Here is a 107,014-nt window from a genome sequence, read left to right on the forward strand (position 1 = left end):
GCGCGGAATGTAACCTTAAAGCAGAGGGATACGGCACCCCATAAAGGGACCTGTATCTCGGGAAGCAGGGGTCCCCGGACCTAAACCAATGCGGTTCAGCCCGGAGACCCTCTGCACATGTACACTATCAGTAAAAGTTGTTTATAAATACTTTATATTTTGCCAATGTTTGCGCAGAGAGAGCGGCTGGTCTACAGAACCAGATTAGGAGAAAAGAAATCAAGACAGAGGGGCAATGTTTACAAGAACATGGCATAGCCCAAATAATCGTTCAAGCCACGCGGTATCATGGTACCCAGTTGCAAGATCCATCTACACTCCCTCCTCAACAGAGCCTTCTCAAGGTCACCACCATGTGCACCGAGAGAGACCCTGTCGAAGACAAATGCAGAAAGGACCGTACTGTCGGACCCATGACAACGCAAGAAGTGACGCGCAACTGAACTGATCTTTTTACAAGAATCTACATCTCTTTTTTTTTATATATATATATATATATATATATATATATATATATATATATATATATATATATATATATATATGTGTGTAGCCATGCTGTAAAATGGTCTGCAGTTGTCTCTCCTGCTGGCAGTAAACCTGGTAAGTTACAGGGATGCCAGCAGTAATCATGGAGGTCTGCCCTCACACCCTGGTGATGTGCCACATGTATGGATGGGAGTGGCTACATACTCTGAGTCCCCAGTTAGTGACATCAGAGATGTGCCTGATTCCTGAGGTATATAAGGCACAGCATTGCCCAAAAGTTAGAGTGTGTTGGGGGAGAGCGGTGGAGAGAGTTGAAGGAATAAGTCTGTGTTGAGACTTGGGAAATGAAGGGCCCACTAGAGCAGTAACTAGTGGCCCGTTTCTACATCAAGTAGCGTCAAACCTGACAAGGCCACACTGTGTCCAGGGACCTGGCAGAGGGGTGATCTCCCTGTGGGGAGAGGGGATCCCACTCCATTAGGAGGGCGTCCCTTTTCAAGGGACAGTACGGCGAGATGTGCGGCTGAGCTAACCGCTGCAAGGGGCAGTCTGTCCATACCATCATCAATAAAGATGCCCTGTTCAAAGACAACCCCACTGTGTGAGTGTAAAGTTACTCTCCAGTGGAAGTCACCACCAAGAAGGAGTTCCTCATCAGACCCATCTCCCTGCGGACGCAGAGATCCTGATGAGGTGGAGGCGCTGCACGTGATATAGGTAGGACTCGCACACACTACCTCAGCTGCCTGTCTGGATTGGCAATCCCTGAACACCATCATGCGGGAGACTCAGGAGTCCTGTTGCCAACAGGTGCACCACCAGACACGACCATGTAATGGGGGCTGGATAGACCACCCGTTACATTTGGAGGCGCTGCTGAGATACCTGTCAACAGGACAGGCTTTTGCTAGGCACACTGGGAAACGGGGAGAGTGTCTGCTGCCATTTTGTGCTGCGTGGGATGGAGCCACGGGTAGTTAGGGGAGCTGCTGGAGCTGCAGACCGCACGGACGAGCTGGGATCCTGCAAGGAGTTAGTGGGGCTGGTGCCGGACTATAGCTGTCCTAGTCACCTTGAGGTAGTGCTAACGGTAGGACGCCTAAAGGGATAAACTGGTAACGTAGGTCAGGAATCCTGGAGAGGGTCTGCGCTAGACTGACCAACAGTAGGTAGATGCCTAAGTACTGCATGGAAGAGCCAGAGTACTCTAGCCCATTCCAGACCACTTACCGAAGGGAGCACAGACTGGAAGGAAGGAGATACAGCAGACACAGAAAGAGTGAGCGTAGCCTGAGGTAGTGCAAACACAAGTCAGATCTACATTAGGTACACAAGGTGGTGCACAAGGCATTTTTATAGTATCGGTGTGGCAGCTGACCCGCAGAGAGGAGCTCCATGTACAATAAAATAATATACAGTAACCCAATGGCGATCGCAAGAATGGAGGATCCGCGCGGTGCGGAAGGTCCAAGATGGCGGACGGAGGCCGAGGGAGAGAGCGCACATGGCATGTGTGCGGGTGAAGAGCAAGCTACAGAAGAGACTTTTGTTAGCCTGTTGTGGAGTGGTGCGAAAGCTGTGGCTGCACCGTGTTGGTCCTGCCTAGGACCTTGGGGTACTAGCTCTGAGGACAGTGAGGAGGACATTGTTGTGAGATATGAGGAACATGATGGACTTGCTTGTCAGTCGACTTACAAACAGTCAAATGCTACCTCAACCATTAACAAGATTGACATTGCAAACCAAAATGGCGGTTCCCGCCTCCCTGGGAGACCGCGTGGGCCAGTTGCAGAAAATGTTGCAAATTCTCAACTTGCAGAGAGTTGGCCAGGAGTGGCGCCAACAGGAAAACCCCACCCTGACGGGGAGTATGGCGCGAAAGCTGAAGCCGCGGCCCTCATGTACTTATAACTAACTCAGCCCCGGTGCTGGGTCATCTGACAGATTTAAGGGACCTCCCCCTAATCTCAACCAGGGGGAGTGGTTTCCAGTTTTGGCGGATGCAGATAGAGTTAGCTGGAAGAGGGGTTGCCAAACCAGCCCCTGCACTTCAGTTGCAAGGAGACCAGCGAGCAGAACAGACCACTATTGAGAGTGCCTCCTGTAGTGACGATGGCCTGCAAATCTGAAGAGGGATCTCTGATATCAACCCATCCCTACTCGGCTCCAGGAGGCTTCCTGATACTTTGAGTGGCTGGTACCGAGACAGTGGCATGCCTATGCCCATGGGCGTCCGCCAGAAATGTTTTCAGGGGGGGCATAATGTTAACTAGACAGAGAGAGAGAGTGGTTGTGGGGGGGGGGGGGGGGGGGGGTGACGGCGTGGGTGACTGACACTTTGACTGACTGACTCGTGTGTGACTGACACTTGGGTGACTGACTGACACTTGGGTGGGTGACTGACTGACTGTGGGTTGGTGTCTGTATTCATTCACAGACAGACACAAACACACACCCTCCCTCTCTCAGACTCTCCCCCTCTCAGACTCTCCCCCCTCTCAAACTCTCCCCCTCTCAGACTCTCCCCTCTCAGACTCTCCCCCTCTCAGACTCTCCCTCTCAGACTCTCCCTCTCCCTCAGACTCTCCCTCTCCCACTCTCCCTCTCAGACTCTCCCTCTCAGACTCTCCCTCTCCCTCTCAGACTCTCCCTCTCCCTGACTGTCCCTCTCCCTCTCAGACTCTCCCTCCCAGACTCCTCACTCTCCCTCTCCCCTCTCAGACTCTCACTCTCCCTCTCAGACTCTCACTCTCCCTCTCAGACCCTCACTCTCCCTCTCAGACTCTCCCTCTCAGACTCTCCATTCTCAGACTCTCACTCTCCCTCTCAGACTCTCTCTCCCCTCTCCCTCTCAGACTCTCCCTCTCCCTCAGACTCTCCCTCTCCCACTCTCCCTCTCAGACTCTCCCTCTCCCTCTCCCTCTCCCTCTCAGACTCTCCCTCTCAGACTCTCCCTCTCCCACTCTCCCTCTCAGACTCTCCCTCCTCTCAGACTCTCCCTCTCCCCTCTCAGACTCTCCCTCTCCCTGACTGTCCCTCTCCCTCTCAGACTCTCCCTCTCACTCCTCCCTCTCCCTCTCAGACCTCTCCCTCTCAGACTCTCACTCTCCCTCTCAGACTCTCTCTCCCTCTCAGACTCTCCCTCTCCCTCTCAGACCCTCCCTCTCCCTCTCAGACTCTCCCTCTCCCTCTCAGACTCTCCCTCTCAGACTCTCACTCTCCCTCTCAGACTCTCACTCTCCTCTCCGACTCTCCCTCTCAGACTCTCACTCTCCCTCTCAGACTCTCTCTCTCCCCCTCAGACTCTCTCTCTCCCCCTCAGACTCTCTCTCTCCCCCCTCAGACTCTCTCTCTCCCCCTCAGACTCTCTCATCCCCCCTCAGACTCTCTCCCCCTCAGACTCTCTCAGACTCCCTCCCCCTTCAGAATCCCCTCGCTCACTCAGACTCTCTCTCTCACTCAGACTCTCTCTCTCACTCAGACTCAGACACACACACACCCCACACACCACACACCACACACACCCACTCTAATGCAGATAGTCCCAAGGTGTAGCCCCATCTCTTTCTTACCCCCTCTCTTCTTTATTCACTCTCTCCCCCTCACCCCTCTCTTCCTCACTTCCTCTATTACACCCCCTATCTCCTCACTCATCCCCCCTCCATCAATTATGCCCCTCTGACTCAAACCCACTCCCTGAATCTGTCCTCCTCACATTCATTCCCTCCCCCCCTGATCTCACACACACACAGACACACACTCAGACACAAACTCAGACACTCGCAACAAGGGGGAATCGGAGCAGGGGGGGGGGGGATCGGAACGGGAAGGGGGGACCCGGAGCAGGGGGGGAATCGGAACGGGAAAGGGGGGGACCGGGAGCAGGGGGGGGGGGGGGAGAATCAGAGCAGGAGGACAAGGGGGAAGCGAGAGTGGCATGGAGCAGTAGTCACCTGACTTGCTCCATGCAGGAAAGAGGCAGGCCTCGCTATGCAAGGTCAGATAGACTCGCAGGGGTGAGCAAACTTTTTATGCCGAGCCCCCCTTTTCATCCATTTAATTTCTCGGGCCCCCCCTGCCTGACGTAATCAAAATCACATGAACCCCCCCCCCTTATTAAACGATATACAATGTAAATACAAATATGTTTCAACAGCTCGCGCTTGCAAAATTAGGCTGCGTCCACGCTGCCCGCCGAGAGTGGTGACATCACCAACTCTCCAAGCATGAGCACAGGGTGTCCTGCATAATTTTGCAAGCACGAGTGGGGGGCTATGGATCAGGGCTACAGTATTTCTGTGTTTGTGTGTGGGTGTGGGGTTGTGCGCATTGACTGCTGCTGAGCATGCTTCAATGTCAATTTTGTTTGTCTCGCCAAGCACACAATCAATCACAACACAAACAACACCCCCCACACCACACACAATCACAGCACACATTCAATCACAAAACACACACATCACTACACATTATATATATATATATATATATATATATATATATATATATATATATATATATATATATATATATATATATCCACACACACACACACACACACACACACACACACACACACACACACACACACACACACACACACACACACACACACACACAACACACACACATCACTATACATATATATACACACACACACACATCACTATACATATATATACACACACACACACACACACACACACACACATCATTATACATCATTATACATATATATATATACACACACACATCACTATACATATATACACACACACACACCACACACATCACTATACATATATATACACACACATACACACACACACATCACTATACATATATATATATATACACACACACACACACCACTATACATATACACACACACACACACACACACACACACACACACACACACACAGTGACATCACTCTACATATACACACACACACACACACACAGTGACATCACTATACATATATATACACACACACACATCACCACACACACACACGCACACGCACGCGCACGCGCACGCACACGCACACGCACACGCACACACACACACACACACACACACCACACACACCACACACACCACACACACACACACACACCTGTACTGCTTGCTCGGCTCCCCACTCAAGTAAAGCCAGGAAGAAGAGGAGGGCTTGTGTCTGTGTGCAGAGGGACGCCCCGCCCCCTCTGCAAGCACAGGGAAACACAGCACGGATCTTCTGCCTGGCATTGCATTGCTCTGCTCTGCTCTGCTCTGCTCTGCCCACAGGTTTCGCTGCACAGGCTGCGCCCCCCCCCATAAATAATTTGGCGCCCCCCAGTTTTGCGCACCGCTGAGATAGGGCTTGCGAGGGACAAAAAAAAAAAAATCCTGGCAGCGTGCCAACACGCGCCAGCCAATCAGGAGACTAGGGAGGTTTTTTTTTTTTTTTGCAGAAGAGCGCGCTAAATCCTGTCACGCCAGTGCCCTCTGTTCCCCGCTGTTGGCGGCCCAGGATCCAGGGGGGGGCAAGCGCCCCCCCTTGCCCCCCCTGCGGACGCCCATGCCTACAGTGTCGCCTGCCAGGGGGTGCTGTGAGCACTACAGCGCGATGCGCGCAATGTGGCCTGCAATATCTGTGGCCAATGCTGACATTCGTGCCGGTCCAGGCAGTAGAAGCCGCGGGAGATGTGGCCATGATATCGGCGGAACTCCCCGGTGCTCTCTGGAGGAAGTCTACTGATCCCGGATAAAGGGGATCGGGCACGGCTATCAAAGCTGAGCCAGACGAGAGAGACAGTCACCGACGCGGTGATAAAAGGGAAGCTCACCGTCGTGTCCATCCTAAAGCAAAGTTGGATTCCTCGGACGAGGAAACTGTAAGTCCTACCGCGGTGACGACCCGACCGCCGGTGAACCACAGCGGCAGTACTATCAAGAAAATGCCACTCACCTGTGTCGTCGATGAGCGGAGTAGGATATCGCCCGTGCAGCGGCAGCCCGAGAGGCGAAGTCCCACGGCCGTGGTGACCAGCGGGGTGACCAGCGGTTCCGATGGCGGCAGATCCACCCCGGCACCATGGAGCGGTAAGCAAACTCCATGCTTTTACCAGGCTCCAAGGGTGGTGACGGCGGAGGGGGGATGGTGCCAGGCCCAAGCGGTGCCACAGCGGAAAAAGGCGTTGCCGGATGTCGTAGTGGAGGAAGAGGTCTCGCTTGGGGACCCAACCCAAGATGGCGGCGAGTCACGTGCGTTCCAGGATGTCGTTTCCGGCGGTCAGGGCGGAGCTGACTGGGAGATGGCTGCGCCTCCTCGCTCGAGCAGTGTCAGCCGATCGCCTAAGTCGAAGAGGAGCGGGCGATCGATGCGGAAGGTGAAGAGCAGTGAGACCGGAGAAGCGGAGAGCCCATGCGGTGGCACCGGACCAGGTAGCGGTGAAGAGCGGGTCGCAGCCCCGCGAATACCGACTGTCCGGCCCTATGCCCAATCCCCGGCCCTAGCTAAACCCAAGGCCCTAGTTAAAGCCCCGGCCCCAACCACCTTTTCCTTTGGTTCCTCAACGAGTTTAGGGATGTCAGGGATTCCCGAGTCACTTCTGATGAACGGACTGGGGGGAGCTTGGACTATGTTACATCCGATGATGGTTCGGTGGGCGGGAGGTACTCTCGACAAGTGTCCGTATCGAGTGACTGCCTAAGTGTTGTGAGTGTCACACTAGAGAATAGGCCCAAGAGGGTAGGATCTCAGTCCCGGTCAGCCGGGACATCCGGGGTGTCCTCCTGGGGGGAACTAGAAGAGGGAGAGTCAGTGGAGTCAGCTCCAGAGGAGCTCTCCACGTGATGCCTTAGAAGTCCTGGACTTAAGTTATGACTCACTGTACTTGTGAATCCCAAAGGTGTCTGCTGCCCCTTTGAAGCTCCCCCTGCTTCCTATGACATTACTTCAAAAACCTAACCTATAAATCTTGGGGGATGGTTAAAACCCCTTCTCTTTTCCCCGTTAGTCAAAAATATTGTTATCATAATTCATACATTTAACACATGATATGATTTCCCCTCCGAACCCCTAAACTGGATTCAGGGTACCTGGGCATTTATGTGGGTACCTCTGCTATACTGGGGAATCCCTGCTATACCTGCAGATATATTTTAACCCCTTCATACCCATTAACTTTTTATTCTAATAACACAAACCGGCTCAGTCTTATACCTGACTGGAGTGTGGGGATAAACATTAACCCTTTATGTGCCGTGTAGGTTGGGGGTATTTCTCACACAGTCACAGTAATGCATACACAATGCCTGGGCCCAAGTGCTGACATGCTACATTTTAACTTAAAACCCCTGTAACTCTCTTCACCTTATCCCTGGTGAGAGATGTACTGAACCCCACGCTGGGGTCTGGGGTTTGGGCATGTTCCGAGAACCTTTAATGCAATTCAGTTCCCTGTCCAGTTTTTACTGTCCTGGTTTGTGCAGAAGCAGGGGGATTTGGCGGTGAGATGCAAACTGCGTTCTAGGGAGGATTTTGTCTGGCGATCTGTGTTACTCGTGTCCTCAGGAATCTGGGGGGATTCCTGAGTACATGTTTCGGGGTAACCCACAACAGCGCTCCCCCCCCCCGTCTACCCAAACACACCCCAACATTTTACAGTAAAATCACCCCTGAAACCGACGCCCTGCACATCCCCGCTGGCTGGCACTCCTGGAACAGTAAAACCACATACATCTTTATTATACAAACAGTTATATACCACAATTGGACTGCAGAACTGACACTTCACAGTCACCTTTTATGACTCTGGGGCCCCCCGCCGCCACCAGTCTAAGTTCTTTCAATACTAAAGCTGTCACACATTTTAATCTGGTCTGTAACTGTTACATACGCCTATAATATATATTATCTCTAACTGTGCATGCAATGTCTTGTATATAATGTATACCCTGTTCACTTATGTAACTGTATTTGTAACCATGTATTATTTGTCATCATAACTCTATGCCCAGGACATACTTGAAAAAGAGAGGTAGATCTCAATGTATTATTTCCTGGTAAAACATTTTATAAATAAATAAATAAAATGTATTGAGTCTACCTGACACAGGTAGAGAACTGATTTATGAGCTTGTGCCTTTCATTGCATGGGGAGAGGTAGTGATAGTAATAACAGGGGGCAAAGACACTGAAGAGGGCATATTGGGATATTGGGATTGCATCTCCAACCACGGAACTCATCACAATTCTCTCTCACCTTGCAGCATGATGACATAGTGAGGGTTGTTAGATAAACGGAACAATTTTGTTATAGTTAAAATCTAATTGGTATAAAGAGAGTAAGAGTGACACCTTGTGGTCACTCATCACATTGCTTGTATCCCTAAAAAAAAAAGAAGGTCTATACAGTTTATTGTTCTCCTTGCTTCAACATTAAATGTAAGATACTTACTTTTAAGTTTCTTATTACGATTAATACAGATTTGTTATTCTGGGGAGGCTGAAACTACCTCCAACTTGGAATTCCCCCCCCCCCCCAATTTGATGCATCTTATTATACAAATATTCAAATAAATTGCACTTTACTTTTGTAGCCCTGGTCTTATTTTGCCTCCAGAGACCCCCCTCCGTGATTGCCGAGCGATCGCGGGTGCCGTTGGAGGCAGCGACGGACCCGACCGGCACAACGCGAGGGTGGGGGTTGGAGCAGGGAGCGCTTCGAGTCCTCGGAGCCCCGGCAGCGCACACGGCTAGCGGGGGCCGCCATTACAGGATTGCGCAGGCGCAGTAAGGGTAGCGCACGCGGTCCCAGTAAGGGTAGCACACGCGGTCCCAATGCTAAAGAGGTCCTGAGAGGACTACAATTCCCAGCAGCCTCTGGGGATTACCCTTTCACCCACATCACGTGCAGCCAGCCAGCAAATAGGGTTTTGCAGCTTCTCCTGTGGAGGAAGGCTACAATGTTGCGGGGACCACGTTTGGCAGTTGGAGCTGGGAGCAGGAAGGGGAAGGAAGGGTGTAGGGAGCAAGTGGCTCCTACACCAGGTAAGGTTGTTCCCCAGATCCCAGGCAGGCCCCAATCCCCACCAGGGTAGTGGGTAGGTACTGAGGGACGGCCCGTAGGTTAGGGACCCTGCCCTTAGGTGTGAGTGTGCAGTCTTGTCAGTGTCACGGCTGGTAGTGCTGTAAGCGCTGACAAGTAGGCACAGCGTGTGAGTGCAGTGGGTTGCTGCATGTTCTGTGTGAGTGCAGTGGGTTGCTGCAGGTACCGGTTGAGTGCAGTGCGGTTGCTGCAGGTACTGTGTGAGTGCAGTGTGTTTGCTGCAGGTTTAGGTTGAGTTAGTCAGAGGGGATCCGGGAGGTGAAGGGAGAGGTAGTGTGGGTGCAGGGGGTCAGTGACCCGCCTGCGTAGGACAGGCTACCCCGTAGTCCCCTAGTAGTGTTCCCTGAAGTCAACGAAGGTTGCTGTGCTGCAGGGACGCCATAGTGGTAGCGAGCATCACCCTTTACTGTGTAGACAGCTAGGGACAAAGGAACAAGCGTGCGGAGCAGGTTCTGCTGGCGAGTCGTCTGGGACCAGACGGCTGGACATTGAGACCCAGGAGACAGACCGCTGATTCATCTAACCCTTTGTGAAGAGGTACCGGTCACCGCCGTGACCGGCAGGTACTATAACAACAAGTGCACCAACACCGGTCAACAGGCGCTGATCCCGCCCTAGGCTAAACTCTTTATGAACACTGATCGAGTGGTTAAAGAACTGAGCCTATACCATCACATTAATATATATGGACACAGTGTGTGGGGCACGCGGTGAGGGGACGGAGGCGTTGCTCCTGATGAGAGTGGCCGAGCCACTAAGGTTACACGTTAAAGTTATACCTTTAGAGTATAAGTGTACATGTTGTGTTATTGCTACCGTGCATTATTATTAGTAAAACCAGTTACAATCATATGGTGTTGTATGTTTCTTGCCCAGGGGAATCTCACATCACGGGGATCCTGGGTAAGTGGAGGCGCTGCGCTAAGTAAGTGTATGAGTGTTACCCCAGGCTCTCAGCTAGCGGAGGCTCAGATCTCCTGGAGCCACAGGTGTTGTACAGTGACCAGTAGTTCCTTTGGGAGGGTTCAGAAAAAGGGCTACACTTCCATAGCACCCTGCTATTTTTCCCATAGCCTGGGACATAAGTCCTGGTAATAGCAGGCAGTGTTCTGTGCAACATGATTGTAGCAACTTACAGGCTCAGGTTCTATCTAATCAATGGTGGAGAGTAGTTTGATCCCTCCCCCTGTATAACGTTGTGAGGTCCATCAAATTAGTGGAGGTTCTGCCTGATCCCTTGGGGGGAGAGGGCTAGTGCTGCCCAGCCATGGGCTAAGGCAGGGGTCGGCAACCTGCGTCTCCCGAGCCGCTCTTCCAGCACCTAGCAATGAACCAAAGAGGAAGAACCCAGCTTGAAAAGCACTCAGTTACCAGGAGGAGAGTATATGAATTATAATTAAAAATAATTTTTAATAAGATCCAAATTAAAATAAAGTGTACAAAAAGACAAACAAAGAGACTAGGGATGTTGCCTAGTTAAGGGTTGTTAGGACCAATATGTCAGGCCCAGAATGTGCACTCATGTTAAGCTTCCATTTTGTCTGGTCATAACTAGTTAAGATTCTGTAGTCAGCCTTTTGCTGAAATATAATTCATAAATGCACTCAGTTTCTCTGCTAAATTGCATTTCCTTTCTTTCTGGTCAGGATATTACTAGATACTTTTGTGATGTCAATTTCCTGGTGTTTTAGTAGAATATAATAGAATGGTTCTCTGCAAGAAGCAAAATAATGTAATATAGTTGCAAGACTCAAGGTCTCTTTTGATAACAGACAATGAATAAGCTATGTATTTAGACAATTGCTTGTATTGAAAAAGACACGTCTCAAAAGTCACGCCACTAATATGTCCTGCCCCTAAATCACGTCTCAAATCAAAGCTATGCCCAAGACACACCTAGTATACGCCTATGATACGCCTATGTTACGCCTCTAACCAATATCTTTTTTTTTCTGTATAAAAATCATTACCCTATGAGTAATAAATTGAGACAAAGGATTTGAAACCTAGCGTGCGTTACGTTTCATTTAGTTCGTCTTCCAGGCCTGAAGTTCATCAAAGACCGGAGATAACAGTTGCAGGGCGTGAAAGCTTCTCCGGGGAAGTCTGCTGCAAAACGGGTGCAGATAGTGTATCCAGTCACAAGGCTTCAGTGTACCTGGAAGAGGAAAAGTTCCTCTCGGTTCTGAAGCCCGGGGAGGAAATAACGGATTTTCCTTCAAGGGTGTATCAGCACAATTGACACTCTATACAGAATATTCCACAGTATATAAGAGCAGCTGAGACAGTGGTCAGAGTTAGTAAGCTTATACTGTCACAGTTGATTTTACGGTCACAGATTATTTATCAGCGGAAACAAAACATAAGCCCCTCTGAATGTAGAGGGGAGTAGGCAGCGAGGTCTGCAGTACTAGTGTTTTAAGATAAACGTGTAATTGGAGGGGTGAGGTTAATAACTCTATCAGTATGTTCACAGGGCAGGTACATTCCTCCATAATGACCTTACCCTTCTTTGCTGGTTGGACCCCTCCTCCACCTCCTTATGCGACGGAGGGCTGATGGTAGTCTCTCCACAGAGGGAGGAGAGAGACAGTACCTCTCAGAGAGATTCTCAGAGAGACAGGGACCCTGAATTTAGGAAAGTGTCGGTATTTATAACCTGAGGTGAATGACTGTAACACTGCCCCTTAACAGAGCAGGTTGAATACTGATTGGTCATCACACGCTATAGATGAACCAATTGGTATCCTTCCTTCAGGCTGGCACTTTCTGGCTGTTGCTAAGGCCCATCCTTGGATACTGCTAATGTATCCAAGTCTGCAAAACACACAGGGCCTAAAAGAAGGAATTAACCTCTCCACTGCCTGCACCTAACAGGACTTACACGGGAAAGGTCCAGGAAGAGAAGTAGCAGCCGAAGACTAGGCTACATGCTCCCCCTGGTGAAACTCCAACGACCCCGCTTGGACTACAGGGAGCGTAACATAGTAGGACGGGACGGCACATTATAGTCCTGTACGTGGGAGACTAATGAGACCTCCCAGAGCGGAGTCATAAAGGTGTCCACAGTCCCGGCAAGGCTCTGTAGGCCAGGGCTCCTGGCAACACTAGATTCAGCCGCAACAGGGCTGCAGCATCATGGAAGCCCCGTTCTTCTTTTCTTCCCCTGCACTGCAGGGAAAAGGAGTCCGAGAACTCGGCACTCACTGGGGAGGTAGCAGCAGCTGTTACACCCATCCAGCCGGATGGCTTTGCGGCCTTCTCTTCTCCCGTTGGTGGAACTGTAATTGACGTCGCATCACGGACTTCAGGGGTGGTGCCAGCCTCAGGATCAGGAACCGGTAGGACAATCGCCAATTTGGGAGCGTGGGAGGCCCCGACCGGTACCTCGGAGGTTGTAGCACCCTCGCTGTCAGCGTGGATCTCGGTCAGAGGGTTGCGTGACTCTAACGTCACTCCAAGCGGGACAACAGGGAACCTCGGCAGGACATCGGGTACATTGCTGAGGGTCTCAATCCATACAGCAGAGCCAGAAAGGGAGCTTCCCTTCCGCTCTTCTCGGTATGGAAATTCAACCTCAGATTGGTGACTCCTTCTCGTGGTTACCCGGCGACGACTACCGGAACTTGCAGCTCCGCAGCAGACATCGGTACGTAGGAGGTCTCGGCAGGTACCTCAGGGATGGCATCGGCCTTGTCATCCGACTCGCCGCCAGCGATCACCTCTGCATATTCACTCTCCGGGAGCAGCTTACCGGAGCGCAGTAGGACGCACCTCGCAGTATGGAGGTGGTGCGTCTCCGCGGGGCTCATACGGGTGGCTACTCGGCATAGGTGTCACACTAGACACGGTAAGAGACAGCTCCATACTCAGCTCGCATCTGAATATAGTCAGTCACGTGACGCGATCTGGGCGCATCTCTCGACTCCTCTGTAGATGCCGACAGACCTCGCAGAACCCTGGGAAATGCTCGCGGTCTGTCTGGTTACAACCGCGAACGCTTCCGTTGGATTCTCTCTCTGGATGACAGTTAGTAGAGGTGGTGCACGAGATAACTGGGGGGTCTCGGCAGAATCCCTTGGTTATACCAACATCTCCCCGATAGACTTTGGTTATAACCGTGATCACCTCTGTGGGATTCTTTCTCTAGAAGCGATCAATAGAGGTGATGCATGGGCTTGCTGGTAGAACAGGGGGTCTTCCTTGCATTTTTCCAGCACACTGGACCGATGGTCATATATTTGGCCACGTTCTCTCATAGTGGAGCAAGTAAGGCAGCTTGCATGCAGCACACTGGTCTGATAGCGGTGGCCATTTTGGGACTTCAATGAGGCAAGAGAGCAGCTCCACACACGTCTAGTGCATACTGAGGACACATGTCTTTGAGCTCCTTGCATCCAGAGTAATTTGGTCACGCCCAGCTCCTCCTCCTGGTGGATAGTATTGTCCAATCAGGAGCAAGGAAGAGGGAGTGGTTTCGTCAGTTCGCGCTGTTCTTGCCAACTGTAATCCAGCAAAAACTTGCAACTGCAGAAGAGGATGGGCGCGATCCTAGACCATCTAAATAGGAGCGGAGAATATCAAACGCTAGAGATACCCCCTCTGCCCCCCCCTCCCTCTCCCCCCTCCCCCCCCACCCCCCCCTTCCTACCCCCATACCTTCCTGCCTTCCCTCCCCCATGTCTGTATGAATGGTCTCTGTCCCACGGAAAGCTTTCTACGGCACTCATGTGACAATTGTATGTTATACTCTGAAAAAAACAATAAACAGAATGTTGAAAAAAAAAAAAAAAAACTTGCAACTGCAGATAACTTCTGCAACAACACCATGCGGCTTCCCGGGGTGTGCCGGGAATCGCCAGCTTAGATAGTACACAGATCACTGCCATGTGGCTCCCAGTTCTTCTGGAACCGCCATTTTGTTACTCCACACTGTAATAGACATTTTTCTGTAGGGAAGCTTCCCCTGGCAGACAAAACCCCAATCGAAGCACATTTCATTTGAAATGCACTGTCCAGTTCTCTGCAATATCTTGTGCTTGAAACTGCTACTAGTAATGTGGTAATTCCTCAAACAGAAGGTTCCTGGGTAACCTTGACCTTCAATCTCAGTCTCCTCTTCCTCGGACGGTACCCAGCATTACTCTTACGCCACCCTGGTTTTGCACTGACACCGCAGATCCTTTCAGAAGCCCCTGATAGTTCCGTTAACCAGGTCCCCCTTCAGGCATCCTACAGCCACTATCAGCCCTCAGGGTGACATAGAGCAGAACCTGTAGCTTTTTGTCTCAACCAAAATATCCTTTAGGACAGTACAGGCTGCAGTTTTCTTGGCAGATATGATAATCCTATGCGGCTCTCCTCACTGTGCTGATTTTACTGCTGTACTGCAGTGAATAACTGAGGCAATACTGGAATATTAGCCATTTGGCTACTCATATGCTTCTTTAAGCAAGTGTGTCTTAAGGTGGGTCTTAAAGGTGGATAGAGGGGGTGCTAGTCGGGTATTGAGGGGAAGGACATTCCAGAGGTGTGGGGCAGTCAGTGAGAAAGGTTTAAGGCGGGAGAGGGCTTTAGATACAAAGGGGGTAAAGAGAAGACATCCCTGAGCAGAACGCAAGAGTCGGGATGGTGCATAGCGAGAAATTAGGGCTGAGATGTAAGGAGGGACAGAAGAGTGTAAAGCTTTAAAAGTGAGGAGGAGAATTGAGTGTGAGATGCGGGATTTGATCGGAAGCCAGGAGAGGGATTTCAGCAGGGGAGACGCTGAGACAGATTTAGGAAAGAGTAGAGGTATTCTGGCAGCAGCGTTTAGGATAGATTGTAGGGGAGACAGGTGAGAGGCAGGAAGGCCGGACAGCAGGAGGTTACAGAAATCGAGACGGGAGAGAATGAGGGCCTGAGTCAAAGTTTTAGCAGTCGAGTAACAGAGGAAAGGGCGTTTCTTTGTGATATTGCGGAGGAAAAAGCGACAGGTTTTAGATACGTTTTGAATGTGAGGGGCGAATGTGAGTGAGGAGTCGAGTGCGACCCCTAGGCAGCGTGCTTGGGTGAATGATGGTACTTCCAACAGTAATGTGGAAGAAGGTAGTAGGGCCAGGTTTGGGAGGAAGTATGAGGAGCTCTGTTTTTGCCATGTTAAGTTTAAGTCGCGGATAGCCATCCAGGATGATATCCCAGAGAGACATTCAGAAACTTTGGTCTGTACAGCAGGTGTAAGGTCAAGGGGTGGAAAGGTAAATTTGTGTGTCGTCAGCATAGAGGTGATATTTAAACCCAAGAGATGTGATTAGGTCACCTAGAGAAAGTGTGTACAGAGAAAAGAGGAGAGGTCCCAGGTCAGAGCCCTGGGGTACCTCCACAGAGAGTTCGATAGAGGAGGAGGAAGTGTTAGCAAAAGAGACACTGAAAGTACAATGGGAGAGGTAAGAGGAGATCCAGGATAGAGCTTTGTTATGAATACCAAGAGTATGGAGAATGTGAAGGAGAAGAGGGTGGTCCACGGTGTCAAATGCTGCAGAGAGGTCGAGTAATATGAGCAGAGTGTAATGACCTCTGTCTTTGGCAGCATGGAGGTCATCAGTTCTTTTAGTGAGGGCTGTTTCAGTGGAGTGAGCAGTGCAGAAGCCAGGATGAAGAGTCTAGGAGAGAATAGGTGTTGAGAAAATGTAGCAATCTAAATAATAGAGAGAATACAAGACGTTCAAGGAGTTTGGAGGCAAAAGGCAGGAGGGAGACAGGTAGATAGTTAGAAGGACAGGTAGAGTCAAGCTTGCTGTTTTTGAGTAATGGTATAACGGTTGCATGCTTGAAGGAGGAGGGAAAGGTACCAGAGTAGAGGGAAGAGTTAAAAATCTGTGTGAGCGTAGGGATTATAGAAGGAGCAAGAGGTTTTAGGAGATGGGAGGGAATGGGGTCAAGAGGGCAAGTGGTAGAGGGAGAAGAGGAGATCAGCAGTGACACATCCTCCTCCGAGACAGTGGAAAAAGAGTCAAGGAAGGTAGGAGGAGAGTTAGGAAGCGGTGTGGGATGGGACGGGGAAACAGATGGGATGATCTGACGTATGGATTTCACCTTTTCCTTAAAATAGTCAGCAAAGTCCTAAGGTGAGATGGAGGAAGAAGAAGAGGCAGCTGAGGGTGGTCTGAGTAGAGAGTCAAAGACAGAGAAGAGTCGGCGTGGGTTAGTTTACTGTGTGTATTTTTTGGGGGGGGGTAGTGTGTGTATTTGGAGGGGGGGTAGTGTATGTGTATGTATGTTTAGCCCTCTTACCCCCACCCTAAGTGGGATTGAGGTGGGTAGGTGTATCTGACTACTTATCAGTGTGGTGCTGTACCTGTTTGGCAACCAGGAGGGCTGAGCTTCCGCCACGGGGAACCTGGGGTGAATTACTCTTACTACTACTATATGGTGCAGCACCTCCACCTGCGATGGCTCCCAGCAGAGCGGGAGTTGTTCCTCGCAGGACACATACAAATGAACACATACACTGGATGTGAAATACCAAAGGGCTTTACTGAACATAACATATCTCTTAACGCTCTAATGTACTGACTTATAACTCTATGATAATATCTTATCACTCCACCCACTGAAGACACAACTAGCCACACATCCTAGGGCCTGTCCCTGTGACCACCCACCCTCACTAGTGGGGAGTGAGAGCTTCAGCTCTAGCCTGGGGATTTCTGGCCTAGAGCAGAAGCTCGCAGCTCTCTGCCCCCCTTTTTTTCCCCCTCTGTATCCTCAGTCTGACTGCCTCATGTCCTTCACAGTCTGCTTCCTGACTGCACACAGCAATGTAACCAATTCCCTGCTGCAGAAAATCTGCAGTCTCAGTGGCTGGCTGGCTGCAGGTGACAGGGATCATAGGGCATTCCCCAGAGGCTGCTGGGAGATGTAGTCCACTCAGGACCTCTTTCCTATGGGAACCGCGTGTGCGATCTCTCCTGTGCGAAGCTGTAATGGCCGCCGCTACACTTAACTGCGCAACTTCCCAGAGTTCCTGCACACTTGTAATGGCCACCCCTACCCTTGCCAACCTCTGCGCATTGCGCGAACCTCACGCCACAACCAAGATGGCGGCGCCCACCGGGAGAAGTCGCCGTCCCCTTCCCCCACGGCCACAGGGGTAAGACAGGGGGCAAAGGGACATCAGGGAAACCGGGAGTGACACCCTTACATATGTATTGTGTATTTGAAAATGGCAAATTGTTTTGCATGAAAAAACAATGAAAAAAACTAAATAAAGTGACGTATTATTGTGAGATGCATTTTGTTCCCCCACATATTTTTTCTTTCCCCTAATTCTGATTAAAGTAAGTTTGTTGTATGTTAATGCTTATACAGTATATACCTATTAGTGTGTGTACAGTATATGTATGTGTTTGTGGGGGTGTAATTTTCATGCATGTGTCGCAGCCCTCGGAATATGTTGGACAATATTTTTTTTAGCAAATGGCTCTTCTTCCCTGAAAGCTTGCAGACCCCTGGCTAGGGCCTGTTCCTGTTCTGCCTTGCCCCTTTGGGGGTGAGGGTGTTTAGACTAGCCTGGGGGCCTCAAGCCCCTGGGATGACTAGTCCTGTCCTGCCCAGGGAAGGGATGATACCCCTGGGCTCCGAGCCATGGAACTGTGATGTGTTGCTGCTTCTGCAATGAACCCTGCGGAACTGTTGCCGGAACTCCTGAGTGATTCCTTGGTCCTATTCTGTATGAGAGCTCCTGTGGGGATGAACCCCTGCTTATGGCAGAGCCCTACAGGATGGAAGCGCTGCACCACCCTAAAGGATAACTGTACCCCAAGCTCCCTACTACATCAGGGAGATTCAGCCTCCAGGGAACAAAAAGGTGAGCACCACAGCACCATAACACCTATGTACCTGAAAATCTCCATTCGGGGGGGGGGGGGGGGGAGGGGATAAGGGTGTTACACTTCTATGTCTGTATAAAAAAATACACACACCCTTAATTGCCAAGTGACACAAACAGACACAATAAGGGAAAATATCTTAATGTAATGAAGCTAAAAGGTACAAAATACTTATCTTTGCATTAATAGTTGAAAACGTATGTTTTACCTTGATGCAAAAATCTAAGAGGCCTTATGTACTAATACAGGAGTTCTCATCTCCAGTCCTCAAGACCCCCCCACCCCCAATAGGTCAGGTTTTCTGGCTATCCCTGCTTCAGCACAGGTGGCTCAATCAGGGGCTCAGTTATAGACTGAGCCGCCTGTGCTGAAGCTGGGACTGATTGAGCCAACTGTACTGAAGCAGAGACTGAGCCACCTGTGCTGAAGCAGGAACTGACTGAGCCACCTGTGCTGAAGCTGGGATATTCTGAAAACCTGACCTGTTGGTGGCCTTTAAGGACTGGCGTTGCCCACCCCTGCCCCAAGGGGTCTATTTATCAAATTGCATCAGAGGTACCAGTGACAAAACCTCATTGCTTTCTTTGGAATTCCTTTCCTTTGATAAGTATAGTGACGTTTTTTTACATTGATTTTCCTCCACTTTTGATAAAGAGACCCCAATATGTTTATCGACTGTATATCTTGGAAAGTTGCTTGTCCGTTCGCTATGCATTTGGATACCTGGCTTGCTGGTTCCTGAGATCCAGGAGTGGGTTTATGTCAGTGTTTGGAAATTGGATACATCCTATTTTTAATTCTGTGAGTTATTACAATTTCTCTGACAAGCAAGTCAGTCAATGGGTGTTTTACCTGGTAGGCTACATATCTGGCATGTGACATCATACTGGTGACATCCTAATGCACATAGCCTGGTGGCAGATAGCTACAGTATAAAGTGTTCACAGAGAGCAGACGAAGACAGTAGAGAGGAAGTCAGTTGGCACGTGAGGCGAACGTAAGAATGCTGGAGAAGGTGAGAGAGGCGGAAATAATTAGGGACATCATAAGATATTACAGGGAAGTGATGGGAAGGAGAGAGATAGGGGGTGGGGGAGAGAGAAGGGGTAAGTGGGGTGAGAAGAGGAGGTGAGGAATGAAGTTGGTTTCTTAGCATTCCTGAGCAACGCTGGGCCCTTTCAGCTAGTATCTTTATAACTGAATGTTTATTAAACGTTCTAAGATACACAGGAACATGATTCACTCACACTTAAAGAAAAGAAAACAATTTTCACTTTGAGACATTGAGATTTATTTAAAAGTAGGATTTCTCCCCCCCCGCAAGTTGGGTTACAAGAGCAGTAGTATAAGCATTCGTTTAATAGCTAGGAATGTTTACTAGTCAGAAACATGACTCCTGGTGTCATAATGTAATAAGAATAATGTTGTGAGAACATCACATGAGTGGCTGTAGCTTTTTCATTGCTTTTCCGATACAGAGATGAATGGGGCCCCCATCATTCCCCATGAGGGACTACTGATTTTTGTCCTTAGTTTTAAAACAAGATCTCCTGGTTGCATCCGTGGGAAAAAATGCACTCCACTCCCTACAGGATTACTGTTGAAATTAAAGGGGGAAAAAAAATAAAGAGCATGGTTAGGTCTTTGGGACCAATCCCATTTAATAGCTATTTCGTCCAAAGTCATTTGAAAAGGTGAGATCCATCTGGAGCTTCAAGCCCACAACCGTTTAACAAAATAAATGGTCTCTGTATTTACTTCTAATGAAAATTATTCAGAAGTGCTTTTTAAAAAAATAATAATAATAAGGACGCCTGTGGTGGCCATCCATAGTGTACACCGGATATTATTTTGTATAAAATTAGTTTTGCTTTTTTGATTTAGGTTTTGAGACCTACATTTGAAAAGCAAAAAAGCATGTCTTACATTAAAAGAGCAAGTCAAGTCCCATGATGGGTTGTATTCCTAGTGGGCCTTTCAGGTATACTTCTCAGGCAATCTCTAGCATGGAATTTAGCTGTGGTGCCCTGCTGTGTAGTGCAACCCCCAAATCGTATAAAGGAACAGTGTGATTTTTTTTACACAATTACAGGTGATTGAAAACAACACAAAAGTGTTGGTAGCTGTGACCAGTATTGAACCCACGGCCTTCTGCATCCAGGTGCACTGCCATCCCTAACCAATATACTATGGAATGCTGTCTAGCATGGGAAAGATGCATGTATATCCCTAATGCCCTTGCCCCCATAGTCCATGTCAGGAGAGGTAAGTCTTGTGAGGTCTTCAGCAGATACCTGTGGGTCTTATCATAATCATGGAAGAGGAGCAGTCGCCGCCGCAGATGGTCTTCCAGTTGATGTAGCCCTTGGCATTCAGCAGGACCAACTGGCAGTTATCATACCACCAGCCCCCGTAGCTGGCTGCACAGTGTGAGGTGCTCCGGTCCTGATCCCGGTCCTTGGTGGAGAACTTCATGTTGTCGTGCACATTGCTCGCGTCGTAAGTGGTGAGATAGTCCCCCGCGGTCCCTGTGTACCTCCCCAGGCGTAGGGTATACCCATTAGCCTCTTTGTCAATGCTGAAGATGTCATAGTCCGCGTACCACTCCTTCTTTGCCTTGTCCTCCAGCACGAAGCGCACCATGTAGGGCCGCTGAGAGGACAGCAGGTGGATGTACTCGTTGCCCAGCCAGTAGTCCTTCAGCACATTTCCAAAACCATACTTGTAGGTGGTCCAGGACTCGAGCCAAGTAATTTCCGATGTCAAGGTGTTCCTCTGCAATACCGTCCAAACCTTCCCCTCCGTGTCCTTCTTGCAGTATACCACCAGAGGGACGGACGACTCTGGCTTGATCACATACACCCCACTGGGGCTGTCCTTGGGGATTTTATCACAGTCTATAGGGAAGCCTGCAAAGCACATATGATTTAGATCACAGGCACAGATAGCTATGTCACCTTGAGATCAATATAATTAGATAATATTTTAATGATATGTGGAAAAAACCTAGTTAAAAATATGCAATATTGATATATCGTCCCAATCGTTCAACCAAAGTACCTAATAGCAGAGGAATGATCATACAGTACTTGACATATTTTGTGACAAATGTAGTGTATGAAGGGGTGTCAAGCTCTTACACTCAGGGGATGCAAACGTCACAGTTTTTTTGTACATCCTGCGTAAGTGGAAAGTGTGGTTGAGGGAGGTTCTGTGTTTGTGTGAAGGAAAGCTTGTGTGTGGGTAATGTGTTATCAACCTTCGTTCCTGTAATGGTTTTTACCTGCATGAATATATAATTCACTAGTTCCAAGTAGGAGCAAATGTATGCTATATTCTAGGGGAGATCTGCATGCTGCACATGCAGCACTTATCATCTAAGATCTGACTCTAAAAGACTGTTCATGGTCTCAAGACTCAACAAAGTATCCGGCCGCTCCTCCTCTTACCGTGCACCCAAAAACTGGAACAATCTACCGGAGACTCTCACATCCACCACCAGTTTAAGTTCTTTCAAAACGAACGCTGTCTCACATTTTAATCTGGTCTGCAACTGTTACATACACCTATAATATATATTATCTCTAACTGTGCATGCAATGTCTTGTACAGTATATAATGTATACCCTGTTCACTTATGTAACTATTTGTAACCATGTATTATTTGTCATCTTTACTCTGTGACCAGGAAAAAGAGAGGTAACTTTCAATATATTACTACCTGGTAAAACATTTTTATAAATAAATAAATAAAATAAAAAAAATCTTCCTTAAAGCTGAGGACACAGTCCAGAGGAGAACACCAAAAGAGCTCTTCAAAGGTAGAATACGCTATATTTTCAACCAAGAATAAACTCTTGTGTTCCATAAAAGCCATCACAACCTACGACAAATCTACAGTACGAATGTATTTACAAATGTGGCCGCCGACACACAATTTGTGATCATTTGTTACAAAATTTGGTTTACTAGAGAAAAATTTCTTAGCATTTTTTTTCTCGCATGTGCAACCTTTCACTGCGTTATTTGCAAAACAGAGCGAGGGATATTTTTGCCGCTACTTTTTGCAACTTTTGTAGCTTTTTGCCAATGTCCAAAATTTGCAAGTTTCACAATTGTGGGTGAATGTTTCATCCATGTCTAGTTACACAGTATGGCAGAGATCTGTAATGGTGCATTTATAATGATGGAAGCACTATATGACAAGTTGCGATTATGAATATGACTTTCCGGGAAACCACAATCCTTTAAAAAAAAGAATGAATGGCTCTATCGACCCCTCATTTAATACACCAAAAGGCCAAAAAAGCTCCACGGAGCTCCTTACTGGAGACCCCCTGGAGCCAGGAGGTAATATACTGTACAGTACATATATATGGGCTGATTATAGTATTAGGCCGTTGATTATTTACGGAGACCCTGAGTTGCTTTTAGTTGTTTTTAAGAGATGTCTATATAGTATTATGAATGTTGCATTTTTCAATACATTTTCCAGTGATAGATTACCTTGTGCCCGTTTGCCATATGTTTTCTCTACTCTGAGGGGGTCTTCCGGTATATATTTACAGTTTTTTATCTTCTGTGTGAGAACCATCCATTACTTTACTATTTGTCTATGGATGTGACTAATATAGGATGTTTTTTTTCAGGCATTAGGGATTTACTACTTATTATGTTTTGAGAGCTACTGGTTTTATTATCTTTACCAGATTGAATATGTCTGCCCCGGCTGGAAAAAAAAGGTCAAAGAATGGCCATTCGTGGTATGTTTAATAGGGAGACGTGTTGTGATTTGCACCATTCTTTTTAAATAGTTTTTGAAATGTTTAATGTCTCTATAGTAACTAAACGCGTTGGAGTGTTTTTTTTATGATCTTTACCTAATAAGACTTCTTGTAAACTGTTATTCAGTGTGGATCCAGATGACTGACTTTTTGTTGTTTTCTTTGGCTAATTGTAATAATTGTATAATTATCTTAAAGAGAGACTGGGATAATTAGCAGGTAATTTTTCAAAGAAAATTGAAACATTCCCTTTAAAGGTGATCACATCTCTCTAAGGAAGCGGAATGCGTGGGCACAGTGTGACACAAACGTTTTCTTTGTGCCCACTACAGGAGATGGGCGAATGTGTCAAAATTCTAGCAGTTCATTCTCTGTTTTATTTTAACAAAATTTGATTCACAGACGGACATTCGCAGGCGGTTGGGAGAGTTAAAAATGTAAGCGAATACTCCTTAAATCGCCACAATTTCCCTTTTACTTCAATGTTATGACATTCGGTTTGTCCAGAACATACACTCTCTCTCCTTTCTCCCTCTCCCCCTCTCTCTCTCCCGCTCTCTCTCCCTCCTCTCTCTCTCACTCCCTCCTCTCTCTCTCCCTTTCTCCCTCTCTTACTCCCTCCTCCCTCTCTCCTTCCTCTCTCACTCCCTCTCCTTCCTCTCTCACTCCCTCTCCTTCCTCTCTCACTCCCTCCTCTCTCTCTCCTTACTTCCTTTCTCTCCCGCCCTCCTTTCTTTCTTTCTTTCTTTCTTTCTTTCTTTCTTTCTTTTTTTCTTTCTTTCTCCCTCTCCCCCCTCATCTTTCTCTCTCTCTCCATCCTCTCTCCCCCTACCTCCACTCTATCCCTATCTCCCTCCCTCCTCCTCTCTCTCCCTCCTTCCACTCTCGCTCATGTCTCTCTCTCCTTCCCTGCTCTCTCTCCTCTCTCCCCCTACCTCCACTCCCTCCCTCTGTCTTACTCCTTCCTGTCTCCCTCACTCCTATCTTCCACTATCCATCCTTCCTCTCTCTCTCATTCCTTTCTCCTTAATTCCTTCCTCTCTCCCTCCCTCCGTCCTCTCTCCCCCTCTCCTTCTCATCCTCCTTTCTTTCTCTCTCTTTCCCCCCCTCTTTCCTCCCATACCTTCTCTTTCCCCCCTCCTCTCTATCTCCGTCCTTTCCCTCCCTACCTCCACTCTATCCCTATCTCCCTCCCCCTCTTCTCTCTCTCCCTCCTTTCTCCCTCTCTATCTCTTCCCCCCTCTCCCCGCTCCATCTTCTCCCTTCCTCCATCTTCTCCCTTCCTCCCTCTTCTCCCTCACTCCTCACTCTCCTCTCTCTTCATCCTTCCACCTCCCTCCTCTGTCTCACTCCCTCCTCTCTTTCTCTCCCTCTCCCTCCTCTCCCTATCCCCCTCCTCTCTCTTCCTTCCTCTTCTATCCCCCCTCTTCCCTATCCCCCTCTCCTCTCCCACTCACCGTCCTCCCCTCCTCTCTCTTCCTTCCTCTTCTCTCTCCCTCCTACTTCTCTCTCTACCCTTCCACTTCTCCCTCTCTTCTCTCTCTCTCCTTCCCGATTCTCTCCCTCTCCTCTCTCTCCCCCCTCCTGTCTCTCCCACACCCTTCTCTTTCATCCTCCCTCCTCTCGCTCCCTCCCTCCTCTCTCGCCCTCACTTCTCACTTTCCCTCCCTCCTCTCCCCCCTTCCTAACCCCTTTTTCCTCTCTCCCCCATCTTTCTCTCTCCTCACTCCTCTCTCTCCCCTCCTCCCTCTCCTCTCCCCCTGCTCTCTCTTTCCTCCCTCTTCTTATCTCCCTCCCTCCTCTGTCTCCCTTCTCTCTCTATTTCTCCTCCTCTCTCCCCCCTTCCCTCCCTCCTTCCTCTCTCCCCCCTTCCCTCCCTCCTCTACTCTCCCCCTCATTCCTCTCTCCTCCCTCCCTCTGCCCCTGCTCTCTCTCCCCCTCCTCTCTCATCCTCCCTCATCTGTCTCCCTTTTCTCTCTTTCTTTCTTCCTCCCTCCCTCCTCTTTCTTCATCCTCTCTCCCCCTCCTCCCTCACTCCCTCCCCCCCTACTCTCCCCATCCTTAGCAAAGCAGAGGAAGAAACCTCCAAGCCTGACGCTACTAGCCTGGAAGACAGCATGTATCACGCGCAGGCTGTATTAACCCCCAGCACATCGGAGACAAACCATGAGAATAAAACGCTGTAGCTGTAATAAATCTTTAGATCACATTGAACGGGAACCAGCTGGAAGCGATGGACCCTTGATCCTCCCGAGGGAACCGACAGACCCTCGCATATACCAGGTAACCCTTAGTGATAAAACAGCAGCAAACAGTCACTAGACGGCGTACTCACAATCCAGAATCCAGGTAAGTTTGAAGTCTCCGGTGTAGGCTGCGTGCATCCAGGAATAGCAGGAACAGGTAAGCAGGAGAAAAACACTAGGAGCACAGCAATGAAAAAACGAGAACTGGAGGCCAAGTGAAAAAATAACAATAATTTAATGGGACATTAACTATTTAAAAGAGAAACCTCTAACGCGTCAAAGATAAAGCGCACCATGCGAGAAACGCGTTAGAGGTTTCTCTTTTAAATAGTTAATGTCCCATTACATTTTTGTTATTTTTTCACTTGGCCTCCAGTTATCGTTTTTTCATTGCTGTGCTAGTGTTTTTCTCCTGCTTACCTCTCCCCATCCTTAATCTCTCTCCCCTCTCTCTCCTCTCCTTCCTTTCTCCCCCTATGTTCCTCTCCTTTCCTCTCTCTCCTCCCTCTCTCCTCTCCCCCTCCTTCCTTTCTCCCCCTATGTTTCTCTCCTTCCCTCTCTATCCTCTTTTCTCCCCTCCCTCTTCTTTTCTCCCCCCTCTCCCCCCTTCCTCCTCTATTCCCTCAGCACCCTTCCCTCCTCTCCTCTATTCCCTCAGCCCCCCTTCCCTCCTCTCCTCGCCTCTATTCCCTCAGCCCCCCTTCCCTCCTCTCCTCTATTCCCTCAGCCCCCCTTCCCTCCTCTCCTCGCCTCTATTCCCTCAGCCCCCCTTCCCTCCTCTCCTCTATTCCCTCAGCCCCCTCTCTCTCTATCTCTATCTCTCTCATTTCAGGGTCTGCAAGTTCTGGGTGAATTGAATACCATAACATTTGTAAACGTATAATGAATGTAAACAGAATGTATAGACATTCTCGATTTGAGTGTGCAAATAGTGGCAGCCAGCGGTATTGCATGCATTTGACCAAAGGTGGGCGAATGTGCATTTGTTTTAGACTGAGCCGTGGATATAAGCAGCAGTTGTTTCCAAAAGTTCCCTCTGTTACATATACTCTCTCCAAACCCAGGGGAGCATAAGATGCCACCCAAAATAAAAAGGGAAAAAACACAATAGTGCAAAACATATGATAGAGATGGTTATCTGAATGAAAATCTTGGGTCCTTTGAAGTTCCTACTCAGTGTTCCATTCAACAATTCGCATTTCCAAACGGTGGTTTTAGGAGAAGAAGTGGTTCCATGTGGAGATGGCCTCAGGGTAGAGAAATAGACGTTATCGGGGTGCAGATCAGTTTCAGAAAAGGTTTATCAGTAAAAGAAGGCATATAAAACAAAAAAAGAACATTGCCCCCCCCCTTGTTGTCACGCTGCGGTCCCACCGCTTCTGCTGTGATAGACCCCTCCACTCCTCCCTGGGTTCTCGCGTCTCGTGGCACTTCCGGTATCTCCCTGGCGAGGGATGGACTCCTGATGAAGCTGAGGACCAGCGAAACGCGTTTAGCCGAGATACCCCAGGAGCTGAATGCGCACCATACCTCACCAGGGAGATATCGGAAGTGATGTGAGATGTGAGACACTAGTTAGATGCGAGACACCTGGGAGAGTGGAGGTGTCTATCGCGGCAGAGGCGGTGGGACATCAATGGGGGGGGGGGGGCAATGCCCCTTTTATGTTTTATATGCATGTAAAGAATGTGCCAAATGTGAGTACATGACTTACCTTCTTTTACTGATAAAGCTTTTTTAAAACTGATCTGCACCCGATGTCGTCTATTTCTCTACCCTGAGGCCATCTCCACATGGAACCACTTCTACTAAAACACAGGACACTAGCCACCGTTTGGAAATGCGAAATGTTGAATAGAACACTGTGAGTAGGAAATTCAAAGGAGCCAAGATTTCCATTCAGATAACCATCTCTATCATACATTTTTGCACTATTGTGTACTTTCTCTTTTTATTTTGGGTGACATCTTCTGCTTCCCCTGGGTTTGACGAGAGATTTACTATAATCAGAATGACTCCGTTTAAAAGTCATCCTTTAAAACCAGTACACAGGGATTCAGACTCATCACCTCAATAGATATGATTGTGCTCACTTTGTTGACCAAGGTTCTTGTCGTCTCCCACCGGGTCCGGAGCCGCCTCAAGGATGCACATGATGCAGACTGCCAGGGCCCAACGCAACGTCAAGGTGTGAGGACCTGAAAGTGAAGCAGAGTGAGACATGAGAAGGGATGAAGGTGAAATGTAGCTGCAAAGATGAATAGGGAGAGAGGAGTGGAGAGGAGAAGAGGGAGAGGGAATAACTCCTTCCTTGTAAGAGAAACCTCTTGACAACTTCAATGCTAAGACATGTATTAGCAGCAGTAAAACAGTTAAACCGGAGGTGGCCAACTGCCGTGCTCAAGGGGCACCAACAGGTCAGGCTTTCACAATATCCCTGCTTCCGCACAGGTGGCTCAATCAACGACGGAGCCAACGACTGAACCAATGATTAAGCCACCTGTGCTGGAGCATGGATATCCTGCAAACCTGACCTGTTGGTGGCCCTCGAGGCCTGCAGTTTGCCACCCCTGAGTTAAACCCTTCTATGCATTACATTGAAAAGTGTTGCAGGCCCCTGAGTGTTAAGATTCAGCTAAGACCTTAAGAAGAGATCAGCTGCACGTTTTCCTGCAACAAAGAAGCCCTCTGTTAGGATCTTACCCATTCTTTGCTCTGAAAGTATTTTATGTGCCCAGTAAAGGGCTTGCATCTTATACAAGAGAGCCAGCTCCCTCCCAGTTACACACGCCCATATCACTAATAGAAAAGGTGATAACTGATTACCAGCCATTAAAGTGTCTCAAAGTCCACTGTATGTCTCTAGTCTGTATTTTAACTCTCAGTTAAAATTACTGTCTGGCATCTGGTAATTAAGGGCGCGCTCAGCCTGTCCTGTTTTTGCACTTCATACATGTTTTTTTATGCATGTATGTATATATATATGTATGTATGTGTATATGTATGTGTGTGTATATATATATATATATTATATATATTATATATATATATATATATATATATATATATATAAACATGAGAAAAAGAGAAAGAAAGCCCCAAATAATAGCACTCTAGTATACCTGTTGAATATACAAATACAAATTTTATTGAATTAACTGTCACAGAACAAAGAATCTAAAAGAAAGCAAGAAATAATTAAAATCAGGCATAGATCCCCTGTACGTAAAGCTTGACAATCATCCTCTATTAGTCAAATTAATTGACTAATAGAGGATGGTTGTCAAGCTTTACGTACAGGGGATCTATGCCTGATTTTAATTATTTCTTGCTTTCTTTTAGATTCTTTGTTCTGTGACAGTTAATTCAATAAAATTTGTATTTGTATATTCAACAGGTATACTAATAATAATAGCATGTTTTTGTATAGCGCTGCTAGTTATACGTAGCGCTTTACAGAGACATTTTGCAGACACAGGTCCCTGCCCCGTGGAGCTTACAATCTATGTTTTTTAGTGCCTGAGACACAGGGAGATAAAGTGACTTGCCCAAGGTCACAAGGAGCCGACACCGGAAATTGAACCAGGCTCCCCTGCTTCAAACTCTCAGTGCCGGTCAGTGTTTTTTACTCACTAAGCCGCTCCCTCTCCAAGACCATGCCAGGTATACTAGAGTGCTATTATTTGGGGCTTTCTTTCTCTTTTTCTCATGTTACATAATTTGGCCCTTATAGCACCACTGACTTACTATTCAGTATTTACATAATTCGGCATTTAGTCACCCTCATTTATCTTGTGGATGCGGGGTTCCGCTCTTTCTCATATATATATATATATATATATATATATATATATATATATATATATATATATATATACACACAGTGGTTGACAAATCACCAAAAAATCTACTCGCCACCTAGTACCAAACGTGTGCTGCTTGGGCCAATATTTACTCGCCCGGGGGTTAAATCCACTCGCCCGGGGCGAGCAAATGTATAGGTTTGTCGAACACTGTATATATATATATATATATATATATATATATATATATATATGTGTGTGTGTGTGTGTGTATATATGTACTGTATATACACACACATACAGTAACAGATATAGTTGCAGTCCACTGAGTACAGTATTCTGCATTAACTACAAAGAAATGTAGAATACAGGAAAAGAATAGCAGGCAATCGAGGTCTTGTGAAAAAATAGAGCAGGTTTTATTGTAAAAAGCTAATAGGTTCTGCTCCCCAAGAAGCCTTTCTCAAGAGGTCTTCCCCCACACCCCCCACAAGACCTGGAGTGGCTGATATAATTTTTATATAGCTCTCTTTATAGCTATATCTATAGTCAAGCCATACGATACAACCGGATATGCTCCGGCACAGCAGACAGAGACCAGCGGATTAAAGCCTTGAGATCGGATTTCATAAACCATGGATATAACCACAGAATTGTAGACCAGCAAATTCACAAAGCCACCAGAATACCAAGAATTGATCTCCTTGAATGCAAACAGAAGGAGACAAGCGACAGGGTACCTTTGGTGGTCACATATAACCCACACCTAGGAAACCTACACAAGATCGCCAGGGAACTACAACCCATTCTCCAGGAAGATACAAGACTGCAACAGGTCTTCCCTGAAACACCCTTATTATCATACAGACAACCTCATAATCTCAAGAAAATGATGGTGAGGAGTAAAGTATTCAACAGTACAACTGAAAGCGGGACATGACCATGCCAGGACGCAAGATGCAAAACCTGCGCAATGCTCCTCACAGCGGGCACAATACAAATACCATACAAGAATCTGGAGTATAAAATCAGGAAGGTTCACCTATTCCTCCAGCAATGTCGTGTACCTCATCATGTGCATGAAATGCCCAGGGGGCTGCTGCTACATAACTGAGATGGGACAGGGGCTAAACAAGAGAATGAATCTGCATCGCCACAGCATCACACACGGAACAAGAGACGGTCCTGTCGGCGAACATTTCTCTGACTCTGGCCATAAGATGAACAATCTGAAGGTGGCCATACTCAAAGGTAATCTTAAAACACCGAAAGAGAGACGGTTGCATGAATACAAATTTATGTCACTACCCTGACACAGGAGAACTCTCTTCCCATGATTGCTAAAGGCCGTCTATACATACTGTGCTATATGAATGCACATACAGCTGTCTGTAATGCAGTAATGCAACCCCCTCTTACATTTCTACATCATTGGTATACACTCCCACACAAACCTTTTGTAAAGCGCTGTATACACTGTGGGCGCTTTATAAATTGATATTTACACAAATACACACACATACATGCGCACACACACACACACACACACACACACACACACACACACATATACATGCACACACACACACATACTTTTACATCACTAACATTCAGGGACCATTTAACACCTTAAGTCATAAATTTCATACTGCACAGGGGGGAGGGATAGGTTTTAGTCACAGATAACATTCGAGGATGCACTGTTTTTAAGTAAAAACCTTGACCTTGGAGCCTGCGAGGAAGCTCCCCCTCCCTCCCCCAACCCACATATAAATAAATACACAACAAAGAGTCTAGAGGTACAAAGGCCACGGCTTTATTTACACAAATAAACCCTGGTAAGTGCCAACCCTGCCAGCATACTCTCTCCCCCGGGTAAAGGCCGATGGCACCCGAACCATGGCCCGCAAGACCCACCAAGCTGGGCGCCCAATGGCACCCGAACCATGGCCCGCAAGACCCACCAAGCTGGGCGCCCAATGGCACCCGAACCATGGCCCGCAAGACCCACCAAGCTGGGCGCCCAATGGCACACGAACCACGGGCCCGCACACCCACCAAGCTGGGCGCCCAATGGCACCCGAACCATGGCCCGCAAGACCCACCAAGCTGGGCGCCCAATGGCACACGAACCACGGGCCCGCACACCCACCAAGCCAGGCGTCCGATGGCCCGGCTGTTAAGCGATACTGGACCCAGGGAATCACGCACAAATGAGCCCTGTCAACTCGCTAACCCCAGCCACCACAATGCTTTAGGGTTTATCTCCACCATATAGCCCCCGCTGGCAAGGTTACCGAACACCTACCCCCCCAACAGCCGCCGTGACGTAGGCAACACATGCCATGCAGTGCCCACCTCAAACATGGCAGACATAGTTACATCGTAGATGAGGTTGGAAAGACATACGTCCATCAAGTCCAACCCACGCCAAATCCAGACAGATACTCCATCCTGTATCCTCACCTACAGTATTTTGATCCAGAGGAAGGCAAACAAAAAACCCCAGTGAGATAACACAAGGGGAAAAATAAATTCCTTCCTGACTCCAAGAATTGGCAATCAGATTACTCCCTGGATCAACATCCTTCCCATGTATACTTATTTCTGAAAAGAAGAAAATACAACATAATGTACAATATATTATACGATTGTCATGGTATTACCCAAACAAAGGGACGGGTGAGCGGGAACTTCTTTCCAGGGAGCAGCCTGCCCTCCCTCCCCTGCGCTCCTTTGAATCCCCTTAGCTCCGCCCCCCGTGACACTGGGGAAGGGGAGGGGAAACAGCATGCAATCCAGCCAAGCTGGAGGGGAGAGGGGAAGCAGCATGTGAACCAGCACCAAAGGTGTGGGGGAGGGTGAGGGAAGAGAGGGGAGCCTAGTCCCTGTGGTCATGTGCCCCGTCGCTGAGGGGCTCCAGGCTGCTTTCTTGCTTTATCCATTGTAACACCACCGGAAGAAGAGATCCGTTTATCTCAAAAGCTCGCACAATTAAAAGCATTTAGTTAGCAACAGAACGGTATTGTCTATTCTTTTTCATATATATATATATATATATATATATAGTGGTCGCCCGCACGACCCGGGCGACTGGATTTGACCTCGTGGCGACCTCCTCGTGGCCGCCCAAGCAGCGCACACGGTTCTTTGAAATTTTCCCTGCTTGCGCTGGAAAAAAAACAAAACAAAAAACACAGTCCCCCTACCTGATTGGTGAGTTGACTTGGCGTGCTCCCAGGATTTTATGTGAGCACGCGGCCAGTCTCTATATGAGCCCACGCATCACGAGCGGCCATTCTTTTTCCATGGAGATCTGTTTGAAGAAGTAAGTACTCCCTCTGCCTCCCCATGTCGCTGACCCCCCCCCTGCATTTCCGCAGTCCCTCTGTCTCCCCATGCCTCCTGCACTCCCGCAGTCCCTCTGCCTCCCCATGTTGCTGACTCCCCCCCACAGTCCCTCTGCCTCCCCATGTTGCTGACTCCCCCCCGCAGTCCCTCTGTCTCCCCATGCCTCCTGCACTCTCTCCTGCGGTCCCACAGTCCCTCTGCCTCCCCCATGTTGCTGACTCCCCCCCCCCCGCAGTCCCTCTGTCTCCCCATGCCTCCTGCACTCCCTCCCGCTGTCCCTCTGTCTCCCCATGCCTCCTGCACTCCCTCCCGCTGTCCCTCTGTCTCACCCTGCCTCCTGCACTCCCCCCCGGTCCCTATGTCTCCCCATGTATCCCGCACTCCCTCCCATGGTCCCTCTGTCTCCCCATGCCTCCTGCACTCCCTCCTGCGGTCCCTCTGTCTCCCCATGCCTCCCGCACTCCCTTCCACAGTCCAGCAGTCCCTCTGTCTCCCCATGCCTCCCGCACTCCCTCCCATGGTCCTGCAGTCTCTCTGTCTCCTCCTGCACTCCCTCCCGCAATCTCTCTGTCTCCCCATGCCTCCTGCACTCCCTCCCGCAATCTCTCGGTCTCCCCATTTCTCCCGCACTCCCTCTCGCGGTCCCTCTGTCTCCCCGTGCCTCCCGCACTCCCTCTGCCTCCCGTGGCCCATGCAAGCCATTAAGCACCTTATGACCCGTTCAATAAAATGTAGCCCATAATCGCAAAACATGTCTCTGCCAAGAGTTCACTTTAGTGCTAGGAGGAACTGTACATTTAACATATAATAATATATTAGGTAGAGAAAACCTTGCCCACCGAACGTACAATTTAAAAAGAAGGTGAGACAGTAAAGACAAGGGTTAGAGTTGGCGGCTGGTTTACGTTCAATTTACCAACATAGTAAATAATCCTAAAGATATAACTCATAACTCAAAAGCCAAGTTCAGATAAATATACTTGCGGGCAATTTACAGAAATCCACCTGCTGTATAAAGCAGTACTTAGAAAAAATCCTAATGATTTCAATACGATTTGTATCTTTTGGTGGGCTTTGCTTCCACCACTGATAGCCTGGTTTTGAAGGCGATATTCACCTGTGTTTCTGGGCTTACAGTTCACGGAAAAATATTTGGTGACTCTTGCGTAAGATGTTTTGGGATAACAGATGAATTCTTCAGAAGTTGCTCTCACAATTAAATTGTATTCACAAAGACATTGTAATCTTTTCAGATAAAAAAAACAAAAAAAACTTCGGACCAAAGGAAAGCCAACAAGGAAGTGTTATGCCCCACTTGTTGATATGATAGAATAGTATTTGATTAACCAATGTATGTTGATAAGTTTGAGTATTAACGAACTCTCAAGAGGACCGGCAGGATTCAGGTAATATGTGCTTGGGAACAAAAAACAAGCAAAGATGCCCAAAGCTACTTCCAATGTGACAAAAATACACCGTGCAATACCTATATATTCTCTTGGAAAAGGGTCATTTAGTTTAACCACTTTGGCCAAAGCGTTTCAAGCCTGCTGCTACTTCAAGGCATGACCGTCAGCAGGTCCTACATGTGCTAGGGGCAGTGTGAAAGAGGCAGACGAGAAAGGACAATAGAGGACAAATTATTAGATTGTCGAAAAGACGATATTGCATATATTTGGTGTTACAGTACTAAGAATTTGGATTAAGCAGTCATCTCTTAGCATTAACGTTGGGTCCACTTAAAATTATTTATTCATAAATGAGTAGCAGCATCCATCTTATTTACATACAAGAAATATGCGTTTAATCAGTAATAAACTGTTTCGATACACATACAGTATGTGATGATCTCAGCACGGTACAGTTCTCGGATCTCATAAAAATCAGCGCTATTCAGTGCTTGCACTATACATTGGCCATAGCTCAAACATGTCGGTGTTGATTCAGCAATAGCAAGAGATAGCAATAGCAAGAACACTCTGCCATGGGATTACTGGTCATCAAGATCGTGAGATTTTTTTTTATCAATGTGTATGATAAAATGATGGGAAAGTTGTCCATTAAAAACCCTACAAGAGAGAATACCCGACAATGGAAGAAAATGTCAGCAGTGCTTCCATGGACTGAGCAGCATTGTAAAAAGTTCCCCAGAGCACGGACTTGTTTATTAATGCTACAAAACTCGTACAAACACATACATTGAAACTATTATAGTAATAATCCACAGAGGAGAAAGCGCACTGCAGGTCAATGACATAATCAATGTACATGATAAAATGATAGGAAAGTTGGTTATTTAAAAAGCCTCAGTGGAGAGAAAACCCAACTATGGAAATGATGTCATGCAGATGATGTCAACAGCGCAGCCGTGTTGCCATGGACTGGGCAGCGCCGTTAAAATAACGTTATGCTGACAGCAAGCGAAAAATCCGATTGAAAATGGCAAAGGAGCTCAAGAAGAAGAAGAGCTGCTGCTGCTGGTGCTTAAGGAAAAATGACTGTCACCACCTATGGAGAGAATGTGCAGATGCTGTGACCCGGAGAGAAAGTCAATGGCATCCATTATTAGAGTTTATTTTAAAAGTGCCAACATACTCCTCAGCATGGTACAGTGGAGGATTGGGGGGGGGGGGGGAGGGGAGGGGGGGCAGTAGTTATATGACCAGAATGGCATACAAAATAAGAAAGAACGAACACAAACTAATACACAAGGTAACGAGGGCCCAGCTTGTGAGAGTTTATTATCTAGTGTCGTCCATTCTGGGAGAGACTGGCGAGCCTCAGAAACATTTTATACACTGAGACTTAACTCGGACTCGCAGTACATGCAAGCTGAAGTAAAACTGTCGCACACACATATTATCACTAATATATACTCAATATTAAATAATAATAATAATAATAACAGACATAAGTTGTTGTTCTCTGTGGTGTGATTTGGAGGAGCTGAAGTCACACACTGCAAGATACTTTTCCCGCCTTGACAGCGCTAGGCACCGTTGCCAAGTAAAACACATCAAAATATGCTATTCAATGCTACATTTCATGGTTACCCAATTATAGTAACGACCTATAAACATTTTCGCATGCAGTCGCTTTATCTTTTTGAAATAATTGCCTGACATAAGGGGGCGATGTGAAACGTTCTACAAACTGCTGCATGCTCCTCTGTCAATTAAAGCGACTCCACTATTTACCTTACATAAAACGCAGCCCTGCGATAAACTGCTGTATTGTTACATTATCGAAGTGCTAACGCTTTAGTGAATACGGTGATACATTTAATGCAGATTTTTGAGCAAATACATTGTTATCAATATCAACGTTTATTCAATCTAGCCCAAAGTGTAGAGGCAGATAATGGGGCAGGGTAATGGGGGGAAAAGGGGATATGTAATAATCTTCGGTCTACAGGCAATGCAATGGTTTGTAAAGGGGGGGGGGGGGGGTGTTCTTGCTTGTTAACGTACTAATGTTAAGAACGGCCTTGTATAATTGTTTAGTGAATAAAGGGAGTTGTCACTAATGGCAAGATGGTTCTGAGCCAGTGCGTTTTGAAAGCACCTACATCATCTTCCGGTGTTCAGAATAGTTGCGTAAGAGACGCTCTGCGCTTAGCGCTACATACGACATATCTATCGTATATCTATGTGTATATACAATTGAAGAGTAGGGCAAAGGAGCACTGCTGCCAGAAGTTGACACCTTGATAAAGTCCCACGGGATGAAACGCGTTGGTGCGTTGGCTGTGTTCATCTCTCTGTGAGCTCATGCAATAAACACCCTCAGGTTTATGTTTGGAGTTTGCCGTGAATTCTTTCCTTCAGGATTACTTCTGGCAGCAGTGCTCCTTTGCTCTACTCTTCAATTGTTGCTTCTACACTTCAGGACTGCACGCAGTGGAACCACTATCCATTATTGGCTTTCTGGACTTCAAGATACCCCCAGGGCAGGTAATGGGCAATAGCCCTTATATTATTACCTTGACCCCTTCTTTGGGGAAGTTTATATTTTAAGAGGGGTGTGCATTTCTGACCACGTCTGCGGTAGTCTTTATTTTGCCCCCCCTTAAATGCATATTACCTATATTACCTCATGGATATATTATAGTGTTCCTATTTCCTATTATTTCTTCAACTCTACGATGATTTTGTGTACACATTGATATTGAGCGTCATTCTCCACACCATTCTATATGTGTATATACAGTATGTGGTTACTGTTCCTGGAGATACTTGGCTGGGGTCTCACCACCTCTTACGTGATGGTAAGAAAAAAAAGCTTTGCAAATTTTTTTTTACTGTTGTACCCACAAGTCTTCATTCTTTATTTCATTTAAATACCTGGACACACCTCCAGCGCTATTTATCGCGGACTTAGAAATGAAGAAATGCAGCAGGTGTAGGCAGGCTACGTTGGTTTATCGCATCAGCACAGTGCAGCATGAAAAGGAAGCAATCAGCATCTGTTTGGGGAAGGTCACATCTTTCTGAACGTTAGCAAATAACCCCTCAAACTGTATACATAATGGGAAGCGAGAGAGGATAATCTGAAGGTCAGTGGATGTATAGAGGGGAGGGATAATGAGGGCCAATTTATATAGAAAGTGGAAGAGGAGATGGATATGGGAGGAAGTTTATATAGATGGGGAGCGGCTATAGAATAATGGGTAGTCAGGAGAGTAAGGAACCAGGACAATGGGGGTGAAATGTGTGGGGAGGGGGCAGAGTAGACAGGATGATAGAAGCAGTGTATATACAGATGGTCAAAGGAGACTGGGGGGTGGTTAAGAAGAGTGCAACAGACATCTTGAAAACATATCTAGACTTTGTACTTGTTTGTATTACCAATAGCAATAGAATGATTTTACACACAGTGATAAGGGATTTGGAGGGACTCTGGAACGCTATTAAAAGGTGACACTCTCACCTCAGAGACAGCCAGAGGCACCGAGACGGAGCAACATGGGTAAGTGCAATAGCTGCAGGTCAGTCGTATTAGGCCAATTACTGTCTCTTTGTGCAAGTTCAGAGGGGTACAGGACCATGGGCCCATTCTATTAGGTTGCCTCAATTCACATGATCCCCTTTTGTGGTGCAATGTGCTGGTGGCTCCTCCAGTCAAACAGGTTATACAGTAAATGTTCTACTTTCTCTTATGCATATATTTGGAACTGTGGAAAGAGGATTCAACTCAATCAGCATTACATATTCATTATGCATGTTAAATCCTTTTACTTTTCAATAGCTTTTTATGTACAGTAGCTCTTTTTAAGAACTGGTTATTAACTCAGCCCTGACCATTGCAACTTTGTAAATGCAGAATGAAGTAATTTTTGTTCATTTAGGCAAGAGCCCTAACCTAATTAAATACATGCTTAATGCATTGATGCTATTACCAATTGTTATACTTCTCAGTAAGACTTTTTGGACCTGAAACATTATTAAAGTTGTGAAGCAACTCGCTTTGACTACTTTAGGGAGTTACCAGATTTTACAAAAAAGATTTATAATTTTAATCCATTGTGTTTGCAGGAAAAAATACAATGATCCATTTTCGTTTTTGCTCCAGTTTTGCAGTTGAGAGACTTTAATAAATGGACCCGATAATATTATATTTTTATTTTGCATGTATACAAGCATATGTCCATTTTCTATCAATACCTGTATTTTTTAAATCTTCTTATCAGGGTATTTTCATCTTCTTCTGTGGATATTTGCTGTTTTATGTGTGGTTTCAACACGTCGTCATGCACACAGGAAAGCAAGAGATGATGACCCTGAAGAACAGGAAAGTAAGTCTTGTGTAAGTGGGAGGGAACCCTGTTGGAAGTACTATCATTCACCGAGTAGCCAAGCACGCTGCCTCTCACATTCTCTTCCCACATTGAAAAGCTAGCTTAAACCTGTCATTTTTTCCTCCACAATATTACAAAGATACACCCTTTCCTCTGTTGCTTCTAACTGCTAAAACTCTGACACAGGCCCTCATTCTCTCCCGTCTTGACTACTGTAACCTCCTGCTGTCCGGCCTTCCTGCCTCTCACCTGTCTCCCCTACAATCTATCCAAAACGCTGCTGCCAGAATCAATCAACTATTTCTGAAATTTGTCTCGGCATCTCCCCTGCTGAAATCTCACACTCAATTCTCCTCCTCACTTTTAAAGCTTTACACTTTTCTCCTCCTCCTTATATCTCATCTCAGCCCTAATTTCTCTCTATACACCATCCCGACTCTTGCGTTCTGCTCAAGGATGTCTTCTCTCTACTCCTTTTGTCCTCTCCCGCCTTAAACCTTTCTCACTGACTGCCCCACACCCCTGGAATGCCCTTCCCCTCAATATCTGACTAGCACCATCTCTATCCACATTTAAGACCCACTGCAAAACACACCTGCTTAAGGAAGCATATGAGTAGCTCCATGGCTGATAATTAACACCTCGTACATAAACCTTGGCCTCTTGCTGACGCACTTACCAGTACACCCTCCTACTGTCTCTGTACGTTCTTCCAACTTAACAATTAGATTGTAAGCTCTTCAGAGCAGGGACTCCTTTTCCTAAATATTACATTTATGTCTGAACCACTTTTCCCCTTTATGTGTTATTTATATTATTGTCACATGTATAACCGCAGTGAAGTGCTGTGTACCTTAATGGTGCTATATAAATAAATACATATATACATACATTTCTGTGCTCTTGCAGCTGCAAGTGTGTGTGTGTTATTTATTAAAGTCTCCCGACTGCAGAAGTGCAGCAAAAGAGTTACACCAGAATGTCCAACTAGAAAAAATACTATTGCTTTCACTTGGGTTCATTTCTTTGATAAAGCGGTTGCAGTTGGTTGTGCTGCTTTTGCCCTAGTTTTGCAGCTGGGAGTGAATAACCACTAAGTTACAGTAATGTACAGAGCTGTCCAAGGTACTGAAATATCCAGAGCTAGAAGTGGAAACCCACAATGGTGCACTACATACAGTACTGTATAAGAATAAAGAAAACCCATCAATGCCTCAGGTAAGAACACTCTGCACCAGGTGAACAGCCAGGACATGGAAATTACATTGTAAGGTGTTGCAATGCTGACTCAATGTAAAGAGTATTTTCATCCAGTATTATGCTTGCTATGTTTTAATACACACTGTTAAATGTTAAACATGTGGTCTCTCCATTTAGCAACATTTTTACCCTTTTAAGCATGCCCCAAAATGAAATCTTATACTTACGGTATATAATGTATGCAGAACATTTCCTCTACAAAGTGTAATACAACAAATATTGCCAATCTCAGAGCATACAAAGTACAATGATAAGTGCTGCAGAGATACTGTCAAATAATGCAAGAAGGGAACCCCTACAATGTAAGCAGTGTAGGGGAATAGAAAGGGAAGGGAATAAAGTTAGGTGAGGGGAGATGGCAAGATTTTCTGGAAGCTCATGACTTTTGTGCTGAGGCATGTGCGGTCCCCTCTGTAGCAGGGTTATCCCTGGTAAGAAGAGCGTAGGCCTCTTTGGGCAGTGAATGGTTAACTCCTGCCTAGAGGAGGCAGGAGCAAAAACGAGCCACCTGGGCTGATCCCTATATAAAGCAAAAAATGGTGGAGTGCTCAGAATGGTAGACAGATATATGATTTGATATATTTGGAGTTCCAATAGTGGTTACCCTTAAGGTATCAATGAGCATATTGGTGTAAACAGATGGGTGCAGAGAATGCTTGTCTGGAAAACCTCACATATCACAGTAGTTAAAGGTTTATCACATCCAGTGTCCAGAGATAACAGCGTAAATGATCTGACCATACCTCAACCATCGGGAAATAGGAGGGGTACTGTGTAGTCATAAAGGTCTCACTTTAACAGTGCAGCATCCTGATGTATTCTCCTGCATCCTCAAGTCCAAGTTTTTTGAAGAAGACAAAAAAAATCAAAGGTGTCACATAACCTATATGTTACGCTCCGTGGCGCTTTATCAAGGTATTTGATAAAGCGCCAGGGCACGAAATGCGTAGGTAGGGTGATACCTTTGTTTTTTTTTGTCTTCATGACTAATAAATAATTATATAATTTTTATGGAAAACGCACCCTGAATAATTTCTTTAATGGATCTATTTGTTAGTGCTCCTTTTTTCTCCTCCATTTCTTGTGATCCCTATATAAACAGACTGTCTGTACTCAAGTTCGTTGTTTCTGGTCTGCCGTTGTTTCTGGTCTGCAGACAGACAATACGACTAAGGTTTATACTATGATTTGCTTGCTCTGAGCTACTTGCTGTGATAGACGTTGATCTGATACACTGTGTTCTGTTGGACTCTCTTCTGCTACACCTTGGCTGAGAAAAAGCCTATTGTTGTTGTTGTTGTTGAACTTTGGTGAAAGAAAAGCCTGCATTTACTTTCTCAACGCAACTCTCCTGTCATAAACCTGTGGCAATCCCTTTACAACCCTCTCATACTAGAAGGGAGTTCCAAAGACACACAGGGAGACAACTTTGAACCACAAGAGGTGTGATAGATACCAATAGATCATAGGATGTGCATAGATGTAGTGAGGGGGTCACAGGAAAAAGCTCTATTTTGAACCTAATGTATGCTTTTCCTTTCACAGAATTACCAAAAGACTGTAGTGAGATCTCCCTTTACAAGGCAAGTGGGTCTACGTGATCCGTCCCAAGGATTTGCATCCACTGGTTGTGTATTGCGATATGACTACACATAGTGGAGGCTGGATAGTCATCCAGCGCAACAGCTTCAATTCAGAGATCAGCTGGGATGAGTCCTGGAGCACTTACAAGTACGGCTTTGGGAATGTGGAAAAGGACTTCTGGTTGGGGGCAGAATACATTCACCAAATCTCCAAGCAAAAGGTCTACCAGGTACGTTTTGTCATCCTCGACAACAACAGTGAGGAGAAGTATGCTGACTACAACCTCTTCAGTGTGGAGGACGAGGAGCACGGGTACACGCTGAGGTTGGGCAGCTACACGGGCACAGCAGGGATGCCATGTCTTCTATGCAGGCAGGCACCACACATGACAACATGAAGTTCACAGCCAAGGACAAAGACCAGGACATTTATAGTGCCAACTGCGCTACCCAGCTATGGGGGTGCATGGTGGTATGCTGCCTGCTTCGCCTCCAAGCTCAACAACAAGAACGCCATCCATTGGCATGGGCTGTGCCTTGGGAACTGCAAGGGGTCTGCCATATTAATCCGGCCCGCAGATTACTGCATCTATTAATAACACTATGAACAACTTTACATTAAACCCCTTCCCAAAAGGAAGATCCAAGAGCATTTGCCTTCACTTGGAAGTATCACTCCTTTGGCTTCTTGTAGACAACACTTAATCTGATCCTTTTTATGCTAAATCCTGCCGTGCTTTAATCCATTCTCTGCCAGAGAAGTAGTCCTTCTGGCAGTGAAGAGGTTTTCATCCTTTCACTAGGGAACACAAGACAGCATCTTTAGATCAACCTCTCTACTCTTATACTGACATGTAGACTCACTGCTAGAAAGACCAACATTAACATTTCAGCTTCTATTGGGCTGAATTCAGTAGAAGGGTCCTAGGTAATGAAGACGCAAAGCTTCACCTTTCGACTCGTGTCCACAGACACAGCTTAGCTGCATAAGTCTACAATTGTATCATCAGTGTCACCCTTCAGAGTTATAGTAGGTACATTACTTTAGTAATTAATACCCCCGGTGCATTTTGCAAATAATGTGATGTACATTTTATGAGTTTATAGCCTGGATGGCAAGAAATGGGTGAGGTGCTGACCAAGACAACTGCACTTCTAGGGAATATAAACTTTCCAAATACAATTTTTTTTAAATCAAGATGGGGACCAAAATGCTTCTACAAAACCAAGTACAATGGTTCGCAACCTTTTGAGCAGGGTCACCCCTGAAGGATTTTTAAAATATCAGGGCACTATTGCTCTTCAGACCTCACTCATCCCCTCCTAACTTACAGGCATACGCACTCGTCCTCATTTTCACAAGCACACACCCAACACACTCGCCCACCCTCTTTTTACACATTCACACATCATACTCACATTTATTCGACACACACTCCCCATCCCTATCTCACACAGCACACTCGCTCTATCTTAATCATAAACACCACATTCTCCCCCGTCTCTTACTTATACTACACACCTTCCCTCACCCCCCAAAAAAGCCTCCCTCATCCTCTACACACAATCCCACAATCTCTCTCTCGCCCCCTCCCCACACACAAAATTCTCACTCCTTTCCTCTTTTCTCCCACCGTCCCAACACCTCAAACATGTCAACTGCTCAACGGGTGCGTCTTGCACTCTTTGGAGATGGAGTGGCTTCTCCCCCTCCTCTCTCCCTGTCTGGAGGATTGGCAGATCCCAGTCTCTATGCCTCCAGGCAATGTGGGAGGTGTCCATTGAACAGCCAGTTGAGTTTTCCCCTTGGGCATCCTTGACAGAAGATCGTGGCACACCAGGTTTCCCCGGCACCCTGGTTGAGAAACACTGCCCAAGTATACCGTATGTATAATCTGTTGTTGAGTAACCATTTGGTAACTTGGGTTTTGTTTCTTTATATGGCTATGTTTGTGACAGGAAAAATGTCCAAGATATTTGTGCCTCTGAATAAAGAGTGACCCTGGTTAGCTTTGTCGAGGTATTATTTAAAAGGCTGTGTTCTCATTTCTTCTTGTGCACAAAGTGGTGTCTCTGCATACCCTTGTCCTTCTTGTGTTTCCGTCATCCCTCTGGATGCTGGAGAGAGGTAAGTACTATTTACTTTCTTTGCTTGAGTCGAGGTCTTGTGCTCATAATTTTTCCCAAACACTTGACTTGCTAAGCATTACAGATCAATCTATAATAATACAGAACAATAGAGATACACACGAGAACCACATTACCCTATTTATAGTCTAGCTATAGCAAGATAACAGGACATGTCCGTAGCCAGACATAGCTGTCATTGGTCCCAAACCAGGATGAGCATCATAAGACTTTGGCCAACTTTCTTTGAATTGCCAGCTCTATAGGCAAGATCTTAACTGTGCATCATTTCTTGGAAACAGAAGACCCTAGTTAATCTCCAACTGTATCCCTAATCTCTATCCCAATCAATTTCACACTGTCTTTATTTAATTGTTCATCTCTTATTCTGGGAGGCTCTTCAACACATCCACTACCCCTTCTGACATTTATTTACTTACTGTATGCAGCAAAAACCTCTTGGTCAAACGCATTTTACGCAACAAACTGTTTACCTCCCAGTATTTCTCTCCATTTTCTATCGTGCTTGAATTCTTCCAATCCTTCAGGTTCCTATTTTGCTAAAATAATGCTTAGACATTTTGCCGAAAAGTGGTTTACAACTTAGGCCTCATCACTGCAAATATGCACGATACAGCGTTCTTTCCTCAGCTTTTTACAGACAAAGCACTATGGGCCATATTTACTAAGAAGCGCTACCCCATAAAATACCCTCTTCCCATAGTGGAAGACACCTTACAGCTCTATTCAAGTGAATGGGCCAAATGTACTACTAATTAATGCTGGAATTTGTCTTATGGTGTAGCACTGTTGAGTAAATGTGAGCCTATACCTATATATTAGCACAATATGTTGTGGAGATTGTTGTGTGCAAAATTTGTGCAGCTAGGATTTCAGTACCAATCGTCCAAAGTTCATTAGCAGATCCTTAATGGTATACAAGAAATGCAGTTGGTGTTTGATTTTCTTGGACCAACCTAAACTAAGATAGTATATTACAGTTTGCTGGGTAATGTATCTATACAGACTTCTAGCTTCAAACAGCTTCTTCTAAAGCAGCGTTTTTCAACCTGTGTTCTATGGAAATCTGGGGCGCCACACGGGTTTACCAGGGGTTCGCGTAAGACAATTTTGGTAATACCGAACATTTTACTCTTTGAGACCCAATCATTTTTGTTGCCCTATTTTTAATTATGTAATTGAAAACATATGTTAATAAATATAGTACTACAATATTATAAATGATATCTATACTATAATTCTAAGTTGGATTCTGTTTGTATGTCAGAAGCATCGAAATCTCACAAACAGCACCACGTAGCACAACCAAAACTTTCACTGCACATTCTGCGGCAGATTTGTAGGTCAACGCAACTATTTTGAGCTTCCGATGTCACTCACCCCCCAAGTTATGGACATTCTAAAGCCTCGTTCAGGGTGCTGGCTTCGGAGGGAGGGCGTGCTGCCGTGAGAAACAAAGTATTCAATTTGAATACTGGTTTTCAGGGTAGCAACTGCCCTGTCTCCGAAGCCAGGAGTTGAAGCTGACTACAGTTTCAAGAAACGAAAATTTCGTTTTTTGGAGCTGCAGCAGCGTCACAGGGACCAAGGCAGCCAATGAAATCATTCTTCAGAATGATTTCATGACTGCAACTTGGATACTTACCCTTCCGTGTGTAACCCCGCCCCCTCCCCAACGCTGAAAAGTCTGCTGGGGGATAAACACAGATCGCCCAGCAAACTGCAGCACTGCCTCCCTCACGCTCTCCCTCCGAGTCCTGAAGCTGACACCCTGAACGAAGCCCTAGTTTCACTCGCTGGACAGCAGTAAAAGCAAGGGGCGTGGGGCGTGGCTACCAAGGGAGGGGGCGTGGTCTCTACCCGAACAGACCTCTGTGTTTCATGTGCAGTGATTCTCAAACGAGGCTCCGCAGTCCCATGGCCGCCCGCACTCACTTCTCTCCCCTCCTCTCCCCCTCCGCTCTCCTCCTCGAAGCTGCTATAGCAGCCCTGCACTTCGGGGGAGGAGAAGGGGGGCTGCTGCTTCTGCTTACATGTGAGCTGAGGGAGGGACAGAGTACTTTTGCTGAAAACGTTAGTGTGTGACAGTGTGTCACTGTGTGTATGTGACACTGTGTGTGTGTGTGTGTCTGTCTGTCTGTGTATGCCACTGTGTGACTGTGTGTGTCACTGTGTGTATGTGTGACACTGTATGACACTGACACTGTGGGTGTGTGACACTGTGTGTGTGTTACACTGTGTGTGTGGGTGTGTGTGACACTGTGTGTGTGTTACATTGTGTGTGTGTGTGTGTGTGTGACACTTGGTGTGTGTGTGTGTGGGGGGGGGGGAGAGGAGAGAAAGAGGCAGAGAGGAGAGAACGGAGAGGAGAGAAGGAGGGAGAGGGAGAGGTTAGAGGAGAGAGAGGAGGGAGGGGAGAGGACAGGGAGAGATGAGAGGGGGAGAGAGATCGATCCGTGGGGGGGTGATGTGAGATGCAGGTGGGGGGGGGGGGGGGTGATGTGAGATGCAGGGGGGAGGTGATGGGAGATGCAGGGGGGGGGTGTTTAAACCAAAATCATTACAAAATATATACACATTGTTTATTCAAAAGTATGAGTTCATTATTATTTATTACCCCTACTGCTTTACACGTCTATTTTGTGATTTACCCCTATCGAACATGTGTCATCCAGATAGGGGTTCCCCCGAAATTTTACAAAATACTTAAAGGGTTCCTCCAAACAAAAAAGGTTGGGAATCACTGGTCATGTGAGATATTCAGGGGAGATGTTCCAGCAGGGGGGTCGGGGGTGGGGAGATGTGCCACCAGAGGGGGAGGGGGGGGAGATGTGCCAGCTAGCGGAGGGAGATGTACCAACGGGAGGGGGGGCCGGAAAAATGTGCCGACAGTTGGGGGAGATGTACCAACGGGTGGTGGGGGGGGATGAAAAGACAGAGAGGAAAAAGCGCAGAGGGACTGGGAGATACGTTCTGGAGCAGCATCCGCCGCCGGTCTGACCTTCCCTCGAGTATCCGCTTTGTTAGAGCAGCAGCCGCCGCCATGAGCGACGTGGATGAGAAGCAGTTCGAGTGCAGAGTGAGTATACTGAGCAAGGACCCTCCTGTACAGCAGCACCTATTTCATGTGTATATGTTCGCGTTGGCCAGTCCCCGGGCAGTGACTGGCGCAGTAATAAAACAAATAATACGACCGGAAAGTAATGCGAATCCGGATTAAACATCCTTTTACTGCCACACAGAGGAGTGTGGGGGCTTCTCAGATATATATACTTATACACCCGATAACATGTGGGGACATGTTCCGGCAGCGGGGACACACACACACACACACACACACACATACACAAACACACAGACAGAGACTAATCTCACCCCGCACTACATCCAGCAGCAGGCGGGGGGGGGGGGGGGGGGGAGGGCGGGGAGATGTGCCGTCAGCAGGTGGGTATGGGGGTGGGGAGATGTATTAAATATTACATTCCCCGGGCGAAGCCGGGTACAAAAGCTAGTATAATATAAACTAGTAGCCCACAGCAACCTCTGGTCGGGTAGCAAATATTTCTAGCTGCACTGGAGCTGCTTCATCTCTTTAGGTATTATTTTTTGCAAGAAAATAGAAGTCGTAAAATGATTTTAAGATGTATATTTATTATTTTTCAGTTTCCAGCTCCCTTTCCACTTTAGAACGTCTTTGTACACAATATTTTTTAACAGTCTTGTCATTGTGGTCAGTGAACGCATTCTCTCTTCCCCTCGTCTTATTCTCTCTTTCCCTCTTATTATTCCCTATTTTCTCCTCTTTCCCCTCCTCTCTCTCTCTCTTTCCTCTTCTAATGCTATCTCTTTCCCCTATTCTCATTCTCTTTCCCTCTCTTCTCATTCTCTCTCTCCCCCCCCCTTCTTATATTCTCTCTTCCCCTTCTCATTCTCTCTCCCCCTTCTCAATCTCTCTCCCCCCTTCTCATATTCTCTCCCCCCCCTTCTCATTCTCTCCCCCCCTCTTCTCATATTCTCTCCCCCCTCTTCTCATTCTCTCTCCCCCTTCTCATTCTCTCTCCCCCCTTCTCATATTCTCTCCCCCCCCCTTCTCATTCTCTCCCCCCCTCTTCTCATATTCTCTCCACCCTCTTCTCATATTCTCTCTCTTCCCCCTCTTCTTATATTCTCTCTCCCCCCTCTTCTTATATTCTCTCCCCACTTCTCTCTCTCCCTCCCCCCTCTTCTCATATTCTCTCTCCCCCTCTTCTCATATTCTCTCTCCCCCTCTTCTTATATTCTCTCTTCCTCTTCTCATTCTCTCTCCCCCTTCTCATATTCTCTCTCCCCCCTCTTCTCATATTCTCTCCCCCCTCTTCTCATATTCTCTCCCCCCTCTTCTCATATTCTCTCTCCCTCTCTCTCCCTCTTCTCATATTCTCTCTCCCCCCTCTTCTTATATTCTCTCTCCCCCTCCCCCCTATTCTCATATTCTCTCTCTCTTTCTGACCGTCGGAGCATACGTACATGCGACGTCAGAGGACATTAGGACTGCGTTTTGATTGAGCTTTAGACTAAAGAAGTGAGATATTTTTTTTTATAATGTAGTAAGAAAGTCGTTTGTTAGTAATAAGCCCAATCATAGTATCACAGAAATAGTCTTTTTCTGTACCTAGATAAGATTGATGATTTTTTGTGAAGTCACAAAACTTTTTTTAAAGGTTTCTGAAGTTCTTAAAAGGTCAAAACCCACTCACTGTTCTCGCTATACACAATCTGCAGAGAACTGGCAGGCTTAAAATTTTAATTTTGTGCTGCATTTGCCCACGATAGCACTAATACACAAGTAAAAGAGGAGAGTGCTTCTACATCTACATAAGTTTTTTTTTTTTGCTGATGCGTACGTTTACTGGTCGTGCACGTATTTAACCCATGCTGTGCTGTGCGGCAGGGATAAGCTTATAGGGGGTCCATGTTAAAATGGACAAGATGCAAAAAATGGCACACTGTGAGTGCTCATTTACATGTCATTACCCAGAATCCCTGGCTGCAGTGGAAGCACTGTATGCTAATAGATAATAGGGAAACACATGGTTGCAGACCTGTCCGAGACGTGAATGTGCTCACAAGTGATATTTTTATTTGCTGTACACAGCATGGTGGAGGGGTTTGTCTCTTTTGTTGGTGGAAGTGAGACGGCCTTAGTAGTGAGGCATGGGAGGCTGGTGTGTGTGTGTGTGTATTCTCTAAAACACAAACATCTCAGATTAGGTCTGAATGGTTATAATGGTTACTCTACTGCGGATCATTCACTTGGAATTCAAAGACATGAGGAAATTCAGGACCTGATCCATTTAACCCCTGCTCTGCGTGAGGGGCTTGCATATCATCTCTGTATTAAACATACCTTTACAAAGACACCTAGAGGACCTTGGGTTTGTTAACCACTTATTTCCTGGGTGGATTTGCAGAATGCCATCCAATGAGCCACTTTTCTGACAGGATGAAGAACTTCAGTGCATTGCTTAGTTTATCTCCCTGCTGTAGACCTGAAGAAAATCTTTTCACCAACATCTGAAACTGTCCTCTTTTTCCCCCCCTACTAACCACACCAAAGACATCTGCAGAGTGCTGTGTAATTAACCCATTCCCTGTCAGGCTTGCCTTTAGAAATTCACTTTATTGAAGTCTTCCCTCAATAAACAGGCCCACGGAGAATCACTTTACTTACTTTGTCTCACCCTTCTCCCTTAGTCCTTCCCCAAGTCTGCTCTCCAAAGATTTTGTTCTCCTGACCATTGCTTCGCCAACCTACCCCTGCCGGGGGGCAGCTAGACATGTGCTCTTTGCATCTGTAGATTTTATTACCCTTTGGGTCTCTGGGGAGGGTGGGGGTGTGTGGGAGGTGAGGGGCATTCTGAAGTATCATGAAGAGGTATCGAAGGGTGTGTGAGCTGCACAGTTAGGATTAATGTGAGTCCTTTATCAGCCTCTGCATCTTCTCCAGCTGCTCCTTAGTGTGCCGCAGCTAAAGTAGTCAAATGGGAGATATCACAGGTCAGGAAACACAGATTATACCTCGCACAACATCCATAAAACGTGACAGGAAACACTGATGACCTGTCACACATTGTCTGCCGTTTTCCTACCAGCTGCAAAGAAAGACAACGCTTGACTGTGGTTGCATGTCTTCCACAGGTCCCACAGGCCTCTTCCACTTTCCCCATTGTCACGTCATACCGTAGTTAAGCTGCGGACATGTATACGGAGTAGTGACCCTGAGTGATACGGAGTAGTGACACTCAATTGAACACACTGGCTGTGTCATTTTTAGCTTTCTATCCATTCAACATGAACTACCTAGAGCAGGGGAGGCCAACTCCAGTCCTGGGGAGCCACCAAGAGGTCAGGTTTTCAGGATATCCCTGCTTCAGCACAGGTGGCTCAATCAGTGGCTCAGTCATTATGACTGATTGAGCCACCTGTGCTGAAGTAGGGATATCCTGAAAACCTGACCCGTTGGGGGCCCTTGAGGCCTGGAGCTTGCCACCCCCGTCCTGGAGCTTCTGCATTGCACAGCTCTTATAGCCAGGTGCAGACTGGTCCACCAGCAACACGGCAAATCCCTGGTTGGCTTCGGCATTGGGTGGGCCCCCGGCAGCCCACTCCAGCTTGTCGCATGTCACTACAAATAATCCTCATCTGCCCCTTAACCTCTATCACGTGGCAATAGGGTGACTGAAGAAGGCTTGGCATACTGTGCAAAACACGCAGATACACTGTATGAATTTTTGTAGCTTCATTACCCACCATAACTACATTGTGTTTGGTTTCCTACCTCTTGCAATCTTAGCCCCTAATTGGCCTGATTTTTCTTATTTTTTGACTCTTCATAATACAGTAGTATTGTGTCTTATCATAAGCAATTATGAATTCCATTACTATTTAGTGGTCTCTCTCTGGTCTGTAAGGGCTGCAAACACAAGCAGCTTTTAGCATACTGTACCACTACATGTATGTATCTAACTATTTTGCTCTGGCAGAAAACGTGCAAAGGTATAGGAATAAAACCTGAAGCACCCCATGTTTACCGATGTAAAATAAATCAAGTTTTAACTCCTTCAGTGATGGAGAAGCCAGCAACATCGTCTGTTTCTTGACACAAATCAGACAGTCCTGGTTTTGCCTCTCATTGATTAGCGTGGCTATTTCCAATATATGCACTACCAAAACGACTTACTAATTCTATTTGTGTAGCCCTGGTAAGATTAGGGGCTATATATTCTTTCCTCCTCCTGGCATAATCCCTGCTAAGGGCAGGTTGCCAGGAGTTATCATGGGTTTTCCCCACTTCAAGCACTTGCCCTGAATGGTGGAGGTAGGTCACCTGACCCTGTGTCCAATCAAGAGACACAGGGGCGGTGCCTGCTGATATCATAAAGAGTAGTGCATTTCCTATTTAGAGTGTTCAGTGTGTGTCATAGACAGTGAGTTAGTGTTAGGGAGGAGAGGAGTGAGCAGCTCATGAGTAGAGCTGATTGGAGATAGTGAGGTGGACCAATACCTCTTACCCTGCTTAGGGGGTAAGGGAAGAGCTAGCCCAACTCTGGATGGCCCTTGGGTCCAGAGTGGAGACAGGGACCATCATAAAGGAGAACAGCTAGTGGCATTGTATATCAACTGTACCTGTCTGCTGCTGAGGGAGACTGAATAAAGGAGTCTGCTGTTAAAGAGAACTTTGTGTGAGACTGGAATCTCTCATCGCTGGGAGGGGGATTTCTGTGGTAGGGATTCCACCCCGTATTCCTGGGGCTTACTACAGATGGAGGCGCTGCACCATTGAAGACGACCGAAGGCATCCACCCCAGTAACCTGTTCTGTTGTTCCCCCATGACACCGCGGGAGACTCAGGCCCTCCTGTTGCCAGCAGGTATGCACCACACAGAGACATGTAGCCAGACCCCAGAACACCTTAGGGGACCTGATCTGCGATTGGGTGGGGATCCATGGGTTACATTTGTTTTATGGTTCCTCTAGCATGTGTACAAACAGGACCTCTATCTTATACCTCCCAACCATATATTAAGTCCAATTAAATGTAATTAGCACTAAAGTGTGCAAATAGCTGAGATATGGTTGTAATCTATCCTCTTTATAGCCCTGGGAGACTGTTGTATCCTATACGTTAAGAACAGGGGCGCTCAACTCCAGTCCTCAAGCCCCCCAACAAGTCAGGTTTTCAGGCTATCCCAGACTCAGCACAGATGGCTCAATCAGAGGCTCAGTCAATAGACTATTCTGTGCTTGCATACCATCTGAATACAGGTTTACTTTTTGCATCCTAACATTGAGTGCTTTCTTCTGTTTGCTCTTCTGGGGTTAAATATATATATATGTGTGTGTGTGTCAGCTACACCTTTCATGTGAACCATGCACCAATTTAATTTCTTTGGACTGCTTTGATTTTGTTTAAAAATGTGATCTGTAGAACTGCACAGAATGCTCTTCTTGAACTCTTACCAAAACCCATCAACTACACGTGGAAGTCTGTGTGTGGAGGTGTCTGTTTACTGATTGTTTAACACTGGAGTGACCACTCACTTTTTCATCCTTTTCCCGGATTTGTTTCTCGTGGTCCGGCGATGAGGGCCCGCTGGGGATTGGGAAATCTGTGCCACTCTCTCGGGTCAGCTTACTAGAGGCGCAAGAGAGCAGATACAGAGACATCGCTGAAGAGAATGGTGTCAATGCTGCATGCAAATACATACAATACACTACATATTCTTCCCGGGCTGAGTTAATGTATACAGTACCAATTATACAGCACTATGTACACCAAAATACAATAACATACAGTACAGTATATAAGGATTGTCAGGTTCAAGATCTGAACTTCTCAAACTTTGTTTGAAAGTTCGATTTCCACTTCGGCATGAACTGTCTAAAAAATGTGTATTTACTAAAACTAGATATTAGTCAGTTAAAATAAGTCTTGAACAATCACTTAAGGCTAAAAGACTCCAGAAAGGGCTACACCTTTTGAAATTACCAACATATGGTTTGTATAATAAGTCGTATCCTTGAGAAAGGTTGCACGTCGCCACCGGAACTTCAGTTTTTCTTATGGCTTAATACATTTTTATTTGATGAATTTTGCCCACTCCTCTCACTTCTGTTGGACCTTGGGGGATATCAGTGGCCGTTCCCAGGCTTTTGGAGCATCGGTGACAGGGCCGGATTAAGAACTTTAGAAGCCCTAAGCACTTAAAAGATTTTGGTGCCCCCATATATATCTCCAAAATTCTCACCAAGGCCTTTAAAAACCTCCAAATTTGGAGAACCCCACCATCTGGCAACACTGTACTGAGCGCCGCTGCATTCACTGTCAGTGGACGACTGAACGGGACAGCCGACATGACCAAGACAAGAACGATCACGTGAGCCTCGGAGGACCGTGTGGCAGTTTACCAATTACCAGATTCTAATTTTGTTGTATTCCCAAGATTAATGTATATCATTAACCTCTATTATTACTATTTTATTATTTTTATTATTGTGTGTATATATATATATATATATATATATATATATATATATAATGTATGTAATTTTTTCATTTATTGTGGGAGCCCCTTTTTGTGGAACCTGGTTCAGCGGCACCATTTGCAGTTTTACAACATATGGTCCATGGTAAATCCGTCAATGGAACATTTCTGTGGTGCCCCCTTCCCTTGATGCCCTAAGCACGTGCTTATTTTGCTTAATGGTTAATCCAGCCCTGATCGGTGACAACATATACAGAATTATACATTGAATTGGAGTTCTCCATCGTATTCCTTTATTACTTGGATGATAACTAATTTACAGGTACTACATCTTGGATGAGTGCTCATTTAAACTCATGCAACTATTAATTAACGAGAGAGAGGAAACAGTCAGCAGTACAAAATTAGAGATCTTCTTAATTGCCATGAGAAGTTTATTGTCTACGTTATGGACTGCCCATGTGGTCTTCGGTACGTCTGGACAACCTTCAGGTGCCTTAAAGTAAGAACCTGGGAAGTACATACAAAGTGGAAACCGCTCAGCCACAATATATTACGTACTAGAGGTGTGCTAAGGGAATGTGCACTACATATAAACAAACATGAAAAGAATCCCTATACGAGCACTCAACCTCTACAGGTTATACAAATATTTCTTTATTAGTAATGAAAATGAGAGAAAACACTAACTAAAACCTAATAGACGTTGATTGCTATATTATTTCCCACCTTTGCTGCATGGAATATTCAATATCTCTGAGAGTTCCAAGTGTTTGCAGCACAAACAATACTTATAAGTACTTAGTAGTAGCAAGCTATATACTTAATGCATCATGTATTCACACGCATAGTTAATATAATATTGTATGATATATATATATATATATATATATATATATATGCACTGGTCAGATTATATATACAACTAGCTGATATACCCGACGTTGCCCGGGATGTAATTTTGGGGGGGCGGGCGACAGGGTTGGGCTTCCCCCCCCTTGACAGCTAGGTGGGTGAGTTAGTTGACTGAGTGTGTGGGTGGATGGGTGACTGGGTGGATGGGTGACTGAGTGGGTGGGTGGGTCGGTGACTGAGTGGGTGGGTGGATCGGTGACTGAGTGGGTGGGTGACTTTGGGTCGGTTTGACTTTGGGTCGCTGGGTGGGTGACTTTGGGTCGCTGGGTGGGTGGATGACTTTGGGTCGCTGGGTGGGTGACTTTGGGTCGGTTTGACTTTGGGTCGCTGGGTGGGGACTTTGGGTCGCTGGGTGGGTGGGTGACTTTGGGTCGCTGGGTGGGTGACTTTGGGTCGGTGGGTGGGTGGGTGGGTGGGTGACTTTGGGTCGCTGCATGGGTGGGTGAGTGGGTGGGTGAGTGAGTGGGTGGGTGAGTGGGTGGGTGAGTGAGTGAAAGTGGGTGACTGGGGGAAAGTGGGTGACTGGGGGAAAGTGGGTGACTGGGGGAAAGTGGGTGACTGGGGGAAAGTGGGTGAGTGAGTGACTGGGTGGGTGTGTGGGTGGGAGACGGTGGGTGACTTACCTTGACCGGGTGGTGTTTCCTGGCGGCAGACGGTTCCCCTCCTGGCACGGATATCCCCGTGGCATCAGGCTGGGGCAGGAGGTGGGTTCGGAAGCTGGCGGGGGGGCAAGAGTGGCAGGCTGGGGCAGGAGACCCGCGCCATATGAGGGGGAGTGCAGGAGGCCCGGCCCGCGCTTCCCCTCTGTCCGGGAGCGCACATGATAGTGCGGCTGGGGATGTTGCGGAGCGTGCGGGTTTGGGGGAGGTGGGGGAGAGAGTGAGGGGCACCGGGAGAGGGGGGAAGGTGATCTGCGGTCCGACTGACGGGGGAGAGTGAGGCCAAGCAACAGTGTGTGTGTGTGTGTCCGTCCCCTTTGGCCCGTCACTGCGCCTCAGGCCAATGAGAGGTGTGCGGGGGCGGGCGGGCCAAAGGACCAATGAGATTTCCCCTAGGGACACCGGACATCCAGACAGGCATATAGTGCTTTCACTAATATAGTATAAGAAGAAGATATACATACACTCCTAGAAAGCACTAAGTCCACAAGGCTACAGTACAGGGAGGAGTTAATTCGTGAGATAGTAGATGAAAATGTTCCCCTTGAGCCAGAGTATGTACAATAGTAGCCAGACAAAAACGGGATAGGTATAATGGCCGAGCTCACATCTAGATCCACATTAATCACCACCACATGGAATGGTGCCCCATGCAGTGAGAGGAATATGTGAACCAGGGAGCCTTACGTGTCTGGATAGTGGGCTATCCGCAGTTACATCTCATACAATATTATATTAACTATGCATGTGAATACATGATGCATTAAGTATATAGCTTGCTACTACTAAGTACTTCTAAGTATTGTTTGTGCTGCAAACACTTGGAACTCTCAGAGATATTGAATATTCCATGTAGCAAAGGTGGGAAATAATATAGCAATCAATGTCTATTAGGTTTTAATTAGTGTTTTCTCATTTTGATTACTAATAAATACATATTTGTATATCCAGTAGAGGGTGAGTGCTCGTAATAGGGATTCTGTTCTTGTTTGTTTGTAAGAACCTGGGAATACAGATGTAGCAAGACTTATGGTCTCCGAAGCCGCGGTTTTGAAAGCGAAAGTCTGCAGCACCGGAGACAGTGTCTGCTGCGGTCGGGCTGTCAGGGGTCCATGCTCCCTGACCAAACCCCCCCGGACCCCCTGCAGCATTCATCCTCCAGCCCCCGAGGTCGCATGACCGCATCTTACCCCGGTACCGAAACCAATAACTCTGGCTACATCTGTATATTAAGAATATTAAGAATGTCTCCAGAAATTCACTGCAAATCCATTCATCATTCGGTAAAACATCTCTTGGAGAAACATAATGGGGAACCCTACAGTCTTTGTTTTAGATGACCAGATATTGTTTCCACCAAATATACAGTAGGGGGGCGATAACTCTGTGCCCTGGACATACCTGAAAACGAGAGGTAACTCTCCATGTTTTACTTCCGGGTAAAAACATTTTATAAATAAATACATATTTTCTTTACAGCAACGTGAATACTTACATGATTTTTGTTATCATTTCTGATGAATTCCAACAATCAAATAAACAGAGAAATTATATTTACTGTATGTATATGTATATATTTTTTTAAGTTTGAGGAATTCCTCATTATTTATGAGAATGCTTATTTATATAACACAATTTTTTTTTTAGTATTTATATTTTGTTTTGTTTTTTTTCAATTTATATTTGTGATATATGTTTATTTTTTAGAAGTAACAGAGTTGTACCAAATGGCTATACAAGGTCACCTTATACTTGCTAAGGCTGATCGTCTGACAAAGCATGTAGGTCAGCCCTTTTGCATCATCACACCACCATTCTATAACACAAAAGTGAACGCGGACCCAAGTCGCCATCACAGCTGTGAGGAACGCTGGTGGACAGCATCTCCAAGCAGCTTAACGAGGGAAACCGGTTCCCTTATCCCTTGCAGAGAGATAGAATAAACATGGTGGGATGCATGGTTTTGATGAGCAGGATGATTTGAACTGAATTGTAAGTTTATTGGCTTGATATTACATAAAGGTTACTTGGAATTAACCTTACCTCCTCTCTGCTTCTTTGTCTATTCTGCTAATATCACTGTAAACAAATAAACACAGCACGTCATTCTTTGCCAGCACAATATACATAGATATTAATCATGAAAACAACACAGGCATAGTGTAAAAAAGTAGTATATTGTACCATACACAAGTTGATATGATAAAATGGTTGTGTATGCTTTTCCTATTTACATATCGTTTATAGATGTTGGAATACACCAGAAATGGATGCTAAAAAGTATTTTTGATAAAGTTTACCCAATACATTTGATTTTAATGTTCTGATCCTGACTTAAGTCTTTATTGGGATGTTATGAGTGCACCTGTCCCAATGAGACCCCCTTTATACACTCTAAGAGAGCTCTTTCTGGTGTGTGCCTGGCTGCCTGCATCTATAAATGCTACATAACCTTGTAGTTAGTTGCCATGTACACTACCAAAGGCAAGGCTCCCAAAGACAACCTGTTTAGGTGTGTGTTGCCCCTAAAACCTGACCTGTTGAGGACCGAACTTAAGGAACCTTGACCTAAGATATCCAACTTAAGGTAACTCGGATACGGACATGTACCCAGACACACAGGCATAGTACTGGAGCTACACACACAGTGCTGTCTGCACATACTTGCGGTTCCTCTCTTTTACCACCCGTTGGGTCAGGCTCTGGATGCACTGGGCTCGGTAGTTCTCGTAGGGAATCTCCCGCGTCACGTCCTTCAGGTCCTGCATGTGAGTGCGGATCAGCATGGTGCGCAGCTTGACAAAGTCACAGTGCTCTGGGTTCTCCACTGAGGATGGGGCGGAGCGGGTGACACGGGGCAGTGTTAGAAGAGGAGATATCAAAAGGTGTGAGAGTGAGGAGAGTGTGTGTGGGCAACATAAATTAGAAAGAAGAGAGGGGTATGTGAGTGCAAGGAGAGAACCTTAGGAGGTGTTTGCACAAAATATGGTTGTGAAAGTAGTGTTAGTTTGAAGGTGGTGTACGTGATGTTGGAAAGGGACTCTGAGTGTGAGTACAAGGTGTGTATGCAGGAAGTGGGGATGTGAAGAGAAGGATTGTGTGAGAAAAGTTTGAGTGTGAGGGGTATGAGTGCAAGATGATTGTGACGAGTGTGTCCGGTCGTCGCCGGCTGACTCTCTTGCCCTAAAATAATTCTTTTGACCTACTCCAGTTTTCCAGGCTTTGCCACTGGGTGCTCATCAGAATCGTTTCCTGGTTTTCTCCTATAAAGATCTAACTAATGCTACCCTTTTCGCTACTGCTGCTGCAGGTTACTTCCTGTTGTTCGTTGCTGCTTGCCTGGCTCACTTGTTCCTTGCTGAATTTTCCCCTTTGCTATTTGAACCCTTCTCTCTATGCTGCATTTCCCGTTATTGACCCGTGCCTGTCTGACCTCCCATTGGCCTGGAAATGTGCCTGTCTTTGGACCGCTCTTCACTTGTGGACTCCTCCTTGCATTTGGATCCCTCCTTGCTCCGGGATTTTATTTCTCCTAGTACAGTTTTTCTTCCGTGGCGATTGTGTGTTATCGGAGGGGTGGGAGGGTTGCTCCCGGTTTGTTGCGGTGGGCGTCCATCTGCTCATGTGTGTCCTACTGTCCGTGTTGTCTCAGAGTTAGTGAAGGTAGTATGTATGTGAGGGGAGAGTTGGTGTACGGGGAGTGTGAGAGGTTTATAAGATGGAGGTGGTGTAGTAACGAGATGATGGTAAGTGCGATTGGGAAGTATGAGTGGAAGGGGAGTGTGAATGTAAGTATGAGGGTTATCGAGCGTGAGAAGGCAAAGGGTGTGTGAATGGAAGGAGTGTTGCTTTGAAAAGTGAGATGGAAGTGTATGCTGTTGTGAGACGTCTCGTCTCTTCAATCAAGATATGATCATGAACTTCTTTGCATTAGTTGTTGATTGCCCATTGTTGATTTGTAGATTGCCCATTCATTGCTATAGTGGCAAACCATGGCCATATTATGGCCATGGTTTATCACTGTGCCAATCAATGGGTAGCCGGGGTGGGGGTAGTTGCCCGGTGGAGAGTGGTTAGGCGTCCCAGGTGGGTAGCGGGGGAGGGGGGTTAACTCCTTAATTAATATAGCAGTTACTAATGGCTAAGGTGATTAAGGGGTTAGTGGCCATTAGTTTGTTTGTTGATTGTACTATTGCTGCCCACAGAGGACAAGGAAGCAGAGGACGTTGATGACTATGGTCTTCATCCTGGCATAAGTAGAACTTTTATTTACTTTATGCTGGCTGGATAATGTTTTATTTTCAATGGGCAAATGAGCTATTATCCAGATCTGGATAATAATTCTTTTTCCCATTGTTGTACTGTATGTGTTGGGGTGGGGGGGGGGGAGGGGGTAGATAGGGTGGGTAGTTGGGAGCCCATTCATTGCTTTTGGGGTTATTTTTGCTCCCATTGAAGGCATAGGTAACCACACTGGCAATATTGACATACTAGCACTGACTAGTATTGTGTTTTAATGTTTATTGTGGGTAGCGGGGGTGGGTGAAGGTGGTATTTGGCTCATGGTGGGTGTTTATGCTTACCAGGTGGGTATTGGGAGGCATTAACCTCTTCATTACCTTAGCGGTAGAAACCGCAAAGTTAGTGAAGGGGTTACTACACCAGCAACTCTCCCGCAAGGCTTAAATACCCACCGAGTGCCAAATACCACCTTCACCCACCCCCGCTACCCTCAATAAACCGGGCACAGGTATTTAACCCCTACATTGCCTTAGCGGTTAGCTGCTAAGGTAATGAAGCTGCCTGTAAATGTATTTTTATTGCATAGGATTGAAGCCGGGGGTCTCAGGAGCTGGTATTAATGTGTATCAGCTCCGGAGACGCCGGGCTTCAATCCAATGCAATAAAAAGAAATGTTTCCTTCTACAGTAAGTCCTACCGAAAATCCCATGGGTGGCGAGATGAAATTTGCGAGGAGCTCACTGGGTGAGTACCTCGATGATGTCATCGGAGGTACTGTACTATAATAGGGTGATTTTCTCAAAAATGCGAGTTGGGGCTCTTTTTGAGCTCACACTCGGTGTCTTTGAGCAGGAGCGAGTCCGCTTGGGCAGATACACTTCCCATACGAGTTTGGCAGGTCATTGGAGCTTTCTGAATAGCAACCTTGCCAAATCATACGGGAAGTGCTCAGAAAGCTCAATGAGTTAGTTATCAAAGCGACTAGAATAGGCCTCTTAGATAGGTGGAAACTTGATGGGAGTGTGAGGTTTAAAGGTGTTGTGTAAGTATAAATATGTGTGCACAGGTTGTGAGTGTAAAAGTAAGTTTCTCAGTGTGATGGTGAGTGAGCAGGTTGTTGGAAATAAGCTGGGCTGTCATTGTAAAGGTTTATGACGCTGTTTGTCAGCATGACGTTTTGTGAACAGAATGGGAGAGTGGAGATGTGTACTGTACGAAACCTGTAGGGTGATATTGGCTGAGCAAGCTTTGATTTTTGGAGGTTAGGGTTTTGAGTATGGACGAGGAGACAGGAAATGAGTTTGAGAAAGCTGTGAGTATGAGCGTTTGTTTATGAACGGCAGCACACTTGAGGAAAAAACCTATGAGGTTTAGAAAGCTCTGTTTTTCATCTACGAAGAACTCCAATGCTGGTCACCTAAAAGGTATTACAAGCTCCAGCGAATGTTTGAGAGAAGACTGTGAGTGTGAATGTTTGTGAGAAGACTGTGTGTGAATGTTTGTGAGAAGACTGTGCGTGTTAATGTTTGTGAGAAGACTGTGTGTGTGAATGTTTGTGAGAAGACTGTGTGTGTGAATGTTTGTGAGAAGACTGTGCGTGTGAATGTTTGTGAGAAGACTGTGTGTGAATGTTTGTGAGAAGACTGTGCGTGTGAATATTTGTGAGAAGACTGTGTGTGAATGTTTGTGAGAAGACTGTGCGTGTGAATATTTGTGAGAAGACTGTGCGTGTGAATGTTTGTGAGAAGACTGTGCGTGTGAATATTTGTGAGAAGACTGTGTGTGAATGTTTGTGAGAAGACTGTGCGTGTGAATATTTGTGAGAAGACTGTGTGTGAATGTTTGTGAGAAGACTGTGCGTGTGAATGTTTGTGAGAAGACTGTGCGTGTGAATGTTTGTGAGGAGGTTGTGAGTGTGAATGTTTGTGAGAAGACTGTGCGTGTGAATGTTTGTGAAGAGGTTGTGAGTGTGTGGAAGTATGCTACCGGTATCAATGTGAATGTGCAGAGAAAGGCTAACTGTGAGATTGAGTAGGAGTTGAAGATGTGTAGGTCGGGGGGTCTCAACTCCAGTCTTCAAGCCCCCCCCCCCCCAATTGATCAGGTTTTCAGGATATCCCTGCTTCAGCACAGATGGCTTAGTCTTTGACTGAGCCACTGATTGAGCCACCTGCACTGAAGCAGGGATATCCTGAACCTGACCTGTTGGGGGGGTCTTGAGGACTGGAATTGAGGACACGTGGTGTAGGTTGTGGCATGAGTTTAGGTTTGTTTTTCAAATGAGGATCCTTACCGTCCACAATCCCCCAGGGGTACAGCCGGCCCCTCACACGTCTCCCATTAATCTCCACAACAGTGTTGGAACCGATCACAGCAAATGGAATGCTCCTCTGGGGAAAATCAGACACTCAGCTACTGTATGCGCTTCTCTCCGTCTCTCCTCCCTGTGTGTGAGCTCTGTGACACCTGAGTGCCCACAGGCCTGTCACAAGGGTTCTGTGCAACAGTATCAGCTTCCTACATCCCTCTTGAGCCCTGCTATCCCCCCCCCCCCCCCAGTGTGCTGTGTCACCTTTAGCTCGAGATCCTGCAGTTTAAACTCTTCATCCTGATCAGTGTCACAGTCTGGAAACTGATAGACCCTTATTCCAAAGTGATCCAACTCGTCTCGAATCTGCGAGGGGAGAGAAACGTCAGGTCCTGCAGGGAACCATTTCCGTAACTCTGACCACGTTAAAGCACCGCTGCTTGTTTGAACGTTTGCTCACGGGTCAGAAACCGAAAGAGCAGAATTCCATTCACTTTTTCCCGGCAAAGTGACCTGCTGTGTAAAACACTAGTCCATCAACTGCCTCACTGAAAAAACCCAGCAGAACATCACTTGAAACCACTTCACTGTGAGGCCTGCAGAGATCATGGTAGTGACATGTACAGAAGTTCATTGCTCTACATAGATATTCCCTGCTATACACTAACTGAGAATCACTTCATCCATCATTCCCCGTTACACACATTCAGAGTATGAACATTCCATCTCCTTGATCTAGACACAATCGCTCAGGGAGACCCTGCGGGGTATTATTCCGGCCCAGACTCACCCTCTGCTTCTTTTGCAGCAGCTCTTTGGGTGTCAGACTGTCAGCCTTCCCCAAGATAGGGACAATATTCACTCGGTCATGAAGTGCACGTAGAAACTCAATATCCAGGGGACGCATTCTGCAGAAGCATAAAGAGACTACTTTAACTGCAGTACAGTGTGAGCATCCTCGCGGCAGGGCTACGACACAATGGGGGTTTACTAAGCAGCGGTCCGGATCTTGGAAGGTGGCGTGGCATAGTTGCTCCAGTCTGCACCCGTGGTATTAGCTCATGTGAGTGCTCCTTGTTCCTTCTATATAACAGAAAAAATTGGAGTATGACCTCCGGTATTCCAATGCTAGCAATCATGTGTAGGTATATAGGCATATATTTAGCCAATGTTCAGGCACAACGAAGGAAGGGGTCCCAATGCAGGCAAATAAGCAATATAACAGTATTTAGATATGGGGTGGCTATAAGGTATAATGTACCGACCGGGGGCTAAATATCAATTGGATACTGAAGGTGCAAACATAATCTGACCTCCGCCACATCAATCTGCAACCTCCCTAATGACCCAAATAGACGCTGCCCTTAACCGGTAAGTAACCTGCCACCCCAATAGCTGAGCTACATGCTGTTAGCACCCGTAACCTTTAACTGTAGGCGTGCTGCCGTCGGCATCGGGAAACTGTAGCTGATCCTGCACACATGGGTGTGTGGGATAATGCAGCTTTAGTATAGCTTCCAATTTGATTTCAGCTATACGTTTTGAACATATTTTGCTCACATTTCTGTACCGTGACACCACACATTTGGGGATTTTATCATGCACTGTTGTGCATTTTTATAGTGTTTCGTCGTTTTTATAGCATTCTATTAAAGTATTTGTTATTTTCATTTGTGTGTGATCTTTTGCGGTGTATCCTATATAGGGTCTAGGCAAGTGTATGGCCTTTCATGGGTTGACAGTATACCATATTCTGTCACCTATCTAGAGTGCAATTATAGGGGGCTTTGTATAATCTTAGGTGATTATTTGTGTGTTATTTTCTGTGCTTTCTCCCTTGCACCAGGTAGACTATTTTCAGGTTTTGTGTATGTTTGTCTGGTGTAGCGACGTGCCCCTTGTCTATATATATCTAATAATAATCCATACTGATCTTTGTTCAGATCTTACCCTATTATACCAAATTTTCCAGCAGACCAGCGAACGGATCATTATCACACAGATGACATGCAGTCTGTTAAGTCTGCATATATTTCTTGATTGTAAATACAACCACAAACAATCCTGGAAAAACAAATTAAATAGATGTACAGTATAAATAGTGTACGCTTTTACGCACCCGTGTCCTAGAGGTGACAGGAAGTAGAGGCAGCAGTGTACGCGCGTGTCCTGGAGGTTCCTGCGGTTTAATCCACTCTCGTCTCGGAAGTATTGCTCAAACTGCTGGTCAATGTAATCGGCCACTGGCTTCCAGCTGTGGGGCACACAAACAGTGTTTGGAGCCTGTGTGACACTAGCACCATTTCAAGTTTGTACACCATTGGCAACTGTGACACAACCACACTCACGTAAGAGGCGCAGCTGAATTCTAATTGTACCAGTATCTCAACCAGTTGTACCAGCTTTACTGTCACTCTCACATTATGGGCACCTCTGGATAGCACTGGTGTCAGCAATCTAAACAAGCATGTGGTATAACTCTATCCTTAATCCCTTCCGCGAGATTGTGGACCAAAATTTTTTATTTCAATGGAAACAATTTTAAAATGAGTGAGACATTATTAAGGCCTCAGGTCCCACTCATGCTATGATTGTCTCCAACAATAGTGAGATTCACAGCCACCCCAGGCCTACACAAGGGTTGCTTTCCGCCTCCAACACTCTGACACACATCTTAAAAATGATACTTGTAATTACAACTGACCTACAGCTCTGCACCCCCAGCCCCCACCAAACATCTATAGAGGAACCACTACCTAAAGAAAAGACTATTGAGGACATGTCAGTTGTCCTATGACTAGATCATCTCCTACTGGAATTACTATGGTTTTCTATTTTTTCTATTATTGGAGTACTATATATTAATTGATATTTTTAAAAAAATGTTTATTTGCTTTAGTGTATTTTGGTAGAAAATACTTCACTGATGGTCATTATCCTGGGTTACTATGGACAGTGAAAGTAGCAACCCCACAGAATTACGTTGTAGTATTTCTAATAGGATGGGTGGCAGGAGACTGTAAACATACCCTATACCTTTATGGGTGTATGTATAATTAAAAATGCCATTTTTTAATTCAAGCTATGAAACAACTTTTCTATAACAAGGTTTAAAAAAGCAGTACTTCTTCGCGCTGTATTTGAATATAATTGCACTCCTGTATTTAAGCCCAATCCTGCAACACTTTTTGGTTCCATCACATATACCACAAAGATAGCAGTGCCGACAGTCTCCCCGTCCCACCACACACAGCCACGTCACACCCTGCAATTTATGTGCAAAACAAGGAACCACACAGCAACCATAAAATAAACCTGGGCACACATACCAATCTACATTGTTTATGGCGTCTCCATAACCCGGCGTGTCCACCACTGTGAGACGAAGCCGGACTCCTTTCTCCTCAATGTCAACCGTTTGCTTCACTATCTCTATGGTCTGTGTTACGCTTTCTGCAAGTGGGGAGACGGAATTCTACTCATTATCAGTGGTTACAAAGCCGTACATCCACAGACATCAGGAGATAAAAACATTTGAAATATGAAGTGTTAAAATGAAGCTCTTCCCCCAGCCTATTGCAGTCCAAAGGTTACTGGGGCAACCCCAGAAGCAAGAGGTCATATTTTTTAACAAACAGCACGACATGCTCAGAGGGGTAAGATGCTAACATTATAAGGGTTAAACTCATATAGGCTTCTGGGTTGGACTGTAGGTTCACGGGTGGTGATACCTTTTAGAAGACCAACATTAGGGTTTTTCATAGATGAAATGGTAACGTACAGTACAGAACTTTCAAAACCTCACAAGTGTATAGTGATGAAGGGATCTTTGAGTCATTTGTTATTACATTTATTAAGTTTAAAGTATGAGTAGTAAAATAGAGAACATTAAGGCCCAGATCCACAAAGCTCCATTAAATCAGGACTAATAACGTGAAGTTAAAACAGGAACGGACGTGATGTTCCCTGAGCTAACATGGTATCCTCAAAAGGTAATTATATGCCAAAATGACAACCAAACGGAATCTCCCTAAGAAATGCTTAAAGCAGCAGTCCAAGCTTTGTTTTTCCCCCCCAAAAAATTTCCCCTTTAAAATATGCATCAATACAATCCACACAATGATAAGTAATTAGCTAAATTGCTGATCGATCCATTCTCCTGTGATCGATCGGCGAAGATTCGGCTATGGGGTTCACTAAATGGCTGTCAGTGCAGCAGAAGAGGACCCAAGATGCAAAGTTCTATGGGGAAGATCATGTGACCAGGCAGTCACTAGATACAATAGCCAAAAGCCTGTCCTGCGCTTCCGTGTTTCAGCAAATGCTCCTTAGTGTCAAAGTCAATGGAGCTATGTGTGAGGGAGCTCAGCGTGGCCACAGTGTTGACCAGTGCAGGGGGGTGTATAATCCTTACCTCAACTGCATCTCCGGTCTGGGACCAGCTCACCTCCACTGCTCCTGCGTGCTGCCGTCTGTGATTGTCAGGAAAGAGAAGAAACTTCGGCGCTACTGCACATGACTGACTCAATGAAGCTCCCGGATGATCTTCAACCAACTTTATTAACACCACAAACAAGGGCTACACCGCGATCTCCCCCTCTACGCGTTTCACCCTCTAAGATAGGGCTTCGTCTTGGAGTGGGGAGATGCGGTGACTGCCTGACATTTAAACTTTAAAAAGCCCGCGAAAACGAAAGGGTTAACACATTTGCCTGTTTTCGCGGGCTTTTTAAAGTTTAAATGTCAGGCAGTCACCGCATCTCCCCACTCCAAGACGAAGCCCTATCTTAGAGGGTGAAAAGCGTAGAGGGGGAGATCGCGGTGTAGGCCTTGTGTGTGGTGTTAATAAAGTTGGTTGAAGATCATCCGGGAGCTTCATTGAGTCAGTCATGTGCAGTAGCGCGAAGTTTCTTCTCTTTCCAGTCACTAGATACAAGTGGTGCACTGCTACAGAGAGTGCAGGGCTCAAAAAAGTTGTGTGCCAGAGCCCGTTTCAGAAGAGGAAGGGGATGGGACTTTGTAAATGGTTGCTATAGAAACAAAAATGCTTCTTACATTATAAAACACAATATATACACATTAAAAAATGCTACAAGTATTTTCTCACAGTACAGAACTGGTTTATTAAAAAAAAAAACACACATGATCTTTTTGTAGCAAAACGTTGCGTTATATTCCAATAATGTGATGTTATGCCAGTCTTGGTGTTAGTCTTCCTTAATACCCCCAAATAGGGCATCTGCTGAATTGGAAAGTAAGAGAAGAGGGAAATAAGGCTGGAAAATACTGTAACAGTTCATCTTTTTAAATTATGTCTAACTGTGGTGTTAAACACACTGCAAAAGCCCATCAATAACTTAAATAATGTGACGTTGTAGATATGCAACATTACGATCAGAGATGGGCGAAAATGTAAAATCCATTTCACAAGCTTTCCATTCAAAATCGGTTCTGTGATGTAAAATCCACTGGCGGATTGTTCCAGTTTCAATTTGTGTGGATTAATCAAAAAACGCCATTGGATACAGTCCGCTGGTGGGTTTTACCAATCCAATCAGTGAATTCCGCAATCCGCTGGTGGATTTAAGAATTCAAGCCTCAGATTCAGCAAATCATGCCCAGATAGATAGATGTAATGGGTTCTGGGGTTGTGCTCTAACGAGCTGGCTGGGGTTGTGTGTTTCTTGTGGAATAGCACAGCTTAGTGAACATGAGACTCTGTGCATAGTAACAGTTAGAAAATATAACATTTTCAGCCCTTCCTGTTCCTTTTGTCTTTCCCCGCACGCACATGTCTTCTCCTCTCAGAGCTTCCTTCCACATTATATTATACCTATTATATGGATACTTCTCTGAAGCAGTCCTACTGTACATGTTCAACGTTCATGTTATCATTGTTTTGTGTTTGGTTGCTGTAAATGTCTCATGCAATGTCACACACAGCAGTAAATGGAAAATAGAGCCAGAGAACATGAACGCTTCTTCATTGAACACACTTTGGTGTTTGGGATATAATTCTACCATTAAAAAAGGGTTAGATTCTATATTAAAGCGTCCCTTTTCTAAATAAGAAAAAGAAGAAGTGAATGTGTAACTTTGTGAATAAAGAGGTTGTGGCGACTATTTTTGCCATATTGTAATATGCACATTAAAAAACAAACAAAGGCTCCCGTTTTCTTCTCTGTACGTAATCGGTGGCTGGGGCATCCTCATATCGTGAAAAAGGTAAAGGCCTCCACTTTGTTTCTTTTTCAAATGAAACTTGTGAACAAAAAGAAAAGGCTCAGACTCTACTCTCCCTACTCAATCTGTAAATCTGTATATGAGGCCCATTAAATCTCACATATTGGTCATGTAGGTGTCAACTAAATCCAAGTCAACAATGGCAGAATGGTCGATTATTATACCAAAAGTTGTTCAAAGACCAGAAAATAGAAAACAAAACAAAAACAGGACTATTATGTATGCCTTTATTTATCCCTCCATTGCCCTGGATTTAATTGGTATTGTATCCCTAAAGCTATTCAACCCTACAGTGCATGAAGGGCCTTGGCAATGCATCCAAGGATCATCTGAAGGGTTTACTCAGAGAAGTTGCAGCATCTGATTTGATGGAGACAACCTCTGTGCTCATCAGACGCCTGCCGCACTCCTTACCTTCTGGGCTTGGAAGCTGGCGGTCCCGGTATAGATCCGTGAGGAAGAGACTATTAATGAGAGTAGATTTTCCAAGACCAGACTCCCCTGACCGAGAGAGGAGAAAAACATCAGACACTGTCACCCAGCACTCACTGTCACACAGATACACACACATGTACATGTCACTGAGCTGTGAGGGGACACACAGGTAACTGCCAGGGGGCTGTGAGGGGCATATAGTACTTGCCACAGAGCCTTGAGGGGACACCCAGATACCTATCACTGAGTTGTTATGGGACACCTACTGTAGGTACCTACCATAGAGCTAAGAGGGGACAAATAAGGATTTTTGGATGAGCTATGAAGGGTCACAAACATGAACTATGAAGGGACATTAGTTGCCTCTCTCTAAACACATACAGTAGTTTATTTGTCACTGAAATGTGACAGGAAACACAAAGACCTTCCACAGCCATGAGGGAAATTCACTACCTATTGGTGAGATGTGAAGGAGATACTGTATTGCCTATTGTTTACAGGTTTGGTGACACTCAGTGAAAGTGACTCACATGTACTTGTCACTGATCATACGGTTACACTGTTGCCTGTGTGAGGTGACCGTTAATGTCACAAATTATGAGGTGTCAAAAGTATCTGTCACCAATGTGTGTGGTGACAGTTACCTGTGACTATGCTGCAAGATTAAAAATTTACCTGCAACCATCAGCGTGAATTCAAAGCCTTTCTTCACATATTTCCTGTGGACCTGGTTGGGAAGGGTGGCAAATCCCACATATTCTTTGCCCTCCTGTGGGGAGAAGCAATGCCACTGTCATCTGAAATATACCAAGCACCTCAAGTCTAGTGTGGGATTTGATCACTGCTCCGTTACCAGCCACATTTAGGTGCGTGGAATTCCCATCTAGGGCTAAAGTTCTGGACTGTGGAGGCAGCAGCTCCAGGCTCCTTCCCCTCCCCTGCATATATATATTCTCCTCCAGATCTCTGATGTTCAGTCAGGTTAGTTGCCATCACTATCCTCCCTTTTTCATGCAGAGTATGTGGTGCAGTAAGTGAGAGACTCCATGCTTACTTTAGTAACCAACTCTTAATTGAAAGAGAGACTCTTATATACTGAATTCCCAGCCTCGGTTTCCTTTCTTTATCTTCAGAGTACTCCCTCCAAATGGTTTCCCTCTAAAACTTCTATCCCACCCTGCCATTTTCTTGCAGGGTTGTTACACACCCATCCTTGTTCTCCATAATCTCATATATACTGAGAGTTGGACCTCTTTCAGTCCTGCCCTACATGGGTTGTACACGCCAACGTTTCCATCAATCAACCGTTTCCATCCCTTCTCGTGTCTATCTACAGTACGGCAGATGAACACACAATCCCGGTTTGAAAACCCGTTTGCTTTTAAAGGGGACTGCAACATAGTGCTGACTGCTGAGCAGTCTTTCCTTCAATGAAAGAAAAAATACAAGTTTGAGAAAGTCCCAGAGAAAATAGTGGTACTGTGACAGTCTGTGCTACGGTGTGAGCCAGAATACACACTGCCTGGTACTATGGAGGAGGACATGGAGATCCCTGTAAAAAGGTATGTTTATGTTGTTTTATCTATACTACTATGGAGACCGCTCAAATTGAACCCCCTTTATTCCTGCAAGGAACTGACGTCAGTCTACAGGACTAAAAGACACGAGCCTTTTCTGGCACAAGGGCACAGCCGTGTTCGGGACTGGTTGTGTGGACTATTCTAACATGCTGAAAGTAAGCCACTTTACGCCTGTTATGGTACAGAATGCAGAAAATAAGCTCTTTTGTGTTCCACCTTTTGAGGCTGAATAAAAGCCGATATTCAGACCAGCCACATGTCTTCGCAGCCTTACTGCAGCAGGTACATGTTAAGCTCCTGAAACGTGCATTTAGATGGAAGAGAAATATAAAAGTTGTATTGCTTTGGTCTTAAGTCAGATGCAAGAAGCTTACTAACCAAATGTGTTATACCCCCTTATACGTGGCTGTGTTTGTTGACTCCTAAAACCACGCCACACAAGCTGTATGCTGATGTGTGCCGAGTTAGTCAAACCAACACAAAGTACCTTGATGCACTGACACATTCAAATATTTTTGCAGCAATTTAACGGTTAAATACATTTTTGGGAGATTAATGCACAAACACAAAGTGCTTCTAAAATGCGGTAACACCCAACGCATGTTTAATATTCCTTCCACTAGTGTCTGTGTCAAATTTAATGAACGTTCAATACATTTCCGGCAGGTTTCTGAACATCTTCGCTGCCACTAGTTTGCAGTGCGATGAAGGACCTTCTGGCAGCAAAAGAGTTGGAGTTCTAAGTTATGCTAAAACTGGAGAGAAAGCTGACTCAGAACAAGGAAGCAATGTTTACATAGCTTTATCATACAGTACATGCTTGAAATGACTTCTTTAGCTCTGCCCCTCTGGCAGGCAAGTGTTCAAAGAAGTAAAAGAAGACTTGAATATACTAATACAAAAGGTCTTGTACTCTAAATGACATTTTAGGTCCTATTTATTAAGTGATGCTAAGCTGTAAGACACCTTCCAGATCAAGAAACCAAATGGTCCTTTAGGTGCCTTACAGCTTAGCAGTGTTGAATTAGCTTAGCTGAATTATAGTAGCTCCGTTAAAAATGCTAAACCACTATAATAACGTGCATTTTTTTCTCGCCGCCTTCAGTGACGAGATTGGTATTGCGAGTTCTCTCCAGAGCCTGAAATATGGGTTTATCTGAGAGAGAGCAAAACCCATCTCTCAGCAAAACCCCTACTGTATCTCAGACTCTGGATGGAGTTAGCACCACCAAGTGGTTTGTCAGTTTTTTATAGACGCAGCTTCAACGATGTGATTTGCAATATAGAAATGCGATTTTGGGCCTAGTTTTAACCTGTGATTTACGACCATGTCAAACGGTGCTGGTTTGACAATGACAAACTCGTAGCTACTAGTATATGCCCCTTGGTCTTTGATGAGGAGAGGGGGGAGGCAAAAGATGAGGAGGAGAAGAGGGAAAGACAACAAGCTGGAGAGGAACAACAAGTGAAGGTAGAGCCCACACTAAGGGTAATGTCTTTACACCTACAGTATACTAGCGTGCCTATTCTACTGCTAGCCGTGACATGCATACATTGTATCATATCTCACAAGCAAACCACTTTTATCAAGGAAATTGCATGCAATTGAGTTTTTCTTTAGTAGCAATATTTTTGAATAGATAATCCTTACTGATCTTTATCGCTACTAACTGCCTTTATTTTTCTGTCTATTTTGCACTGATTTTCACACTTGTTATCTACCATGTGTAACATTCCATAATTGAACCTGCAGTGTCCTTATGACGTACACAATAAGGCACAGGCCCTGGCACACCAGATCCTGTCATTGTTCCCCGTTATTATAATTGGGAGTTGATCACAAGAAAAGATGCATGGCAGGTGATGCAGTGTAACCCCCTTTATCGTCCCCCTCCCGTCTTTCTTACCTCAGAGGAGTCATAAGGGTCCAGTTTGCCCCATGGGCTTTTGGGTCTGGAAGGGCTGAGCGGAGGCACTGAATAGCCGAAGGCCGGCGGCAGGATTGGGAGGGTCTGGCTGGTACCCTCCCTCTCGTCAATGTCCTGGTTCTCTGGGTGGTGCCTCTTGTGCTCCTCGTCCCTATGATGCCTCGCGCCCTGCTGGCGCTCTCTGCAGAGCTTCTCCGCTTCGTGCTGCTCCCTGCGGCGCTTTTCTTCCTCCTCGTGCTGTTCCCTGCTGAGCTTTTCATCCTGTTTTTCCCTGCGGAGCCTTTCTTTCTCGTGCTGTTCCCTGCCGAGCTTTTCTTCTTGATGCTTCTTGCTGAGTCTTTCTTCCTCCTCGTGCTGTTCCCTGCTGAGCTTTTCTTCCTGTTGTTCCCAGCGGAGTCTTTCTTTCTCGTGCTGTTCCCTGCGGAGCTTTTCTTCCTGTTGTTCCCTGCGGAGCTTTTCTTCCTGTTGTTCCCTGTGGAGTCTTTCTTTCTCGTGCTGTTCCCTGCGGAGCTTTTCTTCCTGTTGTTCCCTGCGGAGTCTTTCTTTCTCGTGCTGTTCCCTGCGGAGCTTTTCTTCCTGTTGTTCCCTGCGGAGTCTTTCTTTCTCGTGCTGTTCCCTGCTGAGCTTTTCTTCCTGTTGTTCCCTGCAGAGTCTTTCTTTCTCGTGCTGTTCCCTGCGGAGCTTTTCTTCCTGTTGTTCCCTGCGGAGTCTTTCTTTCTCGTGCTGTTCCCTGCGGAGCTTTTCTTCCTGTTGTTCCCAGCGGAGTCTTTCTTCCTGTTGTTCCCTGCGGAGCTCTTCTTCCAGTTGTTCCCTGCGGTATCTTTCTTCCTCCGCGTGCTGTTCTTTTCGTAGACTTTCTTCTTTCTCGTGCTGTTCCCTGCGGAGCTTTTCTTCCTGTTGTTCCCTGCGGAGTCTTTCTTCCTGTTGTTCCCTGCGGAGCTCTTCTTCCAGTTGTTCCCTGCGGTATCTTTCTTCCTCCGCGTGCTGTTCTTTTCGTAGACTTTCTTCTTTCTCGTGCTGTTCCCTACGGAGCCTTTCTTCCTCCGCGTGATGTTCCCTGCGGAGCTTTTCCTCCTGATGCTCTCTGTGGAGCCTCCCCTCCTCTTGCTGATGCGCCCTACAGAGCGTCTTCTCCTCTTGCTCTTGGCCCCTTTTGCCTCTCTCCGCTGGGATTCCACTTATAATATCCGTCAGCTCCGCATCGTCACTGCGCAGGAAGTGATGGATCTGCCAGAGAGTGGGAGAGAAGGAAATATGAGGCATAGGATTACACTACCTGTACATCCATACTGACTGATATATGAACCCACCTACAGCAGGGGTGGCCAACTCCAGTTCTGAAGAGCCACCAACAAGTCAGGTGTTCAGCACAGGTGAGATTGCACCTGTGCTGAAGAAGGTATATCATGAAAATCTGACCTGTTGGTGGCCCTTGAGGGCTGAAGTTGGCCACCCCTGACCTACAGTAGTACAGGTAGGAAAACGAAAGCTATCTCTTGATCTTCCACTTATTTGGTGGAGGGGCCTGTTATGATGAGGGAGAAGTTAAGGAAAATTATGCATTTTTTCACCTAAATATTAGGAAGCCTTTCTGAGAACAAATAGAGAGAGTGGGTGCAAGCAAACAGGGTTATTGTTAACCAAACAGGGTCAAGGGAACTACGCTGTGCGACAGAATGCCATGACATCTTTACGGCTCATTCCCTTGTGTTATTGAATAGCACCGCTTAGTAAGTATGCTGATATATATTATTAATAATTATTACATTAATATACATTCCTGTTAGAGGAGCAGTCTCCCCTGCTCTTTTTCTTTTCTTTACATGAGTGGAAAGCAAGGGTCTCTGGGGCTGAACCACATTTATTTCAGGTCCAGGAGTCCACTGGTTCCGAAGATACTTACCAGTAAAGGTAGCGTCGGTATGGTCTACTGCAGGGGAAACAATATGGCGGTTTGATGGCCCGTGTGACGAGGGGGATTTAAATTCACAGAAATACTAGTGTTACCTTTCACGGTATGTATATTGAGAACCAGAGGGTCCCTGGGCACTGAAATTAACGTGATTCTGGTTTTCAATCCGGAGTGTAAAAAGAGGGATAGACTGCATCTTTAAGTCTCACTTAGTGTAATAATAACATTCAATAACATACTGTAGCAAAAAAAATGTTACTGTATTGTGCCGGCACTGCAGATTGAATTTTGTAGGCACCATGAGTCCCTGCCTCAGAGAGCTTACACTTTAATTGTGGTGCCTATGGCACAGGAAGATAAAGTAGGCCACAAGTAGAGCTGACACTTGTATTTGAGCCACGTTCACCCACTTCAAAGTCAGTACTCTTACCACTAAGATACTCCTTCAGCCTACTGTTAGGCTAATACCAATATGTAGATCAGACACTGTGTAAGTAGTTCTTTAATAGATTCTGAGAAACAATTGTAATACACCCTTGTCACGGTAACTTTATGACAAGATATAATATACACCAAAAATACCTGGGTTGAACTGAACACGACTAGATATGATCAAATATAATTTATTCCTTGAAAAAGGTGAACACACGAGATATACAAATAACAGACAAAATATAGACACTTACTTACGATGGAATGATGAAACAGTCAGAAATCTGGACTGGCAGTTCATACAGCAATCTTGAAAATCACAAAGACCATTGAGTAAGGGCTGAGCCTGGTTTATATACCATCTTAGCTCTTACTCTTAACCTTAGGGCACCTAACTGGCTAGTGGAGTCGTTTGAAGTAGATTCTTCTTCCCCTGCAAGTGTGAACTATGACACCTACAAACCACTCAGCTCCTTTGTTCTTGGCCCTAGTGTAAACAATCAGGGCAGTTAACCTTTGATCAGAGGACTTATGCTAGACTATCTGTCTGTCCTCCTGACCTAATTGCATAGCAGATGGGCTCTGCGTTTTCCTATCAGACCCAAAATACTATTCATAGTTTAATATCTTCACATATTAATAGGTTCCGTTCTGTTGGGCCCAGTGGGTCGAAACCGGACAGTTTTTTATGTCGACAGTGACTCTACATAGTGGCCAAATTTCAGCTCTCTGCGACCCCCAGAAATGGAGATACATAAATGCACTTTAAAACACTTTTTAAAATACAGGATTCATCCCTTTAAAAATGAATCTCTGCTTTTCACACGCTCCCCATTGAAAACAACGGGCTCCGCCGCCATAGGCTTTAATGGAGCAACTCCACCGTTGCAGTCAATGGGGTTCCCCGCCATAGACTTTCAATGGGGAAACCGCCGCCATTGAAGTCTATGGGAAAAATCACAAATCTTTACATTCGCCCATACTCCGTCTGGTTGTTTGGAGAAGGTTGGGAATGGCCATGCATTAATGCCGGAACCTTGGCTACATGCCACCCAACTCTCAGCCCTCTGATCCTTCCAGAACCGGAGATATGGACTTACATTTTTCACCATTTCGCACTTAGCTGTTTTCACGCCACGCGGTTTTTCCCCATTGGAATCAATGGCCGGCGCCGCCATAGACAATGCATGGGCGCACGCCACCATTGGATTCAATGGGGCCTCCGCTCCGCCATTAAAGTCAATGGCGTGACCCTCTTTCTCCGCTCGACCCTTTACGAGGGTTCCTCATTCCCGGACCCAGTGTGGGTCGTGTGTGGGGGTTCCTAGGGGCTAGGGGCAAAAATAATTTTATTCCCAGGTGCCCTAGAACTTAAGATTCCCACGCCAATTGTCATTGAACTTGACTGAAGTGATTAAGCTCTTTTCAAAGACATAGTATCCGCTTTTGCGGTCTGCGGTTTGGATGGCTGCCAACCTGTTCCTGAAGAGCGGCGTCGAGGAATCCTCATTGAAGTCAATGGCCCCATTGACTTACAATGGGAAACCACCGCTCCTCCTCTCAGACGCCACCTGCTGGTCGTCACTGGAAAACAGGTCCAAAACCACTACTTCTGCCATTAGAATGCATGGAGTCTCAATGGCGACCTATAGAAGGCTGCAAACTGGAGCCTGAAAAGGCGGGAATAGGGAACAAAGGGCTATAATCACTGAATTAACATTAACCCCTTCCCTCCCGCATCAACCCTAGTTTATGTGTTGGTGCAAACACTAGGATGAGACAATACATTTATACAGGGGAATAAACAATTGGATTCTGAAGCAAGGTAAAAACATATTACTGGACCCCAGTCCAGTTAACCCCTTGCTCCCCAAGTGAGAGCAGGGGGTGGGCAAATGGGGTGTAACACCTTTAATCCCGGGCCAAACCCCCTCTCCCATGACAACCCTCAGAAACAATTTTAACACTTGTATTGGCATCTTGTCTGTGTGAGCATAGGCATGAGGACAGGACAATGCAGGTTGGTTTGCTAACCAAATAGAACCCATAGACATGCAAGTAAAGCATGACAAGGCAGTAAAAGGTGGTCAACATTAAGAACCTTTGTATAGATTTCTTCTCCTGGAGTCATTGTTTCAGGGGCTTACAGACATGACGTAAGGATTGTGCATCACCATGGAATAAATTAGAAGTTAAGAAACAATATGAGCAGGGATTACATAGGGATTTGGAAATCTTACAGAGTGGGTAATGGTTAAAAACTTAAATATTCATAACCCAATCGGAGAACAGAAATATATCCGGTGGCCAATAGAATTCATCCGAATTCTGTCAGATATGTGACGGGGAGAATGACGGATTCATTCTATAGAATATATTATGTTGAGTATGGTAAAAAAAATAATAATAGCACAATACGCAACCTAAAATCTGCTCACTATTGAGCCATCCTGAAACCGTGCCTTGTTCTGTCTATATGATGTGTCAATAATTATTAGGGTTGCCAGGTATGCTATATTGAATCGGACTGTCCTGTATTTGGACACTCTGTCCAGTAAAAAATTAGAGGTAATACTGGACCTGTATGTGTCCGGTATTACCTCTCTGGACACATGGGACCAACTTGGGGGGCCGCAGGATTTCCTCGAGCAGGGAGAGATCAGGGCTGTTGCTAGGGGGCTGGGCAGCTTCCGCCATCCTGATTAGCTGCATTACCCAGTGCATTGTAGAAAATTGCCACTCGGGTGGAACATCACACATGAATTTTATTACAAGAACTTTTATTAAGATATGTATCATAATGAGATGGAGCTCGGTAATAGCTGTGAAATTACTGCATCATTCTTTCATCATTTAGATCTGTCCCATCATCCCTTAATCCTTAAACCCTTCAGTCCCTTTGGTAGGGAATGTGTTTATAACTTGAGATGTAGAGGGGCCTGCAACTTCTTACACCAAAACAGCAAGCATTGTCCTCACAAAAGCATAAGGTGTTGTATATAGACTGCAGCCCTGTCAAGACTCATGCAATTTGCGCGAGTCTCACACAGTTGGACTCTGTCATGGTTTCAGGTTAATTTCACGCTGATGTGGGACTGTGAGTCCCAACACGTCATGACCCCACTCGTTCCCATTGCAACTCCATCCGACCACGTCATAAGCACACTCATTCCCATTGCAATTCCATCCCATCATGTCATGACCACACTCATTCCCATTGCAACTCCATCCCACCACGTCATGACCCCACTCATTCCCATTGCAACACCATCCCACCACGTCATGACCCCACTCATTCCCATTGCAACTCCATCCCAACACATCATGACCCCACTCATTCCCATTGCAACTCTATCTCACCACGTCATGACCCCACTCATTCCCATTGCAACTCCATCTCACCACGTCATGACCCCACTTATTCCCATAGCAACTCCATCCCAACAAGTCATGATCCCACTCATTCCCATTGCAATTCCATCCCATCACATCATGACCCCACTCATTCCCATTGCAACGCAATCCCAACACGTCATGACCCCACTCATTCCCATTGCAACTCCATCTCACCACGTCATGACCCCACTTATTCCCATTGCAACTCCATCTCACCACGTCATGATCCCACGCATTCCCATTGCAACTCCATCCCAACACGTCATGATCCCACTCATTCCCATTGCAACTCCATCTCACCACGTCATGACCCCACTCATACCCATTGCAACACCATCCTACCACGTCATGATCCCACTCATTCCCATTGCAACTCCATACCATCACGTCATGACCCCACTCATTCCCATTGCAGCTCCATCTCACCACGTCATGACCCCACTTATTCCCATTGCAACTCCATCTCACCACGTCATGACCCACTCATTCTCATTGTAACTCCATCTCACCACGTCATAACCCCACTCATTCCCATTGCAACTCCATCTCACCACGTCATGACCCCACTCATTCCCATTACAACTCCATCCCACAACGTCATGACCCCACTCATTCCCATTGCAACTCCATCCCACCACGTCATGATCCCACTCATTCCCATTACAACTCCATCCCACAAAATCATGACCCCACTCATTCCCATTGCAACTCCATCCCACAACATCATGACCCCACTCATTCCCATTGCAACTCCATCTCACCACGTCATGACATCACTCATTCCCATTGCAATACCATCCTACCACATCATGATTCCACTCATTCCCATTGCAACTCCATCTCACCACGTCATGATCCCACTCATTCCTATTGCAACTCCATCCCACCATGTCATGACCCCACTCATTCCCATTGCAGCTCCATCCCACCACGTCATGACCACAGCCATTCCCATTGCAACTCCATCTCACCACGTCATGACCCCACTCATTCTCATTGCAATACCATCCTACCACGTTATGACCCCACTCATTCCCATTACAACTCCATCCTACCACGTCTTGACCCCACTCATTCCTATTGCAACTCCATCCTACCACGTCATGATCCCACTCATTCCCATTGCAGCTCAATCCCACCACGTCATGACCCCACTCATTCCCATTGCAGCTCCATCTCACCACGTCATGACCCCACTCATTCCCATTGCAACTCCATCCCACCATGTCATGACCCCACTCATTCCCATTGCAACTCCATCCCACCACATCATGACCCCACTTATTCCCATTGCAACTCCATCTCACCACGTCATGACCCCACTCATTCCCATTGCAATTCCATCCCACCACATCATGACCCCACTCATTCCCATTACAACTCCATCCTACCACATCATGACCCCACTCATTCCCATTGCAACTCCATCCTACCACGTCATGATCCCACTCATTCCCATTGCAGCTCCACCCCACCAAGTCATGACCCCACTCATTCCCATTGCAACTCCATCCTACCACGTCATGATCCCACTCATTCCCATTGCAACTCCATCCCACCACGTCATGACCCCACTCATTCCCATTGCAACTCCATCTCACCACGTCATGACCCCTCTCATTCCCATTGCAACTCCATCTCACCACGTCATGACCCCAGCCATTCACATTATATCCCCGCCCCATTGTATCAACCCCACACAATCACATTGCAACCCTCCCCCATAATGTCATTTGTGACAGAACTCCACTCCTAACACCATCAATTCCCCCCCCCCCCGGCAGGTGCTAAATCCCATACTCTGGAGGTGAGAGGGGGCCCCACACAAAAGGCACTCATGTGTGAGGCCCCTCGTTCTTGTCCGCCATGTGGGTACCCTTGACAGCCCTTACACTGTAGGGTTGCCAGGTGGCGTCTCCAAAAATACTGGACACAATGGTGCAAGGTGTGATGTAATCGAGATACACACCCCTCTCTCCATGCTGTTTCCTCCTCTCCTTGGCCATGCCCTCAGGCTTCTGATACCTCTTCCTGATTGGCTGCTGCTGGGCAATGCAGTCAATCAAGATGGAGGGAGGAAGCTGTCCAGCCCCCTAGCAACAGCCCTGCTCTCTCCCTGCTCATGGGAAATCAGGTCACTATGTCCAGAGACGTAATACCGGAGACACACACATGTCCAATATTACACCTAATTCTTTACTGGACAGAATGTTCAAATACAGGACAGTCTGGCTCAATACATGACACCTGGCAACCCTAATCTGCATCCTGTTATATTTAGTGGAGCGTATTTTGCAGCTAGGCTTTTTAAGAGTTTGCTTACCTTTTCGCCGTTAGAGAAGCCATCAAAATGCACTTGCAACAAGTTGCAGATCCCCCATGGCGGTGAAAGGGTTAACTATATCCTAAAGCCTGCAAGAACGGGGTTACATGCCTGCATGCTTTGCTCGCAAGTGATATTTTTATTTGCTGTACACTGTACAGAGGAGGGGTTTTGTCACTTTTTTTTTCCAGCCACCATAAAGTATTTAATGAGTGGTGGAAACCTATTCCAGCGTCACATTGCAAAGCCAGTATAACCAGCCTCACACTGATGAGATCCAAACGGTTTAAACAGCTGTGAGTACTTCTTTAACCCAGCCTGTGCTAAAGAAGCTGTGTAATGCGGCAGGCATAAGCTTATAGGGGTCCACGCTAAAATGGACCTGAAGTAAAAGGTGACACTGTGTGCTGATGTGCATGTCATTACCCAGAATCCTTAGCTGCAGTGGAAGCGTTGGATGGGAAAAACAGGATTGTAGACCTATCTGAGATGTGTGAATGTGCTCACAAGTGATATTTGTATTCAGTTTATTGCAAATCTAAAATATGGGGATAGGGACTCATCTGAAGATCATTGCCCCATTGATCACTTTCCGCTAACCAAAGTGGCAGAGCGTTGCTCCTTTAGTTACTGTGACTTTGTGGGTTTTTTTCTCGGCTCGGTTATCAGGACCATTAAATGGAAAAGTATTGACACTGTCAGCAGAGCAAGAGGATCAAGTAGACACACAAGGCAGGAAAACAATCAATAAATGCAATACTAATGACACAAACAGCGCCTTTACGCTGGTTCCCTTGCATATAGTAACACATGTCCATGTGCTTCACTGCTTCTCACATGGGCCCATGTCCACAAAATGGTGCTAAGCTTTAACATGCCTTTAATTCCATTCAAATGAAGTTTAATGGTATGTTACTGATAATATGGATTCCAATGTTTGGAAAGAAAATTCACAGCATTTTAACACTATTGTTTTGTACAGGTACTTTCATTTGTATGTGCTTATGATGTTCAGCTACACAAAATTACAGCCATACCACTGTTTTGCATTTCACAGAGCATAAACAACAAATTGCAAAAATATTCTAGGTCAGTGTTTTTCAATCAGGGTTCCTAGGAACTCTTGGGTTCCCTGGACACCCCTAAAAGGTTCCCTGCAATTTTCAGGTCATTTGAAAATTGTACCAAATACAGAAGATTTTACAATGTATCTGATCTCAGACGCGCTATTGTAGAGGGTTGGGGTTCCTAACAATGCATCTGATCTCAGACACACTATTAGAGAGGGTTGGGGTTCCTTACAATGTATCTGATCTCAGACTCGCTATTAGAGAGGGTTGGAGTTCCTTACAATGTATCTGATCTCAGACGCACTATTAGAGAGGGTTGGGGTTCCTTACAATGCATCTGATCTCAGACGCACTATTAGAGAGGGTTGGGGTTCCTTACAATGCATCTGATCTCAGACGCGCTATTAGAGAGGGTTGGGGTTCCTTACAATGCATCTGATCTCAGACGCACTATTAGAGAGGGTTGGGGTTCCTTACAATGCATCTGATCTCAGACGTGCTATTAGAGAGGGTTGGGGTTCCTCAGAATTTCCAAATATAATTATAGAATTCCTTAACCAAAAAAATGTTGGAATCCACTGCCTGCCTTAGGCCTCGGTCCCACTGCGCTCGGTGGTGCGGGCGGCCACACACGAGTTCCCCACCAGCAGGGGAATCCTGCGGAGCCAGTCCCGGTCCCCCCTGGCTGCACAGCTTACTACACGCTGTGGCGCGTCAGCCGCTATGGGATACAAGAGAATGGTGATCCCTAGCGTTGACGCGTCACGTGTTGTGGCTGTGAGCCAATGGGGAGGGGAGGCTTCGGGAGGAGGAGAGGCTTCGGGGAGCGGGGAGGAGTGTGGAGTGAAAGCAGAGTGAGTGCCTGTCTGTGTGTGTGTCTGAGTGCGTGCGTGCCTGTCTGTGTGTGTGTATGTGTGTGCCTGAGTGCGTGAGTGCCTGCCTCTGTCTGTGTGTGTGTGTGTGTTGCTTTACTTACCTTCAATCAGCAGCCCGAGCCGTGGAGGGAGGGGGGGGAGAGTAGCGGGTCCCTCCGCTCAAGCCATGCCCCCCCTCCCGCTCAAGCCTCCCACTCCCGCCCACCTCCCCGCTCCGGCTCCCTACAGACCGCATATCGCGGTCTGTGTATGTCAGCGCCCCGCCTGTCTGCAGTGCGGGAGCACTGACTCTGGGAGCGGGGCCTTAGCCTTAAGCATTAATACACATGTGCCCTCTGCCCTCTACAATCTTCCTTTTGAAACAAACCATGGCAACCACACCTTAATATCCTGGCAACCAGGTTTCCTGCTCCCATTTGTGTTTCCCGCCCTCTTCCTCGTCGTTCACCATTTATGTTTTTTCGGTAGGTCCTGGTTGAAGGTCTGGGATGTGTGTCCCTAAGTTCCGAGACGTGCTCTTGCACTGAGTTTCTTGGTGAGTAGTGCGTTAGAAAAAGTTTGAATTAAATAAATAGACCCCCAACACTGTTTGTGTTCAATCAGCACTCTTACACTGTTTGTGCTAAATCAGCACTCTTACACTGTTTGTGCTAAATCAGCACTCTTACACTGTTTGTGCTAAATCAGCACTCTTACACTGTTTGTGCTAAATCAGCACTCTTACACTGTTTGTGCTAAATCAGCACTCTTACACTGTTTGTGCTAAATCAGCACTCTTACACTGTTTGTGCTAAATCAGCACTCTTACACTGTTTGTGCTAAATCAGCACTCTTACACTGTTCATTCGCAATCAGTCCCCGTGGCACCTCTCCCTGGCAGTGCTCCCCACAACACCCCCTGCGTATGCGCTATTGATGTATCGATGGATGCTGTGCCCTTGTTTCTGACCTTGACATTTTCTGATCCCATTAGTTGTGTTTCAGATTCCAGTCTCCAGCTCATTAGTACATACACAGAGCGACCCTGCAGGGCATGATAGAGCGATGCTCTGCAGGGTTTAGTGAAAAAATGAATGGATGAATGCTCTACTAGTTTCCAATACAAAAAAAAGTAGACAGACAGTGAATAAAGGAGCAATGGGCTGCAGAGGTCTTAGGCAGTCAAATAACTTAACTACCTGTGACCCTCATTTATGAGAGAAAAATAGATGTTGGATGTAGCACTGGGGCTCTCTGCCTTTTGCTTAGTCAAATAATGAATAGAAATCTCTCTTACAAAGAAGAGCAAAGACGTGATACTTGACAGATAGAGGGTTACAGTATTTGAAGCACTAAGGGAGTAATACTCTGCAGGTATCAAGCAGGGGGGTGGACAGTAGAGTGATGTTCTGCAGATCCCTATCCAATAAGTGCGTTAAGGGAGAAATGCTCTGCCTTCTGGCAGGAGACGGTTTGCTAAAATTATGCTTTCTACTGTAGTCATCTTAGGCAAGGAGAGATTTTGCCGGAGGGGTGTAATGGAATAATACTGTGCCATTCTGTTATGACGGAAAATGGTTAATAATATCCTATATATGTTGCACAGTAATGCAGTTATTCCCACGTAGTAAGCAACAACAAAAAATGTTAACAACTTCTCAATGTAATTGATTGCTTAGAAATAGTCAATTACTTTATTCCCTTACTTGCACGCATCCGTTAAAAAATGAATTACTGTATGTTTTTTTTTTCTCAACAGCAGAAATGCAATTCAAATTTTTTTTTTCTTTCCAAAAACAAAAAATAAAATGATTGGGAATTGATCATTTGCCTACAAGTTTCCACAATAAGTTTCTAATCTAACACCTACATTTAACTCAATAAACATGCTAATATCATTAATCCCCACTTACAGTAGGTCCGAGGGCTAGGAAGGCAGTGAAGGAAGTCAGGGGGGTGACCTGCAGATTTTGCTCATGGAAATCAGGGGTTACTGAACGGTGGCAACTACACTATTATTGTAGTGCTCAGGGAGCTGAATAATACTGAAACAGGTTCAATTATATCGTATTTGTTTGGGCAACAACCTACCAAAAGAATATATACATTATTACTTTTATTCAAACAATATATATTTTTTATAACTAGGAAAATGAAAATTGGTTAGAAAATAATCTAAACATGAAAAAGCACTACAAATATCCAAGAGGGGATATGAATACCCAAATACGACTATAACAATGAAAAGAATAAAAATACATATATACCATATATCATATCAGAATCATACAAGCGCACAGGTATATATACAAGTGTATAGAGACATGGGAGTTATGCATACATGTGCCTACAATGACAAAGTTATACATACAAGTGTATACAGACATTGCAGTTATGTTTACTGTACATGTGAACACTGTACAAAGACAGTTATACATGCAAGTGTATGTAAACATGGGATTTATACATACATGTGCATAAATACACACAGAGTTACACATACAAGTGCCTACAGAAGTTCTACATGTATGCACACAGAGGATGCTATGAGGAGGTCCAGAGCAGTGGGAGAGGATCTCACCTGGGTCTCCTCCTCTAGGTCAATTCCTGCTTCCTCACTGTTGCTCTCCATAGCCAAACACAGAGTCCCCGGGGACCATCACTACTTATATATAGAGTGGTCCAGCACTGCCAGGAGGAGAGCTGGCATCACGCCTGCTCAGAGACACATTATCCCCTCCCTCCTGCAAAGTAATGACCAGTGGTACCACGAAAGCACTTAACTTATTCAGGGCCAGAGGGCCCTGTAACTAAAGATATGATAAAAATGACATTTATTTTGCATTGTACAGTAGAGGCATACCCTGCATTAACGTACGCAATGGGACCGGAGCATGTATGTAAAGCGAAAATGTACTTAAAGTGAAGCACTACCTTTTTCCCCACTTATCGATGCATGTACTGTACTGCAATCGTCATATACGTGCATAACTGATGTAAATAACACATGTGTAACAGGCTCTATAGTCTCCCCGCTTGCGCACAGCTTCGGTAGAGGTAGGGAGCCGGTATTGCTGTTCAGGACGTGCTGACAGGCGCATGCGCGAGCTGCCGTTTGCCTATTGGGCGATATGTCCTTACTCGCGAGTGTACTTAACGTGAGTGTCCTTAAACCGGGGTATGCCTGTATAATAGCCAGTGACATTGCAAGATGTTTGTCAAGTATATCAGAGGCTATAAAAGGACCATACACAAGTGCCAGCGCTAACCAACAAGATATACTATATGTATCTCATGAAAAAATACGTACACACAGTGAAATTCTTTACATTGACAAATATCAAAAACCTTTAAGAACCAAAGCTTCCTGCAGCCTAGAGCACTCCCGGATTGTCCAAATCCTTCCAATAAATGTAGAAAACAATAGTCGTCCTTGCGCTGGTCTCAGATGAAAAAAAATAAAATAGTGTAAAATACCTCACAGTATTAATGGGAATCCCTTTGAGGATATATATCCATTAATACTGTGAGGTATTTGACACTATTTTATTTTTTGTCTTCTGTGCACTTTTTCATCTGAGACCAGCGCCAAGGAGGACTATTGTTTTCTATATCAGGGGCTATGTTCACTCTGATGCATCCAAGTCATTTCCCAAAAATGAAAGAGATATGCGCGCACATAGTATATAATCTTCAATACATTTAATACGCACTCCCCACCAAATACAAATGTACACATTTTCTGGTCAGTTTGTGCCTTTATAAATTGCCGTGTGCAGGATGAGCAGACTCAGGGTTGTCGGCGTCTCCAGCTGGGATTAGACATTGTCTCCTCTCGGGGTCACGTTGTAGACAGATCGTCTTCAATTGATGACGCCACTGGTTGACCTCTATCTCCGTCCGCGTAATGCTACGTCAGTGGAGTTGATTGTAATTTGGGGAATTGCTGAGCTGCATCAGAGTGAACATACCTGTGTACAATATCTTAAGGACAAGCCAAGTCTGTTGAATAAGTCATCTCCATATACTTCATTACAAGTGTGAGTGGATTCTTATAAGAGACATTTCATTCTGTGTATGACCAGACATATTACGTTGGGTCCTTTCTCTCTCAGTTGGTTTCACAGCAGCATTTTTACATCTGAACTAGCTTACAGCCCATCTGAACCAATACAAGGATCAATTGGACACACAGACTATATTCTGTCATTTCCTTCACTAAGAATCTGTCGTCAAGGAGAACTATATTTCCGTAAAGTACACTCACAAACAAGCTTGGTTGCGCTCCTCTAAAGGACTTCTCCTGCACTCCTACTGTCTTTCTGCACTAGCGCCTGCAATACTGCTCCTCACCAACCCCCTCCTACAATCCTGTTCTCATGCTCAGTATCACACTCAAAACATTATCGACTACTTTTAGGCCAATAGCAGTAGAGAGAGTTGTCAAAATGCTCAAATACCTAGCTGTATTAAAAGGTAGTAAGTTCCATAGCATAGGTAGGTGTATACAATATACCAGTGAGTAGGTCCACAGCCATATAACCAGGGTTCCCTGAAAACTGAGAGTGAATGAGATAAACCCACCACTCACAATTTCATTGGGGGTAATAAACCAGCAGCGCAATAATAAAGGTTAGAACTCATGGACACCTCCTTGTAGGGAAGACGTACTCCATGAGATTCTCCTGGGGGAGGCTCACAAACGTAAAAGTGAGGTACCCCTACATGATCAGTTAGGGGCACCCCACACATGGTCTCAGCAAGCAGCTAACACTCAGCTGGCCTCGAGGATTACTGTGTGTGATATGCCATGTACCATTGACGTTAAAGCACCTGTAATAAGTTGTATATACTATGCATTGCATTTTCATTATATAACTTTATTGTGCTGTGTGACGCTGTCCTCCAAGCGGGGACGTTGGTATTTTCACCAGGGGGAGAGTGTAAGGGGATCACCCCTGGTTCCCCTGATCTTCCTTTGCCCCCTGCCTTACCCCTGTGACAGTGGGGGAAGGGGACGGCGAATTCTCCCGGCGGGCACCGCCATCTTGGTTGTGGCGCGAGCTTCGCCCATGCGCAGTAAAGATCGCGCACACGGTCCCCATAGGAAAGAGCTGTACCAAGAACTACAATTCCCAGCAGCCTCTGGGGACTGCACATTCACCCTGGTCACAGGCAGCATTGAAGCCAATAGAGCTGGCAGATTCTCATGCTGCAGAGTTGCAACAATGTTGTGTGCACACAGGGTTTTTGTCAGTTGGAGCTGGGAGCAGGAAGGGGAAGGAAGGGTGTAGGGAGCAAGTGGCTCCTACACCAGGTAAGGTCCCCCATATCCCAGGCAGGCCCCAACTCCCCACCAGGTTAGTGGGTAATTAAATAGGGACGGCCCCAGGTTAGGGACCCTCCCCTTAGGTGTGTGTATATGCTGTCTTGTCAGAGTCATGGCTGTCAGTGCTGTGAGGTCTGACAAGAAGGCATTGTGCGTTTGTGCAGCACGTTTGCTGCAAGTACCAAGTAGGTGGCAGTGCGTTGCTGCCGCTGCTAGGTAGTAGTTAGAGTCAGGACCGGGAAGAGCTAGGGGAACGGAGCAGGCCAGTAACCCCTTAAGTCCCAGATAGGTCCTCACTCCCCAGTTTGTGGTGCTAAAGGGACAGGCCCTAGGTTAGGGACCCTGTCACAGTAGCACTAGTGTTAGATAGGGACACAGCGGACGCTGCGCTCCCTGAGAGGAGACTTGGGCTCAAGTCTGTGCCCACAGAGACTATCTCCAGGGTGGGATCGCCCCTGGCGGACCCCGGGCAAGGAACCACAAGATCAGACGGAATCACCGAGCGACAGATCCTTTTCGAAGTGCTTGCAGCCCCGAGTGCAGGAGCGCTCGGCAGGTACCCCCATAAGTGCACCAACGAATCCTAACATTACAACTACACATAGTGGCAGCACTGACCACGGGACAAGGGGTTGGGCTGTGGGCACAGTGTGGGGATACACGGTGACAGTGGAGTTACTCCCCAGAGAAGGGGGAATGTTATAAGTGTAATGTTATTGTGTTATTTGCTCTTTCAGTAAACCTTTTAGCCATAACCCTGGCGTATGTGGTTTCTGGGTGGGTTCCTATGTTAGGGCCATTCTACATCCCTATAGAATCCTCCATAGGTGGAGGCGCTGAAACCGAGAACGTTCCAGAGGATTCACCCCAGGCTCTCACTGGTGGAGGCTCAGATCTCCTGTGAGCCTGCAGGTATAGCACCACACCTGGTAACATATAGGTTCCTCCTCACTCACACTATATATGCGATTGGGTGGGGTGAAATACCCGTTACATATAATTATATTTGTTTTAGATGGAGCTATGTTCTATTATATCATTATTTTGTATGTATATATATATATATACGACTTAGATGTAATTTTTAAGGTATCTTTATGATGTACTATAATTGTTAATTAGGTCATGTTCTCATAGAATGATATGGATATATGTACACTACCGACACACTTTATTAAAGTGTGGCCGGTACCGCAAGCCGGGAGATTTCCCGGCTTGCTAGTGGCCGCCCCTCGGCGTGCCGCGCGTCATAGACGCGCGGTCACGCGTCTTCGGGAGCGTGCGCCCCCTGCACGCGCGTCCAGGGGCTCCCCAAGGGAGCCCTGGTGTCCCGCGATCGCGGGACAGCGGCAGGGGGTTCCGGGGGACCCGGCGGACCCGGCAGCGGTAGGGAGAGCGCCCCGATCGGAGGGCGCTCTTCCACTGCTTCGGCGCGCGCCCGTCACTCTCGGGCGCGCGCCAGGCTACTGCTGCGGCCAAGAACGGGCAAATGCTCGAATAAACTTGGCCGCAGCAGTATGTATTCACTATATGGATAATATTAACTTAATTGTATTTCAGTATTATTATACACGTTAATAAGGGCTTTTTATTACCAAATGTTGTCCCTATAATTACTTCCAAGGGTCTTGCGAGCTTTACTCTGATCCTTTGGTATACATTATTGCAAGCTGCGATGGATTTGATTTATTTAATTACCATACCCATCTCTTGCATTAGGGAAAATAAATTCATTTTTATAAATTGTGATTTTATGGTTTTAAGGACATGTTGAATGTTCTTTATAAATATTAATGTAGTTTAATATTAGGGTCTAGTAAGCTTTTATTAACTCTGACCCATTTGGAGTAGTAGCAAGCTGCGATGGTTTTACAAATACTTTCATTATATTAGTTTAGACATCTCTTGCTAGTGTATTTACTTATTTAATAATACTCCTTACTAAACAGTAATAAACAGTTGTTATTTTATCTTTTTGCATGTATTATTAGGTGGTTTGTTATTTCGTTTTTTGTTTAGCTTTTGCTGTTGAAAAAGTGTATGTATAACTGTCCCTGATTGGAAGGTTGATTCGCTTGATCAGACGTGGCTCCTCATTGGTGGATGCATTAAGACACAGAAAATGAATGGCAAAATGGGAACTTCCGCTTTAAACATAATTTAAATATAATTAAGGTGAGGGCCATGGAAATGTTTTTAGCCGATCTTCTAAATCCTTTACAGATTCAGCGCTATTTAAGGATCTCTGCACATCATTGCATGGAGCAATCTGTAGTAGAGCCCTGAAATCTCGCTGGGCAAGGACCTACCTCATTCATATCTCTCTGTGGCGAAGTATAAGGTCTCAAAGTTATTCACAAAGTTATACCTAGAATTGACCACTTCCTAACATATAAATCCTTTCCTATTAGGCAGAAAACCAAGAAGGAAACTAGAAAGGAGGACAACTTCCGCTTGTTAGCTTTTGAGCAGCATCCTTTACCTCCCTAGCCCCCATACAGTATCTCTGCCCACTTTTAGGTACATTCTGCAAATGACTTATTTGAAAGGTAAAGTTTCACATTAAAGTTGTTATATTGCAATGGTCTTTCAATGTATTGCAAGTTTAGTTTATATTTCTACACTGGACTAGCCGCCATAAAACATTAAAGTTGCTATAAAGTGTTTATGCGTTGCCGTTCTCTGCTATTTATAATGTTCTTTTTTTAATATGCTTTGATTAGCAATTAGCAGTTTAGGCCTGAAAACTTTTCCAATACAAAAAAGTGATACTATACTGTAGTTAAAAAAAAAAAAGGCCTGATGCTGATCCTACTGTACGTGGAAGGTTTTGACACAGACAGAATGCACAGAATAATGTGGTTCACTTTCTCACGCTGTTGGAATAGGACAAAGGGGGACCCACTGTGATTTCATGTTCAATGGGAGACTCTTCCGTGTTAATTACAGGTGGCAGGGAATTGGGACTGACCCTTCTCCCAAAGTAAAGTTTATATTATAAAACAAGTTTCCCCCATAGTCTGCAGGTTTGCATTATTAGTAGTTTAGGTTAAACCCGTTTGTTGCTGTTGGCCAATATGTATCGTAGTACAATGCATTTCTACCCTCCTCATGTAGAAGGGGTTAATAAATGGGTTGCACTTTGATAAACGTATTTAATTCACATTAAGGGAAAAAAAATCTATTGTATGGCCGTTCCTGTAAAATTCACAGGAGACACTCTTTTGAAGAACATTTATTTAGCCTCTCAAAACAGAACAACTCTGGAGGATTTTATTAGGACATGTTTTGAAGGAAAAAGGCAATGGAAACTAACAGCTTAGAATAACCTATAGAGGTATTTAAACACCATAGTAAGAGCCAATGACTATCCTCTGAAGAAGTGTCATTTGACACGAAACGCGTAAGGTGACGTCATCACGCAGCGACGCATGTCCGTGACGACGGTCTGTTAGCGCTGCTGCCGCAAGCCCAGCTACACCACAAGGTTTCCACACGGGAGGTGTTTGAGTTTACAGGTCTGACTTTTTCCATCTAGACAGTTCCTGTTTACTCTCTCTTCCCCTGCAACAACTAGGGATCCCTTGTGTCTGTTGGGTCGTGGCACCCTTATCCCCCTATGTGGTATGAACCCTAGTATTTGATCTAGTGGTTTACATTTGCATACAGTGTCATTTAGGCACTTTTTGATGTATATATTGTAGTTTGTTGTGTATTTTTATTACATTTTATGATAAAGATTATGCACTAAATTCGGTTTTCTTTTGGTTTCATTTCATGCGCTCCTATTTTTGTAAAATAACCTTTTATTTACACACCTTTTAGAAGAAGAACTACCTCCCCTTCTGTGTTTATCGTATAAATATTCCATAAACCTTTCTAAATAAATTTCAAAGATTTCTTCCCTAAATTTCCCAATAGGCTAAGAGGTTCTTGAAATCAAGACGCACTACCCAATAGTTTAAGCCACTTTGACCGCTGACAAGGCCTTTTTCGTAAGAAGAATATGTGAAGTTGGGGCCATGGTATCAATTATTTCTCGCTCACCCCAGTAATCTTTTGGTAAACTACTGAGCGCATTGCTAAACCCTACAATTTCTCAAAGTCAGAGTTCTAACTTTTTATTATAGCCCCACATACGTATACCTCTCAATCCCCCCTCATTAAGAAGGGGGTCTCCCTAATTTTAATCACTGTCATCCTCTTACACACACCATACGCTTCAATGGGATAAGCTCTTACACAAGAGGCACCCTCGGAAAACATCAGGTACTCTCAAATGCTTCATTGAGATCACTCTCCTAGGAATCAGTCAGTCTTAAAACGTCAATACACTTCAATGGGATCGCCCTTAGAGATGAGTAAATCACACTTATAAGTGAATCAATAGTTTGAGTGATGTTTATATTGCCCTATATATACCTGACCTGCCAACTCTCACCTGATTTGGCATCAGTCTCATTGCTTTTAGCATAAACAGTCTCATAAACTTCAATGAAGTCTCACTGACAGACCTAAGTAGTTTACTATTAATATATAATGAATGTGGGATGCGTTTCTCAGTTAACTAAATTTAACATGGGTTGAACTCAACCTTCTTTCTTTCAACACCATCTACAATCTGTCAGGGGGGTGGGCGTGTTGTCAGTTTTGAGTTATCATCTCTGATATACAGTACAGTACTTGTCTCATCAGCATATGTCTCAGTCCCTTATCAGTGCAGACCATTAATATGTATGCATATGTAACACAAATCCACGCCACTGACACTCTTACGCTGAAAATCCCATAATCCTCTTTGTGTAGTACTAGGTTTTGGTTGCCATAGCTGCAAGTCCCAATAACTCTAAGCAAGTGTTTGGTCATGTGACAGGCCACAGTTCCAGCCGGGCTGTCTCTCAAAAAGCTTTATTATCTGTTGTGTTCTTGTCTTCCCTGTTTCTGGGGGGCAGGTTTGCCAACTCTCCCTGATTTTCTGTATCTCACTGACTTGGAGTCGGTCGCACTATATTCTAGCATAAAAATTGTCTCCCTGATTTAAAAAAAAAAAAAAAAAGTACTTTTCAATTTGAATTATTTTTGGACTCAGAGTCCCCAAATCTCATTGATTTCGGGTCCTGATGGTTGATCTCCGTTAACACCTTCAAAATTAGCACAAATGCTTGAGCATGTTACAGCAATTTGCATCACTTTAACCCAAATGCCTGAGAGGACTGCAATGCACTGCTAGTATCGGAAGGGGTTAATACTACACAACCCCACAGATATGCAGTAATAAAAAAAAACCACAGTGCAAAAATAATGCACATTGATATATATTGACATTAGTGTTTCCAGTGGTTTAGGATTTTTTAAAAATCCAAACGTCTTCAAAGCAGCAAACCTCCCCCCCCTCCCCCCCATCCCATACAACACATCAGTAGATCCACACCTTACTCGCTGAATGACATCCCTAGTTATTGTTACAATGTAGATTATAGCATTATTCCCTTTATTCCATTTCCCATTGACGCGCTAAGCGAAATCATTATTTTACACATTTCGTTCTTTTTTTACTTTAAAATGGAAATGCAACTTTTCCACTTCACATTATTTTTTAAGTCTCAAGTTGCAATTTTCACGTATCCTTCAACATTTTGCCTTGAGCCAGACCAGAAAAGGTCTGTTACGGTCAAGATTGAACGTACTCCCAAGGATCCGTGAATCGCCAAACAGAATACTTGCTCTACAAATCCCACCTGGATTGGGGATTTAACACAGGAGGGTATCCAAACGCCCTGGGGGGAAACTACAGCAATACATATTGCTTTTGGAAGTGACCTGCCTGCGCTATGAATGTTGCATGCTGGTCCCAGTATTGCCGTGAAACAAGGATTGTTGTGTCACTCATTTGGTTTGAGTTTCACTAATTGGAGGACATTTCCACTCATTAGTGGTCCCACAAACGTCATTTCATTTCATACTGTATATATATCTACTATATATTTCTCAAAGTGTCCTATGTGTCGTTGTCTGTCTGTATGTATGTGTCTCCCTGTGTCCCTCCCTGTGTTCCTAGCGGCAATCTCATTGGCTCCTTTGGCCAGCCCGCCCCGCACACCTCTCATTGGCTGGACACACACACACACACACACACACACACCCTCTGTCCCCCCCCCCCCATCACGTGCGCCGCCCTGCACCGGCTCCGGACAAAGGGGAAGCGCGGCCCTCCTACCGCAGCCGCTCCCTTACCTCCCCGGTGCTACCTCCCCCTCAGGTAAGTCACACAACTGCACGTCCCGCCTCAGCTTATGGCGCCAGTAACTCTCCTATTTCAGGCGCGCAGCCTCGCGCCTCAGGCCCATACAGGCCCACACAGGGCATTTCCTGCTGCCTCCCGCCCCTACGGACCGACATCACTGACCCACCGCCTCACACCCTAGCAGGATCCCCACTCACAGACAGCACTCACAACCCACGCGCCACCACCCTAGCAGGACACACGCCTCACATTTTTACATCTGTTATGTCACCAAAATATACACTGTACTGTGGTGTGTTTACAATAAACCATTTGTAAACAACATTGTATTACATTTTCTTCCATCTTTTCAACATTATTATCCAACCTTTACAACAAATAGTCATCTATTGTTCCACAATTTATAAATAATACTACCTATTACGCATTTACATCCCGGGCAACGCCGGGTCTCTCAGCTAGTATATATATATATATTTGCTGAGGGAAATTATAAACCGTATATATGCCTTTATTTATATAGCGCCATTAATGTACATAGCGCTTCACACTAATAATACACGTGACAATCATATAAATAACAAATAATACAAATAACAGATCATGGGGATAAGTTGAGCAAAGTCTCTTTTTTTGTTTACTCAAGCGCCAAGCTTGGTTGAGTGTGCGTGCCCGTGCACGGTTAAATCTGAATTGCCGAAACTAAACTCGGCAAGCGTTGCATGCTCAGCGCTAGCGTGGCTGCAACCTAAGGCCTGTAATATAGTGGGTGCGCACATGCATGGGTGCTTGTGCACATGACGCACACTTTTTGTGTGTATGGTCCGTGCTACTGTGAGCGACAGGCATGGAAGGTACTGTGTATGTCACTGTGTGTTTGTGTGTCACTGGGGAAGTGTGTGTGTGTGTGTGTGTGTGTGTATTAAAAATTTAAAAAAAGATATGCTGTGAGAATACATTATTTATTAATATTGTGCACACATAAACACAAACACACACACATACATACATTACAGCGGCGGTAGCGGCGCGAATACTTACTTTTTGAGTCTTCCCAGCTATCGCCCTGCTCCACGCTCCCTGCCGTGCGTGCGCGGCCCTAGCATACAATGGCTGGCTAACCACAGCCAACTATAACTATAGCGCGTGCGCACGGCGCAGAAAGCGCGCCCACTATATTACGGGCCTTAAGCAAGTGTGTCTTAAAGGTGGATAGCGAGGGTGCTAGTCGGGTATTGAGGGGAAGGGCATTCCAGAGGTGCGGGGCATGATACATATTTATATAGTTCTGGAAGCTTACATAGCAGGATAATACAAGTACAATACATTTAAGCCCCAAGGAGCTTACAATCTCATTTTAGGACTTGATGTTGTTGGCAAGGAGTCAAAGCCCGGATCTGTCCCGCCACAAGCAAAAGCTGCCTACTGTATATTGTACTTTCCCACTGCGCTGTCGGCACTGACAGTGACATATACAAATGGATTAGTAACCTTATTCCGTATAACGTGTGTTTATTTTCAAAGCCTCGATCTATCATTTTTGTTCCATCCTACTTAGCCCCCGTAGCGGTGCCCAGCAGTAAAATGGTTAACTGCGCAGTGTTGCAATATGCAGATCCTGCGCTAGAAGCGTACGCTGAACTTGAGAGCTTCTGCGCTCTCACCACACGTCACTTCTTTATTGCAGTCTGTCTCTGTGCTCTAAATATAAAGGACCCACGGTCTTGAAGTCTATTTCCAGCTCTCTAAGCCGGTCTTTACCCTCAGTATTGCTACTTATTCCAGTCTCTCACAGCCTGTGCCCTCAATAAAATGCACTGCTTTCTGGAAATGGCTCTCTCCCACAGTCTATAGAGCCTTTCAGTGACCTTACATTACAGATCATTACTGCCTAGCATTCTGTTTCTTATCCATGCATTCTGCCCTTGTCTCTGTATAACCTCTACTTTCTTACAGTCTCTCTCACACACATACACACATACACATACACAGTGGTTGACAAATCACCAAAAAATCTACTCGCCACACAAAAAAATCTACTCGCCACCTAGTACCAAACGTGTGCTGCTTGGGCCAATATTTACTCGCCCGGGGGTTAAATCCACTCGCCCGAGGCGAGCAAATGTATAGGTTTGTCGAACACTGCACATACACACACATACACACACATAGACACATATACACACACACCCATTCACATACTTCTCCATTGCAGTCTGTCCCATTTTAATCGCACACCCCCTTCTCTCTTATTCCTCTCTCTCTCTAGCGACTCTTTAACAAGTTACATAAGAAAAGATCCTTACCATTTGCTGCATTGCGAGTGAGGGTTCCCCCCTCTCTGCAGTCTGGGTGTCTCTCTCTGTACCTCTCTCTGCAGTCTGGGTGTCTCTCTCTCTGTTCCTCTCTCTCTGCTTCTGCCAGATTCTTGCTCTCTCTAACAATGTACGTCACTATTTCACTCTTTCTGTTACTCTATCTCGGTGCGTCCTGATTCTTGTTCCTCACACATACTGTACTTGAGACAGAGCCGCACATCTCAGATGGTCTTTCCTGGTAAAATACTTAATAAATAAATAGTAATCACTGATGCTGTGCCCCTTTCCATCCCTCTCTGCCCCTCTGCCTGCATGTACGTCTCTGGCTTTCGCGTATATTGGAGTCTCTGCAGGTGCCGATGAGCTGGAGACAGAGAGGGAGGCTAACAGTGCATATTGCTGCGTCTGTTGCTTGGCTCCGGGTCAGTGCCAGCTGCTTCCAGTCCTGCCTTTCTCCCTCCCATCCCGATGCAGATCATCTAATACGCTGCAGGAGGGAAATCCTGTACTGGAACGCAATCCTCAGAATGACCTGCAGACTGGAGTGATACTGTATACAGGCAGTCCTCGTTTTACAACGCTTCGCTTTACAACGAATGGCTTATCCAACGCTATGCAATGCATACCTATATTCATTTTTACAACACCAAAACGGCTTATCCAACGCTCATACGACGCTTGGCAACGTTGTGTATGTGTGTATATATATACAAATTCACATAAACAACGTTGCAAAGCGTCGTAAGAGCGTATATATATAATATTATACTATATAATATTATATTATATAATATATTATTTATTATGTTATATTATATATATAATACAGTATATACACTATATAATTTATGTGTGTGCTGCATATCTTATTGCCTGCATAAAATATTTGGTGTATTTTAGTGTTAAAAATGCCTTCAGGAACGGAACCATTCATTTAAACAGTGTTCCTATGGGAAAACGTGTTTCGCTTTACAACGTTTCGCTTTACAACGCCATTTTGAGTAACGCATTGTGTCGGATAACCGAGGACTGCCTGTACTGCAATGGGAATCAATGTTCTTATTTATAAGGAGGAGCGGAAGCTCTGGAACTAGTTTTCCAAAGGCACCACATGAGATTTAGGAGCAGAAGATCCCCAAATGTATTTAATAATGCGTTAAAATATGTTTTTTTTTTTATATAAACATTTTGCAAGCATTTATAACATCTGTACCATATACATTTACATTACCTTAAATTACAAGTGAGTTTCAGTATGAAAAAAATGCACTTGGATGCCCCGTATATAACTGTTACAAGATACAGGATGTGGCCCTCCAAGTGGGGGCCCGTGGCCCTCCAAGTGGGGGCCCGTGACATTGTGCTATGTCATGGGGTTTCTGCCCATTTCCTAGGGGAGATCACGTTCAGAGCTCCACAGGAGCCAGCAGAGGAATGGAAGAGGAGGACTGGTTCTCTTCTGCACCCTCATCAGCGATGTTGTAATCAAGTGATTGCTATGTGCCGAAGGGGCTGTGGCACTCTGGTACTGTGGCCACACCGACACTCAAAGGGTTAAGCAGCTATTGTGAAATTAGCAGGAGCAGACAGACATAGGGCCACATTCAGGCCCTTTGCGTTTTGCCACTTGATGAGCCCTGAATTGTAGTGTTCCTATGGGTTGCAACATGACTCCAGGTCTAATTACTGTACGTTTTATTTAATTGACAGATTGCGATATGTTGAAATAAATCAGTGGTGTGACTAGCAAAAAGGACTTCTGGGAACTTGGAGTAGGAAAAGTAAAACTATTTTTTAATTTAAATCATAGATGCAAATAAAAACAACCCCTACGCATTTCACGGCGCTATGGCGGTTTATCAAGGAGTTACTAATATCAGTCAGCGGCTCTATTAAATACAAGATCAAATCCTATACACTGATCCTATACCTCAATAAATGTACCACAGGATACATACACCGTATACACTAAGCTACATTCTAAAATGTATTCTGATACATTATTTAAAAAAAAAAAAAGCATATTGTTACTATCATATAAGTAAGGATACAAAAATATAATGTAATACAAAATTGTCACATCAATAACAAATATTAATGAATGGAAACTCATATAATACATTATATAGATGTTACCAGAGAGAACAAGTGCAGTTATTCATTGGAGGGATCAATTATAAAAAAAAAATGATAAATTCCAATCTGTATTTAACCCTTTTGGGACTAAAAGTATCTAGTGTAAATATCCTGTTAGCTTCTTGGCGGTATTAACAGTGTTGATCAAAAAAGAGATTTGATCAGAAAGGTAACCCTCTATATACAGCACTCTAAACCTATATAGTATTTAATTATGGACATAAAGGGTTGTCCAACAATTAGTGCTGTCAGAATCACCGTAGAAGTCAAAAACAATACAATTTTATTACGTCTTAATTGACTTTAAAAACACAGATGCAGTATTAAAAATCCCCATATAAACGTGGCTATAGTGGATATTGATACCAAATAAGTACTGGAGATCAAGCTATAATTTTTTCAATATCCAGTCATCCAGACCTATAGGTATATAGTATGAAAACTGCTGAGAGGGCTTATGTTTGTATCAAAGACAGCTACTCCTGTATAAGTGATACATTCACAAACAATGTTGCAACAGGTGCTGTCTAGGATCCCCTTTAACAAGGGTGTAGCTAGCCTTTAATTGGCTCTTTTGTTTGTAAAGAGAGATCCAGCAACGTGTCTTTATATAGGTAGTTGGAACATTGTATATACTCAGAATGTTATGTGATACAAATGTCTGCCCGTATAGTCATACACATGTAGCAGTAGAGTGGTTTTTATGTATCATAGAGCCCAAAAATCTTGATTGCTGAAAAAAAACAGCTGAAAATGGAGAGGTAGGAAAAACGCGCCTTTTTTTTTCTATTTGAAAATCTCGCCGCGCGGCTGGCGAGAACCTACATCTCGCCAGTCTGAAAAATATCCGAATTCAGAAAGGCGCGCTCGCCATCTAGCGGCTGTTTTTGGCGCTATTTTCTTCAATTTTCTCCGCCAACTAAAGGTGGTAAGAAGCAGGAACTCGCCGGCTATAGGGGGGAAAAAAATGCGCGATTTTTTTTTTCCCTTTCAGCTGCGCGCATCTCCTCATTTACAATTCTCCACATGCAGTAATGCTAAAAATAGCGGATTTCGCCCATTTCTGCATATGGAGAATAAAACTCTAAATTAAACCTACTTTTTATTCCCCTCTCCAATTTTAAATAGCGCTGCTCTCTGCATGAGGCCCTAAATCTTTTAGTAAAGGATCTATAGACAGAATATTCTAATGTTTAATAATGGATTTTATTGAGGTACACTGTGTGCTACACTGTGTAATAAAACAAGAAGGTTCAAAAATTACATATTGTACAGTAATTATTCTTATACTCAGGCAGTGTTAGGACCTGCAGATTGGTCATGCCGTGACGTGGCTGCAGGCTTATAACCTTTTGGCCAAAAGGTTTAACTAAATTACCCTTTTTCATGAGCAGATAAGCACTGAGGTATTGCACTATATGTTGTGTCATTTTGTATGATGCGCTGGCCTTTCTGTTTTTGTTAGTGTAATTATTCTTATTTCTATTATTCCTTCTACTTAAATGAGAATAAGGATCAGATGATATTACATTTTCTCTATTTTTTAAAACCACATGTTTAAAATTCTTCAGAGATCTGTATATCATATCCTCAATAAAAAATAGCCTGCGAAGATCTTTAGCTCGCAATTGAAAATCATTGATACAGAAACAATTGCGTCTAAGATGTGAAAATTGTCTCCGGGGTACAGTATACCTCGAAACACGTTTTGCGCGGGACTACTTCGTATTTGTAGTAAAGAATTCCTAGAGTTATCTTTACTAAAAAATACATGTGGACTTTCATATCTTAATAACCAAATAGATAAAAATCCAAAAATTTAATATGGTGTAAATTGTACTGAAATAAAAAAAAATCTAATTGTAAGAATTAGACTTCATAAATTCCCCCCCCCCCCCCCAAAAAAAAAATCAAAAGATGATCACTTTCAGAAAAGCATACGCTGTGAGGAAAAGGGTCATAAACGTCAGATTCCGCATCTTGCACTCCTCCTGAACTTCTCTTAAGGGTCGATATAGCTGATCCTGGAAATATCGATTGTCACGGGAGACCAAGGCACCAGACAGGAAAAAGCAGTTCAATAAAGAGTATTTATTCTGGCTGGATCCAGCAAACAGAATACAATCGGATCGGTGGATGTGCCATATGATGCGCAGAAGTCCAGGATCCAGCACTCAAGCTGCTGTACTGTACCTCTAATAATACCCGTTATTGAGAAACAGTGGAATAGGCTTTCTTTAGATCCATTACTAAAAGATGTTGTCTCTTTTGATCCTAAATTTGTATTCAGAAACTCACGGACTTTGGGAAACGTTATCTTCCCAAGTGTATTTATATCTGATTAACAGGCAAGTGTGTTTCCAACGTTGAGGGGCTCGTGTAAATGTGATCACTGTAAAATATGTGCTTTTGTTGAAAAAAGTAAAAATGTTTTGGAGAATAAACGCAAAAACAGAACCTGTAAGATATAAGGGCCTATTTTAGTAGTTTCGATATTTTAATTGCAACATTGAATTTGTTTTAATAGCTCACGGTATGAAATTTGTGAAAAAAAACAGTGCTGTATTTACTAAAGCAAATCGGGGTTTCTATACCGTTTATTTAAAGAACATGACATACCGCACTAGTTTGTAGTAGCTTTACAAGCGAAATGGGTTGAATGTGTGATTTCCCTCCACCAGTCTGTAAGAGCTGTGCAGAGAGGGAGCAGAGAGACGCTGCATCTCCCTGCACAGCTCTTACAGGCGATCACACTGTTTTTATTTTTAGTACATAGGATTGAAGTAAGGAGTCTCCAGAGATTAACTGCATTCATTTCAGGTCCAAGGATCCCCTGCTTCCCGAGGTAGAGGCCTCCATATCGGGTGCCGGTATCACCTGCAAGTTTAAATGTCCTGCGTCACGGCCCACGTGACAGGGACATTTAAACTAACAGGAGATACCGGCACGCCATACTGGGGCCCGTACCTCGGGAAGCAGGGGGTGAACCTGAGAGTGATGCGGTTCAGCCCCAGCGAACCCTACTTCAATCCAATTTAATAAAAATACAATTTAAGTAGAGCTTCATTACCTTAGTGGCTAACTGCTAAGGTAATGAAGGGGTTAACCACCAGTGCCCCCGTCTGTTGGTGGTAGATAGGGGTGGGTGAAGGTTGCAGCTGCCCCAGGGTGGGTGTTTAGGCATCTCGGGAAGGTTGCAGGAGGGGTTAATCCCTTCATTACCTTAGCGGTTACGACCGCTTTTAGCACCTTGTCAAGTTTTTATGCGAATCAGCTTTGAGTTCTCATACACATTGAGTGAGATCAGCTCTCAGACACGGGAGGTGATTGGACAGGAGGCATCAGCCAGGCACTGTCTCCTCCCACACCCTGCCTGCAGAGAGCTCGGCAAAGGAGACAGTGAGGGGAAAGGTGTGTGTGTGTCTGCAGTGTGTGTTATGTATCTGCTGTGTGTGTTGTGGGTGTCTGTGTACAGATGGTGGGGGGCTGCATTGTGTGTTTGTGTACAGAGGGGAGGCTGCATTGTGTGTTTGTGTGTACAAATTGTGTGTACAAATTGTGTGTACAAATTGCAGAGTTTGTGTGTGTGTGTTGAGGGGGCTGCATTGTGTGTGTGTGTGTGTGTGTGTGTGTGTGTGTGTGTGTGTGTGTGTGTGTGTGTGTGTGTGTGTGTGTGTGTGTGTGTGTGTGTGTGTGTGTGTGTGTGTGTGTGTGTGTGTAAAGGGGCTTTAGTGTATTTACAATTTCATTTTAATAAACACGTACAGTGAAAGCACAAAAGAAAATGTAGACGATCGTGTTGATAAAAGTCACTAGGATTACAAAAGTGCCTGTGACAGGAGAGGTAGATTTGTCAGCTTTTAAATAAACGTTAAGCCAGTCATTACCTCTACCTGTCAAGGATATGATGTAGTTATTTCTGTATGTACAGTTTATTGTACCAGTCCTATACATGTTCCTCATAAAGTATTTAAAACAGAGATGTACAGTTTAGTTCAAGAGGGTGGACCTGAAGGGGTTAACTCTCTCTTGCAAAAGGAGCTGCAATCATATCAGAGTTTGGCATTGTGGGCCTGGGCACTGTGATGGGATTAGGCCCATTGTTGAAGTACCAGGGAGAGGTCTACGACCTGCTGAGTGGCCTTGTTCTGCAAGAAAACTGTACTGTATGTCTTTGGAGGTGAATTGTGAGGGGATTTTCCTGTATCTGCCTACATCCTGTGGACTATGTTAAGGATAGGAATGACCATAATTTGGCATGCCATTTTGGGCTCCCTGGCCCACACACCACCCCAGTAATCTCATCAACCGGGCCGTGTACAGGACTATTGTTCCTACCCAGACTAGTTGGCATCTCCCTGATTGGGACAGGTCATAGGGGTATAAATACTCCTTTCCCCCGGCCATTCTGGAGCTGTAGGGACAGCTATTTGGGATATTTAGAAACCTAACTTGGCAGATGTTTCACTTTAACATTGAGGATACAGTCTCCAAAAGCAAATTGAGCATAATCAGGCTTTTATAGCAAGTAGTTAAGAGAAGGAGTGGCTCAGTGAGTAAGGACACTGACTGGCACTGAGTTTGAATCAGGGGAACCTGGTTCCATTCCTGGTGTCGGCTCCTTGTGAACTTGGCAAGTCACTTTATCTCCTGTGCCTCAGGCACCAAAACATATGTAGCAGGGTCCCCCTTACCCCCGCTCCGGTGGGGGCTGTTGCTGCTGCGGGGGCTCGCGTCGGAGGCAGGGCGCCGCCATCTTGGTTGTGTCGTGGAGGTTCGCACATGGCCAGTAGCGACGCTGTGGCCATTTTGGTAAAGGAGAAGTGGCAGCAGAGGCGCTCCGTAGTGCAGGGACGGGCCACAGTCGCGCATGTGCAGTTAGGGCGATGCGGCGGCCATTACAGAGTTGCGCAGGCTCAGCGGAGTGTAGCGGCGGCCATTACAGATCTCGCATGCGGCCCCAATAGGAAAGAGGGCCTTGGAGGACTACAGCCCCCAGAATGCTTAGAGGCAGACAGGCCACCTGACACCAGGGAGCCAATAGGGTGTACAGCTCTCTCTGAGAGGAAAGATACATTGTTGCGTGCTGCAGTGAGGAAGCAGAAGAAGCTGGGACACAGATAGGGGAGGGTGGGTAAGCGTAGAGAGCAAGTGGCTCATACACTAGGCCAGACATCCCCCTTAGGCCCCAGCTAGGCCCCAATCACCTCAGCTTGTGGTTACTACAGGGACTCCCCTTGGACAGGGACAGGGTCCTGTAGAACCCAGACAAGTGAGGGTACAGCCAGGAAGAGAAATATCCTGGCTAGTGATTGCAGTGAATCACTCTCTGCAAGTGCAGAGACCGTCATATCTATCCGGGTGGGATCGCCCCCGAGGAGAGTCGTGGAAGGCATCGCGGCGGTGGAGCCTTTGTGAAGATTGTCTGCTGGTCCGAGTGCAGGAGCGCTCGGCAGGTAACCCTGCACCTAAGTGCACCACCTATAATATCTTCATTCTAGTGGCCGCGCGGTCACCACACACTTGGGGTTTGGGTGTGGGACAGTGGACACGGTGGAGGGTTGCGTCCTGCGTTGGCGATTTGGGTAGTTGTGCCATTACTATTATAGAGTGATAAGAGTTTATAGAGTGAGAAGATCAGGAAGGGGAAGAGATAGGAGCTCTATGTGTAGAGAGGCAAGTAGCCACTACACTAGGCCAGAAAATCCCCAGGCCCAGATAGGCCCTGAGCCCCAGTCAGTGGTAGTCAAAGCAGGGACAGGCCCTAGAATAGGAACCTGCCACGTTAGTGTGTTGAGTTAGGGACACAGAGACTGCTACAGCATCATCCCAGAGGTTTGGGACCAGACCTCTTCCGAGACATTATCAGCCCTCCGGGTGGGATCGCCCCGGAGGATACCGCAGACGGCTCCGCGTCATCGGATCATTTGCGAAGATTGTTTGCGGGGCTGAGCGCAGGAGCGCTCGGCAGGTAACATCCATTAAAGTGCACCAACTGTAACATTGCTCATCTTAATTGCTGCGCAGTCACACACACATTTGGGGATTGCGGTGTGGGGTGTTGGACATGGCGTGGGAACACGGTGAAGGGTTGCGTCCTGCGAGACGCGTTATCTACTGTGTCTCCTCAAGGAGAAATACATGCAAGGTTATGGTTTATGCACGGTTATGTTACATGCAAGGTTATGGTACATGCAAGGTTATGTTTACCGATCGTAAAGCTACTGTTTCTTTTACATGCTGTGTGAGTAGTATTGTGTTATTGTCCTGCGAGGAACCACTCCCGCTCTGCTGGGAGCCATCGCAGGTGGAGGCGCTGCATTTGGTAAGAGATAATCCATATACATATATAAAATTACATTGCCCCAGGCTCTCGGTGGCAGAGGCTCCGGCCCTGCGAGCCAACAGGTTACACAGCATTGGTAGTTACACTGTACCCGGGGGAAACAGGGCTACACATAGATTGTAAGCTCCCCAGGGCAGGGACAGTGTGTGCAAAATGTCTCTGTAAAGCACTATGTAAAACTAGCAGCGCTATACAAGAACAAACAATTATTATTATAAGTACAGTAGTTGAAGTGTGATGATATTTAATAAATGTATTTATTTGAAAAGAGATACTATATCTCCCGATATTTTTGAAAGCATAATTATAGCAGGAATGTTCTTTGTGTTAGGTTTCCCCAATGTTTAACAAGTTTAACATTGGGCACATTTGCCACTACTACCATAGCTGTCAAGTTCCAGAAACTACATTTCCAACAATCACATGTAGAACAATTTAGAGTAAAATGAAATCATGGGGTGTCGGGGCATCAATACCAATAATTTGTTCTGGAGTACAATGCAAAACAAAAATCCCATTGATTTTAATGAGATCATTTTTCTCTGAAAAATCTGGTGCAATTAATTGTTGCATTTTTACCCTCGTTTTGCAGCCGGGAGACTTCATCAGAGGACCCTTAACTCCCTATGCATCAGGCATCAGAAATTAGATTGGAAGCTCTTTGGGACAGAGATGTAATAATTTTGCGATGCCTTACGTTATGTTCACTATTAGCTTTATATAAGAGTAAAGAGCACCCCCCTTTCCCATCTTACCTGCTTATCTGATGAGAGATGTCCAAGAGACACGAGGTGAGACAGAGATCAGGCCGTCAGTGAGAGAAAATACAAAGTTAGAGCGCCCAGTAAAGACCCTAAAGGGATTGATGTAGAACTCGAGACAGGAGGGGAATTTATTCAGACACTAATAATAATGATTTACAATGTACAGTAAACATTATTCATGAAGATTGGGGGCACAGGTACCGAGAAAAGAGATGAAAATACACAATGGTGCAATATTGTTTACCACAAAGAGCTATTGTGGGTAATCTGGTAAAATCACACTCACATTTTCTATAGATATAAAAGGCATATATATTGGGACTCCGTGTATATTAGTAGGAGGTTGCACTGTGCATGCTTTCCAGTATATGGGAGGTTAATGGTCCACTGGTTAGGCAATCCACAGGTGAACCTAATTAATTCAGTTTACCTGCTTTAAAAAGGGAAGAGAGAGAGTAGAGGAAGGCAGGCAGGCAGGCAGATAGGCAGGCAGATAGGCAGGCAGACAGACAGACAGGCAGACAGACAGGCAGGCAGGCAGATAGGTAGGCAGGCAGTCAGATAGGCAGGCAGTCAGACAGGCAGACAGGCAGTCAGGCAGTCAGACAGGCAGACAGGCAGACAGGCAGGCAGGCAGGCAGACAGGCAGTGCACACTTCGATATTCCGTTTATTTTATACATATAAAGTTGATACTATTGCTACCATCGGCACCAATGTATTCCTCTGTTTTTCACCTCGAGATACCATAAGTGACTTAAGAGAAAATACCTGCAGTCCAGGTATGTAAGTAGTTCTTTGCCACAATGGATATATACTGTATGTCTTTTATATCTATAGAAAATGTGATTGTGATTCTACCAGATTACCCACAATAGCACTTTGTGAGAAACAACATTGCACCATTGTGTTTTTTCCTCCCTTTTCTCGGTACCTGCGCTCCCCAAGCTTTCTGAAGATCTTTACATTTTGAAGAATTTGTGAACAAGTTCTGAAAAAAAAACGGTTTAAGAGCTGCATCTTTATTTTAATTGTATTCACTTGTATCACAGTACACATTATTAATTATTATAACAAATCCCCTATTATCATTTTTATTTCATGGATATAATATCAACACATGTTTTATATAACTTATATGGTTTAAATATATATTTTTAAATACCACTGATTTTACTTTTATGTGACCAGGAGATCCCTTCACGTTGTTTTGTTACAATATAAACAAGCAGACTGTTAATTGCAGTGATATTAGCCCCGATGATAACCCGCATCTATTTCTGCTAACCAACACATCCAAACCAACTCTGTTGTTTTGCTGTTCGGGTTCTACCAGTCAGCAATGAAAAGCCTTGAGTAGTGGAGACTTGACAAGGAAACAGGGAGAAGCGTAGCCTCAAGCTTCTGGTGGTAAGGGCCTTTTGACTCCTCAGGGTGACCCCAACCACTCATTGGCTGGCAGCGTTGGTAGCTAATAAAGACACCTGTTGCACAGTTGTTAGTAAATGGGGTGAGATTGCTGTGATTGGGGGAAGTTTTGGCAGGTGCTGAGAAGGGGAAGTAGCCTAGTGGTTGGTCTTGTAGCTAGACCTCCTGGCTTGACTAGGTACCAACGACTAGGCAAATCTCTCCCATTTGTGTGCAATTATATAGCTGGTTGTTTTAATAAATGCTGTGGCCTTTACCACCAATTGTCGGTGTCCTCATTAATTACTCACTTGTTTAGTATGGGGTTATTGGTTACCCTTGGATTGGGTTCTGAGGTACGGGGCACATAGGCCTATGGGGGTCAAGGATTTCCATGTAGCATTAGCCTGTGCCATGGAAATGTGATTAGGGGTTATATTCTAAAACATAAAATATCTTGTTATGGTATTTTAAATAAAAAATGTGGTTTCTACATTAATAGGCTGTCATTTGACATCATCTTCGTGGCAACCTTAAAATGAAGGTACATTTTAGGATAGGGAAGATGTCTAAATGATCCCACAGATGTTGCTGTATATGAGCTTCTGATACCTCAAAAGTGCCTGCAGGTATCAAGAGAGTGCGAGGTTTTGAAAGCTCATATACTGTACCACACTAATATATACTAATATATACAACACCTATCATACTGGTTCTACAGAAGGCATCACAATATACAATAGTTCTCTTGGCACCAACTTGACCATTAGATGTTTTTTTCCCTAGAGAACTTAAGTGAATATGAAATAATGGGGCTGGTATGGTAACTGCAGACTGTATAAGATGCTTGTTGAAGCCTGCAAAATGTTCTCTTTTAAATAAAGTAGGACATATTGCATTTTTAGAACAGAACAGTAACATATTACTGGCTCATGTAAATCTCTCCTTGTCGGACATTCCAGAAATTTGGTAGCTTTAGTTGTAAAGACACTGACGCCATTGGAGTCCAGAGTCCAATGGGTGCTAAGAGATAGCAGAGTATGTGGCACAACGTTTGATAGTATGTTTAATGGAAGATTTTGGACCAGATTTCTTAAATGGTACTGTGCCTTAGCATAGACTGGCTCTTTATGATGTCCTCTGGAAACCGATGGAGTTTGGTGAAATTGCATTCACTGCTCCACGTGGAAGGAAAGGGTTAATAACCATTCTTGTGAATG

General features: G+C 45.4%; 2 protein-coding genes and 1 pseudogene across 6 annotated transcripts; 1 reads left to right on the forward strand and 2 right to left on the reverse strand.

Moving 5' to 3' along the window:
• Positions 1-19,735: 19,735 nt before the first annotated feature.
• LOC142490945 (fibrinogen-like protein 1-like protein) lies at positions 19,736-28,218 on the reverse strand. The gene is made up of 4 exons (XM_075593320.1): positions 28,192-28,218; positions 27,582-27,686; positions 20,753-21,367; positions 19,736-20,055 (listed from the first exon to the last, which is right to left on the reverse strand). The coding sequence occupies exons 1-4, from the start codon at positions 28,193-28,195 to the stop codon at positions 20,045-20,047; spliced, it is 735 nt and encodes a 244-aa protein (XP_075449435.1). The 5' UTR covers positions 28,196-28,218; the 3' UTR covers positions 19,736-20,044.
• An 8,762-nt stretch (positions 28,219-36,980) lies between these two features.
• On the forward strand, positions 36,981-43,291 carry LOC142491646 (fibrinogen-like protein 1-like protein; annotated as a pseudogene).
• Positions 43,292-48,263: 4,972 nt separating this feature from the next.
• Positions 48,264-95,593, reverse strand: SEPTIN4 (septin 4). Of its 5 annotated transcripts, none has more exons than XM_075594498.1 (13): positions 95,131-95,593; positions 71,244-72,491; positions 68,432-68,525; positions 67,736-67,822; positions 64,408-64,531; positions 63,198-63,332; positions 61,869-61,986; positions 61,343-61,444; positions 61,064-61,160; positions 57,193-57,355; positions 56,572-56,607; positions 52,011-52,104; positions 48,264-49,437 (listed from the first exon to the last, which is right to left on the reverse strand). In XM_075594498.1, exons 1-13 carry the CDS (start codon positions 95,140-95,142, stop codon positions 49,378-49,380), a joined length of 2,370 nt encoding a protein of 789 aa, XP_075450613.1. In that variant the 5' UTR covers positions 95,143-95,593; the 3' UTR covers positions 48,264-49,377. The 5 variants fall into 5 exon arrangements, with proteins under 5 accessions (XP_075450613.1, XP_075450611.1, XP_075450612.1 ...); XM_075594496.1 differs by lacking the exon at positions 95,131-95,593 and adding an exon at positions 83,833-83,977; XM_075594497.1 differs by lacking the exons at positions 56,572-56,607; positions 95,131-95,593 and adding an exon at positions 83,833-83,977.
• Positions 95,594-107,014: the final 11,421 nt, after the last annotated feature.

Source organism: Ascaphus truei, chromosome 3 (genome assembly GCF_040206685.1).
Source record: "Ascaphus truei isolate aAscTru1 chromosome 3, aAscTru1.hap1, whole genome shotgun sequence".
Lineage (NCBI taxonomy): Eukaryota > Metazoa > Chordata > Amphibia > Anura > Ascaphidae > Ascaphus > Ascaphus truei.

Coding starts and splice junctions, on each gene's coding strand:
- LOC142490945 (XM_075593320.1), bottom strand. Junction 21,368..27,581: donor CAAGAACCTTGGTCAACAAA/GTGAGCACAATC, acceptor TGTGCTTTGCAG/GCTTCCCTATAGACTGTGAT.
- SEPTIN4 (XM_075594496.1), bottom strand. CDS start 83,883: ATGGAGAGCAACAGTGAGGAAGCAGGAATTGACCTAGAGGAGGAGACC. Junction 61,445..61,868: donor TGCTGCAAAAGAAGCAGAGG/GTGAGTCTGGGC, acceptor CTCCCCTCGCAG/ATTCGAGACGAGTTGGATCA. Junction 52,105..56,571: donor GACAAAGAAGCAGAGAGGAG/GTAAGGTTAATT, acceptor TTGCGCCTCTAG/TAAGCTGACCCGAGAGAGTG.